The following is a 144,179-nucleotide window of genomic DNA, read 5'->3' on the forward strand; positions in this document are numbered from 1 at the left end:
ATACGTAGGGTAACACATCTAGTGTTTTTTTCAAGAACGGTCACTTTTAAATGTATCTTCTTATTAATAATTTGCAGTCGCTACAGAAATGGTCGATTTTAATTAGCGTCGGATACGATGGCTAATTTAGAGCCTTCCTAACAAACTATCGGAAGTTATGGACTGTTCATTCGAAAATATCAATGTTCATTTTCACTAAAGTAAGGAAAGTGAAGACTCATGGAATTCAAAAATCGAATGTGTATTTATCGCATATATCAACTAAAATAGCTTATTCTATAATATCTGCGTCATACAGTTGCAAAAACAAACAAACAAAAAGAACATTTGGCGAAGGAGAGGGACGCCTGTTTTATGTTAAGAGAAAGTCTCTCCCACTTTCTATAGTAAACACGGTCGACGTGCACGTTCAGCCCCGGGTTGTTCTAGCCCACTAGTAGTCGGGGTAAAGCATGGTGTTACACGGGACAGGACGGCTGCAATGACTAGGAGGAACGTTCTCGTGCGGATTCTCCTTAGCGAGAGAAAATGGGCTGGTCTCAGTTCAGCTGAAAGCGCTGTCCAACACGTGAGGCTCATGTGACGGAGGTAGGTCAGTTTCTGAGCGAGAGACGTGTCTGTAGTCACAGGGTTTATTTAACACGTAGCGCAATCCACCCACACTCATACACTTAACCAGGGCTGCAGCTTCAGGACTACAGCCGACCACTCTTGGATGGCAGTGTAGCAACATCGTCTGGTATCGAACTATTCCAGAAAGCCAACATCAAGGGAAATAACAGTAAATCAAACACCTAAACGATTTATATAAATAAACAGACAGACCTACGGTGGAAACAAAACGCTATTCACAGGACTTTTGGCCAAGAACTGTAGATCAACTACGAGAATATTGTTTTGTATACGGTAGAATAAGTGGGAAAAATAAAGTAGATTTTATTGTGTATTTTTGGGTTTCACAAAGAAACTAAATGGAAAGGATTACAAGTGCGCAGCCACCACCTTGTATGGCAAAGCACTCATCGCTGGAGATCGCTGACATGCAAGGGTAAGTCAAAACGAATTAAATTTGCTATGAAAATGTGCGCCTCTGTTTCTGCACCACTGCACCCATAACAGTGTTGTGATAATGCTAATACGAACAAAACTGTGACAGTTTCTAATTGTCATTTTTCTTGTACAGAATGGATTTCTCTATGTACGTGTATAAACCTAGACGGGGCATGAAACGCGGGGAAGACAGTAAGGTACGGAAATTGTCTTTTTATTTATTGTATTTTTTTTTTTTTCATTTTACGTCATTGGGAAAATGTGTATAGTTACACTTTTACACTTTGTATAACCCTCATTAAATCAGTGCAAGTATATTAAACTCAAATATTTGCTGTTTTAAAAATGAACGATAGACAACTGAGTGGAGATTAAACACAAATTATCACTATAGTGTCTTAACCTGGTCAATTTTAATAAAGTATTTTTTTGATGTGAAACCTTACTTGTTGCATTGAATTTACAGGAAACGTACAAGTTACCCCACCGGTTAATTGAAAAGAAAAGACGTGACCGAATAAACGAGTGCATTGCTCAACTGAAGGATTTACTGCCGGAGCACCTTAAACTTACAGTAAGTTTGGAATCAACTCAACATATTCGCAGGAAAAAAAAAAGATCTAAAGCGCCATCTGGTTGTTCATTTAGAGTAGTCTTCGCATGTTCAGCAAGTGCGTGCACCTCTCTACGGGAATTTTCGTGATATTGCAGGGAAATGTAGAAATGTTTTTCCGTCGTTCGAGGAAAACATTTGTTGCTGCATGTTTATGAACTGAAAAATTAATATATTCATGCTATATATAGACGCATAGCAATTTTTAAAAGTACCGATATTTGCAAATATGTGTGCATACATTGATCAATAAGAGTATAATTATGTTTGGTAATGAATTATTTGGTGGGAAAGTATTTGAATAGCAGTTTGTGCTTGTGTGGCTGAACTGCCGCCCCCGCCTCTATCGCATTTGTCCTCCGCTTGCTGTGCTGGTTACATAAGAGATCTACGTGCTTATCGGAGATCCTCCTGTTTTAGACGCTGGGCCATTTGGAGAAAGCAGTGGTGTTGGAGCTTACCCTCAAACACGTGAAAGCCCTGACCAGCCTCCTGGAACAACAGCAGCAGAAAATCATGGCATTGCAGAATGGCATGCAAATCAGTGAGTGAAACATCAAGCTCTTTGGGACACAACTTGCAGTAGTTTCACCTGCAGCTGCATGCCCAGTACCTGATATGCTACCATTGTTTCTCTATGTATATCACATTTTGTGAAAGGATAATGAGAACGGTTTTTAATTGCATTGTGCAACAATTTTTTCCCCCACAAACTAAACATCCATCAACACTGTTCAAATATATAGAGTAATTTTAAATGAAATGCTTCCTTAAACACTTTTCTGGAACATCTGTTAATTGAAGGCAGTATTTTCATTCCTTCACTGTTATTAAAGTGCTATTTTGCTTCTGACAGGTGAGCAGCCCCCTTCCAGCTCCAGTGCCAGTGAGGAGATGTTTCGCTCAGGGTTTCACATGTGTGCCAAGGAGGTCCTTCAGTTTTTGGCCAATCAGGAGAGTGGAAGAGACCTGACACCCTCCCACATGATCAGTCATCTACACAAGGTGGCAACGGAGCTGCTACAGGGTGTACCCAGCCCCTATGTAGAAGAGCCCGCCCACAAAGCACTGGAGCGCAAGGAGAAGCCTGCCGGGCCACTGCCCAAGGGTGCAGAGGTCCGTGGCAAGAACTGTGTTCCTGTGATCCAGAGGACCTTCCCTCAGGGCGGGGAGCAGAGCGGCAGCGACACGGACACCGACAGCGGCTACGGCGGTGAGCTGGAGAAACGGGACTCCAAAGCCCCTCGGCAGGGTTACTTCGCCAAGGAGGGCGGGTTCAATTATGTGCTGTCAGAGAGGGTGGCAGATGACATCAAGCAAGAGGATGATGAACCGCGAGCCAAACGTCAGAGAGCCGAGTCCTCGGAGGATGAGGCCCTCTCTGGCGGGGAGATAATGGGCGGTGCCAGCAGCTACATGAGCTTCTCTCCCCACCAGCCCCCTCTCTGTATGCCCTTCTACCTCATCCCACCTGCTGCTGCTGCCTACCTCCCCATGCTGGAGAAGTGCTGGTACCCAGGGGGTCTGCCAGTCTTATACCCTGGAATGAGTGCTTCTGCCGCTGGCATGTCTCCAGAGAAGCACCCCTCGTCCCTTGTGATGTCCCCCAGAGTGGGGTCCCCTGTACCCACCTCCCAGTCCCCCATGGACTCACCAGCCCTGCTCCAGGCTTTAAAGCAAGTCCCCCCCTTGAACTTGGAAACCAAAGACTGAGGACATTTTGGGGAGCCCCGCGCTTTGAAAGTGGGTGCTGTTGAGAAGGCAGAAGAAGAGAGGAGAACGGGAGGAGCCCCTCCCTCAAACAGTAGCAGCGGTAGCCCCCCCTTTCACCACCCAACAAGCCAATCCCCCATGACCCATACCTTCCCCTATTAGAGCACGCAGCCATGCAGCCACCCCTCTCACATCCTGCCACTACCCCAGCACTCAGAGTGGGGAAGGCTTGGAGGAGGCTGAGAGAGAGAGAGCCTGCTGCATTGCTCTGCGACACACTGTGAAGATGGTAAATATGAGGACTATTAAAGTGCACTGTGGTTAAGAGTGGGAGATAGCTCCGCTGCTCCTGTGCTGAATGTCAGTGTAATTCCTCTGAATGTGATTCGCAGACAGCCCCCAATGATCAGGACCTGCCCTCTGCACACACATACCTTGGTTGAATGTAGAAAAAGACAGAAAAATACCCAGTAGATGCTGCCTCTGAAGATTCTACATGCTGTAGAGCAGTGACAGAAGGGTCTACACCTCTTTCATCTGTAGCTGCTGGAAATGGAACTACTGTCCCTTTTGACCAGTTCACACCAAATAACCAGTGACATTCTCCCAGCATTTGCTATGTGTCTGGGTTGACCAGAACCATCCCAAATGACATATTCCCCATCCCATCCCATGAAGCTCCCCCACTCCCCCAAAAACATTTTCATTTTGTAAGTTTGCCATCTCTAGACCCAGTGTGCACCATTCTTGGGGTGAGACATGATCACACGTGCATTTTAGTGTTGCATTTTGACTCCGCTACCATTTGTCAAGTAGATTGTGTTCTTGTGAGAAAATGGTAATGGAACCTGTTGTAATTATTTTCTTTATACTACTTGTACATCTCTATTTTTGATACGTGACCTACAAAGTCTGCATTACCCATTATATTTAGAGGGAGTTTGAGACAGCCATTCATTGTATGCCAAGAGAACATGTACATAGCACCACGCTAAAGCTGGTTTACCTCACTCTCCGTATTCATTTCTGGTCAAGTTAAGCCTGTTCTATGTTGCCTTTACTTGTTAAAGCTGACAAAGTGATAACAGATGTTTAACTGTATTTGAGTATATTCTGGAGTCTGAAGTGGAAAGAGAAACGTGAATGTAATGTTTTAAACAGAATATTAGTTTTGTATAGGAAGAGGTACTTGGGGTTTTCATTTTGGGACCTACCAGAAGGTTGCTTGATGTACATATTTTGTCTATAAAGTAAATGTTGATATAAATTACTTAAGTGTATTAATAAAGTATTTTTTTCCTGTGGAAAATGTTTTGTTGATTCATGGCTGTGAGTGAACATGTTTAGGTGCAAAGTAACCTTACCTTAACACAGCACAACAATAACACGTCGTTACATAATACTTACATAAGCCAGAGAGCAGTTTGGCCTGCGTGAAGCAAATGGAGGCAGAATCGGATTTCCCACTACGGAGACCAGCAGGTGACACTGAATGGGATTTGTTCATTATTTATTTTTATTTGAGCACTCAAGATCTAAATCATGAAAATGGTGTATGGCCATGCAGAGACCTACTGAGGGGCAGGTGCTCAAAGTGACAAAAGGGCACATGAACCTAGAACAACTGTTTTACGGCACCAGTTATAGTACAGAATATGTTTAACCAAAATGAATGAATTGACAGAAATGAATGACGTCAACAATAATATAACAATTGTTTTATTGATACAATTAAAGGGGCACATTTGAGGAAAGGGGGCAGGTGCTTGAGCTGTGTGCAATCACTTATGTCATTCCTGGTAAGTATACCTTTGCATTTTTAAGAGTTAAAGTCTTAAGTCACTTTTAAACAACTGCAAGTTATTAGGTTTAGATAACTGTATTAAAATGGGAGGGCTAACCATTATGGATCACATGAATTTCACCTGATTCATTTCATGAAAGTGACTTCAAGATTTTAGCTCTTAAAAACGTGAAAATGTGCATTCCTACTTACCAGTGAGTATGACATACAGTGAGCTACATAATGTTTGGAACAATTGTTGGTACTCTACAATTTTAGATTTGTAATCAAACAACATGTATGGCTGCCATAAATACTGACTCACTTGTCTTCATTGATGATGTAAATTCCGATAGAAGCTAAAGAATGAATTCTGAAGGGTACGGAAGAATGTTACCTGCTCATATTCAATCAAATGCCTCCAAATTGGACGGAACTTCATCCTATAGGACAATTCTTGATTGGCCAAGTCATTCACCCAATCTGAACCCAAATATATAGAAAGTGCTATAATTTCTACATGGCCGAAGTGTTTATAATTACCTTTGAATAAAAGCTGAGAACGAGCCCTAAACCAAATGTGAATTGTTTGATTATAAATCTAAAATTGCAGAGTACAGAGCCAAATCAAGAAAAAATATGTCCTTGTGCCATTATGGCGTTCATGGTAAGTGACTGCACACGAACGAAACGGGAGACAGTTAAGGCATGTAAATTACGATCACGTTTTACGCCTGTAAACCGGTGTATGGAATTAATTTGAGGGTTAGTATTTCGTAAGCACGATTAACATGAATAGTAACACGATTTACATATCGTGCACACAATTTGCATTAATTAGTGAGCACAAGTTATATCTTGTGCACGTGATTTTTTTAATTATTATTTTTTTTATCATTCCGTTTCACCTGTCGGTCTCCGTACTGTCAGACTAGATAATGTTATAGTTATCTCACCCTCAGGGTTCATTTCTGAGGTTCAGTATGTTAGGCTATATGAAACATTATGTGTGTCTTCATATTTTGCTGTAATTATAACTAGCCTACATGTATGCATTTGTGCTTCCAGTCAGACTGAATTACGTGCTGGGTAGAACCTAGTTTAGAATATCACCTAGACCTAGTGATTAAGTAGACAGTACACCTCAAAAAAAAAAAAAAAACCGTTCCACGAAACACTTTGATTTAATTTTAACCAACGTCAAGCAATATGCATATCTTTTCATTTTGATTGCCTAAAACCTCCACGACAGCAAAAATTAATTTTTATTAGTAAAAACAGACCATTAATGGTCAATTTACAAAGTGCATCCAAACTCCAGATAAACTATATTGATACACGAGCGCGAGAACGAGTATATAAGAATAAATTGGTTTAGGACGTCTGTTTACCTTATCACAAAACCTTAATGTCAGTTTTGATATAGGAAACAGTATCATAGCAACCCTGCTTCATGCGTTTATATAATCGTTCCTCCTCCCACCGCTGGATGCGTCGTTTTAGGATAACATATGCCGCCGTCTCGGCTTATTTAAAATATTTACTATGAATGCAATTTCATTGGTATTAATAGGTTCATTAAATAGCCTACGCATTTTAGCAGAACAAGTTCATTGGTTTCTTCTCCATCGGTATAAATTCTTTTGAGTTTACAGGAAAACTATGTACAATTAATGATACATAATAAAGCGTTGACGCGCCTTCAGGGTAGTTTGGCAGCAAAGAATCGTCCACTTAGAGGAGCGCCCTTAACTGTCGACGCCTATTCCAAGTTCCGTTGCTGCATATTGTCACATGTACTGGCACACTGTTTTCGCTCAGCATCGGAGTACTGTGATTGGTCCGTTGACTTCACAGCTTTTGATTTGCATTGAGGGGGCGCAATTCAGACTGAGAGCTCAGCTGTCCGTAAGCATGGCGAACGAGCCTCTAACCTCATTTTACCTCTCACCGTTTCATACAGAAGGCTCACGAACCCTATTGGCTGTTACCAACGCAGTGACCGTGGAATGCATTTATAGAAATAATTCTATTCTAGCCTATGTCTTTGAATTTACGCGCGAACGCCGGAATATTTTCAGGATTTCGAAAAATGTATTCGAAATAAAAAATAAATCTGTATATGTACACTGCTGTTATGCGTTTGCATGCACGACCAAGGCCTCACAAATAAGGGCAAAACCGTTGAAACCGTGATTCATTAATTAGTTGAATCCGTCGTAGTGCTGGGCTAAAAAAAGAAACTAGGCTACTGCCCCCACGCCGACCCCTTTTGGATAAGATTGCATCCGAAAAAGACGATGGTGGCGATTGCAGCGATTTATATACGGTTTGCACAGGCATCTGTTTTACCTATAGTTGTATTCGGGTCCTACAAACGGTTTCGATACACTCCTAATAAAACAAGGACACGCAGAGTCGTTGATTCAAAGCACCGCTCTTACGTAGCACCCCAGAATTTCAGCTATTTAAGAGGTAAGAGCTCCCTTTTGTGAATAATCCTCAGTCATCTAAACGTGAGTGAGTGTGTAAGCGAATGAGTTAGTTTCAAGCCAGGTCCAAGAGGTGCTTCGCGTCTAATAAAAGCAATAGAGGACTTTTTATCGTAAAGTTAACCTGTAACCGGTGTGGATATCAAATTAAACTTTTTATCATAGCGCTTTACTGCCATCTATTGGCAGAACAACATGTGCACACTTGAAACATCTATACCACCGTCGAGCAATACCACCTAATAATAATAATAATAATAATAATAGTTACAGCGGCATGGTGGTGCAGTGGGTAGTACTGTCGCCTCACAGCAAGAAGGTCTAGGGTTTGAAACCAGTTTGGGCCTTTCTGTGTGGAGTTTGCGTGGGTTTTCCGTGTCCGCGTGGGTTTCCTCCAGGGACTCCGACATTCACTAGTCCAAACACATGCAGGTATGCTAATTGGAGAGTCTAAATTACCCATAGGTGTGTGAGTGAATGCTGTCGCAGCTGTGAACAGAACAAGCGGGTATAGATAATGGATGGATGATTGAACACAGCCAGGCTTGATTGCAGGCAGCCCTGTTGAATCTAAGCCTGATTTATATTGAGCCTTACCATCAGAGTGAAGTAGTCACCACATAGTTTCTACAAGCACACTATGCCACGATCAAAGGAAATCCCAGAAGAGATGAGAAAAAAGTTGTTGAAATATATCAATCTGGAAAGGGTTTCAAAGCCATTTCTAAAACTCTGGGACTCCACCAAACCACAGTGAGTGCCATTATCTTCAAATTGAGGGTGCATGAAACGGTGGTTAATCTTCCTTGGAGTGGCCGGCCTGCCAAAATTTCTCCAAGGACGCAGCGACAACTCATTCAGGAAGTCACAAAAGATCCCAGAAGAGCATACAAAGAACTGGAGGCCTCTCTGGCCTCAGCTAATTTCAGTGTTCATGACTCCACAATAAGAAAGAGACTGGGCAAAAATGGAATTCATGCGAGACTGGCTAGGTAAAAATTACCAAGAAGCACCTGGATGATTCCCAAGCCTTTTGGGATAATGTTCTATGGAAAGATGAGTCAAAAGTGAAACTTTTTGGATGACATGGGTCATAATTATGGCGTAAAGCAAATATAGTATTTCACAGTACAAACATCATACAAACAGAGAACCATGGTGGTGGTAGTGTGATGGTGTGGGGATGCTATGCAGCCTCAGGACCTGGACGACATTCTGTTATTGAAGGAAGCATGAATTCTGCTCTGTACCAGAAAATTCTTAAAGAGAATGTCTGCTCATCTGTCTGTGAACTGAAGCTGAAGCGCATTTGGGTTATGCAACAAGAAAATGATCCAGAACACAAAAGCAAGTTCACATCTGAATGACCGAAAAGAAAAAAAATTAAAGTTCTCGAGTGGCCCAGTCAAAGTCTAGACTTGAACCCAATAGAGATGCTGTGGCAGGACCTGAAATGAGAAGTTCATGCTTGAAAAACAACCAGTTTGTCTGAATTAAAGCAGTTCTGCAAAGCAGAGTCGGCTAACATTCCTCCACAGCATTTGCATGGTACTTTTTTGATCCATGGAAATAAAAATCCATGTCACCCATCACCATGAAAGGCAAAGAAAATACAGGGTTGTTGGCATTCACAAGTCAGATAGCAATGCCTACAAACAAACAAACAAGGATAAATAAATAAACCATCTCCTACTATTAAGTATAAAAGTATATATCATAATTAAGAAAATGTAAAACCATTGGTACAGTTGTAAACTTGCCTGGTAGCCAATAGGCTTCTTAAAATATCTTCAATAAAAAAAGTCTCTTTTGAAGGCAATCAACAAAAATTTGTATTTGGATTTTGCTAAACTGAACTTGAGGCTTGACTGGACCGTGTCGTGGTCAGATGAGACCAGCACGGAGCTATTTCACCATGCACACCAGTGGTGGATTTAGGGCTTTTTCTTTCTTTGCTTGTCAATAATCTCCCCTAAAAATTCAGACTGGAACTCACGCTTCTATTTCACTAATTACATTACGTAAAAAAAGAAGAGAGTGCGTCTTACAAGACCGTATAGTACATGTGTGACCATAACAATGTTAATTACAGTAAACTCAACGTTTATATACTATATGCACGTATACTTGAACTGCCAATGTTGTTAGAAAATTATTTCACTTGTCAAACATTCAAACATTTACAATTAAGTACCGGAAGATGTCGTTGTTCCAACTGTTGATATCTGTTCCAGTAAACCAAACTTGTCCACCTTTCTTTCCTTTTAACAGAGCTTCCCGTGCAGTTTCATAGTCATATGACAGCCCGCACTTCCTGTAGACGCTGTGCACATAGCAGCTGGTGGAACAGCAACCGCACTCTGTTTATTTCCGATTGTTTGTCGATATCAAGATGTTAGCGCTCATAAACCGACTTTTGGACTGGTTTAGGTCCCTCTTTTGGAAGGAGGAGATGGAACTGACTCTGGTGGGACTTCAGTATTCTGGGAAGACCACCTTCGTCAACGTGATAGCTGTAAGTTAACATTAGCTGGCTAACTACCTAGCTAGTTTAGCTTCTGTTTTACATATATTTATAACATTGTGAATGAAGTAGATGCTTACCCATTATTACGAAGGTGGTGATTTCGCTATTTAATTTCCAAAAAGTAAAAATTTGGCTTACTATGTGTGTTTTTATAGTTGGTAACGTCAGCTGTCTGCTTTCAGCTAAGTTGGCTTGCTATGGTCAGTAGTACTGCATGGAAACACCCTAGCTACATAGCTAGCTGGCATGCTAGCAAGATGCTACTACGTATAATTTATTACAATTAGCTTGTTAATATAGAGTTTTACATGCTGTGTGAAAATATAGCAAGCCGACTTGCTAGGCTTGTTGTTCTCTTCGTTATTTTAATATTTTCCAAAGAATGCCATTGGTGTTGAGGGTCAGAGCAAGGCCGGTTGAAATGGCATGCAATATATGCTCGCTAGCTTGCTTTATTTTGGAAATCTATATAATTTGTGTACTTCCATATTTATTTGTAGCTAGCTGCCTACATATGTTGATACAGCCGGCATGTACAGCTAATCATGAATGAGCTGAGCCAGGGAAAAGGTAACTATCGAGGCCTCCTTTCGTATCTTTGTGATTGTTTTCTCTAGGCAAAATGTTGCGCAGAATTTCGCAACACTCCTGACTGTAGGTGAAGTCCAGCGAACTAGTTTGCCAGTGATATGATTGAACAAGCTCGACTTAATATTCCATCAGCACGTTGGGACAACTGACATGACACGAAAGTAGTTGTCACAGATTTAACCGCTTTAGTTACTACAAACTTTGTCTAAATTCTGCAGTGGCTGGCTAGCTACATGTATATTCATTACCCAAGATTCTGATATTTTGTAGCCTAACACTTGATAGGAGACATGAAAATTTGTTGAAATGATCATGTAGAGAAAGTTTGTATTTACATTGTTGCATAACGTGATCTGTTTTATGGTATCAGAAGCCTAAGACGCTTCACATCACGTGAGAGTGTACGTCATAGATACTTGTGTTTTGCGTCATTGATTGAACCATTAACTCCTTGTTATAACAGTAATGCACATTAATGTAATTACACTAATAAATAACATTTTTCCCATTTAAAATAGATCATTTATATTATTAGGTGCATTGCTTCAGTTACAATATTACATTACATTACCGGCATTTAGCAAATGCTCTTATCCAGAGTGGCTTATACAACTTTTTTACATAGCATTTACATTGCATCCATTTATGCAGCTGGCTATATACTGAAGCAGTGCAGGTTATGTACCTTGCTCAGGGGTGCAACAATCCAGTGACCTTTAGGTTACTAGACCAGTTGCTTACCTATTATACTGCACTGCTGCCCAAGCAGACTGTCTAATTGATTGTGCATGTTATTTGTGTCCTGTTGAATAAATAAATAAATAAATCGAAAAGATCCAATGGCAAAATCATTGGTTGTAGCCTAATGTGTTAAAATAAGTGAATTGGGGGGATATTGTATAATATATAGTTGATTTCATTATCCATGTATATTGTTAAATATTCTACTTACTTAATTACCCATTTAAATTGTATAATATTCTGCTTGCTTCATTATCCATCTCAATTTTATAATATTAATCTGAATTCATTGTCTATGAACAACAAAAATATTGTGCGTCATAAAATAAATCATAAATCACAGCAGCGTTTTATTGGTGAGCTGATGTGTTGGTGTTTCGTGGGCTTTTGAAACCGTAACTAATACTTGAATAACAGAGAATGTGATGTGCGTAATCAGTTGGACACTGCTGACAATACAGAGGTTTAATCTTAATTTACAGGGACAACAGTGTGGGGTGTTGTGAGAATTACATTCCATTTTTTTTTGTTTTTGTATAACTGCATTGGCAAATCTGAAATATGTCACTTTATAGGTTATTAGGGCATACTCCCACATCTAAAGTAGCATATTAAGTGTTTGCCTCAGATATAACTCAGTCTCACTCACATTAACTTCTCTGCCCTCTGACCCTAGGTAACACATAGGCAACCTATAGCCTAGTATCTGTTCATTTTTATTTTTTTAAGAAGTGCATTTTGTTTTTTACAGCTATGCAAATACTTTGTTCATGTGAGCAATTTGGCTGTTTTATCATATAAAATGTTTTAGTCTAGATTCATACAACTGTACATTTGCTGAAGTAGTTGAGGAAGCATGAGATCACAGCATTTGGGAATGTAAAATGTGGTTTGCTTATTGCGGACCAGTTTCTGAACAGCCATGGTGCAGCCCAAACAGCTTTTGGTATAGAGCTCTGTATCTACTCCTGAACTCATTTATTAGTGTAAAGACTTTCTTCAGTAAAATCTTGAGAGCAGAGGCCAGCTGCAGTGAATTTCACTGTCTGTCGTGGATCCTGGACTGATTCCTGTGAATCCTGAGATGATATTACAATGACAGATCATTGCAGCTGATCTTGATGCTATGAAACCCATCTTTCTTTCATCCTTTTTAGCAAATCATATATGTATCTGGATTTCACTCATTTTTGGCTTTCACAATAAGAAGTTCATGAAACCATGTGTCCAACCCAACCCCACAAGGTTGGTCGTTCAGACCTTTTTTGAGTCACATCAAAGATTTAAAAACCTTTGTTTGTCACTCCGCAATAAATTGAACAGATTTGTGGGTAATAGTCCTGTGACAAGCTAGCATTCTAACTTGGGTTATTAGTGTAGGCCTACTTGTAGTGTATGTCATCTACCTCCTCCCCAGAAATGTGGGTATGACCCCTACCATCAGGATTACTCATGGCTCCTTCTTTGAGGTTGGATTTCGAAAATTGTTATTAGGCTTGAATGAATACATTCATGATTTTGTGAACTCTGAAGTATTCTCACATTTTAGCATGCATGCCACAGTCAAGCCATACGTTATAGGCAAGCTTGGTATCTTTATCAAACAGGTTGATTCTCTGTTTGTACTGTACATCAGGGTTTCTGTGAGTTTATGACCTCACCTGGCTCGTAATGCACTGGAAGATTGAGTTATTCCAAAGCAATGCCTGTGCCACTGTACAGAGGAGCCAAATGTCTGTGGCAATGTTGAGTTTTATCAGGTTATGCCCAGGTTAACGTTGGAAACCATTTTATATTGAGGACGATTTTCGCAATGCTAATTTCTTCAAGATATAGGCCTACCTGGTCTTGTTCTCAGAAGATAGAAGGATTAACAGCATGCAGTAGCCTGCACCTGCATTGGTACACAACGTCCGCTGGCACGTTTCTGCTTTATGCTATTAAGGATTACATCATCTTTTGTGGTGCTCAGTCAGTGGACAGTAAGTGAGAGTGCTGGTGTTTCAGGTGGCTCAAACGGCCTGCAGTGTTCTGTTGCTGGATCGTAACTCGTGTGCTCTCTGCAACGTCACTGCAGGATACCCATCCTGAAGCTATGACATCAGCTTTAGAATCACGTGCATTTTTGCCACTGGCTGTCCTCATGTTTGTTTTTTTTTAGATTTATGTATTATTTTTAATAGAATGGAACTGAAGTGTAGACCTCATGGGCTAAATCCACTCCTAAAAAGCCAAAGGCCTTTACTGGTCTCAGCCAAATAATTCTTACTAAACTGCTTCGTGTTTTAAATTAAGTTGGTTCACCTAGTCTTTGTGGGGTAAATAGTCTGTTAAAGTTGAAAAAAGGGCCGCACTTTGCATAATCTGATTTTATTTTTGTAAGAACATCTCAGCACAGATGCGTTTCGGCGCAGTGCCTTCTTCAGTGTGCAGTTTTTGCATTATAGGAAATGGTCTGTTGTCAAAATGTGGTTTCATTGGGTACTTTTTCTTCTTTAACTAAAATAAATGAAATAAATCAGAAATGCATTGGCACCAAAAGACCTTGGAGAAAATTGGATAGGTGCAAGCTTTGTGCAATCAATTTCAAATGTCTGTATGTGCTAAGCGACAGCTCTCAGTAAAAGACATATGAGTGCTGCTGGCTCCTCAGAAGAATGCTGTCAACTGTCTACCCTGTATTTGCATGTCTGTAACTAGGCTACATGCTGCATTTATTGCTTGCTTGAGTACGCATAAACACTGGCGTCATTTATGCGTACTCCAGTTTTGTGTGCATCATCACAACAGTCTCATGCACATGAAGATGGCGTGTAGCTAGTGAAACGTAAATGAAAAGACGATTTTGGGTGTTTCATGGTCCCTGATGACTTGTAAGAGGCTGTGCTCTTTACTGTGGTGCAGTATAAGAGCTGACTCAGCTCCTGAGAGTGAGAGGGGAGAGAGGATGTGTGAGCTCTAAAGATCAACTTTGTTTGTAAAGACCAACTTTAGCCAGCTTTAGATTAGTTGATATTTAGATCTGCGTATAGGTGTACTCATTCCCCCTCTGGGATGAATTGGGCTTAAGCTTATTTATTCAGTTGTGAGGTTTTTTTTTTTTTATTAGTATTTTTTAAATTCCAGAGCCAGACAGAATTAGATTGTTGTTTTCATGGCAGGTTCTTGCAGTGGTTTTGGGCCTTCCTGGGTTAGGTGAATGTTGAAGCTTGCCAATCCATTTGTGTCTGATGTTGTGTAGGGGAGCATTCTTCCATACAGAGTAGCACAGGGAAGTGGAGGGGTGTGTGTATAGCCATTATATGTTCCCTGTTGATCTTCTGAGAGAATATAGAGGAACCCACTGGGGCCATAACCTGGTTCCCAAGGTGGCTGTGTTGCCAGAGGCTATACATGCAAACAGGTTCATTTTCTAGCTTTTATTCATAATCATAATCATAAACACAAATATCAATTTGTTTTATATTATGCGACTAAGAAATGGCTTGCATCATACCATAAGAAATGGCTCCAACCAAAATAAGATTAAACCTGATTTTTTTAAGAATAATGAGATTCTCTGTTACAGAATTTCTGGAGGCAGAGTGTAGCTGTGTTTTTGAATTACTTCAACTGTATTCTTTTGCTTTAGGCCATAAACCCTTATGCCCATATCTGCCATCGTAAAGCTGACAGGTGGTCAGAAATTTCTGAAAATATCTAAAATACATTTAAAAAAAAGTTTCTGACTGCTCGCAAACATACACTATAACTGCAATAAAGAAAATAAATCCAGGAATGCCTTTAATGAATAGGCCTGGGTAAAAAGTTACTTGAAAGAAACATTATTGGATGTTGCAGGCTTGTGCCTGCCATTCCAGGTTCCCTGCTGTTGTCTCCTGCTCATGATTTTGGAGTGGTTCTTCAAACAAGTGATTTGGTTGACTACGCAGACGTTGATTGTGAATGTCGTTCTTCCACTTCTGGGATTCAGCAGATGAGTGGACATGAGTCAAAGTGGAGAATAGGGTGAGGAAGAGTTGTTTTGCCTTTGAATATCCCCAGCTGTGTAGCACAAAGGTCATTAAGAGCATTAAGAGCTGGAAATGTACCGTTTGGTAGTGCATGAAAGCCTGGCAGGGGTACAATGGGGAATAGGCTACATTTTTACAGTTAATTCAGTCAGGCAGTTTTCTGCACATCTCTTTGCATGTCTGTAAGACATGGGCAAATAAAGTGCAAAAATATTTGAAGGTCCTCATGAGCTCATAAGGGTTTTTATTCACATTAATTTGGGTAGTTTTGACAGCTGCGTGGGTTACGCAGAGAAATGCATGTATTTGGAGTGTCTAATGAACGGACTGCGTAAACAAAATTAAGATGGGCTGGTGGAAAGTTGGCATGAAGCTATGAGTTTAAAATGGTGGTGAAGACTGAAGGGCCAGGCTTGTGGGACAACTTGTGTTGTTATGCAGAACAAAGTGCTTGCCCCACTCCCCATAATAATGCAGCAGCAGAGCTACTTTAGCAGGGGATTAACTCTATCTAGATGCCCAGCTGAAAGATTTAGACACATTCCTGTGCTCACTCTGGAATGTTAATGACTCCATTAGAGCAGCAACACTGGAAAATCTGTTCTTATGTTTGTGATGGCCACATCCATCCTGCAAATTTCAATATCATGTTTCCACTGCTAATGTTTGTCTGCATTGGTGGTTTTTAAGCATATTTCCTAATATGAGAGTTCTGCTCTGTGTTTTGTTACTTAATGACTTGGGTTGGGATCATTGTCATTATCATTTCTATGATTCCTGCTGCCCTGTTCAGTCCTTGAGTCTGGTGTGGCTTCATTTGTGCATTGACATATTTATGGCTTATGGGCTGTCTAATTAAGTGATCATAGTTTGTGGGGTTGGGCCAAGAAGCAGTGCTAACATGCGCATGGTGAGTAATTAACAGAAACTACAGTGGCCTCAGCAAAGAGCCACTCTACAGAGAAGCCAGAAGTAAAGCACAGAGCCACTCTTTAGATGAAGTAAAGCACAGAGCCACATTTTAGGTGAAGTAAAGCAGAGAGTTATTTGGGTGCTTTAGCAGTGAGACTCTGGAGAAAGGTCAGAAAGTGGGCCAACGTCTCTGAATCCTCACCGAAGTGCTAAAGGTTTCCAGCCGTGTGAATATGGATTCTAGAAAGCTTCCCAGGCCCTGCTCTTTTGGTCCAACTCTGCCAGTGAATGATTTTGGACTAAGTCAGTTGACCACCTGTTACTTTTTTTGAACTGACATTTGAGAAAAATAATGGCTGCTGCGACAAGCATCACGACCACTGCCCTGACCACATGGTGCACGCTGCTTCTGTTAGTTTTGCTCTTGCTGCTGTTCTCGTCGTTCTTATCATTCCACCACACTGGTGCTCTGAACAGTGTTCCACTCTCATACTCCGAGCACTGCCCATCCAAGCCCACCCCAGGTGTGTCCCATCTGGTCGGGGGGCTCCTGCCTCCTCAGAGGGGTTCTGCGGGGTATGTGATGTGTGTAATATAGTGGGGTAAACTGATTCGGCCTAACTGACCCTGTAGGTCTCACTGCCTGTGTGGAACACCATGTGGGTTTTGACATCAAAGGAAACAGGGTGCTATAAAAGTACCCATGCTTTGCACTGTCCCTTGACAGAAGACTGGTAAACCTGGTTGTGCCACAGGGTTCTCTGGCCCCCTTGTCTGAATGGGCTGTGGGGGACAGCAGTGTGTGCCGGGTGCGGGTTGGGATCGGATGCGCGGACCCCTGCTGGAAAATCACGAGCTTGCCTCACTCCCTTCCATTTAGCCCCTGTCAGGTGACCCGACGGCAGTCATGTGCTCCAGGCTGAAGAGCCTCGCTCACACAGAGAAGCACTGTTCAGTCTCGAAAAGAGCGGGAGCGCCTCGCCACAGCCCCCATATGACTCGTGCTGTGGCCACAAATCGGATTTCCTCTTCTAATAACGAAAGCATTCATGAGCGTGGCTGGCCTGAACATACTATAGCGGCCTGGATATGTAAATTCTGTCTTAGAGAATGTCTGTCGTAGAGTAAATGTGAGCTCCACCTACAGCACTTCCTCACGCTAGGGATGTGACGTACGATAGCTCACCAGGCCCTGTAGCAAGGTTTTTTTTGTTTTAGTAAACACATCTGTGTGTTTCACAACCCTTTTCCAGCGCTGAGTGCTCTTGGCCGTTGTACGTACTGTAATTTAATGACACGTCTATTTCGAGTTCTTACAAAAACCATCTGTGTTGTGAAATGCGCTTCAGACTCGTGCCAGCAGGCCTTGTGTTCTCCTCATGCCGGTCACTGTGCTGATGTGTGCGTGCGTGCTCATGTGAGCGTGCTCATGTGTGCGTGCCTCTAGGGTGCTCAGGGAGCCCAAGTAAAGTTCTCTTGTGATCTGAACGTGGCTGCGTTTCTCTGCTCTTTCAGTCAGGCCAGTTCAGCGAGGACATGATCCCCACAGTGGGCTTCAACATGCGAAAGGTCACCAAGGGCAACGTAACCATAAAGGTATTCCTGCTATTTCATTATGGTGACTCAGCATGTAGGAATATACTATAAGTGTGCTGTGTATATTATTATTTTTATTATTATTATGATTATTATTATTCAGAATCACATGGCACAGTTGAAGCTGCTGATGTAAGCTGGTGTCCAGCTGTGACTCAGGGCCAGAGGCCATGCTCTCTGTTTGTTCCACCCTGCAGATCTGGGACATAGGGGGGCAGCCGCGCTTCCGGAGCATGTGGGAGCGTTACTGCCGAGGAGTCAACGCCATCGTGTGAGTGGCCTCCGCCTGTCTGCGGCTTAGCGCTAGCGACGGGCTCGCGTGAGGCTTTATGAGCCCAGAAACGGGTGGAGCTGTAGCCTGTGTGCACTGACTGGCAGTGCGTTCGCTCTTATTCAGAGTCTTAGCTAAACAATCCTACGGCAGACATGGGAGTGTTCTGGTGATTAGAGCTATGTCCTCGATGATTGGTCGTCTAGTCTAGTGTCTGTTTCTCAACTATGTTCCCCCGTGGGCACTTTTTAAATTTCACTCACTTTGATTAGCCTGGATCTTGGACTAGTTGGCACAGTTGAATAAAATGGATAGAATTACTCATGATCTGTGAAATATTTTGCAATCTGTAGACATTACTGCAATACTTTTGTTTTTTTGTGATGACCTGTAATTCCTGAACTGTTTGCTTCCAGGTACATGGTGGACGCTGCAGACCGTGAAAAAATCGAGGCCTCCAGAAATGAACTGCACAACCTTTTAGACAAACCTCAGTTGCAAGGAATCCCGGTGAGTTGCGCTCAGCAATGACCCATTAGCATTAGGGATGGGATTCCTGTTCAGAAGGTGATCCCAGAAATAATAGCATGACTATTATTTATATGAAGCGGAGAGTCATTGATATTATCCGAATGCTTATGCCATGTACATGATCCTGCCATACAGTGCATCATCTGTGTGTACATCTTGAAGGAACAGGACTGTAAAGGAGTGTCCAAGAGGAACATGTACAGGCTCATTTAGCTAACCTGATCCACTGGGTATTAATGACCTGTGGTTAACAAGATTAACCGGCTGGTTTTATACCCTAGACAGAAATCTAGGAATAAAGTTACCTGTTTTAAAAGTAGAAACCCCAATGAAATAAATGTGTGATGGGGTATACCTGTGAAGTATATCACATGGTACCCCACTACTTGCTCAACAAGCCTGTTTCTATTAGCTCCTCACCATACCACTGGTCTGACTAGACCTTAAACCTGCTCGTCATACATTTCCTCGTGTTTCTGTTCTTGTCTTGTCTCCAAATAGAGTTGTTAACCGCTAAAAAGTGAAACTGCATTCCTGTTTTAGGAGCGATTTTGTGTAGAACACTGAACTACAGATGAAGTACAGATTGCGATTACTGTTAGCCACCCTGTCCCAACCTGATTCATCCGGCTTGTACCATGCTGGGGAGCGTGACCGTAATCGCAGATGATGTCAGTAGCCATCCTCTTGGTCACATAGATCAGAATGAGAGGGGCCAATGAGGATGCACCTTTACGCTTAAAAAATAAATAAAAAATATACACTGGGATCCAGTGGGAGCTCAAGGACAGAAGGAACGGAACAGAAGTCGTATAGATTAGCTGTCTGAAAAGTGATGTATCTCCAGACCTCTGATATCTTTTCATCCCCTCTTATTTATTTATTTTCTTTTTGAGATACAGCTGAAACTGATGAACTTTGGTGATTGGTAGGCGAAAGAGGGGTTGTAATTACCGCGAGGAAGAGCCATAAAATCTGGGGAAGATATATGGCTTTGTCTGAACTCTTCTTTTTTTCTTATTTTCTTCCTCCATCAGGTGCTAGTGCTAGGGAACAAACGAGATCTTCCCAGTGCTTTGGATGAGAAGCAGCTTATTGAAAAAATGTGAGTAATGTGCAGTGTCTCTCACAAGCTGGTAAGCCTTTAACGTGTGACCTGTACTGTACTCTGTAGTTCCTCTTGCTGGCGGAAGATTGCAGCTCCGTAAGCTCCTGACTGCTGCAGTCACATGCCTGACGCAAATTTCCAGTTTGAGTCATCTTAATGCTCTGATGCCCAGAGTCAACCTGATCGCCTGGGTCTGAATGATCTATGGTTAATAAGATTAACCGGCTGGTTTGGTACCCTAGACAGAAATCTAGGAATAAATTCACCAAGTCACCTGTTTAAAAAGTAGGAACCCCAGTGAAATAAATGTGTGATGGGGTATACCTGTGAAGTATTTCAGAGGGTACCCCATCCAACTGTACCATTTCTCACCCAGTGTAAAGCTGAATTAAACAGGAGAGTAAGTACTTGCTCAAGAACCCTGTTTCTATTAGCACATCACCATACCACTGGTCTGACTAGATCTGAAACCTGCTCGTCATACATTTCCTCGTGCTTCTGTTATTGTATTGTTGTCAGCTGCTACAATGTGATACTGCATTCATATTTTAATGGGAGAAATTCCGTGTAGAGCATTGAACTATAAATATAGTACAGTGCTTTACTTGGAAAATAAGCCGTTTCAAATACAGGTACAGTTGTTAACCTTGGAACTATTGAAAATGATGTGACTTCCTAGGCCTTACAGAGTGGTTGAATTCTGAAGTAAAATTATTTTGTATGTAGATTTATAAGGAAGAACTCTGAAATCTAGGTATGGCTGTGTTACATGTCAGTGTGGTTGTGGAATTTAGGTACACCCAAAGATGATGTGTTACGTTGCGCTACGCTGAAAAGCATCTGGGAAATAATAACGTGCCTTCCGCATGCTTGACATTTTATGCCCTGTGCCGTCTGTTTTAAAAGCAACCGGAGAGACAGCCGAGCTCATAAAATTGAATTAGTGTCTCCCATTTTATGCGAAGCGTTTTGCTAGAACAGTGGTATTCGCTCTCGACCTTGGAGATCCGCAGAGCTGTGCTCACAAAATCAGCGGGGAAAAACTCCCTATTAGCGGTTTGTACAGTGGATGGAGTGGTTAAGCCCAAACTGCTCCTGGTGGAGAGGGGCGGCGTTTCTTTCATTATCCCCCTGCGTTTTACTCCACAGGAACCTGGCAGCTATTCAGGACAGAGAGATCTGCTGCTACTCAATTTCCTGTAAAGAGAAGGATAACATAGGTGAGTGGGGAGCGGAGGTGTGGAGCACAGTCTGTAGATACGTGATCCAGAACAGGATGTCAGAATCAGCCTTTATTCAGCCGTATGAGCACTGTGTATGTGAGATTTGAGTTATTACTGTGCAAGTCAGTAGTGTGTTTGTGTGTCTGCCTGCATGCATGTGTGTATGTGTGTGTATGTGTGTCTGTGTCTTAAAGAGCTCTGTATGAGTCTGCATTGTTGGTTAGTGCTGATTATGTCAGTGCTGGCTATCTGTGTGCAGTGTTCTGTTCTCAGTGCTCTGATTCTGACCCCCCTCTGTCTCCTTCCTCCTCCACAGATATCACACTGCAGTGGCTTATCCAGCACTCAAAGTCCCGGAGGAGCTGAGAGCAAAGCCCTGTCCTGTTCCCTTCTCCTGGCTCCTCCCCTACCACCCCCTCCCCACCCCCCCCCCCAAGTCCCACTGGCCATACCATTCCCGCCCTGTCTCCCATTACTTACCCAGTGATGATGTCATGCTCCCACCTGGCTGCGTGGTCGCTCTCTCGTTCTCCGGTTCTCAGTTCCTCTCACACCTCCTTCCCTCCACAGCCCACACACACCCAGCTCACAGCATGTCTCACACCCTGCTAAAGATACGGGCAGCCAGATGCTGCCTGCCCCCAACAGCTCTCCACAGTCCCAGAGTTGTCATGGTACTGTCACCAGGGAATCTGAGTGCCCTCTGCCTGTTGCATGCTAAATTGCCACTGCAGAAAAGACTTCTCCGTAGGGGTTATTGGTCCTGCACCCAGATCCATTTCATGCCACTTGGGCCTGGCGTGAGGTGGGGATGGGCTTTGCCCTTTCTGGACCTGTTGCCTTGAAACAGGAAGCGTTTTATGAATTGTTCCCCTCGGCCAGTCCAATTCAGACATGTTGTAGGCGCGGTAAAGCTGTCCCCAAACACTAACAAAAGCTCAGAAGTAGTAAAATAATTAGAAACATTTAACAAATACTGGTCTTTACCCAAGTGAGTATGTGTATTATGAATGTAGAAACTGTAAGCATGAATGTAGTATAATGGACATGAGGCAAAACTGCATAGGCTGAACCAGTTTGGGTTGCTGAGTTTAAAGTGCCTTCTGCAAATGCTTTGTCCTGTGAAACCTGGTGTACCTAAGCCATGTGTTCATTGACAAAAGAACTCACGTTGAAAAATAGGTAACATTCAAGAAATGGAGAAAGGCACATTTTAATTAGATTCTACTCTTTTTCCATTGACATTTACTCCTCCAGGTGGACGGCCTCTTTTCTGTGGATGTATTGTGACAACTCTGGAGATGCCCCTTTGTATTTAATGCACTTATGTAAATAAGCTGAACAGATGGAAATTGTGCGATGCAATGTTCACAGTGTGATGTATAAAGCACAAGCTAGTGTGAATGAAGTGCTGGAGCTGGATGCTATAGCTTTGCTTTCTTACTGGGGAATATGAATGAGGGCTTCTTGCCCTGAGTTCACAGCGCTGTCTGCTCCTTTTTAGATGCCTAGATAGAAAAAAAGCCTGCGGATGGAATGCCAATCAGCCAGCCAGTCAGCCAGTCGGTCAGCCAGTCAGTCAGTCAGCCAGTCTCACAGTGGTAAGTCTGGGCCATACTCAGTCTGTCAGTCAGTTGATCAGCGAGTCAGTCCCATAGTCTGTCAAACTCAAAGTTGGTCCGTCAGTCAGTGTCATAGCCAGCAGATCCGGCCCATAATCAGTCAGTGAGTGAGTCAGACACTCAATCACACCGCTCATGTAGCCATGTGGTCATCTTCACTGCCGGTCGGTCAGCCAGTTCTGCAGTCTGTAACCTGTGAATGTGTCGATTATAGGCCACAATGATGCCTCGTGGTCTGAGAGCTTATGCTAGCTAAGTTGTGCTGGATGTTCCGCCATAATGCCTTACTGAACTGCTCAAGGTCTGTGGAGCTATTGAGCCTTATTGAGAGACGCTTCTGTCTGTCGTGAGCGTTTCACTGGAACGGTCATCCTTTCAAACTGAGCTGGCCTCATCACACCGAGTGTTTTAGACAACCTGATCTCTGACAGCCTTACACAACTGGATGTTTTGCACATATCCATCGCTGTTCCCTGTCAGATCAGGCCTGCTCCCGTTTCTGCACCAACTTTAGCAATGGCTGTTATGTTTGTTCAGATTCTGTGAATGGAATCCTTAATCTGATGTGAAGTCCTCCCTACTCATTCAGGGCGAATCGGTCATTGTTTGTCTCACACACTGGAGCACGGAACCCTTTAGATAGAATTACCTTCTTGGAGTTTTATTAGTCATTTTTCGAAAGAGTCTTTGTGCTGTCCGTTTTGGCCTGTTTGGGTGTTTTTCTGGGACACTGAGATGAACAGATCTGTCGGACAGGTGAGGTGAGGTGTGGAACCACGGTGCCATTGCAGCTGAAAATTACAATCATGTATGCTGAACGAAAATGCTCAAGTTGCAGTGAAATGAAAACTTTCAGAAAGAAGACTTTCTGTAGTCAAATGCAAGAAACGGTTGGCAGTTTTTATTCATTCAGGGTGAGAGGTAGTCTGGTTCACTTTATTAGGAGCGTTAATATTGATATGTCCTGTATGCAGTACAGCTTACTCTGCTCACTCTTTTACACCATCCATTTAGACTGTACTTGGCTGGAAGCTCAAGCATTACTGAAGCAATTCAGGTTTAGCGGAGAGTTCAGGGATGGGATCCCGCCCTTGCCAGGGATTTGAACCTGGGTCCTTCCGGTTGAAAGGGTAGTTGTTTCAGCTTCCTGTCTACCTGCTGCTTGGGTTTGGCATTTGAGGGGGGAGAGGATGTGGAGGTGGGAAGAAAAGGCCCAGGAGCTCAGACTGCCCCCCGTGTTCCAGGAGCAGGTGCGATTAGCCACTTCTGGGGACCTGCTTCGAGGAGACCAGCCCCAGTACTCCAGTTCCACAGCCGCTGGGAAAGCTGTGCTTGAATCTCTTCTTTACGGAATTTAACAGATTCCTGACTTCATCAGACTTACTGAACTGGCTCTTGTTTGTGGGGCTTTTTGTTTTAGCTTTTTTAACATTGAATATATGTAAATATTTTTCACTGTACGTGTAAAACTGGAGGTCGTGATATTTATAGACATGGTGCCGCCATGATTGCCCATGCTTTGCCAGCTTTACTGGAGTATCTTGCTTAAAAAACATCGCCAATCCGGTTGTAATGGTGCATAGTCACAATTATAGGCTTGCTGGACATTTGCTGAACATCTTTTTAAAGCGTATTTGGACCGATAATTCAAGCCAATGATGTGTATCAGCACAGATGAGTGTTCTTATTGCCTGTGCATTTTCAGGAACCCATATGGGTGTCCTTGATCAGAATGACAGTGTGGGCATAGAACCCTATGGAGAGGTGAAGTGCTCAGACGGCAGTCTTGCTCATTGTAGCATGGGAAGCCATGTGACTCCACTAAAAGCGCGCTTTATCCTGTTAACACTGAACTTTAGGGGCTTCTCCTCCATTCTCCGATGTGTGCTCTATTGTGAGGCACCTCTCCTATGCCTAGGCCTAGTGATGCAGTGCTGCTATCGTGTGCTTAATGTGGGGACCAGGTGTTGTTGGAGAGTAACTGGGGCCGTGTGGGTAAAAGCTTGTGTATCTGGTGTTGAGCTACAGTGCGTAACCACCCTCTGCATTTTACCGAAATCTTACACTATTACAAAAAACGAGAGGCTCATTCTCCCCTATGTGTTTGTGACTGCATGTGCGAAACCCAGATTCATTCACTTATAGACTTTGTAAATAAGAAATGTTAACATTTTTATTCAGGTGAACGCTGTTGTCTGTGTTTCTTGCATTTTTTGTTTTTGTCTCTTGACTGCTTAATAAATTTTGGGTTTTTGAGGGTGATTTTTTCAGTTCTTCAGATGCACATTCAGGGCTTGACCTGATGGAACATGTACAGTCTGGAAATTCATCTGATGTCTTGGGTCCAGTCCTGTTCACTTTGTGTATTGAGTCTCAGAGGGTTGTGTTTATTGCACAGCTCTTCAAAGTTTTGTTTTTCTTTACATGTTTGCTCCCAATCAATCCAATCCAATGGCCTCTAATGAACATAGGTTTGTTTAATACAAATTATGTTTCATATGGTAAGAAATTAAAATGGATTTCCCGTCCCTGAACTGATAATTGCAGATATCAAAGCAGAAATTCTGTTTACTGTTAGATATCCATTTAGCAGATCTATAGATTATTTATCCATTATTCATTTGTACTTCACATTTGCATTAAAATCAAGCTTTAGTGTAAAAATGGGATACTTTTTAGAGACCAAAATTGTTTGACTAAAGAATAAATGGAACTTAAAAGATTGGAGATGCTTAGCGGTGCAAGGATATATTTAAAGGCTCAGTATAAATATAGAGCTCTTGTAAAATGTCTGAAAATTGTATTTTTATTTTACACTTGTTGGTCATGTTTATGGAATATTTATATACAAGGCTGTTTTTTAATTAATTTTACACTGGAGAAAATTCATTGGACCCAATTTATGATAGCATCATAAAAATGAAGTGAACATATTTTATGTTTCCCCCCTATTTGTGGCTGGGTAGTAACTGTAGGCCCATCCCACTTTGAGGGCAAAAAGATCCTCAAAACTGTGTTGGTAGCTGTTGACATGCACGCACACACACTCACACGCTACCATTCTTCTGTCTAGATCTGAGTTAACCTAAAGAATGACACTGTCGCCTCTGGTGTACACACCCTGCTTGTGTACACATTCCTGATCCAACAACAAAGCTGAACGATGGTAACCAAAATCACAATCGAGTTACAGTAATGTCGCCTGTACATAATTTCTTTAATCTGATTTGTGTCCTCATTGTGACAGGGTGACCACTACAATCAAGGCTGTTGGATACACTGTCGATGAAGGAGTCACCTTGTAACATTCACTTTATTCATGTTTTCCAGGCTGCAGTTTTTCCTGAAAACACCAGTTATCCAAAGCATATACATTGTATTAAAATGCTTTGGAATATTAATTACAGCTAGCATCATTTTATCATTGTAGCAGTGATGCCACTGAGTTTATATTTTATTTCTTATACAGCATAGTCATTTGGTAGTTTTACCGCTCAGAAGAACACCCACATTGGTTTGTACAGGTGTCACATGAACAAGCCACCTAGAGAAATGCCAGTAAGGTTTATTCCTTAACGTGAAAATTGATGTAGATCGATAACATGCATCTCTCCACTGTTAAATATAATTAAAGCTCTTGGACCTACAGCCATTGCAGCATGCTGGGAGAAAGGTCCTTACAGCATTTCTGTGCTTGGGAAATATAATTTCCTCATCTGCCAGTAAATTTCATTTGGCATAACTGTGGGACACACTCCATGCAGTGGTGCTCAGGCTTCAAGTGGTCTATCCAGTAGGCCTCAGTCTCCAACACAATTCATTTTATCAAGCATACAGTACCATGCTGTTTTATTGACATGTATTGACAAGGGAAATCTAATGCATTTATGTTTAATACAACCCTTTCACTTTAACTTTCCAAAGCAGCTAGTGCATTATGCTCTTTTCTTGTCATGAAAGGCATCTACATACAACCCCCAATAGGTGGCAGTGTTACCCTTCATTCTGCTTTACTCACTAGCTGTGGTTGAGGGTTTGCAGCATTTAAGTTCCAATCCTAATATTTTTATTTTTATTCAGTTTTAAAAAATGTATACAATGAACAGGCTGGGCTGCTGAATGGTTCATTTGTTTGAGGCCATGCTGTGGTGCGTGGATGAGCCCCAGTGCCTGAAAAACAGACAGTCCACCCTCCTAACTGTGTTCAGGCAGGTAAAAGCAGAGCGGGGTACAGATAGAGATGGGATTACAGTACAGAGAGTTGTATGGTGGGGAATCAAGGAACTTCTATATGGGTTGAGAGTCAGCTGCTACAAACTGATCCTCACAGTTTCCCAACACTTTATTAGATTCTGTAGTCATTATGATCTACTCAGATCATGCACTCAAAACCTGAGAACATCCATCTTTGATGACCACATCAGAATGTTTTCCAAAAATCAACATTTCATTCAACAGATGCACTTTTATATTGTAAAAAACAAAGTCTGAAACAAGATCGGCAGCAGAGAGTGTAAGCCATGCAGATCCACAGGCAAGCGCACTTGTTAGCTCACCTTGCTTTGAAAAGCCTGCATGTGCAATGTATTGTGTCTGAAATAAATCAACTAGATGAACTGTGCAGAAAAATCACAGTGAAGGTCTTCCTTATCGGCCATGCCAACTGCTGGACACAAAGGCGCTATGACATCACTGTCCTACTCAGATCAGATAAGACAATCTTGGGGGGGGGGGGCGGGTGGTGACCTCAGTAGTCCCTCAATGATGGGGACTCCAAGGGCACTCCTGTTGGTCCTGAACAATGGCATATTCTCAGCACTTGCCAAAACCCTGCCCCAGCCTGGCTTTCCTCAAATGGCTTTGTGTTGCCGAACCCTTTGTTGTGTGTTTGCATGTTGCTGTGCGTGCCTCTGCGTGGGAGGGAGACAGACAGATTGGGAGCGCTTGCTGGTCGAGGCGGCTTCTTAATGACCGCCGTCCCTGATCGGAGATTCTGATAGGATAGGCGGCCTTTGTGCACATGGTGATGTCACTCGTAGAACATCAGCTCCAGTGTGAGCGGCAGGGGTTAGGGAGTGTGTTGTGGCCTTCTCCGTAATTTCCCTTCACAAGCCGCAGCGGGACACATCCTTCCCATCAGCGTGATCTGCAACGAGGACGTGAGCACAAGCCTTCAGGGAATGAGAGGAATGCTTTCCCAGTCACAAATACTTTCCAGCAAGATGCTGGCAATGACTAATGACCATCGCTAATATCACATAATAGAAAAGCTGAACTGTTTGGCCGGTTTCTGATTGGCTGGAGGGATAAGAGAGGCAGCGCCTGCTGGACCACAGTGAGGGTAAAACTGCATTCATCTATGGGGAGGAACACAGGCCCTGGTTGTCTGTTCCTTTTATCTTGAAAGGGGGGGGGGGGGGGTTAGGGGTTATTGAAGAGACCCAGACACCCCCACGCTGTCTGTGTTCCGTGATCTCTTCCTGGGTTACATCAGATAAGAGCAGGGACAGCAGAGACACGGGGCAGGACGGAGGGGTACGGGGGACCGTGCGCAGGCGTCCCGGGTCACACTGGCACTGGGGGTAATGAGAGCCTATCCCACCCGCCTGTCCACGACCCCCTGCCCGACACAGCAGAGACCATCAGAGACAAAAGCAGCCATTGAGGCTGGTCTTGATTCACAGACCCCCTAGACCTCCCATTGTAGTGCCAGTGCGGGGGTGGACTACACCAAAATAGCACCAGTCTTAACAGATAGCATGCCTTCAGAGAATTACAATGCCGGTCATTTTTTCCATGTTGATTGATTCTGCTCCTTAACATGAATTAAATAAATGGGGGGGGGGGGGAGTGTTGTGTTGTGTGTTTCCATGAAACCTGTTTTCATTTAATATCACTACAGTAAATGGTCCCCATGAATGTAATATAAAATAATGCAGATATACAACACCACTCAAAGTGTCTTTTTAAATTCTGGTGGAAAATGTCTGGTGTTGTAGCTGCTGTCACTGTGCATTTGAACATGTAAACAATATGTGCTAATTAGCAGGGGGCTACAGTATATGTACAGTATATTTTGTATGCGTGTGTGTGTGGGGGGGGGGGGTTGCTCTTCAGCAAGTCTGAAAGATTGGAAGCAGCTACTCTTACAGATTTAAAAAGTCCTCAAGTACCAGGGTTTCTATTGATTTTTTCCAGGAGTCTACTTGTCTGCAAGGGAAAAACTGTTTGATTGCTCAGTCTGAATTACTCACAAATTTTACTGGTTAATTACACCTTCTATGAAAAAATGTATTGGCATTTAGTATATTCACATGTCTACAAAATTGTATCTTATATACACAACTTACACAAAAAGGACCATATGCAGATATGCAATCCTTCCTGGGTCTTCTTGGATTTAAATTTATTCCACATCCTTGTGATAGGCAAGAGCCAAAACATTGGTAGCAGCTAAAAATGTAAAAGACAGTACAAAAAAATTTGTGTGGTCTTTTTTCACTTTATTACAATTATTTTCCTCTTGACTAGCCCAAGTTAGCACATATAACCTACTGAACTACTGGGGATGAATACTGTTTTTTATGACTAAGCATTTGTCATGTACAATTCAGTGAATAAGATGCCTAATGGAAATTGCATTACCTATTAATCCACTATTTTACTATATTGATAATTAAAATCAGAATATGTCTACCCTTAAATGAATAAGCTCCTGTGAAAGAAAGCTTACCTCATTGAAAGAGCTTTCCAGATCGAATACAAATAAATGTTGACACACAAATTTTGTGTCAACTGCATCTCTCTCTGTCACACACACACACACACACACACACAATCACAAAAGTCACAAAAAAGCTGTTCAGATATAAATAGTACACTCCATTTCTATAAAATATAGAGCTTTAATTTATTAGTCAGCAACATCAACAATGAAAGAGAGAAAGTCATTACAATAACGTCACCTGTGCATTTAGTCTTTTTCTGCAATTAACAGTCCTCCTAAATAAACCATTAAAATAAAAAAAAATAAAATAAAAAACACGCGCCTTAAAAATAGCAACAAATTGTACAACCGTCTGTTGTAGCTCCCTGTATGAACTGGAGGAAGACAGGGGCAGTTTGGTAAGACAGGAACTAATGATGTCCCACACTGAATAAAAGAGTATAAAAAAGTGTCAATATTTCAACGTACATCATCTTCCACTAAAGCACATTCCTTAAGCACCTCGAGTCTGCCCCTTAGGCATAGTGTTATTATTCACACACAGAAAGTTCACCATTTCCTGTTATCTGAGGAAAATAAAAACAGCAACATAGCCTTTTCAGTTTCATATTTATATACAGTACATAAACATTTCATGCACACAATGAAAAATAAGCTTCCCCATATGTTGGCATGTGTAACACACTGCTGTAATTTTCCGTTGTGTATTTACACGTTTTTTGTTTTTCTTTCCCAGGCTGAGCTAAAGTGTTCACAATGGAGGTATGGGAATTTCCTATTCTGTCGAGAGAAAAAAAAATTCATTGGTTAGGAAGATGTTAGAAATTATTGCAGAGCTTCTCTGTGCTGAAGGCCAAAATCTTCCCTCCAGCTCAAAGCATCTGTCCCTTTGCAAACTGTCGGTATATATGTAAATTATTTTAACATGCATTAAAACTATACGTATATATTTTACCTGCTTTAAAAAAACACATCTGATTTTACTTTATGGCAAAGTAATACCATGTGAACTCCAAACTTCTGCTACCCCTCAAAAACACTGACGTTGTTATGTTGCTGTGTACCTCCAGGATGAGATGTTATTAAATTGCATTGCTACAGAAGTATAAATGTGAAGATTTCTTCAACCTAAATTTCCTCACACTGTGCATATATTGAAAATGTAACCACTATTGTACTCGGAGGCAATATGAACCACCAATTCAGATCTTCATAAACCTTATTCCTTTTGTCTGACAGAACTCTATGTAGAAGCTGGAAGAAGGAATTTTTCTCTATTACATAATCATCATCGATGACATCTCTCATTAAAATAGTATCAAGTGAAACTATGCAATGGGATCCTATTGTGACAACTTGATTAATGAGCTATGCATTGATATTTTGGAGTTTTACAAGTAATTATGATTTACATAAACACTATTTTTAAATCCCCAACATCTGCAAACAATTGTTGCCTAGGAAACAATGCACTACTCAAAACCTTTGTGGTCTCACATGTACAATATTAAGAAGTAGAATATATACACAGTGGCAACATGTTCATCGCAATTCAGGTTGGAAGAGATTGTGCTCAGAAACCTTAAGAAACTAAATAAAGAAACAGTCAAGACCAAGAAAACCAACAAAACAGTGCTGACACAGGTGAACACATTAATTATGATGCAAACAACTCAAAACTGGCGAAGCACTTAGAAATATTGTTTGGTATTGTGTGTGAGATACTGGTATATAATAACACAGACACACATGGTGATGTGTGTGGACTGATGTCACATGCGAGGCCACTGTTGGTAACCCATTTGGTTTAGAGACCCTGCATACCTGGTTGTCACAAGTCACTGCTCCAAGGGAGTTATGGGAAGCATATCATACTCAGCAACATGAGCTGTGTTCCAAATAAATACCTGCATGCTGTATACCTGCAGTATGGGCTACCTAACATACTGGAAAGTGTGATCCATAAAATATGCGAATGTGTATTTTGGAAACAAACTGGCTCAATTTAGAATACACGTTCACAGAATAACTTTGAACTTGACGTACAGTATGTATATGTATACTGAATACATGAACCAACATATTTCAAAAGAAGTTAGCAATGCCTCATAGCATTTCTAACTGAGTATGTTTAGGAAACACTTCAATAGCAATTGCGTAAAAATCACAGCTTTCTTCTTAGAATTTTCTGAATTTGAATAAACTGCATTACTTAAACAGCAAGGAATTCTGGAAACAAAAATAAAGAATAAATTATGCTTCAATGCATGGTGCTTCAGGAATTTCTATGAATATGCACCAAGTCTTGTGTACTTGAGTTTTGGAACAGTATTGGTTGGTCAGCTACAAACTTGATTGGTCAGCTACAAAATAAATTCTATGCACTCTAGGTAGTATGCAAGTATGAATTTTGGAACACAGCCATGGTTCCAGTCAAAACCATAAGATCCTCTCAGACATACTCCCTTCCCCTCCCCTCCCCTCACCCAGTCCCTGTTCCCTGTTTATAATAACCCTTTTAGTTCATTTCAAACGCTGTACGCTTCAGTATACTCTTGCAATGTAACAGAAATGATGTCAAAAGATACTTTAAAAGATGGAAAACATTTTTGTTCAAAAAACAACAATAAAATTAATAATAACAATAACAATAATAATAAACAATAATATTTGCCCAGAAGGTACCTATACACAAAGAGCCTTTTTTCTATTTAAGTACAAAGAAATCCACAGAATGATACTATGTACAACCTACAATAAATACTGTGTATCTTATTTTCTTATTGTTAAAAGGAACGTGGTTGTTGCTTTTCACTTTTGTGTCTCTTGCTTGTAGTTCTGAAGATTTGTTCTTTCCATTTTCTTTATTTCTCTGATTTGAGTCTTTCTCATTTTATGTGTATGTGGGTGGGGGTCATTAGGGGTGGTGGGGTCCTCTCATGTCTCCTTTGTCCCAGTTTCCTCATTGTGATTCCTGCGGTTTCGTGGTTTCTTCTGCTCCTTGAGCTCCTTGAGGTCCTTCCCTTTCACAGCCCCCAGTGCGGGGTCTTTCGGGCTGCCGTTGCTGTAATGCCAGTAGTCCTGGCAGTACTGGTTGATGAGGCCCATTTCAGGCTGGCTCAGAATGTTCAAAAGGTCCTTGTACTGGCCCGCGCTGGGCGTCCACGGGCTGGACTGGAGCGGCGCCGCCACCGGCCCGCCCGTCTCCATCAGGATGCTGTTGACGGCCCGGCTGGAGAGGACGACCAGCTGAAGCTTGACCAGCGTGTGCTTGAAGTTCTTCTCCGTGGCCGTGCACTGGTACAGGCCCGAGTCAGAGGACTGCAGGGAGCGAAGCAGCAGACCCTGCTCTGTCCTCAGCACACGCCCGTCCGACCGCATCTGAGAGAGCGAGAGACAGAGAGAAAGCGAGAGTGAGAGATAAAGAGAGAGAGACAGAGAGAGTGAGAGCGAGAGAGAGACAGAGAGAGAGAGTATATGAATATACTGTATATAATATATAGCACATAAATAATACAAGATTGCAAGTGCAGCACAGGACAGCTCTGGTCAACGGGGTCCATGCTCAGCAGTTAAAATGGGCTGTATTGTGACATATCAAATTGCATGTCCCTGAAACACCCCTCCCAGGAAACCTATTTCTTCTGTTTATTGAGAGCACTGTGGGTGGTGTGGGAAGAGGGGAAATGCCCTATGCTCTCTGCCTACTGTGTGCAATGACTACAACCAAGAGCCCACGCCAGGGTGGAGCTCCCTGCAAGCTTTCTCTTCTAGTTGCCAGTTGACGACCCACCTCTCCCTGCACCCTGCATTCAATGTCATGAATGAGCCCACATTTATATGACTGATGCTGGAGTTGTGGAGACTATATCAGTCAGGGTTTTTGTTGTGGTTTAAGTTGATTGCATTCCCGCGCATGCTGTTTCCATGACATAATATTCTAAATCAGATGTTCAAAGCAAGGGCGCAGCTAAGTGAGTAATGCCGATTGGAATGCTGACCAACAAAGGAGGACGCCATGGCTTCCCAAAGCCTCCTACAGTAATGAGCCACTGAGGCTAACAAGACATGCCCTGTCAAGACTTGTATGCCTGCACTTCATCACTGGATCCTCCATTGATAATGCACTCTATAGGTTGCTGAATGAGACTTAATATGCAAGCCTAGAATGCTTTACCTAACTGTGATTCAGTACAAATTAAGATTTCTGGCAACATACTGGCACAGTAGGACCTAAAATGTCACTGACATTATGCAGTTCAAAGACAAATTAAGTGGTGAACAGAAACATTGTTTTTTCGCAGTGACGTTTCCTGTAACCATTTCACCTTCTCTGCCAAAAATGCCACTGCCTGTACAAATGCTGACAATTATAGCAGTGGCAACCAATGTGACATGTTGATTATGCACCTTATGCCAAGAACCTTTAATAGTGTGCATGGTTATTCTCTCACTATTACAGCAGAGGAAACAGGATTGAGAAAGGAAAGATCACATATGTTCAGCAGAGGTTTTAAAACCAATTTTGATCACAGACTCTTCCCCGTTTAGGTCAGCCAACTGTATTTGCAGGCCTGTTTTATCTCTGCAATGTCATCCACATTGGGAGCCGGCAGACAGCAGCTGTTTCTTTTCACTCTTTGGTCCACCCGCTGAGACAGTGCTCTAACAGAACAAGCCACTCAGGTGGGCGGAGCTTGCACGGGTGAGAACGGCTCATGTGGGAGGAGCTAAGTATGACAGAAAGGTGAGCACTCACCTCTTTCTTTCTGTCACTGTTGTCCTTCTGCAGGTGCCACTTGATAGCAGCATGAGGAGACCTGGCCTGGCACTCCAGGAAGGTACTGCTGCCCTCCACGCCATACTGCACCATCTCCAGCGTGTTCTTATTGGCTACAGCAGACACAGCACCATGGCAACCATGACAATAGTTTCTAATTTTTGGTACAACAGTAAAGATATAGATACTGTGAAAAAGGTGTTTATTTCGAGTTCTTAGCCTGGGCTCACCGTTAGAATTGTAGCCCCTGCACTGCCGAATTGGGTTGCCATACTTCACATCCTGTCTCCGGCTACGCCTGAAAGGGTTGAATAAAAATGTGAACAAGCAGAATATTTGGAAAAAAAAGAAGATCTTTAAGTCATTCATCACATATACACACGCCCACACACACACGCATACACACACACACACGCACAGACACATACATGCACACACACACACATGCACACACACACGCACATGCACACACACACGCACACACATGTACACACACACACACACACACACAGCTCACCTCTTCTGAGAAGCAGAGTAGCGAGAGCAGGACTTGCCGTCCCAGGCGCAGTAGGGGTCGCGGGCGAGGCAGCAGTCTGCGCAGGCCTCGCCGTACACGTCACAGCGGTGCAGGGCCAGGTGGGTCACGCCCACCGCCGAGCCCACGTACAGCTGTTGCTGTGGAGAGAGACAGGGCACAGACTTCAGAGACTGGACAGCTATGTTTCAGCCAATTAAAGGAAGGAGGAGCCTGTTTCAGCCAATGAAAATGTGGGGAGCCAATTTCACCCAATGAGAGGAGGTGAAATGCAGCACTGTTTGATTGCTTTAATTATTCAGAAGCATCGCGAGAATGCTATGTGTTTTAATAATCAATCACAGAGAGGAAGGAGACACTAAAAACGTACACATTATTCTGAATAATTAAAGCAATGAAATAATGTTGCATTCATGTTGTGAGAATGTTGTGTGTTTGCTGGAAAGAGCCTTGTACTTATGCTTTACCTTCCTCGTTTATTTTTTCTCCTTCTGTTGGTTAATTCAGCTTTATAATAAGCTGTTTTGAAATCTAAAAGCCAGGCAGACAACAGGTCTATGCAATGTCATCCATAAATCTGAAGCCAACAACATAATTACAGTGAAAGACAATCATGAAATATACTTTCAAGCCTTTTTCCATTCAATCTTCATTGTCCTTCCCGGAATGGAGCCATAATGTGAATTATGGGGGAAGCAATAATTGTGCGGCAATTTCATATATAGCTCTTGGCATTTGAATCAAAGAAAATACATGTTTTCCTCCCATGATTTCTCATTTAGTCAAATGTGTTTTGAAAATAAACTGTGTTGCAGGTGTTATGAGACGCAATAGTCAGCAGATACTGCAACACTGCTGTTTGTTTAATGAATGCAGTTTTGAAAGTAAAAGCAGGCACTTACCCTTTTGGATGAAATTTTCATTGTTGTAATAGGAGTCGGAACCTGGAATTCAAAAAGAATAAATCAATCAGCGTTCACTGCATAATCTCATCCTCCAATATTCCCTTAACTGCTGAAGTCTGATGAACACTGGCGCTGTGTTCTACACTGGTGCAGATGCACTCACCTTGAACACCTCAACCTCCTCAAGCACCAGCTCCTCAGTCTGCAGGTCATCTCTGGGCAGGACGATCACCTTTTGAACAGTCCCTCGATCTGGAAAACACAAGGGGACCATAACCCATCTCATATTTTTCAGCCATTTTCCCAGCCTGCTGCCTCTATGGAGCACCACAGATTCCAAACGGCCACGCCATTAAAGCCTGCCATGTTGGTGTGTCCCCTGCAGCACTCCAGGGTGTGTTCACATCTTTGATCTATAATAGTGACAGGCTCAACAAAGACCCAAACCTAAAGATGCACACTGTACATTTACATTGCAGACGCTGAAAGGGAAGGAACAGTCCACGGCTCTACTGTACATTCATGCCGGACTTCGAGCCCTATAAAATCCATTAGTGCATCAGGTTGGTGGGGGGAACATGAAAGGCTGGAAAACAAGGAGAGCAGAGAGCGAATGCAGTGATGCTGCATTCTGGGGGAGTGATGTCATTCCCCTTAAAGGTTCACAGAGAGATATTTGGCAGCAACAGTAGGAGGATTAAGGTGATGGATCCTATCCCAGCAGCCTATAGTGCCCTAAAGGCGCAGGATCCAAAGCTTTTACAATGGGAAGATGATGCAAGCTAAAGCCTTCAGGTTTTGGGGCAACCATTCATTTTGAACTAAAAGGATCAAATTCTCTGCTCCTGTCAAAAAACCAGACACTGTACATTTAGAGTTCAATCCTATTGCAGGCTCAAGATGGAGACCAACTCTGTCTGGTAAAGCCACTTTGGCTGAACAAAAAAAGGTATTGGCCATTGATCTGTTTAGCTTTAACAGAAACCCACTGCAGTTCACTGTGATTGTGGCACATGGATGGTCACAGTTTGATAACATGCAGTTAACATCTACATCACGGTCTGGCTCAGATTTAGCATAAAGACCCTAGTCAGCACTAAGAGGACAGGGAAGATTATGGATGCTAATGAAGAGACGGCCAGCCACCCATGGTTATAATTAGAGATAGCCAATGTTCCAGGTCTGCAGGGGTGTACTGTACCCAACTGAGGGCGCTGGCATCACCACAAACAGCAGTTGTTAGAGAGAGCTTTTTTTGGTGTTTTCTTTTCCACCACCCCTTACTGCAAACAAATATACTGTAAAATACTGTACTGTTCTGGTTATATTGTATAGAATTGTGTGACAGGCAATAGCTGCCCTCCCCCCAGTCAATTTCTAAGCATCCCAGCAGTAACAACTTCCCCTTATGTCCCAAGAGATTAACATCAACAATATTCTGTGTAGGGGTGTCTTGGCATTTGCTATTCAGTGCAGATAGTCCATTTTGGTTTACTGGACTACCTACATGGAAGAGAGAAAAACAAAGATAATGATGGTAGTAGGGTGTGGGAGTGTAGAGTGGTGACTCACCGGTCCCCAGGAACAGCACCTCGTAGTTTCCATCTGCTGCTGTAACCTGGTCAACGGTAATGGTGGTGAACTCGTAGTCCACGTTGGTCCTCACCACTAGGGGGCGCTTGTGCACTGGGTACACGGCATTGTACATGGCTGGGTGGTTGCGCATGAAGTTGATGACCTCGTCAGGGTAGTCCTTGGTGGATTTCATGTTTGGGGTGAAGGTCCCTCCTGGGCACTGTAGGTTAGAAGGATTTGAGGAGGCTGACCTATGCCACTGACAGCCACAGCCTCAGAAGCAACAGGGTTTCATCCCAATGTGGGAAACCATCCTAAGGGGTCCTCAACAGAATAGAAAAGATATCTTCTCTTTTAAGAATAAACTGTTTAATTAATTCATTTTCCTTTTTTTATGAAAGTATTAGCCTGAATTCAATCGATGTTTGTCCTTAACTTTGATTTTACGAGTAAATGCAAGCGTTAGACTTTTTCTTCACAAACTCATTTTGGTGCATTAGTTTTTATTATCACTGAATTTTCCAAATTGTCTGCAAAGAAAAAAAACGTATCTTTGTTTTAAACTGTTAGACCAAGTGAAGGACACATTCTGATTGAATCCCAGCCACTGTGATTTATAAATTGATAATGCTGTAATCGTTATAATTATTAAATATTTGTATTAGGAGCATGCATTATTAGACCCATGCTTCAACTGCATCAGAACGTAGACATGTTTCGATGTAAAAGGCACTGCATTGCAGCTGGGGTAATTGGTGTTGCATAAAGGTGCCAAAAAGTTAACCAGTCTGTTGTGGTTTCTGTCCTCAGCCACAGAGTGGTGAATTTATTGAGCCTTGAGATAAAAAAACAAATTTAAAAAGTTTGGTGATCCCTTCTCTAAGGGATTGAGCCCTCTCATTGAGGGCAGGGATTTCTGAGATATCTGTCACTCTGATGGGGGGGTGGGGCTGCTTCTAACATGAACATGGCTTAAAGTTATGGGCCCACAGTACGCTAAATTCCCATTTTGTTACTTACGGCTTTCACTCCTCAAAACATATCAGATACCTGTTTACCCCAACAGCCAGAGGCATGCTCGTTATTCAAATTACAGCTTCAAAGAGCAGATGTTTTGGATTGCATGTTCAGTGCACACATTGAGAGACTCGATTAAGCAGCCCACATACAGAAATGTACCAGTATGTCAGCACACCAGCAAAATTTTGTTGGGGGTGGGGATCTGTATGAGGGGGTTTATTTACTTGTTAGACAGACAGATGGTGTCTGGTGAAAGCAGCAGCCCATTTTTTATGTCTATTATGCCAGCTGCTTGACTTGGAATTATCAGCTGGGCTCAGGTAACGCCCCAACACTGTCTTCACCCTCTGGAGACAGAAGTGAAAACAAATCAATTGTCAGCTCCCTGTGATGAAGACTGTTTCTGGTGTTTTTACAATAAAAGATTTTTTCCCCCAGTGATTAATGGACAGAGAGTTGACTGAGCTGTAGAGTACGATGTGAGGTATGAGGAGGCGGCGGTGTTGGGGGGTGGGGGGTGGTGGGTGGAGAGGATGGTAGCGCCGCTCACCGTTCCGGGTCGAGGGTATGGGATCTTCCCTGTGTAGGCCACCCACTGGTAGTTGGGTCCCTCTTTATGAGCGAACGGCCCGTTGAACACCATGCGGATGTCAGCCATGGAGTATACACACACCGCAGAACCCTTGAACACAGACCTGAAAGAGGGAGAAAGGAGACACAGTCAGTGTGTGTGTGTGTGTGTCTATATATATGTGTGTGTGTGTGTCTGTGTGTGTCTCTGTGTATGTGTGTATGTGCATATGTGTCTGTGTGTGTGTGTGCGTGTGCGCATAATAGGGAGGAAATTTGCTGGGTCCATAGTAACAAGAGTGCATAAAGCCCAGATTGTATGGTTGACAGTTTAGCTGATTGTGACGTTGGTGTGTTTAGCATACGGTATTAGTGGTACCATGGCCTTAAGTGATTGTGGTTCCCAGGCTTGGTTTTGACCAATGAGAATGGAGTCAGTAATGTGACTGATCCTAGCTGGAAGAAGGACAGGACCACACAAGCGTTTGAACTGCAGAAATCATTTTCTATGTGCAGACAGTCAGACGCAGTTCCCACAGCAGAAGTGGCAGCTGTGAGTTCTCTTTGATGCATTCTGACGGTTCTGGGGGCAGTTAGTGTAAGTGTTGACTGATGGCTTGTTATCCAAAAGTTCCTACGCGGAAACCAATTCAGTGCTTTACAGGAAGCAGGCCTCCCATGTGAGGTTAAAGGCTTCCTGTTTGACTCTTTGTAGTGTGCGCAGTACAGGGCACATCCTATGCTGCATGGGTCTTCCGCAAAGCCCCCTTCCAATACAGAGTTTAATCACAGATAATACTAATAATACTATTAATAATAATACATGTAAGAGATACAAGGTACAGTGTAGATAAGGTAAAATAGGCATTAAATACCACAGTTACTCACCCTGACACAGAGAAGACCCCATAGATGACGGGATTCTTTGTGTCCTGAGTCTGCTGAATGTACACGTCCCCTGAAGCACAGAGAGAAAGGCAGTTTAGTGCTCTCTGCACTCTGATGAGTGGCTTCACACTGCTGGCCCAACTCAGAGTGAAGGCGTGTCCAGAGGCCAACCACAGCAAAAATGGTTTCTCTCTGAACTGAATGTCCCACTGTCTGTACAGCTGTCAGTCTTGGGGGTGGGTGGGGCTTGCTTCTGTGGATGGAAATGTCCAGACTGAATGAAGACAGGAAGTCAGGGGCTGCACCTCGAGACAGAGGTGAGGGAGTGAGGGCAGTGAGACGCAAAGAGGTTGTAGGGAGAGAGTAAGGGGGGGGGGGGTCCCCTCCTCCCACACTGTCCCTATTGGACCCCGGCATCCTGCTCTCAGACAGGAGGACAGTAGGAGAGCAGGACGCATCAGGGCAGGGCGAAGGCCAAGGCTGCAAGTACGTAATAGAGAAAAACAGAGCTCATCAGCTACCACACCTGCCATCCTGCCATGCAACCTCAACAGTCATTGTGCGTGCTTCCGGGAAAAAAAATGGAGGAAATGATATCCGCCTGATTCCCTGGTAAGTACAAGCATGATGTCACAGGAAGTTTCAGGGCTGTGCCCTATCAGTGACAATCTAAGCTGACGGCTGCAGAGCAAGCTTGTGGGTGGGTGTGTGGGCGTCGGCTGGATGGAGATAATGCTGTCGCAGGGTCACCAGGAGTGGCCTGTTATTCAAGGCGTGACGGACAGGGCCTTTCGATTTCCTGAATTCTCGGAAAAAGCCCGACAATGACGTGCCCGTTTGGGCGGCAGGAGGATGTGGAAGGGCTCCTGTATCTTGGGTTATAGTCAATTATAGGCATGGTTATGGCCTCCATGGGAGGGACACAGGATGACCTGTGGTGATGTCAGCGGCAGCCCAGTGAGTCCCAGGAGCCGTGTGATTGGATGCTGATTACCCTCCCACCTGCTGTGGGTAAGGTCACGTCTAAAGACCCTGACGGCTCCCATAACCTGCACCCCACCCTCCAGAGTAATATAAGTCTTATCTCCAGCATGCCATTCTCCACAGTGAAGGAAATTAAAAAGCTCAACGCAGCATGCCTGACAGGTGATGTGAGACAGACAGAGAGCACAAGGAGTCCGTAAGCTTCTGCAAGCCTGTGCAAGAACAAATCACAGCCCATCCCTGATTTAAAAAACATTCTAAAATGTTTCAAGCAAGTACAGCACCAAGAAACTAACTCATCTGCCACATAAATGCAAACTGTTTTAGGTGGTGGTGCACAGATGAAGATAAAACAATAAAACAAGTGTTTCCCTTTTTAAAAAACTGGAGATGCATTTTCCTGGAATACTGCTGAGAAGTACAGACATAGGCAGCTTCATATTCCAACAGTAAGCAATTATCATAGAAGAAAATACCCACGGACAGGTGAAGAGGTCTAGAATCTATGGGGGATTCATTTCTGGTAAACAGGAAAAACTCATTATGTCTGAGGTGGCAGTGTAAGGTTGGGCAGCTCACAAGGAGCAGAGGAAAATGATGGGGCATCATTTGTATTTGATGGGTGGTCAATACTGTGTGTGTGTGTGTGTGTGTGTGTGTGCCACTCACGGTGTGTCTCAGGGGATTGCCTCTAGTTATTATCCTATCCAGCTCAGACCCAATGATAACTAGCTGGGTAGGCGGACAGCACGTGTTTCCAATATCCCACCTCCCCCTCTCCTTTCTGCCACCCTCAATTATCATCCCGGCCAGCTGGTAAGAGCCACTCGGGCTGGGCCCTCAGAGGCCACAACACTGGAACAGTCATGGGTCACTACAGACAGAGAAAGGGGAACTGTTGGTGTTATCAGGTAGAATATGACCCCACAGCCCAGACTCACTACTCCACCACTACTACAAGAACCAGAGACAGGGCCTATGTTACTCTCACTCTCGGTCATGTGAGGCAGTCCACAGCTCTAACAATATGACAAAATAACAGTAAAAATAATTATAAATCTCTGACTAGTGTGAGGAATCATTTGGCATTTGGGGGCTCTCAACACTTGCAAGGTAATAAGCTCACTGAAAGAAGCCAGACTCAGAACCCACCCCCCCACCACCAGCTTTTGCACAGCAATAAAACCCACTCTGCACATTTTTCCTTTCCTGTGAAGAAAGAATTTATTTCTGCAGGAACTGTACACAATCCATCTCTCTTTCTTTCTCCTGGTAGATTCCGGAAAGAGCTAGAGTACCTCTGACTGCTGCCTGTCCAGACAGAGACAGGGACACTGCCTGAATCCTATCCTCTCATAACATGCCCCCAATCTCTCTCTTTCTCCCTCTCTCTCTCTCTCTCTCTTTCCCTCTCCCTCTCTCTCTCTCTCAGCAGTGACCTGTAAATGGAAAAAAAAGATGCATTTAATGACCTGCATTGGCCATTTATCCTTTGCCTCAATGGAAAAAGGGAAGCATGTGTTACTAATTTTGTCTGTGGTTCTCACTTGGTAAAATAAACTAGTCAAGCAATCACCACATTTATTTTCCTTCATGTGCTTAATTTATTCTTCTGGATATAATTTTGTAGAAGAATCACAGTGGATCATTTGTGGTGAAATGAGCTGAACACAGCTTTGGAAGTGGGCCCCCTGTTGTTTCAAAATGGAGCCCCCTGTTGTTTCAATATTGCCACAGTCCAGTTTTGTGCTATTTGAGTAGTGGAACTGAAACTCTCCAACTGTTTAAACTCCCCAGGTTTCCAACAATGCTTACGCAAAGGTACACGCACATAATATTACTGCAAGGACTCTACAGTTATTCTTAAAGTTTCATCACTTTTCTCAAAAAAAAAGAACCCCCCCCTTCCCTTCCCCCTTATTTTGGTGCACTGTGAAAACTAAGCATTTTATGGCTGCCCATTTTCTAATGGGCGAGGGCCATGCAGTCAGTCCGCTTTCCTGCTTTAATTTCTTTAAAGTTAGGCCTGATGTGAGAGCCGGTACAGTGCAGGCTTTCACACGCAGTGGGGTCGCCCGCGGCTGCCAGGTGCGGGTGAGCGGCAGCCCTGGCGCGGCAGGTTTACCTCTCCGCCTGGCGGTCATTAACAGCCATCCAGAGCTCACGCTAAACTGCAGCTTTACGGCTTTATTAGGGCGCTGAGAGCAAGCCACATTCGCAAATGTGCTCCAGCTTTCCAAAGCATCGCGTCACGAAACCGCCAACTCCGCCAGGGTAAACGAAGGCCCAATTAAAACCAGGGGAAAACGCTGACATTTTTATTACGGCAAGCTAAAACCACCTGCTCATGCTCTGGAGCGCCAGTCTCCTGTGGTCTGACTCTTCAGCCAATGAACTGACACGGTGCTGTTTTACTCTTGTTGAGTACTAGTAGGTCCAGACAGCTTCAAGCTGACCGGAGACCCACAGTTCAATGCCACTTTAGGCGGCTGCACTAAACAATGACCACCTAAACACAGGAATGTGTGATACAGTCTCAATCTTTGCAGAGTCAGCATTTCGGTTCAGTTGGAAAAATGAAATGTGGAGATGAACTTGAATAAACAAATGAAAGAATTGGGTGCAAGAAATGGAAGAAGAGATGAAAGACATTAGCAGTTTAGAACTAACCTGTGCAAATGACTGCAAGAAGCCATTGTGTCTACTTATATATATATATGTGTTCATCATATATTCCTCATTGCACTTCCCTCACCACTTCTGTAATTCAAAATCAGTGATAGAAAAATGGAAGTCCCCCACTGCAGTATGGAGAATGTCGTACACAAAGATTTGGCAAGGACAGCAAGACAGATATGAACTTGATAAAAATCGCCATCTGTTTGAGACAAGAGTCGGTGAAGAACATTTTTTCAACAAATCCTGTATTATAGCATGAAAACAAGCCTTCTGTGACAGACATCTTGAAAGAAGAGGACAAGCAACTATTTGTTTCTTCCTCCTTGCCATGGCTCCATGACTGGGGTCCACAAATTATGCATTTTCCAACTGGAATTGCATAAGTTATATTTTTCTAATAAAAACTTGCACAACTGAATATGTATTAATGAAAAATAAAACATAGATAATAAGTATTGATTATAAATATTTCTGCAATGAGCTGTAATTTCACAAGCAGACACAGAAAATAGAATAGCGAAGGAGGTGCCCAGGGGGCAGTAGCGCACAGTAGTACCGGGGCAGTAAATTTCAAGAAGGGGAGGGGGTGTATTTAGAGAGGACAGGGCAGAGAAACTTGACCCCCCTGTTGATCAGCGATCTGTCCCATTCACTCACTCTACAGCTGATCTCCAAGTGGCAGCCGGCCAAAATAAACGTACTACTTTCAGAACTGCTGCTGGAAATCACATTTATGCACTCATTCAGTTATACACAGCAGAGAGGGAGATGGAGAGAGGAGGGGAAGAGGGAGGGACGTAGGGCTGGGGTGTAGAACAACAGAGGGGCGAGGTAGGTGTGGGGAAGTCAGAACTTAACACTGCCCAAGAGACCCACAATTTAGAGCATTATTTCCCATTACACCAAATTATTTTCACTGAAAGCCAGTTGACCTCTTAGCCCTGCACGCATCAACTAACAGACATGTTTTGCAGAAGGGAAGGGCAGATATATGTAAGTTGATACACAGAAAGAAAACTACAATTTCCTTGGAAATGCTTATTTTCTATAACTTTGTTATAAGTGCCCTTTTGGCTCATGAAAGCATGCCATGCAAAATGACCCGGGCAGTGGTTGCTATGGTTCCCAAGCTGCACTTCCATAAAGTTACCTAAGGGTGACACTCTCCTGCCAAGGCAAGTTGATGTACTTGATCTAGCTGACTTTGGGTAGCAGTACAGTATAGTGGCCAGGGGACTGGGATTGTACCAGAGGTTACAGGTTTAAATCACTGCAGTTGTACCCTTGAGTAAGGTAGTTGACTTGAATTCCTAACTCCATCCATCCATAAAAAATAGATAGTACACAAAAAATGTGAACTTTACACACAAGGTTGTCGGCTAAGAATAAATAATGTAATGTAATGTTTCAGCAGGAATAGCAAAGGAGTCAGAATGGAGTGTAGCAGAGATCTAGTCTGACAGTGTGGGACTACATGACATCCTCAGCCATTGTATCTGTGATCACATTAAACCCCACCATTCTAGTATAGGTTTTTCTTCTGTCGTACATAGCACAGTTTTGACTGCAGACTGTAAGAGGACAATACTCTAATGCTCTGTCGAGAGCATGGAATGACACTCACGGAGTTCGTCGAAGTGCGTCTCGATCCCGTCAGCCCCCGGGACGGAGCAGATGAGCCGGGCCTTCAGGAAGGTGCTCCACTTGTTCACCAGACAGCAGTGACCACCGTCGTCATTCTGTCAGGGAGAGGAGAGAGGCCGTTCAGAACCACACGCGTGCACGCACGCACACGCACTGACGTTTGCGCTACACTCTGTTCTCATGTCAAACACACGGCGGTGGGAAAAGACACTGAAGCAGGCACAAAATGTCAGCTCAGCTTCGGAGAGACGAGATGCGGAACACACTGAGCCTATCCCATCTGCCGCCGCTACTGGCCACACTCCAACGCTATCTGCCGGGGTGATCAAAACCCCTCTAAAGAGGATTTATGGCCCCACTCCCCACTTTCTCTGAGACATATTTAACTATGACCAGGAAACTTGCTGCGAAGGACATTAGAAAATGGGAGAACACAGGAGAGGCATTTATCTATATTTGATACTGTATATATATCATTATATACTATTATATTATATAAATGTCCGCAGATTTGTTAACGCCCCGGTATTTTAAATCATACTTTGTGAAAAATTCTGTATTTAACATAATATATGTGCTTGACAGTAATGTATTTTTATTTAAATATCTACCGTGCATAAAATACGACAGGTTTTGAACAATCTATCTTTTCAGTGAGCTGAGCTAGTCAACGGCATGAATGTAAAAGTAGGATTTGCTGCTTCAGGCAAGCTAGGGACAGGGAGCATCTCTGTAGCCCAGACCCTGACATGCCGACTGCGACAAAAACAGAAATGATGGGGTTATTATATGGGTCACAGGCTGACCCACACCCAGTTAACCCGAAGGGAGGGAAGAGGCCGGGGAGGACAGGGGGACTGTGCAGTGTAAACTGGACCTGGTGAGATTAACTGCAGTCTATCTCTTTATCCACAGGCATAAATCACCCTCCTTTCATTTGTTGTTTTTCCTGATCCATTCATTTGTATTTCAGCGGGGAATGGGGGCAGCGCTTCATCAGGACATTTTGGTGAATCAACACCCCTCCCCTTCGAGGTGCAGGTCAGGGGGGGCTTGCTTTGGACTGCCGCCCAGTGCTTTCAGCTCCAGTATGGTCTGGGTTTCCGATCCGGGACAGGGTCAAAGGGCGGCAGGGTCACACTGGGGAGGGGGCAGTCCAAGTACCTTCTTCTATGAATTAACTGTTTGCTTGCAGATTCCAGCACACTGGTGTTAAACAAACTATGGCTCCACAACCAAGCATACCAGAAAGTACTTCCTGTCCATTTAACATTATTTCACACTGTTTGTACTCTGGACCAGTATTCAGGACCTGTTGCCTATTGGCTGTCAGGCAGCCTGGTTGGTTGACCAGTTGTATCACTAACCAGGCAGATCCGGCCGATACGAGACTGGGCTATGGGGCTCTGGCCCATCTCTGAAGACTTCTCCCGGAAGAAGAAGTAGAGCTTGTCATCGTTCCTCTCAGCACTATCAGGAATGAGGTGCACGTGGACAAATGAGGGGTCTGCAGGAGAGAGAGAGAAAGAGAGAGAGTGAGAAATTAGAAAATACCGGTGAGAGTGGAGCTGGGTTTTGGGGATGAGAAAATTATTAACTGCAAAGATAAACCTGTTTCATGTTCATCATTTATAGACACACACATTCACTTATTTCACAATGAAAAAACATGATCACAATCAGGTATCCTATATCTACTAAACTCAATAAACAGGCACATTTCTGCATCCATTTATGTTTCCATGTAGACTGAAGTACCAAATACATGACTAGATGCACAAAAGCCAGCACCCAGTAGGTGTTGCCCATGGCAATGACAAATCCTTTATGAACATAGCTGGAATATAGAAGTAAACAGGGCTGAAAGGCCCAGCTTGTTAATTTGCACCCAAACTGGTGCCAAATGGAAAATTCTAGCATGCGACACCCCATGCTAAACTCACAGAGGAAAAGTTTAAGTGGCACTAATTACAATGCATATGAGAGCTGGTTAGATGCCAGAATCTAGTGAAAAAATAAGACACAAGTGAACTGGTACCATTTAACCATCTGGAGTTATACTGGTCTGTCCTCATTGCCGTCTGCTTCCCTAGAGTCCGGAAAATCGCAGAATCTGTTCCCATGAAGTCAATGTAGACCCCAGCATACAGCTCACCATCTGTAACACAGTCATAATTTGGTTCTTAATTTTTATTTTCTATTAGTTTTGCATTATTCATATTTAGTCAAGTATTTTCTGAGTGTGTAAAAAAAGATATTCAGTACCTCTCAAGTATATAAAATTGATTTTAACTTGTGCCATTTCAAAAGTCATTTTCTTTATTTTTCTTTAGCTGTAGTCCTTGTCAGTGTGCAAAATATTTTATAGCAAAAAAGTTATTGGATCTGAATTGAAATGAGAGACAGAGATACAAACATGAAGTACAATGACACAGTGAAGTACACAGAGAAAGACAGGAAGTCCAGAGGGACACACACAGAATGTAGAGAGGTACAATAATGTAACTGCAGAGAGATAAACAGTCTCCCCCGTGTACAGACCAAAGTAGTCATGCCATCATTGAAAGTACATGTGAGAAGAGACCCCGTCCCAAACAGATCCACCCCAAAGGTCATGGTGGCCCAAAGGCCAAAGGCACAGGTGGTGCTCTGTGCTTGGCTGGATGGAAGCGTTCATGGAGCGTTTGGCTCACTGAGGGGACACGATGTGTCCCAGAGACCAGGCCTTGTTAAGCAGTGGGGAAGACAGGGCAGGGATCCTCCAGCAGCTGTCAGGGGCCCGGCTGTGGGAGCAGGTGTCCCAGCATGCAGCTGGCAGCCACACGAAAGCTGGACAGGCTGGCAGATAGAGGTAGCGGTGGCGGTGTGTATGTTTGCATAAGGAGGTGGGGGGTAGGTGGTGGAGATTGGAAAAGGAATGTATAAATAAGACAGGGCCTCTGTAAAGATTAAAGGGAGATTTATATGAATTCCCCAGCCTTTCTCTAAACACTAGCAGTGAGATCAGTTTTGGGAAGAGATAGAGAAACACAGGAAGCACTCAGAGTCCTGGTATTGAGGTTTTGGGTTTGGAAGTAGAATGTGTGATCCTTATTGGGACAGGGGCTCCAGTGCCCCCCCTATACATGTGCAGGCCCTCCCATCTCAGCACTGATCCCACCACAGAGGGGAGGTTAATCCGTGTGAAAATCACCCTCTGATTCTGCCTGGGTCAGCTGGAAGTGTGTGTTAATGTGGGAAAGCACAGCTGGCAGTTTACACTGGGATGTCTGTGTCATCCAGCAGCGATGAGATACAAGGATCCACTTACAACCGTGGCAACTGCTGCACGGTCTGATCTTGGGCAAACGGACCACCCTCAGAATGCCAGGAGGCCACTGTGAGAAAAGCTGCTTTTAGAGGTCAGTGTTTTCAACACTGTATTATTTATTTCTAGATTATATATATCATCAGATTCACATTAGTAACTACAACCACCACTGCTATTATTATTATTTGATGAAGAAGAATGTCTAGAGAATTTAGTTGGCATTTTTAATTTCCACTACAACAGATGCTTTCCACTAATGTGCTACTGAACCATCCAAAAATGAAAAAATAAATTATTCTTATCTTTTGAATGTATCTTTTGAATGTGGCCTAGAGTGAGTACATTATAAAATATGATGAAAAAGCAGTCAGAATTACCAATCATTCCATAAAGGAATGTAACAAACACTCCTCACCATTTTGTTCTGTGGGAAAGGTCTTGGAAAAGAGTGGCCGAGCTGTCTGTCCTGAGCCCAGTTGAAATTAAGTGCTTTAACGGGATGGTTGCCCATTCATACTGCTGTGAAATATCCCTGGACCATAAGAGACTGAAGAGATGGCAACAGAACCATACTGTCTGGCTAAATTGTTACCAACTCTATGGGGATCTAAAATGAACCTTGTCATGATTAAATTCTGCATTCTCAGTTTAATGGAACATGTGACTCAGGCAGGTGGTACTTACTGATCAAAGCAGAGACGCTGTTCAGTTTGGGGTCATAGGAGCACTTCCCTTTCCCAGAATCCACTCTGCCTGGCTCCAGGTGGAATATGTATTCCTGGAAAGGGGAAACAGCATGTGAGACTTACCATCAATAATGCTGTTGACCACATTAGGGCTATAGCAATGATCCCTGTTCTGCAGGGAGCATTAAGAGGGTGCACTATGCTTCTATTTCCTTCTCATGTTGAAGAAACCCTGATGGATGGCACAAGATGAAGAGAGTGCCTCAACACCCATAATCCTTTGCATTGAGGATGTCCTGACTTTGTTAAACATGTGGAAAAAAACCAGAAGTGTTTCATTCGAAACTATCTTTCATCCAAACATCCTCCACTTCTCCCTTGACCAATGGCCCTCATTTGCTGACATATGTAATCCACCAAAGAGCTGAAGAATGGGTCTGAGGCCTGATTGCCTGATGTCCGTAGAACGCCACCCTGCAGTAGATTGGCAGGTATTTGGACCAGCTATGTGATAATGTTCCCCGCTGCCTCGCCGTGAACTAGAACCACTCGAAACTAAAAATCTCCCATTATCTCAGAGGGAGGAGGGGAGATGGAAAGGGAGACATCACTGTCTCACTCTATCATCACCCACATCACAAAGGAGAGCAGCTAGCCAGAGTCCTTTCAGCTGTCTTTTCTCAGTGCCTAATTCTAACTCAGCCACACCCTTAATTAAAATCAACTGCAGTGTGTTTACATGAAAAACTGAAGATGTTCGCATCTCCCTTTGCATGCTAGATGTCAATGTACATTCAAGCAAATAATATAAACTAATATTAAGCAAGTCATGCGACTATATTTGCCAAAAACGTATTTCATCAATGAATTTTCAATTGCCACGTTCCTCCAGGGGAAACACAACATATTGCGCATGTACAACAGGACACTGCGCTGAAGACGAAGGCCAACAAGGGGTTACTTTTTCTTTTTCTGCCCAGAATGGCAGAAGACCTCAAACATCCAAGTAATGCAGGGCTACGTGGGTCTATTATTTCCATTGGTTTAACAGATGAACATGAAGCCTGGTGTTTGCCTTGGACCAACAGAGCTGTGGTGGGAGCAGGTCAAACTGAGCATGTGAGAGGGAGGGAGGGAGGGGGAAAGAGAGAAAGAGAGAGAGAGAGAGTGAGAGAGAGGGGGGAGGGAGGGAGAGAGGGGGGGAGGGGAAGAGAGAGAAAGGGGGGAGGGAGACAGAGAGAGAGTGAGAGAGAGTGGGGAGGGAGGAAGGGAGACAGAGAGAGAGAGAGATAGAGTGAGTGGTTAGTGAGCATTCCTGAGGGTTGGTTGGGAGAGAGCTGGGTGAGGTGGGGGTGGGTGGGATGGTGGGATAGCAGAGTATGAGTGGCAGTGCTCACATGCATGTTTTTTAGAGGAGCCTCTCACATCCTGAGTCACTTCTCAGGCATGTGAGAAGGCCTCTGTACTCCCGACTTCTAGTACCAGCCACAAAACTGAATACAGGCCAAGACTATCTCACCCCCATCCCCATGACAAAGCATGCAGCACAAACGGCTTCATGGCTAAAAGGCTCAAGTGGAGATTGCCTGCCGGAGCAGAGATAAGCAACATGGCACAGTTGTACCACTTTGATGAGTGGAGCAATCTGACAGGTGGCCAGGTTTGCCCCGTAAACCTCACTGACTCAGGGTGACCCTTCACACCTGCTCTGAGTGACAGCCCATGCCACACCCCTCAGCCATGAAAAATTGGAACATTTCTGACAACAGCAGCAGCCTACATGCAGAAGTCTGGATGCCGAGGGCAAGCAACATTCCCTCTACAATGGCTTTCAAACAGCCTTCTTCCTGCAAGAAGAGAACCATGGTAGAGAGAGAGAAACAGAAGGAGAGAGTGCAAAAGGATGCCCAAGGTGGTCAAAAAATAAAGATGGCAAAAAATGCAAAAGTGAAAAAGAGAAGAGAATAAACGAACATTCATAAAATGAAAGAAGAAAATGGACAGGGACTAGAGAAGCTGCATGCTTAGCTGAGATAAACAGGCGACTTCACTAGATTCCCATTACAGGGGGCTGCTGGGCCCCCTCCCAGGATGACAGAAATGTCAACGTAAAATGAGCGAAAATAAATTTCTTTAAAAAATGAGGTGTTAGGTGGCAGAGGCATGCACCCCCCCGCACAGAGAGAGAGCGTGCTGGCCCTGGCCCACAGTGGGTTCAGCACCCCGAACCCCTGCCCATTCTGGGCGGGGCTCGGGAGCGGACAGGCCCGCCCAGGCTTGCGATGGGCGCCTGACCCATACCCACGTCCCACCTGCGCTCCCATTGGATCGGCCGTGTCGCCAAGGTCCGCGGCTCTGCTGGCCCTCCCTCCGGACGGTGCCGTCTGCAGGTGCAACGGGGCCTAAAAACAGAACACACCACACGCTGGGGGTTATCACCTCCTCCATATGCACAATGACTGGGCCCGGCATGGGAAACTTGCCATGGGACTGACCCTGAGCCCGCCCACCGTGACACCAGCCGCCAAGGGCCGTGACTGGCCGACCCCTCTCCCACCGGGAGAAAACGCCAACCATGACACTTCTGTCACAACAGCAGAATACAAGAATGTTAGACCTCCGCCTAATATATCAACAGTTCAGGAACGAAGACTGAATAAATGAATGCACATCCAGAGATAATAGTTAATGTGATCACTTGGGAAGTTAGAGCAAAAACCTGTGGAACATGAACATGGAGACTGAAGACTAACTCACAACTGAACAAATTGATTATACCCTTTCGCCTCCATCATCTTGTGTATGCTTGTGACAATTGTTTTATATTTTATTAACTCGAGCTGCCATTTAGTTCACCTGTCATTGTTTTAACAGCATAGTTCCAGCTTGGCTTGAATTTGTTCCCCAAATGTACAAGATAAGTATCTGGCACCACGCTCTGGAATAACTCACCTGCTCAAACTCACTCCACCCCGACATTACTAAGAGGCAACTTAAAGACGTTTTCATAAAACTTTCAAACTAAACTTTCAAAGTTATAGTTCCACCAAACTGGGACAGCCTTGCAGCTTCCCTTCAATAACAAAACAGGTAAAGTAATTGGACATTTACAGTAAATGCTGGATTAAGCAGCTAGAAATGAAGGGCAGTGAACTCCTTCTGTCAAGGGAAACACAGATCGGCAGTGTTTCCTTACATTGATGGTCCTTGTAGTAGAGAAATACAATGAAAAGATACCATGAAACTATGATACTGCGCTGGAAAATAGTGGAAGGAACACATGAACATTCAAATTGAAAACACCCTGATTCATTCCAAAAATCTGCAGTGAACACCTCTACTCAACACAGCCTCACTGGCTGCCACGTAGGAAAGTGAGCCTGCTAAAAGCCTGCTGATATACAGTTAAACTATCCAGAGTACAGGGAACAAAGATATGAGTGATATCTATTGGTGTACAGGAAGCTATGCTGACAAAACAGGCAGCTTGGAATGGGTGTGAGTGTGTGCGTACATGTGAGTGATGATATGCATATGTGTGCATACAATGTGCAAAGATTTACTGTATGTGCAATCATGTGTGTGTGCATGTTTTTGTGTGTGGACACAGACTTATGTGTGATGATGTGAAAACTCAATAAGCAGCAGCTTCAGACCTGGTTTCCTGCCTGGAAATGCAGTGTGTTCAGGGTGCAAAATTCCACGATGTTTGACTTTGTTTCCAGGACAGTTAAGAGGATGCTTGTTTCCAGGACAACTAAGAGCACTTAAGGTGAACCCTTCCCAGACCATTTCATATGAAAGAGAAAAGACTTATGGTGTTAATGCAAAACAGGAGACTTTCTTCTGGCCCTCTATAAAGCTTGTTCCCATGATGGAACACACTCTTTTACGTTTTGTGAACTCTGAACCCTGACTCGAGGATTGGAGTTACACAGCACAGAGGGGATGGGCAGAACAAGCAGGCTGGGCTTCAGACATGTTGCTTTAGGGATGGCACTAGCAGACGTGCATGAGAACCCAGTGTTTGGTTAAGGGCAGATTAGTGGGAAGCACAGGAATCGGCAGGGTGGTGTCCAGAAGGCCTCTGGCACCATAATCCAGGCCCTGGAGGAAGCAAACTCTGAACAAACAACTTTTATTTAAGTCCTGTTTCAAAAGCCCCCGGACTGTCATTAAAAAAACAACCGCATTTAAAGAAGTGGGGCAATGGAGGGGCTAAGTCGCAATGTGGGGATGTCCAAAAATAAGAAGAAAATGCACCAAAATTGTATTGCCCGGCCTGGAGGAGGAAATTCAAGCCTCCCAATTAAACCATAAGACTAAACATGTAGCGGAATAACGGTGCGCTGGGGACAACAGCTGCTGGGGCTCTGATGGCAGCCAGCAGAGGGGGTGGAGATGTGGCGGTTTGGGGGTGTGGGGGTACAAGCTTGACGATGGAAGGGAGACTCATTCATTATAGTCTTTCAGAGCCTCTCAGACATGAAACTGGCACCACTTCTGCAGTGGGACATTTCACATACTACACACAGTCTTTTTACTACCAGAACTCAGAGCCTGGCTGCAGTGGACCTCCTTACCAGCAGGGGTCACTCTCATGCTGTCCGTCTCAGGGACAATACTGCATCCAGCATTTCTGTGCATCTTTCTAGCTAACACACATGAATGCTCGATTCTAACTCAGTGATTGTCTATTAGAGAGATACTCGCATTGTCTATACTGACATTTACAAATGAATGAGATATACTTCGATTTACAGGCCTTTTCAGTTCATTAGTGTTCAATCAGTCTAAAATCCCTAACATTCAAAACAAATGAAGAACAACTAATTCAACATGTCTACCATCGTAAACTAAAGGCAGAAATTAATTCACACGGGTCAATTTTGAAGTCTGGAGAAAGTTCTGTGGCAAAAGTGGAGGCATTATGCAAGAGTGTGTAAACCATAATGGAAAACACAGAATCTGGCATGGAATCTGTGAGTCAAGTCATCCGGCAGAAGCCAGACTCAGTGGCCAGCTTTACCTGAGGCTTGCGTCCTCGATTGACGTAGGTGCACACGGGATTGTAGGCTCCAGTACCGCAGACATACAGGTGAGTCCGGTTCCATGGTTCGATCAAGCGGATGAAGTTTCCACATTCCCCCTAAAGACAGGCCCAAGGAAGGGATTCATCATCAATAACATTTGAAGATTAGCAATCTACTGAAGATGACCTCCGACTGTATGTGACAAAAGCCAAACATTTGAGACAGTCAATTAATATTTTCAACGGAAGGCTATACCTTTTATATTTAGCCCATGTCCTTGCTCAGAGCTTACCTTTTTATACAGTATCCATTTATAGCTGTATATTTACTGAAGCAATTCAGGCTAAATATCTTGCTCAAAGGTACAACAACAGAGCCCCCACTGAGAATCAAACAGAAACTTTTCAGATAAAAGCCCAATTCCCCAACCATTATACTAAACCAACAAAACAAAATTATGTAGACTGGGCAAGATAACTTACAGCTAAAAATATAAGAAACATTAATACTTCATCAATTCATTCCTTTAAGAAAATATGAAGGCTGATATTTAAATATTAAATAATTCATTAAAAAGCATACAAAAACAAGAGAGCATACTAAAAACTCTCCTGCACTGGGTTTGCCTATACAGTAAGTACAGTGGCCAGCTTATCAAAAAGGCAGGAAGGGACTTTACCTCCCAAGTCACCACACCCACCCCCCCAAGCAAAACAGAAACCAACAGGACCAATGTTCTGTATGAGGGAAAATCAATTGGGCCTAATGACTGATTGGTCGAATTCCAATCATCTTGCAAATGTACAGCAACATGTTACATTTAGATCTGATATAAATAATCAATTGTTCTCACGGTAGGAAACTTCTCCAATGGCACTTATAATCAGTTTATCCATCAGATCTAGTCACAATGGGCGTTTACTGAAAATACATCAATTTTTCTGCATGTTACTATTTCATAAATTATCCATAATAATTTTTCACATGGTGGATCCATTGGGAAAACATGACATTCTCAATCACCACATCACACCACACTGCTACTCCAATAACATCTTGAAGCACTTAAGGCTTTCATGAAGCCTTCTGATAAGTTGGATGGAGGTCAAATAGAAAATTTGGTCCATTGAACCCTGGCACCCGCCAACTCCCATTTACTGCACATGCTGAATCTGTATATTATAGAGCATCCTGAGGCTACATATTTCTCCTCAGCAAGCTCTCACAGGGCCCAGGATGGGGTTAACATCAGTCCTTCAGGTGCAAATGATAAAAAACAAAAAACAAAACAAAAGCCCAGAGACCCAACAGTACCAAGACACTGGCGCCTTCCTTGGTGACTCTCTGTGTAAACTTGACTGGCGTCAGTCTTGGAATTTCTTCCTTGTGTTTTTGTCTCTCTCCATACCACCCTCTTTGTGGTCAGAGCAGGAGGGCTTAACACATCTGTGCCACTGCACAGATAACTGGTGCAAGATGTTCTGAGAGAAGAGGTTGTTATATGCCCTCAAGTTCCTCTAAAAAGTTGACTTTCTCAGATCTTCAATGAAAGAATATTTAGGTATTTTCTTTAAGTAAAAACAGTTAAATAAAACATGTATAAAAAGCCTTTTCTGCAGTGTGCTCGTGTAAGAAGCAGATGTGCAATTGTATGAGATCATTCAGCAGATTGATTAGTTGTGACTGGGTCCTTCTGCAGGACTCCACTCAGGCATCCCATTGTGTTGATTTGTCTTCACCTTCTTACTCCATAGATGTTACAGAGAGACTCTTTACACTCCATGAATTGATAATTTGTCAGACATTCATAATTACACAATGTTCCTTTGGTTCCCATGGTTACCACAACTCCATATGAATTAACCCAGGTTTTCCAGACCACCTGAATGATGGGGTAGAGAAGCACTAGCCATTGCATTACACGTCTTAAACCTGCCAATTAAGCATTTTTACTGGAATACAACCCCTCCCCCCAATACGGAATCCCTAACAAAAAATAATGATTGGCAACAGTGTGGCTCAATCTTAAAACAAAACACACACTGATTTGAGTGCCAGAGCTCGTGGCGATTAAATGAACCCACTATTTGCAAATAACAGGTAACTGGGGTTCTATTCCACATCAGCTCTCTCCCCCAGGGATTCAGCCAAACACACTGTTCTCCCACCTGCACCTTCACCAAAGACTCCCCACACATGAACACAAGGAGTTAATCAAAAGAAGATACTGAGAAGAGGCTCTACATTTTTTCTCACATCAAAGAGAAAAGATCTATTCCGTTTTTTTGGAATGGTTTTCAACCCAGAGGTTTTGGAGTGTTGAGTGTCCAGTTTCTTGCCTTCATCTACCTGATACCCACCAGTCATAAAGTCTTTTTTTAGGTCCCCAAAGCACAAACGTTATTATGTGTCTGTGTCTCAGATGGAAGGAGAGTGGGAAAGAGGGGGTACGTCTGCCCATGAGGTGCACTGTTACAGACCATTGTGCTGCAGGGAATGGTCCCTGGAGTGCTCACTATAAGCCCCCTCCAGTTTCCTCCTCTGCAGTTTGATATTGTGCAAACCGAAAGCAACGCCTCAACCACAGGCTCCGACGGAAAATTGGGTTTACAGAGTGACATTTCACTAACACCTCTAACATTGTTTTCTGCTCCAGCTATGTATCCATCTATGTCTGAGCAGACAGCAGAGTGAAGTCCAAATGAAAGGGTGTGAAGAGGGAGAGGGAGTCCCATCTGTACTGTCTTGGGCTGGCCTGAGCAGCACTGGGCTGGGCTAGTCTAAGCTAAGCTGCGCTAGTTTGGTCTGACCTGCTCAATGTTTTGAAAGTGTGGTCTGAGCTGGGATAGTTTGGGCTGATCTTCTCTAAGCTCAGCTAGGCATGTCTATTCTGGCATAAACTTGGCCAGACTACAGGCACTACTGAACCAGACAGCCATCCCTTGTTTTTCAAAGACATTCTCCACTGTTGGGTTTGTCGTTGCAACAGGTCAGCCAACACTTCCAAACTGTTTATTATTCAGACTCGCAACATGTGACACCTTACAGATGTAGCCAAGCTATGCAAGTGCACTCCCAGTCTCAAAAGGCTTTGTTGAAGCCCTATATGCACACATGTCACAGACACCCACATGTACTGTATAAAGATATATTACCATGTCAATTGTGATTGCTAAATGCATTACGTACACAGAGCTATTATTCAGTCAAATCATAAAGAGTCACATCATTGCCCATTGGCTGATATGAAGACCCATGAGTCATTAAGGATAAGGTTGTAAGCGTCAGTAAACAGAATCAACACAAATACTTACATTGGTATCTTTCCCAGATAAGATGCACTCGGTTTTCCGTTGCGGGGGAACCGGCCAGTGGATCTGAACGGGCAGAAGAGGTTATCTGTAGCAACAACACAGCTCATCGCACACTCCATTCCACATCAGTTTGATTTATAGACCCTGGCCCAGCTATCGGGGGTGGTGGCGAGGTCCACACAGGCCGTAATTAGTCCTGAAGGAGCACTCCAGGGTGTTATAACAGCGCTTAGCTGCACGCCCTGCAAAAACAAGGACTGTGAACGCGCTCCAATACAAACGAAGGGCTGGCCGATCAGAGAGGAGAGACAGGGCTCTTACTGTGAAGCCTAAATGCCTGAAAAGGCTGTAATCCTGAAAAACGATACAGCAGAAGTTTACTGTACAATTAGCCCTTCATGAGCAATTTCAATTGTATGTATCAGAATTATCAGAAGTATTTGCAAATGGGCCTCAAGTCAGCCGTTTGGCTAGACCAATTGAATGGCCTCACACGCAAAGTATGCGGGCTTGGTATTAAACCAAGCTCTGTACCTAGTATTATGCCATAGGGCAGCCGTGTCAGAGGAGAGGGGAGAGAGATGTGAAGGTGTCATCTCTTACAATCAGTGGCTCCTTGTTGATGTCGTGCAGATCCAGGGAGAGGATGTAGTCCTTGCTGCCCACGTACATGCGGTCATGGTCCTCATCCATGCGCAGGATGCGATAGTCAGTGGAGTTGAGCAGGAAGGAGAAATGATGGGCTGTGCCAGTGGACCTTAGCTCTGGAGAAAACAGAGGAGAGACATCAGAAAAGAAGGATTATAACACAAGGATGCATGCATGCGCACGTGCACACACACACACACACACACACACAAACACAAGTGGACAAAATGCACTTTACAGGCCAGAGAGGGTAATTTCAGACTAACTCTATTCAAAATTCAAGTTCTTTTAAATCCACAGAAATGTTTTTTTTTTTGTATGTCAGGTCGAATAAGAAACAAGGCATCCAGCCCTCTTGTAATATTACCTTTGTGAAAGCTATGAAAACAGGGATGGTTCTCATTTTACAAACTACACAAACCCCAGAGTAGGGTTGGGTGCATGACAGAAAGCAAGCTACCTGCCATCTCTTGCATAACTCTAACCTCATTTCATCTCAATGCAACTTCACTGGGCACCAAGCAAGCATGAGCACGCACATACACACACACACACACACACACCCACACATGCATGCTTAGCTAATCACAAATAACAATATCTGTTCCATCTTGTTGACAAATCTTTTATTTTTCATTCAATTTCAACCCCCACACCATGTTATTAAAGGATATATCTGGATGTTTTTTTTTGTTTTGTTTTGTTTTTGTCCCACATGAAGTAATTTGGATAATTTACAGTCTGTTGCATGTTCCAACAGAACACACTAAGTACAATATTTAATTGATACTTTTGGTTTATTATTTGTGTGTAAACACCCAAAACCGTGAGTACTATTTGCTGATTGCAATACAAGGCCACAAATCAGGGCCCTGGTTCCTGTGAAGGCCTTTCAGATGAGGATTCTCATTGGGTTTCACTTTCATCTTAGAAGAGGAGACACCCTGATCACGGATTTAGGTGTATCCTCTCATCATCTGCGAGCCTGTGTGTTGCCGTGGTTGCACGGCAGTTAAGAGTTGCCCGCCGCAGCCCTGTCAACAGTAACCTGACCCCTGCACCCTCCTCCCACCACCCCCACCGCCCCACCCCCAAGCATCCTCTCAGACAGGTTTGACGGATGGTTTGTTGAGACTGTCTCATCAGCTCAGCGCTGGTGTATAGACAGGAGCTTGTCTCATAAACCCCAAAACACCAAACAAGTTCTTGTAGCGCTGCCGCTGGGACGAGAGAGTGGGCACGTGCTGGGGTGCGCTCTCAGCATCAATCATCACGTCACCCAGCTATGCGTTCTATTCACGGATTTGCAGCCATCTTAATCTCCCCATAGCTCTTCTTCCAAAGAACAAAGTCAAAACTGAATCTGCCGTTCCCTCGATCTGGCTTCCCAATGAAATATTTCAACATCTTCAACTTCCCATTAGCACAGCTGTCTAGTTTATGGTGAACTTGTTGGTTGATGGTAGACCACCTCTTAAACCACAAGCATGATTCTGGCCCTGAGTCATGCCACTGATGACACATGGCTAGCGTATGCATGACCACACTCAAACCCATATTCTACCACTGTGAACATATGTTCCAACAACCAAACATAAGTCCAAATGCCCATTCATAGCCAGTAAATATCACATATTCATCATTCTGAAATGATATTTTATTTTGAGCAATACTTGAGCAATACAGTATATTCATGAGGGTATAGTATATGAGTCACTTTTCAGTGGAGTTGTAGTTTACATCATTAACGCGTGGTTAATAGCACTAATGTTTCTATATTTATAAATAATAATTGAATAAGAGTGCCTGCCATTTACAGAATCTATTAACAGGTCACACTGTTGATTGACACCTAGCAGCATGCTCTGCCTCCAGCAGACGATATGCCAGAAAGACTGATGTGCTGCCCTCCATCACACAAGCTCCCCCCAATCCACTCACTTCTGTGAAAGATACACATATGTACACACACAAACACAGTAGTCTTTTGGATACAAACTACAGAATACAGTGTCTGGACATCAGGCGCACACTTGTTATTGTAATTTTTCAGTTTCTTCACATAAAAACCAAACCCATCCCCGCAAATACCCTGAAGTGTCCTCAAGTACAATGCACATCCATATTTTCATTCAATTTCCAATATTTCAGTATTCAAATAAAATCCTATGATATATTCAGCTATATGTCAACAACAATACATGTATTAAAGTACATATTTCCATCATGGTACAATGCAACAATTTTTTTCTGCATTTCTGGGGGTTTAAAACAATATGAAACTATATCTGGAAAGCCCTCATCCCTCCTCTCCAAAGTCTGCATCGACAAGCCAAGCAGAAATTAATCCTGTTCTGACTGCTATGTTATAAGAATTGACCAGTGGGTCAGAACAGCCTCCTCGAAGCATGCTGACGCTTGTAGACCACACATCCATTGTGGCTATTGTGGAAACTCACTCAGAAATCTTGGGTTTTAAAAGGGAAGATATTTTACACAAAATGCCACAAGGGCTTGTTATATTACAGTAATGGAACTTCCTGGTTTGTGGTCTATGAAAAAGCAAAGAAAGAAAAAAATAAGAAGAAAGAAAGAACGAACAAACCCTGGAGCTTAATGTGTCCCAGCTACTGTGCATTATCCTCTTCCATCCCATAAGATGAGGTACTGATGGAATATGTCAACATCGAATGTTGATCCAGCCCTTGTAATAGAAGCAATGCAATTATCTTCTTGACCACCCTGCTCATACATTGGTCCACCAGCCACCAGAACACATCACAGTTTGGACCTGAATTGGCGAAATATTGGTGTAAACCCTGTGATAAAAGCAGGAGGGTACTGCGGCACTGGCTGGTACTATGCTTTGCCATGCTGGCAGGTCGGCAAGCTGTTAGGACCTAGCTAAGGAATGAGCATGGGCTCAACAGACACCATGCCAGTCACACGCACAGACATACACACACACTCACGCACTCAGGGACGCATGGATGCACACATGCACACACACAGACACACACTCCTTCTGTTGTCCAGGCAGTCAGGATGTTCAAAGTAAGGGACCCCCATCTTTAACATGTATGAAAGCTTTCTTTCAGAAGAAAAGCCTTTGGAGGCCTGATGGTGCAGCTCAAAACACTGTGTCTGCCTCTCATCCTCAAGCAGGACAGTGTTTTCACCGCATCTACTTATCCTGGGGCTTTGGAATCCCACATCGGAAAAAGCGCAAATAACTCCCATTAGGGCCCGCTAAATCATTAAAGCGCACGAGCGCAGTGTGCTAAATTAGGCTGTCTCTGGCTGGGGGGTCTGGAGGGCTGGACACACTGCAGAGCTTTGTTCCCGGGGTGGCCCTGCCCCCCCCCCAGGGACTGGAAATGGCCCATTAGAGAGGGAAAGTGAGACTGTGTGTTACTGGGTAGGGGAACCTGATACCACATCCCTCTCAAGGTGGGCAGCAGTGCAGGATGGGAAGGTAATTCCTGGAGATGGACACCCCAAACGGGCCATGCAGTTAGCTTTCCACTCCGATGAGCTTGGAAAATCTCTTTTAGCTTTGACTAGCACCAACCCCGCTGTTCCCTCTTGCAAAAACACACAGACAATAAGCCATTGCTACTGGCTGGCTCACTCAGGTAAAACTATGCCGTTACAAGCATTCGAATGGGCACTAATGGCATACTGCTGTGCAAGCTACTGCTTTGTACTGTGTTCGGGACTGACATTTTCGGTAAGGTGTGGCTGCAGTAGCTCAACAGGGACAGCCATGCTCACGGTGACACGGTGTCTCTGGCTGATGGGCACAAACAGCTGAGTCCAGATGCCTTGCCCTACAGGGGGCAGTGTTGTAGTCTTGCAGACCATCTCAATATAGAACGTTTTGGGTCCTGTGGTGGGCATGGACTATGCATCTCTATGATAGCAAAGGATGCACTCCCCACTCCCCGACCCCCCCCCCCACCCAATGGGCTGATATCACCTGAATCACAGATTGGCACCCCTTTCAACCCCTGCTTTTCCAGGTCACACCAATGTAGCACGAAACCCGAGCAAGGGCACAGGTGCACCCATTGACATTGGCAGCAGGAAGAGGAGCTGTCTTCACTGGGTACTTTAATCCCTGCCATCCCCCAGAAGGCTCATGTTCCTGGCTTCCTCCAACACCTCCTCTTCTCCCTACACCCCTACTCAGCCCCAACCTCTCAGCTGATACCCTCTAAGCAGGGCCAGGAGCCTCCTCACCAAATTCTTACCCAAATCTCGCCTAACCCCTGGCTGCTGCCACTGCTTGGCAGTGTGGAGAATACCCTGTCTGCTGTCTCTCATTTCCTCACTTTGGAAAATGTTCTTTTAAAGACATATGTTCATCCTTCAACCTAGTCATCGACACAATGGGTGACAGAACCATCCCACTGTGCCCATGGACTATCCAGAGCTATTACCTAATAACAATATCTGGAATGAATCAAATGCACATTTCTGTTAAAAGGAACCACTGACCACAGCGTTGTAATCCACTGTTCCCAGTCATATCAGCTGACCATTGATTAGCGTCCAGAACACAAGCAGTTTTAGTACCGCCAGGGCACACACACATAATGGTTCAATATCCGGTGGGGAGACAGCCCAGCCTCCGCTGGGCTCAGCCCCGGCTCAGTTAAAAACACTGTTTCCTGAAAGCCAGGAAAGCGGTCTCCCGTATGCAGGGGCTTTAAGCCCTCTGGACCGTGCTCATTGTGTCATGCCGGAATGGCTGCAGTCCCTGCCAGAAACCACAAATGGATCACTGGAGCTGCTGATTTTAGACAGGTCCCTCTTTTTGAATTGGCCCCTCCTTCCTTCCAATGCTGAGACAAGATTTGGCTTCTAAACAAACCTACAGATAGCCTCAGGGACCCATGTATAGCATATCTTTCATTACTCAGTCAGAAAAATTCCCGGAAGGCCAGGGGAGAACTCCCTCAAATATCATTGTGCAGTATGAGCAAACTTCAGCAGCGTGCAATGGATATTGAACTGGATAAAACTTCATTCCGGCTCAAGCCACTGAGCTGGCGTAATACCAAATCTGAAAAAGTGAACCTTTTTTCAACCAAATAAACACACAGTGAATGCATTAAGTCGCACTTGTGTTGTGTGGTTTGTTTAAGAACGTGGGAACTTCCAGAAATTGAGCTTTGGAAAGATTATGGCATCTCCAATCACCTTACAGTACACAATCCTACCCACATCTCCTTTTACACCAAATCCAGAATTAAAGAACATTACTGGATGATGGAAAACCTTTCAGGCAATGTTCAACATGAGACAACAAAACCAACAAAAATAAAAATAAATGCTGGCCCATACCTCTGTAATTTGCATTACGTGTGCTTTAACTCTTCTTCTTTCCAAATCAGCTAAATTAAAAGGCTGGCCACTGTCGAGCACAGAGGAGAGCATGTATCAGCATGAAGGCTCACGGCAGTCCTTTAATAGACTGATGGGATGGGGGGAGAATAAGGAGGGGGAGTTAGAGGGATGGGAGATTGGGTAAGGGTTGGAGCGGGGCTAGGTATTTTGAATTTTGAGGTTAGTTGAAGGCTTGACACTACAGAGGAGAGACAGGGTGGGGCAGGAGGAGAAGGATTTCAGCCCTGGCAGTCCTGAGTCTGCTATGTTTTCTTTCAGGTTATTGCATGATAGATGACAACCACCTGTATAACATCAACTCTGTGTATTGTCGGTCTGTTGGATGGTGAAATGATCTTTCACTGTTGCCAGGTAATATTACCAAACACTGCAATATCCTATCCAAGTAAGATCTAAAAAGGCCCCTGGGCTTGAAGCTCATCTCTTGCCAGGTGAGCTTTGCTGAAACCCTGATGTGAAACAGGCCACATTTAAATAGCTGCTATGCAATGCAGTGGTTGAGGATCTGAACCAGTTACCCTAAGACTGTGGGTTTGGTTCCCACAATAGGTGTAACACTGCTGTTCCAGCCTTGGGCAATACTCCTTCTGAATTGCCGAACCTAAACTGCTTCAGCAGTAATCAATATACTAGCTACTGTAAAATGTAAAAAAATGTAAGCCAACTTGGATAACAATGACTGTGCAGAGAGGATAGATTATGAATGGTATCTTTTGATTTGGAGCAAACCTGTTTGGATACAGATCAGCTGATGCTCTGGAGATCCTGTGCATAGATGGGACTGTGGTGCCTGAAAACAGCCCTGATGGAGGGTCCACAGTCTTGAGTTCCCACAGTTAATATGACAGGAGAGTTAATTACAGTGTTCAAGAGCGACGGATGAGGTAACATACTCTCACGCTCAAACATGAGGGTGGCAAAAAAAAGAATCTGTGCTTTAGGTTTTACAAACTGTCCATTGTGGAGAGAACTATGGGGCCATCATGTGTGGTTTATGGCTCCGGGGAATAAGAGAGTAATGATGAAAACAAAAAGAGCTGCAATGTTGGTAATTTTATACCCCTTTTATGCGGCTGTGTTGTATGATTCATCCAACCAGCTGCGACATGAGCTTTGAAAGTTTCATGTCCCCTGCAGTAGCCACCTCTTAGCCTTGGGAGCCACCGGACATTGAAACATGATGCTACTCATAAACACCCCACCGCATGCTGCCACTGAAAATGAACAGCAGCGGCATGAAATTTTGGCCTCACTGCTCTACACACTTGTTTGCATAGCATCTATTCAGGAGTCAACTGTGCTTATGACTTGTGAGTGAAGTGCACTTTAAGATTGGTCACTTAATTTCTTGTTTTTCACCGGGAGTGACTGACCTGTGATCAGCTCCTCCAGCTCAAGCCAGGGTGCTCATGTTTAACCCCGTGTGAACCCGGGTTCTAATGGAAATGTCATGAGGTATTTGGCCATTGGATGCAAATGACATTACACCCAATTACCAGGTTCCAGAAGCAGCCCAACGAAAACATGCCCTTTCAAGCTGTGTAGCACTGAGCAATCAGTCAGTCTGGCTCTCTGCAATACATATCTTCTGCAGACCCTGGTCAAAGCTAAATAGCTATAGACGGAGCACAGCGCTGTACCCATCACAGGCAAAATAATTTGTGAATCTAAGATATAATCTGCACCTCAATATCCTCCCAAGCAACATGACCCGAAACTGTCAGACTGAGGCCCACAGTGAATCTGACACACCTATATGTCACAATGTGGATAATTTAGACTCTGCTGTGAATGTCTCGGGTGGCGTTCTCACACTAATTCCCTGTGGTGAGATGAGGGCAGGGGCTGCCATGGATAAGACTGACAGGTTAAAGAAACAGTTACAGCCACATGCTCCCAGAATCCCCTAATGTGGTCTGGCTGTGTCCACTGTCTGTTCTGTGCAGAGGTACCTTTATAGACATCCATCTTCAGCACCCAGCCTAGGCAGAATGTGCACATTTGTTATGGGAATGGCTTGTTACTACAGTGAAAACAGCTGTGCTCTTCAGAGAGACAACCTGTGATTAGTAGCATAGATCCTTTGGTGGCAATACACATAGTGGTTCAGGAGTTAGGCATGTAGGGTAGGTTTGAATTTTTGGTTGGGCCCTATCCTTGCAATGAACTTAGTCCAGTAGCTACCATAATATTCAGCAGTTTATTGACAAAATACAGAAAAAAACCCAAAAAGGGTGTATAAGCTTCTCTGGATAAGCCTTCTGCTAAGAAAATGAATACTGTGAAAAAAGGAAACATCTCCCGACTGACTCAGCTGTTCCTCCTTGAAAGACATTTTCATTCTATGTTCCATTCCAAAAATATTAATGGGTTGCTGTCGTCATGGCTCTACACATGATGACCAAAGACAAATAAACACAAGGGCAATTTCTGTGACTGCTTGCGGTCACCACAGAAAGGCAAGAGGTGTTGCCGACAAGAGAAGATCAAAAGTTCAAAAGGCCTGGATGCCAAGTCTCACCCAGCACTGCTGAAAAGGAGGCTGCGAGCAGCTGCAACCCTAAGGTCAGATATGAATCTGGAAATAACACCAAGGAAGTGAGATTGTTGACTAAAGAGCAGAAGGAATCCACAGCTTAGCATGTACAGGAGAAATCAGAGGAAGAGATCACACTTGCAGAAGACTGATAGGTGTAAGTGTTATTGTATTTTTACACAGCTAGGACACACCACCCTGGTCCTGCTGTGTGCCCGTGTCTGAGTCACACAGCCTCTGGGAAACACGTAGCAGAGTGCACAAACAAACAGAGGCATGGCTTCAGCTTTGGACACGCTTCAACCAGACAAGTTTCTCCCAGACACCCAGCAACTCGACTGCACGAAATCAACCTTGATTTCTTCCCTGCAATGCCCCTTCTCTTCAAAAAACAACTCTCCCATGATCCATTGGGTTCCTCCATTGGTACCTGGCATCAGCGACTGATCTCTGTCCCCCTCGCCAAGTTTGAGAGAGCCGGTGGAGCTGAGCTGGGGCTTTAGCGTCATGCAGAAAGGCCCGCATTGTGCCCTGGCCCAGCATGTGCCTTTGAAGAGCGGGAGGTAATGAAACATGCCGGCGGGTTTTAGGAGGGGTGCGACGGGCGTCTTGTCATCAGGCACCTGTATGTGGAGCTGCTATCAGCCCGACCCATCTCCTCCGGCAGCACACAATGGCGCATACCTGCCCAGACATTCCTTGCGCGTCCTTAGAATTCCCGCTCTGCATTCACCCTGAGAGTCTTAATAAAGAGCCGGGTGTAACCAGCCCATTCCACGGATTGTTCCCTGCCAAGCCTGCATTCGTGCTCTACTCTCTTTGCTTTCTGCAGTCTGCAGTGTCTCTTAGTGATGGTCCTGCTAAATAACACCCCCTTCGCACTCTCAGTATCTGTTAAATATTGCCCCAAACCTATCACTGACTACCATACCTACTAAATGCTAAATCATGACAGCTCTCTGTTCGCCTATATCAACACTTCATTATCAGTCCCCCGGCACACATGCACGCACACACACGTACACGCACACACACATACACACACATACACACAGCATGGGACTATTAACTCAGCTCACCGCCTCTAAAATTATGGACCACATATTCTGACCCCATCCTCCTCATAGAATGGCACCAAATCCTATTGGCCTTGAGTATCAGCTCTGAGGGGCAATGAGTGGCAATTTTATTGTCCAAATAAATATCTTGACCACCATGGTTCCGTGTCCTGTCAAACCAATGACCCCTCCATTTCCTGCCCACTCCTCGGTGCTGACGGACAGGCTGTGTAAGCAAATGCAGGGGTCATTTAGCAGGAGGAACTGCAGAAAGAAATCCACTACAGCGCTGCATATTCACACCCCGCCTCAACACGACAGGCCTGCTTGGTCACCTGACAACAGCATGAGGTAAATGAGATGGACAGAGGACAGCACCTCATAGGGCGGATAAGATGTAGACACACTCATCCTTTCGCACACCAATTACCGGTTTTCTAACTGGGCTTGTTAATTAAAACCCAGGAAAGGAAGCCTGTTGATTTAAAAATAAACTGAAGGCAGAGGAAATAGGTGTTTTTGTTCTGGCCCAGGCACCTCCTCTACTTTTTTCAATCCAAAAATATACAGAAAATATGATTTAAAAATTGTCTATAAAATCAGCAAATGACTGAGAAATCTGAGGTGATTTCAGGTGTATTCACTCCAAAAAGAAAAAGATAGTGCCATATATCTATTATTTGTGCTATTTTAAAATTTGACTGGCAAGACCAGTGTTAGCCCTTTCCTCCACCAGAAGCAATGCGGTTTGGATTTAGAGCCAGATTGCATTGGTGATTCAAGTATGGCCAGAGCTGTGATTTAGAGCCTGTCACTCGGCCAACGAGGAACAGCAGAGCTCTCCGATAACGATGAAAGTTAAACGCAGCCCGAATAAGGAGAAAATCCTCTAAAACCACAGATAAGTGACAGGCACTAGAGCAGCACCGCAGTAAAATGAAATAAAGAAATTAATCTGGGCTGAAAAATGGCTGTTAAGCTCTGTGGTTATTGGCCGTCACACAACAAAATGAGACCGCCACTCTGGTAGTAAGAATTCACATTCTCTCTCACACATACACACACACACACAAGTGTGAGACCCAAGACATGACGGCCAAGGCGGCAGTCAAGGCAGGGGTCAAAGGTCACGGGCTGGCAGCAAAGCCTCTCTTTGCTCTAATTTAATCTAGGATTACTTTGGGGTCAGGGTTATCTCCTTGGGTCTGAGCTGACTTGGGAATCAGGGATTGTGGGAATGAAGTGGCATTACTGCTGCCTGAGCTGAATCACAATGAGAGAGCCATCAGCCAGGCAAGACAGCACAGAGAGAGAGAAAAAGAAGGAGCGACAAACTCAGATAGACTCACTAACTAACCTTCTCAGGAGGCCATCAAACATCTCTAAATTCTGGACCATATCTAGCATGTCAAAGCCAGAAAACTAAAATCACATTTGCATGTCTATTCTTGTGTTTCCAACTCAGAATGCCCAGGCTGTAGTTGTTATCTTGATCACTGTGAGAAAATTTGAAATCAGCAGAATTGACACCTTGTGAAATAAAATATTATTGACAGCACACAAGCACCTCGACATTCTATGCAAGAGCAGAACAAGGACTAAATGAAGGGTACCAAGAACAAAAAATACAGCGCAAACCCAACCCCATGCAGATGTGGACAGAAGTTCCTGTTGTTTCTGCATCATGTCAGAGTGCTAATCCTGCTGACCTGGAGGAGAGAAAGCCTTTCCCTCTGTTTACATCTCAACATGATTGTCTGGGCCATGGGAGGCACAGGGGCTTATGGGGGAGACTGCTGGGGCTGGCCAGCATGTCCCTGTAATGAAGATAAAGCTGTGTTTGTTGTCCCAGCTCTGGTCTGAACTGCAGCGGGACCAATGCCGCTGAAAACAGAGGTCAGAGGTCACAAACACAGCAGCACCGAGGCAGGGGTGTGAGTAGGGGAAGGAATCTATAAATGAGCCCACCTAAGTTAGGATTTTAATGTCAGCTGCTGCAATGTAAACGGGTACAGTGAGAGACTAAGAGAAAAAACATATTCCGCTTGATACCAGTATATCCTGTGCATTAACTGCTGGCATCCACGCTAACTGTTTTCTTGATCCTGATGATACGCACACAAACATGAGCAGATTCAGCTTCTCAATGTCAATTTCCAAAAATGGCATGCCATTGACTCCTGGTAACTGCATATCACACAAAGCTGGTCCATAGAGAGGAGAGGAGGATGCTTCTATTTTTTTGAGAGGCAAGAGGAAGATCAAAATAAAAAAAAAGAAAATGGCTGAAATGAATAAACCATCACAAAATCTCAGTATCATATAAAATAATTTTTCTCTCTTGGGAAAAAAAAATGAATCCATTAGGCCAGGCCTTCTTATATGAATCTAATGCATTTCAGAGCGTGTGCACGCAGTGGGATGATTCAGCATCAGATTTACTACTCAAATCGTAACTTACATTCATGAAAAGGAATAAGCCCAAATTCGATTAACGAGATGAGTTTATATGAAACGCATGAAATCCTCCTGGTTTGTTTCAGCGACGTACGTGAATCTAGGCCCTGGTAGGAGAGGCATCCTCGGCTAACGGGGAGTCCTATGGCTAACAGATTGTGCTGTTGGCCATGGCTTCTGATGGGGAACCCATCAACAACAGGCCTCGCAGCAGCTGTGAAGATGATCTCCCAGCATGTGAAGTGAGTGGAACCCTCCCACAGGCAGAATAACTCTAACAGACTTCATTTTTTTTCCTGAATTTTTATTAATTCCAGATTCTCATGGGTTTTTGTTTTTCCTTTCTAAATCAGAGGTTGTTTAACACAGCCCTCTAAAGCTGGCCTGCTTTTTGTTACTTCTGACACCATTGATAAATACTGATCTTCTGCATTATGCCTGCATGGTGAATCTGGAAAGAACAGAATAAATATGTTGTTTTCTTTTTAAGTAATCTTGTTCCTTTTTCATTTTTTTGTTGAAGATATGACAGTAGAGATAAGTACCCAACTTGTTTAAAACAGGAGGACAGGTTTTTCTCCTGTCCTCCCCAATTTTTGAGTCACCAGCCGCCACTACTGCATATACAAGATGTTGTGATATAATACATTTAGCCAGTGTGCAAAATCCTTTTGCATTTGCATGTGGTCACTAACACCTAATATGCAAGCTCACAAATCTAAGTCCATCCGTAGTTGTACATAAGCAATTATACATACTGTAACTGTAGGTTTTAAATTTTGCCCACAAACTGATTGTTCCCATTTTAAGCTAATCTGTTCCGTTCAATGTTATCTCAGTTTAGATTTAATCTCCTCTTTCACCAATTCCTGTTTTCCTTTTTAGGCCTACAGTGAACAGAGGGATCATAATATCATAATAAGGGGACTTAATACGGTTAATTAGTTATGGAATTTTAATATGATTTCACAAGCACATGCACACACACGCACACACACACACACACACGTACTTTGAGTTAAGGGTGTGCTAGGAGTGTTGGAGACTGAAGTGGCTTGAAAGGGAGAAGCTGGAGGCCCTTGCATGTGTTTCTCAGTGGAAGATTTGCCTCCGTATCTACTCTCCTCTCTCTACCATTGCAAAAAAACTGGAGGGGACGAGCTGGAAGGGGGGTTCCTGTGAAGGTCGGTGGCCATTGTCTATAGCCAGTAGAGGGAACCTAATCTCACAGTTCTCTGCAGTTAGACTGACATGAAAGCAAGGAGCGTCTGTGATACATAATTTGAAGGCCATGTTTTAAAGACCATGCTCCTCCACTGTGGATATACACTGGTAAGCTTCCAGAGAATGGTCACATACATGTGAGTGATGATATGAATGTGTGTAAATGTGATTGTATGCATTCACACGCATATGTGTGCATAAAATGTCCAAAGATTGTGATCAGGGGTGTGATTGTGTGTGTGTGTGTTCCAAAATTTAAGGCCACCTACATGATGGCCTTGGGTCACACTGTGGACAGCGATTGTTCCACTACTTCCAGGAAGTGAGGACAGGCGACATTAGCAGTTATTAATGGGTGCCTCCTGCAGCATTCCCTCTGTTCCTGCGTTATTTGGAATGCATGAGTGTTGTTTCAGGGCCTTTCCTCCTCATGGCTGCCTCATTGTATTATTCAGGGAGGGGGGTATTTTTACTTCATTTTCACCTCAATTCATTCACCCCACCCTGTGACTGGAAAAGACCACTTCCTGTGTGGGGGAAACTGTGAAACAAGAGTTCACATGGACATTCAATAGGAACTGATGATTTTGATCAAAGGCACAGGGGTAGTGTCCCTCTGGAGCCAAACCCTGCACCGAAGGCGTGCTCCATTTTCCAGGTGCCCCCTTTCCCAGGCTGGCATAGCAGGAAGTGGGATCACACGACAAACCCCGTTTTCCCACGCTTATGCCAACAGGGTCAAATTTTTTGCCTCATCATTTTCTTTCTCTTTTGAGAAGGCGCTCATCTGAAATAAAGGCGATTAGCTGCTAACAAACAGCGCACTGTTTTTGTCTGCTGCCGGGCCCTCCGGACCCCTTACCAAGCAGAGTTCAAAAGCAGCCTCCGCTGTCGCTGCCGCACGCTTCCATGGGAATGGGCTGCCGGGGTTAAACCTTCGCCACGGCTGTGCTGTCACAGCCAGATTCACATGGCTGCAGAGCCGACGCTGGCGAAAGACCGACAAACCCCTGAAAGGTTCACACAAGGCAACCCAAGAGAGATTCTGAGATAACTTAAGCATGACTGCGCAAGTGCTTGTCTCACAAAATTAGCAATAGAGCAATCCCTACACAGCCAGACATCACATTCTTAATGTCACATATGTTACATCAGTATTCAGACAAACAAAACCTAGTCAAACTTGCTCTAATCTTAAACTGCATTATGCAGTATATTCAATCGAGAAAACAACCATACAACCAAAACTAAACTAAATAAAATAACAGCACAAATAAAATCAATTTAATATATTCATCTGCTCATTATACATTCATTTAGGCTTATAAATTACTACATTTCACAATGGCGTGCTGCCTAATTATAGTTACATTCATTATAAAGTATGTCTTTCAGCTCAATAGTCAGAAAGGGGAAAAAACGCTTCTGATCCCAGAATTATGCAATCAGTTCTGCAAGGTTTGTAATTAAGACATGATTTATGCAAAGCTGCCTTACAGTTTAAATGTTCAGGCTTCAGAGAAGAATGTGTACAGCTATTTTGTCACATTGTAGCTCACTGTCTTTTCCACAGCTACACCAGACCACTGCAAGCCAAATGCCTGAACACATTCACTCAGTCAGGACAGAATTTGGAAGAAACACGCTGTACAGAAAAGTTTCGTATAACTTTAAAAGTGAAATATTGGCAAAATACCAAAGAAAAGATGACAGCTTGTGAGGTGGGAGGTCATTAAAAAAGCAAGAATAAGTGAACGGGCCAACCGAAGGAGAGAAACAGAGAGAGAGAAAGAAAGAAAGAAAGAAGCGTGTGAAAGAGTTCATGGACCACATTCCTTGTGAGGTGGAATAAGCGCTGGTGTTTGCTTTGGCCCAGTCTGCAGAGAGCTGGGACTGCAGTGATGAGAAGAGAGGGGCCTTCCACGCTCCTCCGAGCTCTCTCCCCATATACAGCATGTACATGCCCCACCATCTCCAGTCCTCTCAATGTGCTGTCTGAAGTAGGACTCTCTGCTATGTCGCAGGGACCTGAGGCTATGTGAGAACGTCTCTAGCCCAACTCTGCACCTCAAACCTCCTGCCAAAGCTTCCCGGTGTGTGGAGACACAGGGGGAATATCACTCAACATTGGGGAGGCCATAATCCACCAGCCATTGTTCACTATAACATTACTGCAAGACCACACAAAGCAACTTCGATCAGACTTCACCTGAGGGGGCTATAATAAAGTTCATCAGCTGTAAGAGAAACAGGGAGAAAACTCCTCATCTCCAACTTTGCGCAGTATCTCGACGACAATGGACTCATTACATTTCCTCCCCAAGGTTCCAGTTAGATATATACTTCTTTGACTTAGCAATAAGAATAGTAATAATTTCTTCTTAAGACCTGTGCATGTTGCTGCCTTCGTAATCTTCCAAATCTGAGTGATCGTAAATTTCCCATTGGCTGCAGAGTGACCCTTGGAGGCAGAGGCTGGGGCTGCTGGCAGCCTGCATAGGCCAGTAGTGCATTTCAGCACACTCAATCGACTCTGTGGCTGAATTCGATATGCAGCTTGGAGGAGCGAAAATACAATTTTTCCTGTTGAATTCTTCCATTCTTCTTCCAACCCTGGTTCTTAAGAAAACTGAGAGTCCAGAGAGTACACATCCCCAACCTATACCCCCCCTCCCCCCCACAAAAAATGTGGTACTGGTAGATGGCTGAACAGCGTCTTTTCTGTTCATCTCCCGACCTGTACACAATGCACACAAACGGTTGGCCACTGCTAATTCAGCAGCTATGAAACTGCGTGGGACATTGTTTGACCTTCAAAACTGGGAATGTGATGTTGATGCAATCTGACAGGGATCGATACGGGCAACAATAACTACTCAAGGCCCAGCAGGGCGTATCAATGTGATTAGAATCACTATTAGTGTTAGAAAGTATTGGTTTATAATTGTTTCTGAATGCACTGCAAAAAAGTCATAACAAGTATTTGTCTTGCAATGAGATTTAAAATTGCATTTCTTTCACTCAACTAAAAAATATTAGCTTGTTTTAAGTTACTGTTTGCCTGACCCCACAGCCCAATCTTGAAACGTGTCAGGCTGTCTCAACTCATTGCCAATATTTTTGTCTTATTTAGCAAAAATTAGCAAAGATTATTAGTCTCAACATAAGACTAAAATACTTGTTGAGATTTACTTATTTTTTGTTTTTTTGCAGTGTGGACTCTCTACTGTCCCCTAAATGGCATGACGGCTACACTTCACTGCAGCAAAACAATAAGGCCCTGGAATGATCTTTGTCAATGAGGGCCAAGGTATGTCATTGGAAAGAGAAGGAGAACCGCAGTGAGGAAGCACAAACACGGTTCTGTGTGAACGGAACCGCAGGCGCCCCACAGTTCTGCTCAATCCTTCTTGATCGCAGGTTCAATAAGTCCAGGGCATCAGGCCTCAAGGCTTTCCATCCGTGCTGAACTGTGCGGTAAATTGCTCTCATTTGTCATCCAAAGCATGAGCTTAAGAAAAGCACGGAGAGAGCGAGGGAGGCAAAGGATGGACAGAGCAGCAGAGAGGCTAGCAAGGGGGCGATAATGAAAGATCGCTGCCCGCCCCCCCCCCCTCCCCTGTGGCTCCCGCTTTCACCGATTTTACACGGGCCGCGGGGTTAATCTCTCCGCCATGCCCCGCCCTGACTCGGACAGAGGCTCTCTGTGTGCTCTGGTCAATTACAGTCAGAGCACGCCTCCCGGGTCAACCCCCTCCCAGTCCTGAAACAAGCAGGGTCACTCTGCTTATAGCCATTAATGCATCATTTACCATTGACTATTCTGCCGCAACACTCACACTCATACACTTTCCCCCTCTGCTTCTGAATCTACTGCATCTGCTTCCAAATCACAGAGAAGAAAAACTCTTTGGTCATACAGTTTTGCCTCAAATTAAAAAAAGCTAAAATCATTTAGAGATATATTTTGTGACAAATTTAAGAGGCACACCTTTGATTCATTCTTCATTTAATCTGAATCTGCTGACTATCAGTCAGATTCTCTGAGAGCAGACAGTGAGGCTTTCATAACAATTTTTTAAATCTGTAATAAAAACAAATCTGAAATGAAAACAACAATCATTTTTTTATTTAGATCATTAAATTAGCTTCATAACAACGATAATAACGATAATAATAATCATAATAATTACAACAAATGCATGACTGTGACTAAGCAGTACCCAAACAGCCCATTGCTGTGCCTCCGTGTTTCAGCGGTCTGTGTCCAGAGCGAAAGAGAAGCTTTCTGTATCACTTTCTCTTCTCTACTGCTTTTCCCACCCTCCCCACCTACCCCCACCCTCCCCACCAACCCCCGCCCTCCAGTCGGAGTCTGTAGATGGACTTGAGGAGAGTCCCCTCTCTGGTCAACGGGATCACGGGGTTATCATATTTACAACCCATTAGAGACAGCGTCAGGACAATGGTCACAGACGTCCACCCGTTCCCCTCTTCCACTCACACCCACTTGACCCCGCCGTCTCCTAGGGCTTAAAGAGGGGTCGTCCCTGCCTTAGGCTTGTGTCAACAAAGCCATAAAGCCTGTGCCCTGATGCTGACGTCCTCCGACAAGCGTGAGACAAGCATGTGAAGAGAGAGAAACATACAGCTGATTTTGTCATGCATATGTGAGGCTTCGTCCTGCGTGGTAGCTATAGCACGTAATGAGACCCAGAGAGAAGTTCTGATGTGATACACGTCTGTCTCCAGACTGGTGGAGAGACAAGGCAATGGTCCTGTGGATAATATGCCTTGGCCCGGAAGTATGCAAACATAGGCGTATACGTACACTGTCCTTTTCATGGAGAACAAAGGGTTATGCATGCATCCAAAAGCACAGGCCTGAACTCAATGTACCATCAGTTCCTCCTCAGTTTTGCCTCACAATGATTTTCTTCTTCACAAAATTTGGTAATCGCAAAAAGAACTTGTCAGACCCTGTGTGATGCTAACATTCATTCGCAAGTCAAGGTTCAGGATAAATGTTGATTGGCTCCAGGCCAAATTCTGTGGTAGGAAACACACCATGATCATGCAAAGCAAAGGCCCAAGCAGTCAAGCAGTCAAAAATAAGGCATGATGCTGCAGAAATGTGAAGCATATTTGTTATTAATATTGATCCACTGGAGAAAAAGGCTAAATGACTATCTGCCCTTGGGAACCGAGTGGTGTTGCAATTAGGTTTGTGCTGTGATTCAGAAAATGAAATTTCTACAGGAGCAGTGGCTTGTGCTGCCTTAACGTTACAAAGGAAAAAAACGAAACCCGACTAACCCATTCCATTAAAACCAGAAAACACAGCCGCTAATCAATGCAGCAAGTGGACATGGCCCCAGCGCAGTTAAAATAATTGCAAAGACCTATGGCCTTAGCCTGGGCGCTTTCTTCATTTTCTCTGTTAATGGAGTAATTCTTGTTCCAGCTGAACGGGAGCTAAAACCACAGGTGGCATTTTTTCGTCCAATAAAAAGCAGCAGGTAATGATTATGAGACATTCCAAAATAAAACTGGCCCACACGTGAAAATATACACAGAAGACCAGCAAGTTATTAAACTCAACCACACTGGAAAGAAGAAGGCTCAAACATTACACTTCCTTTTTGAAGAGGAAACCCCAAGAAAGCTTGGTTTGTTTGGAGTTTTTCCTAGAGCGCCATTCTTGGGGCCAAGGGATTGGGGGAGTGTTAGTGTCAGTTTAGCTAAACCACTAACCTCTCTCAGCACATCAGCGAAAATCTCTCTATAATGAGTCATCGATCTGAGTGCCTCAGTCCAGCTCAGCTTATCTGTTCTAATGGGACTACCTTAAAATATCTCATAAGCCTCAATGTCTCCCAGACAAAGAGCACTTTGCCACAATGCAATGTGGAGTGCTTCACCAGTCCACACCCCCACCACCCCCACCGCTCCTGACAAACGTCCTCCAACCCTTCCTTCCTGGGGACTCAGGATGGTGTCCCCAAACTCTCCTTCCTTTTATCATCTCAATAACAAACATAAACTTCATATTCTGACAGCCGAAGCATTCCTATAAATACGATAGCCCCAGTTTGACCCCCTCGTGAACAAGGCACAAAAGGCTACCCCCCCCACTCACCCGTGGTATCCTCCTGCTGTGCTAATTTATAACTTTGAGACGGGCATGACAACGGGACACAATGGGGGGTGAGAGACTGGGAGTAAAGTGAGAATATAAGTATGAAACAGGGAAACGGGGAGAGGAGAGTGACAGAACTCTTCCCTCTGAGAGCCTGCACCACCTCTTTCTCGTTCTCTCATTCTCTTCCTCTCCCTTTATTTGAATCCTGCTTTTTTCACTAATCACGCTTTGAAATCCAGTTTAAATAATGTCTTACTGTACTGCAATATACATTCAGTCTCACTTTAAAGCAGACACATTTAATAATATCAATTACCTGCTAAATAATAAATTGCCTAGTTTTAAAGTAATTTCATATAAACAGAATGAGTACTGGTAATTTAGCTTACATAGCTTGCAAAACATCCCTGTATGCGACAATGTACTGGAAATGTATTCAATTGTATAATAATACATTTAGAACAATTGTTGTAATCAGTGATGGTCAAATATAAATATTATTAAATATTCATCTGATCTATGAGTTGTAATTAGATAATAATAATGTAACTAGATTACTATGCATGCTATACATTACATTATGTGGAATAGAGGCACCTTCTGGAACTATTTTTCCACAACAAGGAAATCACATGACCCATAAGGAAGAACATTTAACAACTGGAAAAAGTGTTGCAAAAGTGTTATATAGAGTCATGGAAAATTAATCTCCATTCCTGCACTCAAATGTCACTGAACAGACAGGGCTGGTCGTGAATAAGGAAAAAGTGGGGAACATATGAAAGCACCACTTTTTATTTTACATTTGGGTTGAGACTCTAACTCCCCTAACAAAAAATGTGAAGTCACATGTAAAAAACAACATGTGAACACCCAACATGTGAAGAGTATACAGGCAAACTATATAAACAATCCCACTTGATGAGATGAGAGCGGAAAAAGGTAGCCAATGCAATTTCGTCACGTTTTTTTTCCTCATGTGAAAACTGTAGTTCACATTTTGTGAAAATGTGAAGAAGCAAATGACTCAATGTGACCCATTTCCTTTTCATACGTGGAAATTTTTTATTTGCATGTGAAAAAAACCATTTTCCCATGTGACATTTTCTTTTCACACATGAATATTTTAATTCACATGCGGAGTTCTGATTTTTCGTAAGGGTCTACCCACACAGCACAGGCCATCACTGGGTACTGCATTCTAACTTCTGGTCCCAGACTCAAGCTGATTTCCTCTGGGTGATTCCACTTCAATTCAGAGGCCTCCTTCATTAACAGACTGAAACCACATAGACACAGAGGACTGGCTGCTTCCACAGTCAGCCCTGAAGGCTGTACTGCTGTGGTTCCCCTCGTGCAGGCCTAAGATCTCTGACCTGGACAACCACGGTGGTCACCCACATCAGCCATCTTAAAACCCACAGCTGTCTCTGGGGGAATAGCAGCTCTAATTGAATCAAACTCTGGCCTGAGCAGTCGTCTGGCAATCCAGAGCATGATCCTTACTGAGCCACAAGGGTCAATCTATCCACAGTCTCCAGCTCTCAACTTCCTCATCGAAACATTCCAAATCCATGATGAAAAATTCATATAAATACACTCATGAAGAGTATAAATACATTATATTGATTATCTCCAGCCCCATTAGAGTTGTGTGTCCTGCAGCCATACTCATCTCCCCTTTCACCTCTCACCACTGCTAAACTAGTGCTAATAAACGGGGTAGCAGGCAAGCGATCTGGCAGTGCAATGGACTACTATCTGTCAGTGAGCCTGGTCCCTTTATGGTTGGGCAACACTGTGACTGAGTGGCTGGACCCTCCCTAACACGGACATTTCTATTTCATTGCAGCCAGCACTACGTTTGGCTGATCCTTTTCAGGTTTGATGGACAGGAGGGACATCCTACTCCACGACCTTGTACCCCCCCAACCTTCATTGCCTCTGACCCCAGTGTCCTGAACAGTGACTGACATGCTTGAGGGGAGAAAATAAAAAGAAATAGATGGAAAACCCAGCTATTTCCAATATGGTGTCAGAGAGAGGGAGAGCTGTGCTGGAATCAGCAGAGAACAAGTAGGCCACAGACAGCTGTGCTTGAGTAGGATAAATGGACAGAAACTTCTATGGAGCCGCCATGCATGAAGGACAAACTTGGTATGAATGCATGTGTATGCGCGCGTGTGTGTGTGTGTGTGTGTGAGAGAGAGAGAGAGAAAGAGAGAGAGAGATATCGATCAATGCACTGTCAAAGCGAAGCAGACAGGGAAAGGGGTTGGGAAACAGGGGCACTGGTATGAGTGAGCCAATAACTATCAGCAAACATTTGCCTTTCCAGGTAATTGGGTTTTTGGCTGTAGCCTGAGAAGGTGCATTACGCTCGAGATGCACACAAGATCACCATGCCAAGCTGAGATCCATATCTCAGCTGGAACCCTGCCACAGACCTCCTCATCCTGGGCCTGCAGGAAACTCCCTTCTACTTGCACTCTTCCCTGCACTCAGGTTACGGTAATAAAGCACAGATTTGAGCATTTAGCCAACCAGTAACCCTGGCTCCTTCAGGTAAGGCAGTCAATGTCGACACCACACAGTGCCAAAAGGAAATAAGCTCTCCACAATCTACTCAAAAACATCCGAATATATATAGCAACAAGGCTTGCAATGGTTGGTACTTTCATTGCCACGAAATTGCACAAACAACATTAATAATTCCTTCTTTATTTACTGTCAAAGTCCATAGCCCCGTACTGGTATTATAAAAAATGTCCAGCTCCAGCAACACATGGACCCTAGAGGAGGACTTGATGTTGAAATCAGGCTTATCTGAAATGGAGAAGTATCATTTTTATCTTGGAATGTAATGAACCTCAGCTCTCACACAGACTTCCTTGGAAAAACTAGATGTTCTTTTTATGACCATTTCTGCAAAAAAACAAAGTGAGAGGGGAGGGTGTGGTGGGAGTTCCAAGTAGCAGCCTGTTGCACCAGTATAACGTAAGTTAGGGTGTGAAGTCAACACTAAATGTTCAGTTGTAACTATTTAGTTTTAAACTTAAGCTGTCTTTGTTCAGTTGCACCGTGGATACTTGCGCTACAGCTTAACTAGGTCGACCGTAAATGGTTCCATAAACCAAACATTGTCGTGTACATTGATCCGTTGCAAGTTATGCAAGTGAAATTATCATTATTTAACATATTATCTACCTCAACAACTAGCATCTATTCCAGCTGGTGATTCGTTATGTGACTTTAGTGGATGTATTTTGGACTGCCTTCACTACAGTTGTGTGATGTTTATTGCTCATTGGCTTGGTATGAAATAAAGTTATGCTTATTAGAATAGAACCCCTGTTATCATTTACTGTGGAGCTTATTCCTGTACTGAGAAAAGGCCGTTTTTTTTCTGTATCTGAGCTTGATGAAAAGGAAAAAGCTAGTGCCAATCAACATCAGAATGCAAATCTATTGTGATTTGTGGGCATGGTCCCAATTCACCTCCTAATCACTCTGTCTGCACACTAATACTTCGGCTACTTTAACACTGATTTTGCACGTTCACAAAATCTTGTACAAGAGTTGTCCCACAACTGTGTGAGCAAAATTTAAACAAGGGGTAGCGGCTGTTCGGTCCTCCGATGCTCCCTCAATAATGAAGAAAGTAAGTGCTGGCTTAAAAGTGAGTGTTTACCCTGCAGGCATTGCGTTCCTTAATGCTCTTACCAGAGTTGTTAAAGCATGGCAGAGCTAACCACATGCAAATGTAATTTTACTGCCAAGTCATACATTTTCAACAGACAATTAGCATGGTCATGTTATCTTGTTTGCAAACAAGTGTAGTCTCAAATGATGCAAATTCCATTGATTAAAGTGTGTACTGACAACACCAATCTAAATTGCGGAAATCACTATTCGTAATGTAAATGTGGTGATTCAGAGTAGGGAGCGCATCCCACACCTACTGATTTTGTTGGAGGGGAATGCGCTGCCAATGTAGCCTATACTACGCTCAGTTGTACCCTCCAGGTCCACCAAGTTTTCCAGTCTTTCAAATCACAGCACTATGTCACTGGCTTTTTTTTAGGAATGACTTTATACCTCGTAGGGAGTACAGTATGTGTAAATTATAAGTTGTATCTTAACTCTACGGCGCCCCTAACTCATCTGGTGCAACCAGTTGAAATTATCGCGTAATTCGGAATTTACAATCAAACTAGCGTATTTCTGAACTGTCATACTGGAGCAACAGGCTGCAGGTCACGACTAGCCTGTCTCAAAGTGTAGTAATGAGGCATTTAATAAAATGAAATATGTTGGTGTGTGTTTCACTGCAACAGTGACAGGGCCAGGGCCAGGCTAAGACAAGGTAAAAGCTACCAGCTTTTCTTTATTTTCTCTTATTTAGCTTCTCTCTCCCTTCCCAATTTTCATTTTCAACCAGCTTCATTGGTATGACAAATGTGTATTTGTACGACCACAGAAAGGACATTGATACAACATTAATACAACTATTAATAACAACTCTGAAATTCTCCCTGAAATTTTTCTCTCTCCCTCCCTCCTCCTCCTTCTCCCCCTCCTTCTCCCTCTCTTTGTGTTTGTGGGCACAGGGCTCATGAAAGCATGGTGGAATATTACACAGCTGAATGGACCCAGTTAAAACAGCTAGGAGGGATAACATGGAAAAGCCATCGTCCCCCATCTACACCATGGTCCCTGGACGCTAATCTCATTTTCCGCAACACGCTTTCCTGGTCAGATCTAATGGGTGAGGGGTGAAGAGGGGCTCTGATGCTGCAAAGGCCTATGTCTAAATTTACACATTCAGTCAGTAATGCATGCTCCTGTTATAGAACTATAAAAAGTGAATCAGACCTTTATTAAGATTAACTAATTAAAATAACACATAAGGTGGATCTGGCAGATCAATAATGAATGTACCGGCAAGAATGGTTCCTCTCTTGAGACAAAGCCTAACCACTGTACAGCATGACTGGAACTACATGGCATAGCTTGGTCTTGGTTTCAAGCCCACAGCTTTCCAGTAAAGGCTCATTTGAACCCATTGATTACCATTTATCGTGCATTATACAATTACTGAAGAGAGGCATGGGAAATGGAATGGGCCAATGTATATGACTGGCCAATCTGAATTTTCAAACTTAGCTCACAAAAGGAAGGGAAGAAAACATATTCAGAAAGGAAAATACAGGTCTGTCTGCGACCTTCCACCTCTTTGGTAACAGACTGAGTAGTGTCAACACGCCTGCATGGGATGGGCTCTGACAAGTTTCGATGAAGAAGGGCATTTAGAGTGAAACTCCCATAATCCGATTTATCAGCTCAATGTGTGAGAGAGGAGGTGTCAGAGAGATCCGGCCTCTTGGCAGCCAGAAATGAGGTGAGCAGGGCAGGGTGGGGTGGGGCTGCCGCGACTGCCATGCCAGCCGGATGCTAACTGCACCTTATCGCACGATGCTTGCGTGCAAATCAACACCTGAGCCTTCCGCAAAGGCCCGGTATCAGATTAAAACTCACCTTTCCGTATGCTCCAGAGCTGCTTCTGCTGTGTGTCATATCGCCCTCGAAGGAAAGCTACTCGCTCTAATCTCTGTATCTGGTGGTCATGCTTTGCTCATCTGATTTGGACAGGGAACATCAATATGTTATGTTTGTTTGTTTTTGTTTGCATGTTTTGAAAGTGCTGGTATCTTGACTGCAACAAAACAAAAGCACCCACAGCTCTGGAGATATTCAAGCCCATATTTAATATTTAATTTAATGAAATAATATATATATAAAACCCTTTAATAAAAGCACAGAGCCAAATCAAGAAAAATGTCTTTGTACCAAACATTATGGAGGTCACTGTATCTATAGATAGATAAATAGCTAATCTCACAAGACACTCATTCACCCTCTCTCTCGCTATATATATATACACACACTGTATATCGCCACAGTAATTATACCAGACAAGTCAAAACTGAACAAATTTCAACTCACTCTTTGAAAATTACCTGGGGCAAATACTTTTTCACTTCCCCCTTATACAATGTAAGAGGATGTGAAATCTCCATTTTAAGACTTGAGTGAATTGCATGATTCACAGTCAATCAAACTAATGCAGAAATGCTTTCAGTTTTACATCAAGCTGAAATTAATTACAGTGGGATTTAGTCTCAACATGAACTTCATGGCAGTACATAATCCATGGAGCTATGAGTTTTGCACTGGAATGTATTGTACAAGGGTGTGACAAGAAATTTGCAGGAAAAAAAGCCATGGTTGAGTAAATTACACAACATAAACCCTGTTTACATTTCTTAATTATATGCATTTCAAAACCCTTAATGTTTTCACCACAATACATCCGTCCATCTCCATTGTCAACAGTGAGAAAATCTCAACTAAAAGCTTATTTTGCAGCCAAAGTGAAACAGTTTTGGCATTAACCTTAGATGACTTTAAACAAGCATAGATTGCATATTTATTCACAATACTATTGGGATGACATGTCACACAGCACCAAGGCGTCCAGAGAATATGCTTATTGCACACCATACCAGCAAACTGGGATTACACTGTCAGTATCAGCCATGTTAGAAAAGACATTAAGGGACAAAGTGTGAGGTGGTGGCACCTCTCTCTCTGATTTCTGCGGGTTAATTGACCCTGACGAGGGGCAGGTGTATGAGTACTATGGTGAGGTGATAGCACCTCACAGGTATTTGTCTGAGCTAATTGTCCCTGATGAGGGTCAGGTGTAGGAGGCCTATATGTAGCCCCTGATTTCTGGGGTTCAGCGCAGACTCATTGTTTGTCAGACTCTTAGTGTGTAGGGGTGTGAGAATCGGCAGAAGTTACCGTGTTGATCCTATCTGCCTGATTTGATCACCGTTTAGTTTCTTCTCGAGTTGGTTATCTCTCTGCGCTGTGGAGGACATTTTGCCCTCATCTCTTTAGTTTTCTTTTTGTTTTCTACCCACCGGGCTGCAAATATCCTTTTTCTTTTGTAAGTGACCCCACTCTGTTTTTCTATTGGGGGTTTTCTTTTTGGGCAGCTACGCTGCGGCGGTGTTTAATTTCTTTTAGTTTTCTGAGCCCGCTGACAAGTTTCAGTGAGTGGAGAGAGCGATTACTTCGCTTTTTATTATTTGGTTTTTCCCCTTCCCTTTCTATCGCTCAGCGATTTGGTGGTTATCCCTCAGGGTTAACTTTTAGATCCCCTCGGTCCGCAATTGCGTCCCACCCTCCTCAACCGTGACACAAAGTGTTTAAAGTAAAGACATTAAGGGACAAAGCATTTAATTTAATTGAGTTACTGGGCCATTCATATCTCTCATTCTATCCATTCTAAACAGGTGACTGTTAGGACCCCATCTGAAAGCAGTCGAGTCTGAGCCTTGGGCCTGCCTCTTCGGCTTCAGTCATCAGGTGAAATCTGACTGAACTCAGTCCCATGCCGACTGAACAGTAAATAGTTTAATGGCTGCCGAATGCCTGTAACCAGAGACCTTTACAAAAAAAATAATAAAATGGTGACCCTGTTTCACTCCGTCTGGTGCAGGATGATAAATATGGGAAAATTTCTCCCATTATCTTATGAAACAGACTGTAGCGCCAGTATATTTTGTCTTTAAACCAGACTTTCCAACGTTTTCTCTTACAAATGCCTCACTAATGCACATAGGCACCTGAAAATAACACAAAGCTTATTCCATGGTATTTAACGAAACTAGGTGAGATGTAATTCAAATATACTAAACACACGAAGCAACAAATTCAGAAAATAAATTGCCAAGCTTTCACAAGTAGAAATAAGAAACTTGTCTCCAGACAGGGAACTAATACGAATGTGATGATGAAGAGCTTGAATCCCACGCTTGGAAGCACAACTCAATGATCTTTCATCGATTAACTGTCTCACTGTTGAGTGGATAGATAAAGACACTAATGAATGGTCTGCAGCAGGTTCTGGTTATCTAGGATAACAAATAGAAAAGAACACACTGTGATAAACCCTAGTCCGGTGCTCAAGCCACACAGAAATATTGTAGCTAATTGGTGCCCACAAGCAGCGCTTTTTTCTTCTGAAGAAGAAACAAAGTACTGTAAAAAGAGAAATTGTTAGCTGCTGGGTTAATTAAAGGGACCCCTAAGTGCTAAAACATTTTATTAGAATCCAAAACCTTTTTATCAGACTCTCGCTCGGTCATAATGCCACTGAGGTACTATGCAATGTCAATGGGCATGAGGCATAGTATGCTGTTACAAGCTGGCGCTGTGCAGACCCTATATGTGTGTGCGTGTGTGCCTGTGTGCGTGAGTGTGTGCACTCGTGCATATGTGTGTGCGTGTGTGTGTGTGTGTGTGTGTGTAGGTGTGTGTGTGTCTGCCTGTGTGAGTGTGCGTATCTGTGTGTGCGCACGCATGTGTGTGTGTGTGTGTGGGGAGGTATGTGAGTGACAGGTCACAGCCTCACAACCCCTCACCCACCCCGTGTGGTACTGATTAAATGTAGCAGCAGGAGTCGATCGGAGCAGCATGATGAGTGCGGAGAGAGGGCTGATCACGAGGAGCCCTGCAGGACCGCTTTGTTGCGCTGATGCTTGCCAAGAGCTGAAATAACCTTGAGATTGAAAAAGAAAGGTAATGCTAGAATCCCAGTGGCACAGCCGCAGGACCAAAAATATATACTTTTAAAGAAGAAAATGACAAAAAATAAATGAATACTATCATAAACTTGATTCCACCAAGGGATCCAACAGCCAGGTTTAATATTGCTTTTGTGTGACCGAGGGATAGCCTTTAGGAGGTTTGGTACATTTCATTTTTCAGAAGAAAATGGTCAACAGCTAAAATTGAGTTTTTTAAAAATCTTTTGACCACTGCTGGACTTTGTTTAGTTTACTTACATTGTGATTTATTAAATCTCCCAAAGCATTACTTTCAGGAACACACCTTTCACCAGCATTTCCAGGGACAAATCGGTTTCCAGACATAGCAGTCCTATTAATTAACCTTCAGATATCCGATGGAATTAATATGTGTAATCAATATATGAAATCACATATGTTCGCTTGGAATCGCAATTATTTAAGATCATTGACAACAAACAAACATGATCTGGCATTGCAACAAACCTGCCTAGCATCAGCGTGGGCTTTAAGGGGTTAATTCCATCGTGCAAGCATCCCCCCCCATCGCGTCATTAACTCACAATAACTCTACACATCATCAATTATCTCTCAACCGCCAATTAGTTCCGATGGGCTTGATTTATTCAACGCTACATTAAGATTGAAAACAGGAAGAGGTGTTTGTTTTCTACCACTTCTTCCTCCCTTGAAAAATCCCCAGGGTTTGTTATGTGCCCTGCCTTATTTCTGTTAAAGGGCACCATTAAAAAGCCATTTCTCACACCGGAGGCCTGCCAACAGGCAGCAGGGCATGCGCGACTCCTATAAAACATCTCCCCTAACCGCCGCCGTGGAACAAGCTCCGTTCACTCACTCACGGCCATGTAACCTGCCGCTGGTTACCACGGCCACACTACATCATTCCACCACAGGCAGAATTACAGTTCCTCTCTCAAGGAAAGCGGTGATAAAGATACAGAGCCATGCCTGTTGAAGGCTTTGCAAACCTACAGCAGCACACAGAGAGGAATCATCTGGTCCACCGGAGGACACGCTAACATAGCCAGAGTAATGGTTTATGGTCTTTTTTTCATGTCCAGCCGATAGTTCTCTCCATTGCTCCCTCTCTCTCTCCCTCTCTCTCAACTCTGTCTTGCAATCTTTCTCTGTCTCTCTGCCTCAAGATAAGACCAAAAACCTGAAACCTGATCCTCACTGTATCTCCACTGAGGGGTCTGCGGCCTGGCCTTGGGGCCGAACAGAGGTGCCGAGGAGTGGGAGTGTGAAATCACAACCCTCTCTCTCTGTCTCTCTCTCTCAGTCTCTCTTTCTCGCCTTCTCCCCCTCTCTCTATGTGCTCTGAACCTGCTTGTCTTCCCACAGAAAGGCAAAAGGGCCTCGCTGATGTCCTGGGAAACGCGGCGGGATGCCCCTCTGGGGACAAATGAAATATCATCACCATGCTAAACACAGTAAAGCAGCAATAAAATATTCATTAACCCAATTCAAAGGCTAAGGAAGAAGCAAGCAGCCAAGTTAGGAAGTTAAACAGAGACTTCATTAAGTTCACCCCCACCCTCTGCATAATAAATATTTGCAAAACAAGACAAAATCTGGATGAACTTTTGGAAAAGTGCAGGTTTTCTTGGTACCTTGGATGCTGTTTTCCCCTGATCTCTGATCCCAGAACAGGAAGCTCATTTCTTTGGTACAGGTGCACAGGCACATGCACACATGCATGAGAGTGCATATCAACATGTATTTGAACAGACTTCCTGCATGCATATGGAGAAGCATATTTATTTGCCCCTACTTTGGTATTAGGGGCCCCACATGGGCCCTAAAGCCTGGCTCCACAGTGCCCTGACTATCTAAGAGGATTTTCCCCTGTCACTCTGAAACACAATCCCCGCAGAATTCACAGCCATGGACGGGTGACCTCTGCTCCGCCATTGTTATAAATAATGGTTTCCCAATGGCAGAGCCCCCTGAGTCTCTTAGGGTTGTGGACCACAAGGCATCGACGGGGGGGAGATGATGTTCAGAATTATAACCTGGCAACCTGATATCCTAAAAACAGCTCACTGAGTATGATAAAGAATGAAATGCGTTATCACAAATGATCTTTCGCTGAAATACATAAACAGACAGCTCTGCCAGGTTAAAAAAGAAAGATCTATTGACCTTAATGTCTACTGAAAAGCTCTCTCCTACAGTGCATTACGTCATACCATTGCCCAACTCTTGTAAATAACAGCTAGCTGTCCCCACTTGCATTTGTAATCCACACATTTTTTAAATTGTAACAGAGGACTTGATGTTGACATGGCAAATGCAGCCAAGAGGGAAACTGCAAACAAGAGCCTCACTTTATCTCCAAGTGTTGCTTAGCAATCAAAAGTTCTACATTTTGTTTTACACTGGTAGGCAGCTACGCTAGTAAACGTTTATATATTTTCCCATTAGGTGCCGTGACCCATGGTGTGGTATGCAACAATATAAACAGACATCTGTGTGCTGAGGAGGCATTCATTGACAAACGCCTTATGCCAGTTTTGCGCCCGCCCCCGGGTCTCTCAGAATGTGAATGAAGTTTGTGAATGAAGGGCTAACCCACACAAACGCCCCGCTGGTATTGAGCCATAGAGCCCCTAGAGAGGGAGGAGTGCGGAGGCGACACTGACAACAACAGGAATGCACACTACGGGTCCCCTTTCACACCCCCCAACTGGAGGCAGCTCTTGAGAAAGGCTGAAGAGATGGGCTTGCAAACAAAAACAGGCTTGGGGTGCGGGGGGGGGGGGGGGTGGAGGGGTTGGAGTAAGGAGGAGGGTTGGGGGGGGGGCCTGGCATCACATCAATAGACGCTCATGAGAGATTCATCTCCTACGGTAACTATTAACACCTACTCCGCCGACTCACACAAACGTCCAGGACAGTGAAACAGCAGAGCGAGCGAAACACAATGCTTCAAAAGCTGCATCAAGCCGCGCACGGCTGCTCTCAATTTCCCCGCTCGGCACATAGCTCCGTCATACTTTCGTCCTTTTCTTAGAAAGGACTGGGTCTGGGCAGGTAGAAAAGAGAGTGTTAAAAGAAACAATAGCTACGCCTTCATAAATACATTATTTAAATGAATGCATGAAAGTCTATCCGAATGCTTATACAAGTAGGTCCACCACCAAAGAGTACATTTTTGACTATTCATATTGTTTATCGCTTGCAGAGGGCGCAAGCATTTTATTATAGCATTTAAGTTTGGGTCCACTGGAATAAATACATTACGTGTTTAATCCCTAAAGGATTATTGCTCACAAAAAGCGTGTCCACCCAATTTAATGATTCTGTTTTTGTGCATTTTTCACATTTTGGCTGCATGTTGAGCACTAGCTGTAAAAGGAAATTATGGTTAAAAGAGAATGGGACTAAAGTTCACAATCATTTCCAAAATATTCTGGCTCCAGTGTAATGATCAGTACTGGGATATCACTGTCATTGACAGGCTGGTTATTCACCGAAGTTTCATACTCTCCTTCAGACATGCGGTGAAGGTGATGAGAACCAGGGCCCGACTGGTGTATACAGTAGCCCCCCGAAATCCAACACCCATGCGCCCTGCACTTCCCATCTCCTGCGGATAGCAGGTCTAGGAGCCACTGCCTCTTTACCCTCCCTGCCGACACACATCTGACACCCTGTACTGTTGCACACAGGGTCAGCAGAATGCTATATGTAAACCACACCGAGAATGACAGAGTGCGTGGCCTTGCTTTACTACAGAACATAGTCCTTAATGGAGAGAGAGCGAGCGCTGCGCATAACCATTCTCACAGAACACGCTCCTCCTTCTCCCCCCACTCGAGTGACCACAGCCCCCTTCACACCCCTCTTCCCCCTTTTCTGGAACCCAGACATTGGTCGGACTAGCCACGGGACAAGGCCTCTCCCCTGCAAACTGTCCAAATGTTGTCAGAGTGGCTGTATGGGTCACCGGCTGCAGAAACTGAATCCAGAGCTGACAGGCAGAGGGTAATAAACGACGGCAGGCTGGATAAACACAAGGGATGCTGCCCTTGACCCCACTCCTCCAAATTTCACCCGCGGGTCACACCTCGCGCAGTGACCTTTCTGGAGAGAACTCCCACACCGCAAGCTCATCTGGAGGGCAGAGGGCATGTGTGTCCTTCTGTCTGTATGTATCAGTGTGTGCATGCTTGTGCACTTGTTTATTTTGTGTGTACCACTCTTATTATGGTTCTCACATGATAATCCACACACACACACATGCCCCCACGCACAGATGGACTGACGGACCGATGGACGCACTCACACACGCACACACGCCATAACCTTTAAACCATTTCATTCAGAGTAATGGCTAACCAACACTAGCCAAAGTAACATTAGCAGATGGCCTCGGTGAAATGTACAGAACTCAGTACATGTGAGGAGAGGAAAGGATGAGAGCTGACCCCTGTGACTTCAGGAAATACCGTCTAGCCAAAGAGCTCAAGCGTTTTTCTCAGCTTCCAACAGAATGAGCAGTCCACTCTGTGACAAATAATTAACAGCAAAAGATGAGAACTACCACTACAGCCAGGCCAAACATAACAGTTCAGCCATCAAAAAGATGCCCCTCAAAATATGCTCTTTCCTTTTCATGGAGAGGTGAGAGGGACTGATTTTCTTTACGTTTATGAGGATACAATGAAGAGGCTAGAAAAGACAGCTTTAAGGAAATCCTTCCTGGTCTCATTGTGATTCCATTATGAAAGAGACCCCAGTCTGTTAGTGGTCCACTTTTGTTACACCCCATCATGCTAATGAAGGAAAGAAGCACAAGTCAATGACAAGACAAAGCGACACTTAAGATTACGGTTCAGACAAGCATCTCCTAAAAGTCCTCCGAGTCACCATGACTACAAGTGGTCTTTTCCCAGCATTCCTGCAGAGCTCTTCAGCCTTGCAGCCCTCCGATAGCCAAGCCAGCTAATGACACTTACAACTCCAAGCGCACTATTTAATTCCCCCAGCATTCCTAACTCTTACAAAAACAACTCTTGAGGTGATTAACCCTAATTAATCATTCCTTCAATCAAACTTCATCTCCAGGCCATCAGATAACTGCCAGCAGTCAGTGCGTGAACCTGAGAGGCCAATGTGATGTCCTCAGTCTCACACTGAAGAGATCTCAATGGGTTAGACTTGACTCACTCATAATTGCATCCTGTAATCTGTCAGGGTTACTATTCTACTTGGCACTTAACTCTTCTAGCAGAAGCTAAGGAAAGTTCACTCAGTTTGACAGGCCCTGCTAATAAGCACACGGACACACGGATATGCTTCACAAAGCCACTGGTGTCAGTTATTATTTTTTCGCACAATTGTTTTTGTTGCCGTACTTTGGCGGAGCACAAAGCCTCTAAAACGTACAGGATATCCCTTTGAAGTGTCACTCTGAAAAGAAGGATTCAAGAGAAGAACTTGCTGACATCTGTACCAGACGGCTGTCTGCGATGGCAAGCCGCTACACCTGTTTGACAGGACTGGTCTGCTTTGAGAGAATGAAGTGTGCTATATGCAGTCATGGGAATCAGGGTGCATGCATCACGCCAAGGATGAGGACCTTCATTGTCGGGAACATGTTACCCCACTACACTAGAAACCACACCACAAACAAATACGCACACCCCACTAAACACTGCTTTACTGCCCCTGTGAAGACTCAGAGTCTGAGGCTACAAAATAAACCAGTAAACACAGCAGCTAAATTCTGATGGCCACAAATCATAGTTTTTCCCTTTTTTCAGTAAATGTTTTGCCCCTTCTTATATGACCGAGAGAATGAGGAAGAAAGAGAATAGAGAGAGAGAGAGAGAGAGAGAGAGAGAGAGAGGAGAGAGAGAGAGAGAGGAGAGAGAGAGAGGGAGAGAGAGGGAGAGAGAGGGAGAGAGAGGGAGAGGGAGAACAAGCAATGGGCCATTCATCAAGGAACTTACCGCTGCTGAAAGGAAAAGTGTCTTAAGGGGGAAAACCACAATAATAACTATGATCTACAAGGGGTGTCACGGTCAGAGTAGGGACAACAGAATAAAATGAGTTTCCTTCTTGTGAGCACGGTAACTGCTCCATAGGGAAGCTGTAAACATGGCATCCCTCACTGGTACTCTATCAAGATAGTCAGATTGACAGGTAAAGACAACTCTCCAGTTCCTAAGTCCTCCAGCCAGGAGACTTTTTACTATGCAGTATTCTCTGAAATGAATAGATAAAATGAGCATGCGATTAGAGGTGAAAGCGCTGTTAAACCATCAAGCAAAAAGGGTATTTCTTCCATTAAAAGACAGGTGAATGCGAGTCAGTATTGAAACTAAGAATCTGAGTTTGAGTGAATGTGAAAAACAGAAATAAAGGAAAGGTGGGGTGAGAGAAAGGACCGGGTACTCCTGCTGTCTTCCAAGCCTGCTTATGGTAAATGGCAATAGACATGGTTTTCCAGAATCATCCATAAGAGAGAAACCAAACCTTTGCAAAAGCTCTGTTTGTAAATAAGCAAATCCAGGGTAAATGGCATGGGCTATCAACTATGGTGGCTGTCATACCCTGCAAAGTTGTTGATGTGATAAATACAGGTAAAATTAGATTATATTTATATTAATTTATTTTACCCATATGACTGTTCTGTCATACGGGTAAAAAATGTTTTCTGTCCTGTTAAAAAAAAATTGTGATTCATGATCACTGGATGGAATGTTCCTTCATGGTCATTTGCAACAGATGCAACAACACTGACGTGAAAGATGAGACAGACAACAGTGAGAAACCATAGCTATTTCCTACAGGGGTGTTCTCAATTTCCATCAACATGAGGCTCTGACAGCGATGGAAACCTAATGCCAGCGGACATCCACAGGTGAAAGTCTGACCGAAGGGCATCCTTCTTAAACAGCCCACTTCCTGCGTGAGCTGAAATAGAGTAGAGTGAATTCTGCTCCTGCTCCTTTGCTTTCTCTGCTAGCCCTTCAGAGGGGGGAATCAAAGAGTTGCTCCATGATTAAAGGCACCAGTTAGCCAAATGTATGTAGACTGCACACTGTCACTGGTGGAGCAGGACATGGTGAGTGTCCTTTTTATCTGGGAGACATTCTGTGATACGGCAGCATGCAACTGCACAGCTGTCTTTCCCACCATTGCAGTGCACAGCGAAATGGGGAAATGGAAAGTGATGTCATGGAATGGGGACAGGAAATGACAACATAGGGAGAACATTAACAAGAGCATGCCATGGCATTATCACTGCAATGCATCATTTAGAGCTTGAGAAAACTTTAGTCCGAGTAATATTGTCTCATTCCTTTCCTTTGTCTGTCTCTCTCAGCAGAGCGTGTCCAGCTGTACTGATTGCAACAGCTGTAAGAAAAGCAAGTGTGAACTTTAACCCCACAAAACCCCACCTCCCCACCAGGATCTACCCAAACCTATGTTCCCTCAGACTCCAACAATGAAATTAAGGGCTGGACCACCCACATGACTTCAGAACTTTACAGATTTCTTCACAGGGCTTATGAGCTGCTATTCGACTTGTGCGAACAAAAGTTTGAGGCCCCATCTTGCAGAAACAACTAAAGACATTTCTCTAATACAAAAAATTTTGATTCTTGAGCACATGAAAACCAGTGTTCCAGTGTTCCCACTGTGGCACTAGTGTTTAAAAGTGGGGGAAAAAAGAAACTTCAGAGTGGGCCAAGTGGGAATGATTTACCACAGACTGACAGCACAGGAGGTAAGACTGGAGCCGACACAGATGGAAAATTACATTGTTGTAGCAATGCATACTTTAGGGGTACTTTTGTGGGAAAGCTGTGCAGAGATGTTAGAATACTGTGGTGTTTGGGACATACACTGTAATGCCACCCTCATATGTGACTCAGCTAGATGTTCGTTCAACACCCCCTCGTCCTCCCACACAGCCCCCATCAAAAAGACAGCGTCTATCTGGGCTCGGTCCTGTTCAGTTAGGTATACAGTGAGTGAGCCTTGCGAATGCTGTGATGGCCAGCAGTCAGGGTGCCCCTGACAGTTGGAAAAACAAATATATTCTGATAATGCCAATTGATCCTGAGGCATTGGGTGGATTTGGAATATTCTCTCTCTCAGTCTCATTGCTTGATACAACTGCATGGACCTGAACCGTTTACCATCCACCACATGCAAATACACTGCCGCTTTAACAAGTGTTAAGGGCTAGGTGTCCAAATATTCAGCCACCACTCCCTTCTTCTTTTGCCCAGGTTAAGTACTGTATTTAAATATACCTTCACTTACAAGAGCAGACATGTTTTTCACAATCTAATATACTGTTAGATCAAACTAGTGTGTGAGTCACAGGCAAACTTGGTGTCAGACTAATTTCCTGTCATATTATCTCAGGTTTACAGTAAGAGAACAAAAGCCTGTAATGCTCCAATGATAGAGAGAGACAGACAGACAGACATACAAAGAGAGAGAAAGTAATGGTAAGGGTAGAGGTAAGAGTAAGGGTGAGATATAGAACCAGAGTAATGGAGAAGCTCATATCATGTGACCCTCATTATCGAATCACAAGGAGATCCTGGGATACAAACTGATTGTCAGGGGTGCCCTTGGCCCTGAACTTGCTTTCTGTTGCAGGTCACAGAGAATGGAGCGCTCTGACACAGAGTTCCCCTCTGGGCCTGGTACACCTTTCTCAGGTTTGTCCTGCATGGGAGGTTTGGCCTGGCTGGCGAGGGTAACCTCAATCCACTCAGGCAGACTGGTGTTGGTTGTCGTTTCTCACCGGAGTCCCATGTCTGACATTTCGGCCTCCCATTGACAGCAGGGTATCACTTGGCTGACTGGGTCAACCCAAGGCACTTAGCTCAAGCTCTGGTATCAGTACGGTTGAAACAAGCACTGTTAGAACCTAGAACCCCAATGGGACATAGGGGTTGGAGGGGACTTTATTCTGCTTGATTATCAGGAGTTCTGAGCTTTGGAAAAAAAAAAAAAAACTCCCACACATGTTCTCTCCCTCCTTGAACCATACACAGAAATATATTCTTATCACCAGCGAACACACCGTACCTCTTTCTACTTTCTGTCTTTGTTGGTTCACTTTCACATTTGGTAAAGAGAAACTCAACATAGGGCTACATTCCAGGACCAGTTCATTAGAGAGAACTTTGTAGGTACAGTACGAGTGCAATAAAAAAATGTAAACATAAAATCTTGCTGCACCACATGTAAGTGATGTAAAACATACCCAGATGGAGAAAAAGCACAAGACATTTTCTCTGTGCCACTGAAATATCTCTGAAAATATAGGTTACAATAATTCAAACAACTATGTACATTTGCAAGAATCACATTTCGGTGAAGTTCAAGCGTGGATAATGGGTAACCAGTAATAAAGTGGACGCCACGAGAATTGGCCTGTTCTCTAATGTGTCCTCTCCTGAGAAGTCAGTGAATAGTAGATTCTTTGTGTGAGAGGGCGCCATTTAAGCAAGCTATGACTGCAATAGGCCAGCACTGAGGATATACTCAAAGATGATTTACATTTATACTCCAAAACCTCCAAATGGCTAGGACACACACTTTTACCTGTAACTAGGGGAGACAGCCCTGTAACTGGCAGCATGCTTCACTCACTTACTCACACACTCATTCACACAATCATCAAGCAACTCAAACCTTCATTGAGAAAAGAACCCAATGACTTGCAAAGAAACAACAATGCTTGCAAAGAAATGCTTCATTAAACCCCTAGATGGTGAAAGGTCACTTCCTTGAATAGTACCTATTCAATTCTTTTTTATCCTTTAATACAAGAAGTCTCAGTATGTAGCTAAACCTCAAATAAATAAAAATGAGAAAAAACACTACTAAGTGATCGGATACATATTAAGCAATTTCAACATATCAGGGCTCTCCCTCTCCATAACACCCTGTTACTCCAAGAGGTGGTCCTAACCCCACACCAAAAATAGTGTGTGTTTTAGCCAGAGGACAAAAATAGATGCTGGACGCTCACTGCACTGCGAGAGGACAGACGTGTGCAGGATGGAAGGGTGGGGCACTTCTCTGCCTAAAGAGGAGGCGGAGCCATGTTGCCCTGGGATACGCCCAATGCTGCAGTAGTGCACGGATATGGCGATAATGGTGACCCACATTCTCAGCTCTCCCAGTGGATTTGGCCTCTGTCAGCATCCCTCATTTTCAAGCAGGAGATAATCTGATGTGATGCCATGGCACTTTAAAAGGGTCTTCCTGAGCATTCCCACAACATAGTGTAGTCCCACCTGCAGCTCAGAAACAAGCCATTCCACATTTATCATCTGTGGCTGAATGAAGTGACAGAGAGCCCACACAGACAGATTAATTATTACTAACCTGAACTTGAATGTTCTTCATAAACAAAAATTCACTCCATAAATCCATTGTCAGGTTATCCTCAACTTGCTCTTCATATTCAATTTTAATAAAATTTTTTGTTTATTTACACTAGTCAACACTGAATACCCTAAAATGTATAAACACACATTAATATTATGTTATGTTACATTATCTTACAAGTTTATTTAATTTAAACCCTCAGCCAGTAGGCTGTGAAAGCAACTGATTGCACTGTTAAAACAGACCCAATACAACTGGCTGGCAAACAAGAAGCAACATTTAACCGACACCTGCATACAATCACTCACTATACATTCATTGGCTTTACACTTTCCCCTGCTTTTCAAATATGTCCCTCGTGTTCTGTCCTATGCACCGGGGCCTTGAGAAAACAGCTGATACCAACGTGGAGCACAAATAAATCAATATGTCTCCAGTCATTTGAAACACAGCATACAGATACCGCCAGAGACCAATGCAGGAGGCTGTGGTGGTGGGAGGGAGGGAGGAGGGGGTGGAGTGGAAAGTCAACCTCTGTCTTTACAGTGTCATACTGAAGGCGGCTTCTTTGAGTTTATTAATCATGAGGAAACTTGTTTGCTTCTCACAGATATACACACACTGCCTTATCAGAGCTGATATAGATCAAGGCTAGTTCTAACAGCTTCTGAATCCTGGGTCATTTCTAAGGGCACTGCTGCCCCATAAACCGGATTACCTTGGTGAAGGAGTTTTTAAAAAATTCTTTTTTAGTGTAGAACGAGAACATTTTTAACCTTTCACACCCAATAAAAGAAAACAGGACTCTTTTGGCCTAACGAGGGGAAGAAGCAAAAATGAGCCGGCTTTACATGATTGCACTGCTAAGAGAAATGAATTCTGCCTGTTACAAAGCGTGTGGGTGCGTTGACATTAATACCAATTTGAACTGCAATCATAAAAAGGGCCCTCTCTGGCCATGGTTTGTGTTCAGGCAAGCATTCCAGCAGCTGAGCCACAATATGGCAAAATGTAAGATTAAAACAACATGTTCAGACTTTTCTGTTCAAACGGCTGAGTAATGGCTTCTCAAGGCATTCTTTATTTTCTCTGTATTCTCTTTCTTTCTTTTTATCCGGTGCGCACTCATTTACAACGGGCGTGTTTACGATGTTGAGGAAGAGCAATAATCTGCAGTGTGACACACATAAAGCCGATGGCATCTCTAAAGGAGTTTACATGGAGGCTTGCATGTAAACATTTACATAGCTGGTCACATACGGATGCAGGGATCACAGCCCCTTCACAATCCCTCTGAATTCAGATCTGGCTTTCGCTGCTGATGTAGAAGTGTGTTCCAAATGCGGTGCACTCTGCTCTGTGCCACAGCTCCATGACAAAAATCTAAATCTGAAATAATATTGTGAAAATATCCTTTTGCTATTTGGCTAGATAGAAGGGGGAAGCACAATCTGTACTGACAGAAGAAAAAGATCTACCATTGGCTCCAGCATACACCCAAGAGTCATAGGCAGAAAGTACATCTAATGAAAGCCATGAAACCCATAATGGGTTCCTCATTCAACTTTAATCCCTGCTGGTTCTGGCTGAGGTTTCGGACGCCTTCAGACTGTGTGATTAACCCAGGTCAGGTTCTGTTTTAATGGAAAAAGTGGACTTTCCTCTCTCGGGTCACTGCCAGCTAAGTCCTCACCAGATCCTCCAAGTAATCGATTCTCCACAGGGTCTCCTTTCACACCCCCTTCCTTCTGAGTCTGAGCCTTTTTTCACCCTCACTGGCTATTCCTACTAGAACTCTCCCAGCCAATCAACTTTCACTTCTGACTTTCCTGTCAAAGTCTTCTTTTTTCTACACCAGCTGGGTGTGATGACAGAGATAAGCCTGGCCAAAGTCCACTGGCAGGTCTCTTGCCTTGTATTTGTATATACGCTCCTCAAATATGCTCATTGGCAGTATATGCTGTGGTTGATATCGATCATGCACGCTTCTCTGTACCTGTCTAGATCCAGTTTGCAGCCATAAAACTGACAGCAAATTATCACAACCCTTTGCACTACAGAACAACAGCAATCATGCAGAATGCAAGTCAGATGCTGAAAAGCATTGTGCAGATTACACAATTTCATTGGGTGCTCAATAGTGGTGTTTGCAGTCATTAAAGAAATAGGAGTAACATTTAAAAAAAAAAAATACAAAAGCTGGTTTCCAAAACCACTCCAATACTGTAAGGGTATTTCATCATTTATTTGAGGAATACCTGAAACTACATTGCCTGAGAAAGCGCATCCAAACAGCAACATGATAAGAGAACAAAATAGATTGTGCAATTATTTCAATGAATGAATAAAGTTCTTCATAATATCTCCCCCCAAGGCATCGACACACATATCTTCACATTTGCCTGTAGGCTGGAGTTTTACAGTTGCTATGTGCTTCACTCATTTTTCAAAGAAAGAGGCAAGGATGCAAGGATCAGTGTGAAAACCTTGAGGAGGGAGACTCAGACTGAAGAACACAAACAACACTCATTGACTCTGCCACTGGAGTGGGCCAGGTTCATTAGGAAGAGCCAGGTCCATTTTAATGGCAAACACAAGTGCATATGCTTTAAGAGGTCAAGGTTTTGACCTTTGCGTGGAGCGACAGATCAACTTGACTCGACTCATGCTATTGCTGAGAGGATACCGCCACCACGTTTCTCATTAGAATTTAATGAGCGGCACCAGCATTAACATATCGTATGCGCATTTTCAAATAAAGAACGTCTGTGTGTGCACAAGGAAATCATGTCTGAATTCCTCGCTGTCGCAGGGTCAGCCAATAGAAGCAAGACATGCATTCTCATTAAAATCTGAAAAAGAGCGGAAAAGGCCAGCAGCGCTTTTGTTGTTGGGGGTAGGTTGTGACCATCGAACACCGAACTTTAGCTAATACCTCTCTGGCTGCACCCCAAATAGAGATATTCTAGCTGAAGCTAATTGCAGACACTAGAGGCCATGGTTCATAAAATAATCATATGACAAGTTTCTGGCCAATGGGGAATAAACCATGCCTTTAACATGAGTGTAATGTTAAAACATGATAATATAAGGAGTGAAGGTTGCCATCCAGCCACAGATAACAGTGAAGTTATAATGCAAATACAGGAATAACCAGGAACTCTAAAACCCATTAAACTGGAAATAAAAATAATAAAAACATAATGATTAATACTCTTGAGGATTATGGATGTAGAACCAGCAGAATGTTCAATTTCACTCTGCTAAGAAAGCAACCAAACAGGTAAGTATAAAGAAAGAATTTTGCTGATGTAATGCTGTTTATGCAGACAACAACACTTTCTTAACTCCTCATGTGGGTTTGCTGCTTCAGAAGGCTGGCTTTCTGTTCACACCTAACATACAGAATGCAATAATCCGACAAAAGTAAAGACATTTCATGTTCAAACTAAACCACTTCATGTTGTGTCAGTACACTCCCTGCTCCTGCATTAAACCAGATTACAAAAAATACATGACTACAGACTAAAATGGAATTAAAATGACCCTGGGATCAGTCTCTTTGCATTTCATTACTCTCACGAGAAACACTGAGGATTACCAGTCATTTATGGCAAAGCAAGGTTTCCCTATTTAATTTTTATTTTTTTATTTTGAGCACTCAGCCTGCTTTTCTATATGATCAGCTTTTAATGCACAAGGTGATCTGACCCGAAAGGAAGTGACAGATCCAAGGGGCAGTGGAGACACGTTGCACACACACACACATGCATACACACACACACACACACACACACGCACATGCACGCACATAGAGACACACAGAACACACATAAAATACATTTCAAAGTGCCGGAGATTGGGGGGGGGGGGGGAGTAAATAGAGAAAGAAAATAAACTTTTGAGGCCATATTGAAAAAAGAGGAAATAAATGGCAAGCTCTGGATTTGTACCAAGTGAAGTGTTAAATCCGACTTGATTAAAGAAAAGAAAAAAAAGGAAAAAGCCTATAATAGCGGGCTGCAGTTGCCTTCTTAATGAAGTCAACTCCTGCTCTCCAGCTCTGGGAATGTAGAGCAAAGCAAACACAAGCATTTGCTGTCCCCTTGACTGCAATTGCTAATCGCAGGTCTGATCTCACCACAGGAGGACAGGCTAAGGGGAACATCGCTCTGCTCTGACGATCCAGGCAATTTGCTTTTTCCTTAATCCCTACTCTCTCCATACTCTGATGGTCCCAGGCTAATCCATACAACTGCCACAGCACAAGCCACACAGTGCTGCCGAACCACATTCCACTACCAGGGGTAACAACAGCTATTCCTAAAAACTTGGAAAGATGTATTTGTTAGAGTGCTGTGTATCAGCTGGGGTTAACTGAATTTCAATTTGGCCAAAGCAGGAAATTAATTTTTATTCAGTTATTTAATGGAACAATTGAAGAAAGTAGATTTTCAAAAAAGAAATAGGAACATTTAGGATATATACTATATATATAGCTAATATTCCTACTTTTTTCATTCTAGCTATGCTGCCAAGTTACTTGAACATGCATGCAGGATAGCTCAGCATTCTGACAGTACAGCTGATTGTACATTCTAGACTCTAGATGAGTTACTGTTACTGCTCCTTTTCTGAGTGCAGCTGCTGTTAACATACTTGAGTGCACTTGTGTATTTCTGTGCTTTTTATAAGTCGCTCTGGATAAGAGGCAGCATTCTGTTGCCTTCATTGTAGATTTGATTTGTTTTTTTTTTCGTGGGTTTTTTTTATGTTGTTGTTTTCAGTCACTCTTACTACGTACTGGAGTGAAAACAGCTGTCGGAAATCTCCATAGACAGGATGTTTGAGGGGAAGTGAATTAGAGCCGCATGATTTCTTTCTGTTTGTTAGGAAAGGGCCGTGGTGAAACATGAACACTGTCTCTCCATAACTTCCTCAGAAGTGCTTATGGGATGCCAGATCAGACCACTTATTAATCACCAAATTGCCAGTTCATGCACAGAACCCGCATGAACTGGCGATTTGATGATTAATCATCATGATGGTCCACCAACCACAGGACAAGCTGGAATGGCAGTAAATTGACCTAAATCCCCTCCATTGGGGAGGCTGATGTATGTCAGCCCAGAAACAAGAAAAAAAGGGGTTCACCAGCTCTCCCCAATCTCCAAAAGGCAGAAAACTCTCAGAGGTGTAATGCATGCAGGATGTTCCTTACCTTTGAAGGGGAGGAAGACGCGTGGGGTGGAGAGAGTGTCACACTGAGATCCCAGGGCCCATATCGTCAGAACCACGAGGGTCTGAAATGGCCACTGAGCGTCCAGTAGCATTGTGTGTCTGCTTCCTGTGACAGAGAAACAATCCCAGGTCCCTGAAAGGAAGAGAGGATGGTCTAAGCTAAGGTCTGAAACACTGCTCAGGATTGAGCTGGGATAGGAAAAGGCACCGTTGAAGGATGCGACGACACCAGGCCACAGTCAAAATAAAGGTGAGTTATACGTGCTAGACTGCTTAAACCCAAACCATAATCTCTTGCCCATACAAAGTGAACAGTACAAAAGCCTGGTTAGACCATGATTCATGCATTTTGGAATGCCACTATTCCTGCCAGTATGGTTTTTTAAACAAATAAACCAGTCGAATCCAATGCAAACACTGATGTTTACAATCTTTTGCTTTCAAACAGATAACAGGTCTTTATCACAGATAAAACTAATGTTATAGGAAACTGTTAAATGTCTTAAAATAATCAAACATTCCAGACTGCTTTTATATCTGATGTTTACTGGGTGGTGTGTGTATCTACAACAGTGGCTGTTCATAGGTTTGAAACAGAGGAGACCGAAATCTTAACTCTGTTCAATTTCAGTGAACTAATCATTGCTTTCAACAACTGCTCCTAGTATCGATTATTAGACTAATTAATCTTTCATGATTATTTAAATAAAACAGCTCGATGGAAGTAATTGATGAAAAGGTAAAAATTCAGTAGAAGTAGAAGTGTCCTCTACCCGTGAGAAAATGATGGTAAAGTCATTCAGTGAAATTAAAATTCAAACACTGCAGATTATATGCTTTACAGGTTACAGCAGACACACACCTCAGAAACATGCACTTCATAAAAGCCCCCGCTCCTGTCCATCCAGTGAACATATGCATCATAAAGCACTTGAATAATTGTCCAGATCTCATGCGAGTGCTTCTTTATTTATTTGTATAGCCGTCGCTCTGATATCACTGATATGGTCACTATCAAGGGTGCAACAGTCTCTCAGTCCAAAATACACACACACACGCACACACACGCACACGCACACACACACACACACACACACACACACACACACACACACACACACATCTGTCTTATGATTGAGTGGGGAGGTCTGAGAGACAGTGAAAAGACCACACAGCTGCACTGTGAGTTCCGAATGTCTGAAACATTACTGAATAAGAAACAGTACGGTTCAAAGCTAGAGGATCTCATGCAACTGCCAAGTTCCAGCCATTCCATGCCAAAGAAACAAAATCACTCAGTGGCAAGAACTTCTACATCATAAAGCAATACGAAGCCCAGCTCAGTCTTCTGTCAATTTCAACATACAGATGCAAAGGGGTGATCACAAAATATTTCATTGCATGAAATACATATTTTGTCCTACATTGTTAAACTTGCAACAGTGACATCTTCAAGTATTAATTATCTCTATGCATTTCCTCACCTCTCAATACATCTAATTATCTCTGCCTCCTGTTTTCATACTGACCTTTTAAATTTGAATTCTCACTTACAGACAGTAGTTTTCCTGATGTTTATAGAAGTACTCATAAACTCCAACCATAAATATGCATAAGCGTAGCCCCTTTGATCAAACAGAATCATAGCCTAGCACCCCTAACCAGAGCAGACAGTCCATTCCGACTCATTGAATAGTGTTGTTTGATGTTGAACTGAACCTATGTTCACTACATCCTATTCCGGTGATTGATTATTTTACAGCTAGAGATACCTTCAGCACCCCCATTCACTGATTTAGGGTCCCTCCATAACTACGTCACCTCTATCATTACCTTTTAAATTTGTAATATTCGTTTTTCTACATTTGAGAAGACACAGAGCAGGTTACTTCAAAGAAGACAACCAAAAGTGAATAATTGTCTCAGGCAATTACTGTCATGTCACTTTACTCTCCACGTACAGGTTTCTAGTTCAAAGTAACCATGCACAATACCGTAAAGCAAATGTTCCCAGGGCAAAGATTTTGTTAAAGGTGTTCCTGATTATAAATGAAGCCTATGTAATCAAACAACTCATCATCCTGAATGTCACCAAGTGCCTCTGCCTCAACACAAGTACAATAGTCCTCTGTATGTAGATGCTTTAGGTGCACCCATCATTGAGTAAAAAGCTGTGGCCTTTTGAGAAACTGGCATCAGCAAAAGTGAACTGGAACAATTCAATGTATTGATACCTGGTGAATGGGGAACAGACAGGCTAGTTCCCCCAGAAATACTTAACCAACATAACACGACTTTCACCCTGAAATTCTAAACACCATGAGCTTCATCCTGTGAACTTATCCTGCCACTGTTCACTTTTTCCAGGTAATTTATACTGGGATTCTGATTGTAGATTTCTGTTTCTTACAATCTTAATGAAAATACACTGTGAAGAGCACAGAAAAAAACAGCACTGAAGAACACATCACCCCATATCTAACAAAACTGTAAAAATCCAAGGCAATCTATCTCACTAAACATTGGGTCAAGCTGCAGAAGAGCTGAAAAGATGAAGAAAAGGAGAAAGAGGACATAAATCGTGATATTGTTGAAAAGAATTAATTTACATGCGTGAATGAAACCAGCTGTTCGGACCTCAGCTATTTGCAAGTAATTTGTTAACTATCCTGCTATTTATCTAGTCAAACCCCACTACTCTCCCACCTGCAAGTTACACTGTGCAACACAGGCCAACTTATTAAAAATGCAGCGTTTGACCATAAATCCATTTTACCTATAATATAGCCTTTTTTTAAAAACAATGATACATCTAAACACTATACATTGCATAGGCTACAATATTGCCTGAAGGTAGGCCTGCAGCAGAGAGTCAGTCATCCGCGAAGATAAAGGAGGGTTTATTTATTTATTTATTTATCTATTCATTCTAGTTGGTTAAAAAGGTAAGTTAAAATTAAAATATAACTGCCTATAAAGACTAAAATGCGAATGTTTCGCTTGTTTTACTGATCAAACATGTCGTATTAGTTTTGTCATTTGGATTGTTCATTGCGCGGCACTAAAGTGTTTAACTGCTCTTAACCATTATCGCACATAAAAACAAAGTGCGGCCAATCCAATGCATCATTTTCGAAACCGGTTGACATTATCAATGCCTCAGAAACTAGGGAATGTAAAATAAATATGCCGATTTTATAAAATTATATGATCAAATATCTTAAATTGGCTCATATACGTCCCTAACGGGAATATCTGCCAGCAGGCTATAGTATGAACAAAAATGCATCACGACTTTGGCATTCTTGTTGCTAGGTATACCGCACAAAGAGGTGTTTGATAACCGTCTGGCAAAAAGAAAACAAACTGCTGACTAAAAATCAGTAAATAATTAAAAGGTTTCACTGTTGCGTTTAATTTAATATTGACTAATTTGATGCGATTATATTTAAAACACACAAAAATACATGTAGTCGGGCCTGCCCATGCCAATACCGAATTGAGCAACCATTACAGCTAAGGCCAATAAATACTGCTATATCCTGGCGTAAGGCCTATTTTTTATTTTATTTCATGTTTGGTTTTACTAAAACCTAAATATCTAGTTCCTCACGAAACACATAATTCCCATAATTTGGCAACGTCACATTATTTTATGCATGAACCAGATCTTTCTCAAAATCAGTCAGTGAGTGAATGCCAACAAACACCTGAAGTAGCCTAGGCTACTGTACAAAACGTCTGCTTGTGGTGGTTTCATAACGCTTCCTGAACATATGCTAATCTTTTTTGCGTTGGAAAACCACATGTGGCCCGAAGAAAAACAAATCCAACGAAATCATAATTCCATTGCGTTCTGTCCTTTTGGATATGGCTTTCACATAAGTGAATGATAACAAAGGTAGTCAACGACCAGAAATGTTCATCAAGCTACACGAACATCGATTGCTCACGGCGGCGGGCAAAGCTAAACAAGGCGTATTGGTGACAAGTTTAATCAAAGTAGGCTATATGACAACTCAATTCTTGCATATGAAGTCGATAAAAAGGGATTGCGCTACAATTATTGGGGTTTATTAAAGGAAATAATAATAATAATAATAATAATAATAATAATAATAATAATGCTTGTAATGTAATGTAATGTAATCATCATCATCATCATTCACAGCAAACGAGCTAATATAGTATTAAAGTATCAATTTAGCTAGTACAGTGTTAATATCAGTACATTTTTTATGGTAATCAATTTGCCATGTCGAATTATATACTTGATTATATTCCAATACTTTTGACAACACAAGCAATGACAGAATAGATTTATCGCTAGAACAGTTAGGCTATAAGAACAAACTTTAAGATCTGCGTCTAGCCACTAACTATGCACGACATGGTTGTCTTGCGCCTGTAAATATTAAGCAGCGGGCTTAAACCACATCTTCTAGGGGAGAATCGTTTAACAAACGCAAGATTTATAATAGAAAGTCATGGTAAGATCATTTAAAATACCCAATTACTTTAGGAGGACCGGAGTTACATTCCATTGCATGCGCAAATAATTTCAGGCTCAAGTTGAAATGTGTGGAAAGTAGGCTAATACACGTTGTTTTACAATGTTGCAATAACCTTAGTCATCCCAATGATGATATCTTTCCAGTGAAAACTACCGTGCATAGAGGGTGTTACAATAATCTACGCGAATTTTATTTATTTTTCGTTTGCTTGTGTAGACTATTAGCCTGACACATTTAAAACTACCTTGCGCTTAATGTAGGTTTATTAATGTGTAAAGAAAAATTGAGACCGGTGAGGTATAGCCTAGACCTCGACTCCATCCAGATCTATAGGCTATATTTCTTCAGCCTAGATTTTGTAATAGCATAGTGAGCTACCTATGTAGTTTTAATGGTGGTTTCAATGGTGGTTTCATTTAATGGGGGGTTTCATTCAAATGTATGGATCTGTCATAAGACGTTGGTAGTAGAAGTAGGGTGTAATATTTTATACAGCAGATAAGAATGTCGTTATATAGAATATTTTGATTGTTTAAGTACAATTAACGAAAACATTAGGTACTAATTTACACTGTGGCCCATTTGCTTTAACTGCTTGAGGTTATGGTTAAAGAAAGCACATTGGATTTGCTGTGCGTAGTGTAGGCTACCATTCCACTTTATGCGCGTCCCAGCGCCTTTCTGGCAAGTCTGCTTGAACAGACAGTTCACTGGCGAACTGACTGGACTTGCAAAAAAGGAAGAGAAAGACAGAGAAAATCCTGGCAACAGAAACTGCGTACAGTAAAAGTTCAGAGAAGCCGGAGGTTTAGCACGTTTAACTGTCTCGTTGAGAGATAGAGCTATGCAATATGAGCGCATCACCCGCAAATTACGAGCAAGTTGAATATACCTCAAACGCCTTTAAAACCAGACTACTCATAAATAAACTCTGAGGTAACCAGATATAACACACATTCTTTAACATACACCCACTTAGTATCGCACATGCAACTGGAATTAGTTTTTTAAACTCTGGAAATCAAAGCATTTTCTAAAAGTAATGACTCGGACTCCGAAGAAAAACTCTAGAACCATTCCAATGCATACATAACATCTGCTGCGGCTGCTACTACTACTGCCATAATAATAATAATAATAATAATAATAATAATAATAATAATAATACACAACTCAATTGGCACAGCCAACATATCAAATGTTCAAAAAAGCTTACACACAACTGTAAATTCAATGACATCTGAAGGAACGGTTTGAACAGCTGTCACATCAGTCGTCTGATAATAGAAAATACTGTAAATTTCCTTTATCCTTTTGGAAGGAATGATGCACATTGCCTGCTGTCAGTGAAAAGTTCAAGTAAATAGTTACCTCTTTGTTAGCTACTCTCCGCCACAGGCAGTTGAGATCCCACTCATAAAAGTCATCTAGGAAAAGTCAGGAATCCACTGAAATTGACGTTTTCTAAAAAATATATATATATATGAATAGACAGTGCCGATTCTGTGTCAAATGGCTTGGGTCCCTTATCTTGAAAAGCACTCGAGCTCGGGCTATTTCTGGTCTGATTTGCCGCCACTTTCTGCCTTTTTCATTGATTGAAGCTGAAAAATTCCACTTTAGTATTCGCTAGGATAGTGCGATCTTAAGCAATAGAATACTCCGACTGGCAAATCCTCGAGACGGCCAACTTCAAGTATTCCGTGTTTTCTTTAATTGGTCTGAAAGCTCAAACACCAGGCTGTCTCTCTCTGCGCGATAAGTGGCTCCTGACTGCTGTAGAAATGCGCTGGCAGGTGGATGCAATGCTCTCATTTGCGTTGGACACACCCATGGGGCGTGGACTTACCTTTCCTGCTGCTGCTACTTGCTCCGCCTCCGATAGAGTACATAAGCGTTCAGATGCATTTCACTTCGTTAACATTGACCGAGGAGGGCTACGCACCTTCTTGCATTGAAACGTGAACGGCGCGAGCACGCATTTTGCATGGCTCATTGTTAAAGACAGAAAAGAACAAGAGCAAGAAGAAAGCTACCAACCCGCTAACCAGCTGGCACAGCTGGCAGTGTGAGTCTATTAACAGCATCCACTTAAGGATGGCAGTCTTGGCATAACGGTTCAGATTCTGGGTTTACAGGTAGATTATTGAATTTGATTTCAAGGTACTGCAGTTTTTTCTTTTACTTATATTTTCTGAAACACATTAAAACCTATCCAGATGGTTTATATGCCAGTTGCTTTTTAACATGTCAGCTATGTAATTTAATAATGCATTTTGTTTATTCAAATTACTGAAAAATATGTGTGGTTTTGTGGTATTGTACTTCTTGCATGTATGTGTAAATGTTGCATCCGATGCCAATTATATATATATATATGTGTGTGTGTGTGTGTACTGTGTATATTTTTGGTGCACTAGTGATGGATGTGGTTTAGAATTGTCCTCAGGCTCCACTCTTCCAGTGCTTGCTTTGAAAGCAAATCCAGTGTCCTGCAGAAAATTTAAAAAATAAATTTAAAAAACTTGACTTTTCTGACATTTCTGAAATACATTCTAAATTTTAAATCTCAAATTTTTTGTATTATCTGTGCAACCATCCAAAAAGCAGAGGAGATATAATGCCAGTCCCCCCTCCTCTCTCTTTCTCATTTTGGCAGAGACTCAATATGTCATGGCACATTCTTACAGGTCAGAATGAACACACCTGGCAATCTGAAAAAAAAAATTTTGTCAGTTGATTTGGGTGGGGAGGGGGGTGGGCGGGCTGGGCATCATAAACAAAATCAGAGTGAAGATTGGGTGTTGGAAAGTCTCACTGCACTCATCCTTACCATACAGTATTAGTGAATGCAGACTGCAAGCACAAATGACTGATGTACTGTTATTCTATCTGATAGACTGTTGTGTCCTGCATGTTCCTGTCCCCTCTGGCATCTCTGTCACCTGTTGGGATATTTCCGTATCAGAGGGTATAGAACTGCATGCTGTCATAAGTCTTCCTATTTGTCTCTGCCAAATAAAATAAAATAAAATAAATGTTTAAGACTTTCAATATTTTTTAGTGATTTACGGTCTCCGCAGTACAAACTCTGTCAGGGTGAATTTCATGGTTGAGTGAAAACATCTGAACCATGTCCAGTGGCTCTTGGAGCTTTCAGTTCTTTGAGTTCTTTGTGACATTCAGAGAAACTTTTCTCTTTTTTACATGTTGATATTATTAATATTTGCTGTGTCCTTTTAAAAGCACCATTAAACTAATAGGCAGCACAACAGCCTTTCAGCACTAATCACCTTACGACTCCAGTTGTACAAATCCAGTTTGAACTGTTAATTACTGGTATATATCTATTGCAATTCTACTTTGGACGGGCAAAGTCTTTGGCACTGACAGGAACAAAAAACAAACAAACAAACAAAAAAAAACACAAAAACATCCTGTTAAATGAACTGCATTGTATTTGTTTCATAATTTCACGACCGAGAAAAAACATTTTAATTTATGACAAACTTTTGCCAGTGAGCCTTTGCTTTGAAGATTGCAATGCAGGTGCTGTGCTATGTACAGGAAACAGCTGAGAGTTGAGCTCAGACGAAACAAGGATACAAGGATGAGTAGAACAGCTCGCTGCACATTTTCCATTAAATGGCAAAGCACTTGTCCACCAAAACTGACGGTGTGGAGATTACAGGTCTGTGGATTAGCATTGCAGTACAAGTCTTTCCTGTTCCAGCTGCTGTGTTGTGTTCACTGCTTGGCAAGTTTGTCCATGATAACAATGCCTGACAGCACTGTCCAACCTGTCTTGGCAATATGGATACAATACAAATCCTTAGAGACAAATAATCAATCCACATGTCTTCACACCAGACTGTAGACCTGAAAGAGGAGGAAAACTGAATTTGTCTGAAGTGACCTTGAGTCTGAATGTCATCAACCATGTCTGTAGAAGTGATGTTGTGCATCATGCACAGAGCCAAGGAGATTGTGATTTAACAGTTGCAGATTAGATTCCCAAGATTTGGCAATGCACTTGTATCCTTGAGGAAAGTGCTTCCAGGTGTATAAATACAAAATATGCAATGTAAACTAGATGAGTTGTCATAGAGCTCAAAAAGACTCCCATTAAATTAATAAATAAATATGAACACACTCACGGATACTCCATAACAATTTTTTTAATGGAAATTTTTATGCATGTGTGTGTGTGTATGTGTTCGTGTGTGTGTGTGAGTGTAAATGTATAATTGTGCACTGTATTTATGATCTTCATAAGAAACAAAAATGGTACACATTCCCTCTGGTGGCTACTGGCAACCTAACTATGCAAATCTCCAGGAAAGAAACATGTGTTTGTCAGCACAAAAAACATCAATCAACTTCACTTGCTCAGTTGCTCATCCAACCCCCCCTCCCACACCCCATATATCCTATTTTCACTGTTTTCAAAGTGTCCTTTCAAATTTCAATAAAAGCGCTGTTTTTGCACATCTAAGACACCCTCCATATGGAATAGCTCTGACCTAGGCAGCCTTTTGTCTTTTATGTTTCTGCAGAGGGTGGCTGCTGTGTTCATCATACGCGGCCAGCTCCGGGCCAGGTCCACTCTCATTTAAACGTGTTTTTGAAATCGAATTTGGAATGGGGCCAGTCTCAATTGGAAGATTTTTATTTTGTTATTTTTTATCGCCTATGGACATTTAGGTACTGTATTTTGAAGGTGTCTCTGGCCAGACTCAAAGTCACTTTCCCTGGACCCCACAGGCGCTCTACACATGCACTCCAGATTAGAGGAGGTTCAGATGTGACCATGGAGAGAGCAGGTTCAAAAGCTAAGCTGTTTTGAGGTTAGATTGTATTGGGTGAGACCTTTCAGGGAAAACACTTATCACACTGCATCTGTAAAAAGTGGAGAATGACCTCAGATGCTACACCATGGAGAAGAAAGAGCTGCAGAGACCAGGGGTTAAAATGTAGGACAATTTTCTCTTTCACAAAGTGTGTGTGCGTGTGTGCATGTGCGCGTGTGTGAGTATGTGTCTGTGTTTTTGTTGTATGTGTGCATCATGTGTACAGCGTTTCAGACCTCACCAAACACACGTAAAAGATGAGACCTCACCAGTCACATGTAAAGAGGTTCAGACATCACCAGTCATGCATACAAAAGATCAGACCTTGCCAATCACACATACAGTGGATCAGACCTCACCAGTCACATATTCAGAGCATCATACCATTATCTATACCCGCTTATCCTGGTCAGGGTTGTGGAGGGTGCTGGAGCCTATCCCAGCATGCATTGTGCGAGAGACAGGAATATACTCTGGACAGGCTGCCAATCTATCGCAGGGCACACACACCATTCATTCACTCATTCATACCTATGGGCAATTTAGAGTCTCCAATCAGCCTACCTGCAGGTCTTTGTTTTGTGGGAGGAAACCAGAGTACTCGGAGAAAACCCATGCGGACACGAGGTGAACATGAGAACTCCACACGTAAATGTCCAGCCAGGCCAGGACCTTCTTTCTGAGAGGTGACAGTGGTACCCACTGCACCCCCATGCTGCCCGGACTATTTCTGAGCTAGTAATTATTGCCATTTTATTTTCTTCCCTGTTTGTCAGACCTGTTTTTAACCTTGTGTAGATAAATGAATTGTATTGTGATATTAATGTGACCTGCAAGTGGATAATGTCCACGTTGAATCACAAAGAGAAAAGGAATCCTCTATTTCAGTCCCGGATGAGTCCTGAACATTTGCTGTCTGCTCCACACACTGTCAGTCCGACCTTTCACAAAACATTTCCCAAATGGGAGAGAACTGCTTTAATAAAAGTCTGTCCCCCCCAAAGTTATCTGTTCAAACAATGGCAGACTGCATCTTCATTCCTCTGGGAAAAAGTGCCACAGAGAACTATCTTGCCATTCCCTGTCCCTTCTGTGGCTGGTCTCATTAAAAAGTTCAGCTCTACTTTTTTGTAGATTGTTTCAGTTGTGAATTTTCACTGAAGTGTTGTTTTTATGACTGTGCTAAGTGAGGAATGCATTTTTTTACATGAAATACTTTGGAAGTTCACATCCAGGATTAAAATATTTTAGCCTTCACAACTGATTCCTGGCGAATGGTCAGTTAAAAAGTTTCTGTTCTGCTCTTTGTCTCAATATAGGTTCTGAAATTGGGGGTAGAGGGTTTACTCACTTAAAAATTAAATGAACAACATAATAGCAAACAAAGAAATGGCAATCCTTACTAAACCTGCCTTTCGATTGGCAAACGTGTGATGTGGTGCAATGTGGTCTGCTTCTCTTTCCACAGAGATGTCATCATAACATTTACAGATGGACATCCTTCTTTTCTCTACCCATCAGACCAATTAGCAGTGATGAGCACCTCCCAGTTTGTAGTCATCCCAATGTTGACATGAGGGGCACCATCCAAACACTGGAGCTGTTTACAGAAAATCATTACCTTGGTGATACTGTGGCATGTAAATAAACTTTACTCTAATTACTGGGTTTTATGTGTGTGTGTGTGTGTGTGTGCTTGTGCTTGTGTCTGCATGTGTGTGAGTGTGTGTGTTCATGTACATGCAAGCATGTGTGTGTGTGTGTGTGTGCATACATGCATGCATATGTGTGTTCAAACTGACTTTAATTCAGACTTAATTAAACTCCTGTAATTTCTCCCCCACTCCCTTATCATGGTGTTTAGTTCAGACAGCAGACTCACCTCATAACCTCAAGCTTTCTCCAGTCTACAAAACAACACAAAGCCTGCATGTTTATATTGACCCTGCTTCATTCTCATATCAATAGAAATTTCACTCACAAAACATCTTTTGTTCTCGGATCTGCTTCCTTGCCTGCTGACTCCTTTACTCAGCAAATCTTCAAAACCACTTCTTTTAAACATCCACACAATTTTTCCTCAAGATGTACTCGTGGTTTTAATTGAATCCAGGAGGACGTTTTTTTGATTTTTTTTTTTTTATTATTCCAGCCTATATTCTCAAATCAAGAAGCCCCAAAATAAATAATATATGTTATGATAATGCATATTGAAATGATGGCACTGAACCTTAGAGAAATATGTAAGAAAAAAATTTAAACAGGGACAGGTGTAAAGCTTAGCTATTAACTAAAAGTGCCACTTCATTAATTGCCATCTAACCAAAAGTCCAGGTGCTGGACATAGATATTTCTTTCAGAATGTCATGGCGATACACACACACACACACACACACAATTTTCTTCCTTTCTCTCTGTGGGGCAAATTGGCCTGTTGAGTTTAATGACTCAACATGTAGTAATCTTTCAACCTCAATAGAAAAGCTGTTACCTGACAGTGAGATAAGATATTAAAAATTCACCAGTCTTGGCTGTGTTTTGGCTACTATGCTGGCAGGCTCATTAGCATTTAAATGGAAAAAGATAATGTAGTGGTTGACGGCATCTCACCTTGAACAAAGAGGATCTTTGTCAACTTGCCCTAGTAAAGACATAACCTGAGAGGGGAACTTCAGTGAGACTTAAAAATAAAGTCTGAAACTCTTTCAATACTGAAGTGAGATGCCCATGACACATACCCATACAGATCTGAGGCACAAGCATTAGGAGAACTTTGTGTCTGAGCTTGTGAAAGAAAATTTAATTTGCAACTCAAAAATGATTTGAAAATGGCATGAGTTTTTTCTCTTCTTTTTTATCAAAACAGTATGATACTAAGATGATAAAGATTCAGAGGCAATGGGAAAAGGGAGAAATGCACAAACACACCCACACACACATGCACAAACCCACACACACACACACACACACACACACGCACACACACACAAACACAAACACACACATATGCGCACACACACGCACAAACCCATGCACACGCACACATACACACACACGCACGCATGCATGCACACACACAAACCAGCCCACACACACAAGCAAACACATGCACACGCACAAACACAAACACACACACACTGCTCCGTACACTCATGGGTGCTCTGACATCCAGGAACAAGAGGGATCAGAGGGGGACTGGCCTGCTGTTAGGGACTGGTGCTGCTGTGTTGGCTTACCTCAGCACAGAATAGCACTGACCATGCAAAAACAGCCAATCAGAAGCACCATAGCCCCAGAACAGCTCTGTCCCCCACAATCAGTTCTGCTTCTACTGTTCTTCTCCTCCTGCCTGACCACTGCTCCGCTCCTGGGAAGAACCTCCAGCTCTCAACTCTACACACATATTGGATATGCACTTTCAATATAACTTTATTCTAGATTGTGTCCTAAACATTAATATTATAACATAAATTACAGCTGAACCTGTTGACCAAAATCAAGGGTCTTGTTGGACATAAGGTTTCATCTGTTGCGTTGATGGGCAGAAAGGCTAACAGGAGGGATGTGGATTAGCACGTGAAAACTGTTGTTTTAAATAATACTGTACTCTGCCTTTGGCTTCCATTTGTGGTCCTGGGGAAAATTAAAAGTGGTTTTTGGAAGTGGTTTTGAAATGAAACAGCAGTCACTTCCCAGGGGAGTGGAAGGTTGTGTTTCAGTTTCACTGAGCTGCATTGCTGGTTAGACTCATGCTCATAATCTCTGTGCTATGTTTGCGTCTAAAGCTATACATTTACAAACACACACGCACACACACACATGCACGCACGCACGCACGCACTCACGCACGCACACACACACACACAAAACGTATCAAAATATAATGACTAAATAATTATTTGATTTAAGTCGAAATAGGGCATGTCTGATGTCTGTTGTCTTCTTTTTTACCTACGCCTGGTGAGATTTAGGAATGTTGGCTCCAGTGACACTGTACACCCCCTGACCTGCAGCTTCTCTCCGCTGTCATTCTCTTACTTGGCAAGCCCACTCAGACCATAACCTCAAGTCATTCCGCAGAAACCGCTTTGATTTCCTTCCATGTTTCACACATTGAGTTGGAAGAAGAAGGAGCGAACTGCTCCCATCCAAGCAGTTCAAACAGCCAGAAACCCAGGAGAGAATTTGAGCATGTCTGAAGAGCCGTCGCATTCTCAACAGTGGATGTGTGTGTTTATGTATGCTGGCATAGGCACGCTTGTGTATGTGAATGCATGCAAGTGTGTGTGTGTGTGTTCAAGTATTGACTCCTATTATCCATATGTCATTTATTCTATGCATTGAAATGTTCTAAATACAATAACTGTGAGTAAAATCAAGAATTTGCAGCAATGAAGTTTTCTCTACTTCAGAGTTCTTGAAAAATGATCTATTGTTAGAAGGCCAGGAAATTTTACGGCCTCTTCTGCTGCTAAGTACGCAGGACAGGAATGGATTTAATTATTTAAACAATAACCAGTTTTTGGGAGGGCTGAAAACAATGCTGACAGAATGAACAAATAATTAACTAAACAAACACATTCCTTCCTACTGATGAATAGGTGTGTGCAATCACATTCTAAGGTATCTCAAAAAACTCAAGGCAAAGTCTCATTAAGCTGAAGAGATCTTTCATAGGCTGTACATTATAGCATGCATCACGGCTGACTCAGAGATTTGGCCATTGTACTGTATACAGTAACCACCAGTGCTCTTTCTCTAATGTAGAAAGCAAGTGGAAAGTAGAACGGTAGAAGATAAATAAAGTATGAAGCAGATGAATAGAAAGTTCCAACCCATGATTTTACACAGCTTTTATTGCTTTGACAGCTTAAAATATGAAATGAGGAACTTGAACCGATTTCAAACTGGAACAATGATTCATTCCTTCATCAATGTTGTTTCGGTATTTCTGTGCTCATAGTTTTTACTTTTTGAAAATCAAAGAATTTTATTTCATTGTCATTCATTTCCTCAGGATTTTACAAAATTGTTTTTCATGTTAATAATAACTTTTTTTATTATTATTATTACAGCGATGCTTTTTATGCAGATACCATCTTTTCTTGATTAAATGGTTTTTTATTATATAATTAATATCTTGCTTATCATTTTCTGTTCATGGTAAACAGTTATGTGCTGCAAGAAACCTTTGACACCTTTAAGCAATATGTGTGGAAAAACATCCTGCTAACCCCATTGGACTGTTTAATAGGTCCCTCTGCAATCATCAAACAAGGCTAAGAAGAAATCTCCCGGCAAATGTTTAAATGCCAATGGAAAGGTCACATTGTGGAGGCTGCGAGCATCATGAGAATAGACGGGGACATGGTGCACCATCCACTGTAGACCTTTTTCTTGTTATTTTTTTTTCCTGTAATAGATTTTCACTTTCAAAAGCCTTAACCCACCTGTATGAATGATTATAAATATAAGGAAATCAGTCCACCCTGGTCTGTGTATTACCTTGGCAGCCAATGTAGGAGATGAGAGATGAGTGATTTTAAAAAGTAGGCAGCGAGAGGTACAGCATGTTTGTGTTTAAAAACTGTTTAGCAGCTGCCTGGCTTTGAAAGGCAGCTGCCCCCTCAGAACAAGGTTTCTACCCAGGTGAGTGTCAGGGGTATCAGTCGATGCCACAGCAGAGCATTAAGCCTAATGGGAGAGGGCACGCTCTGTCTGAGCCAGCTTGTGTGGCCCCAGAATGAAGGACTTCCTCAGAGTGGGAGCAGGAGGCAGTGTATAAATACTGGTATCTGCAGATCAAACTCTACACTCCAGTAGTTTTCAAAATGACACAGTACTTGATTTTTAAAAATGAAAATAAAATAAAATAATAAGAAACAAAGGGAAAGGATTGACAAGAAATTTAATGACACATTTCAATAGAAGCAAAAACAAAAAAAAGCCTTTCATTGAATTGCATAATTAAGCATGCAAAATTAAGAATTTTTGAAAAGAAATGTTCCAACAATGGTCTCAGTGTTCAGCTCATGATTCATATCAGTGGGAGATGAAAGTCCAGCAGAAAGTCAATCTGCACCGTCATCTGCCCCCTGCACTGTAAATGTATGCAATTTCCTCACAAATTAATGTGGGCTTTTTTATATTTGAGTTTATCAGCCACCAAATGAAACACTGACACATTAAAAGTTCTGCCCAATAAAACTAGTGGAGGAGATGACACACAAGGGATAACCAGTAGTCACGCCCAGGATTTCCCTAAACCCACTTTAATACTTAAAGGAAGTTAAATGACGTTCATGACTGTCAGAAATATTGCTGAATAGAGCTGCTGAAATGCCATTGGCTCTGTATTCTGGGTAACATACAGTGAATTGAGGGTGGAAAGAAAGTTGATTTTGTTTATGATAAATGGATAAAGATTTATCAGTGTACACTAACAGCATTCTCAGACAAGCAGAAGTGCCTTCAAACTTCATCATGGATCGCATGTGCAGCCAAATGTTTCCTGAGGAGGAAAGGGTTGTTTGACTGGTTGCCAAGGGAACCGAATGGCAAAGAGGATGTAGGCCGTGAGGAGTGGTTTTGAAACGCAAGAGTGATAGTGACAGATCTCACTGCTGAATCAGCGTCCGTTTCCTGTCTCGTACTGGCCATGCCAGAGCTTAGGCCTTCCTAGGAACTTTGCCCTAATGACATCTCTCCATTGCACTCCCTTCAGAGTGTGGCTGCAGGGACAGAATTCTGTTCTCAGGCACACGCATAAAATGCACTGTGCCTACCAACCTGCTTTTCAGCTGTTAGCTCTACCCCATCGGCAGTGGAATGCAGCTGAGGATCAAACGCGATGGCAGCTCATCAAGAAATCCATCCAGTATTGTATAGGATAAGAGAAAATAGCCCTGATGTCAAGCTGATGCATTTTGCAGCCATTACATTGCTCAGTATGACAGCTAATCCCTCTGCTGCGTGTTCTCCTCACACATTAGCATTCAGTAATGAGTGCTGCAACACACGTCATTGTTTTCTGGCACACAGCTGTGATTCGGAAATGGACATGCTTTTCAAGAGCCCAATGACGGACCGCAGGTTGAAAATAGAAAAACAATTTAGAAAGGGCTCCAAACAGCAACCCCTCGTATTCCCTTAATTAGGGCCATCATAATTACTTGTGTCAGCCAGAGCTCTTCTGTCAGTTTCTGTAAGCAAGCACAAACTGACCTCTGGGAATCCTTACAAGCTTTTCCATTAACAAGGGAATGCTAGCACGACACAGTACATGGCCATGTGTCCTTCTGCCCCTCAGCCAAATAGAGGCTATTATTGAGATGGCATTATTCTTACTCCAAATGAGGTGAGCTGGCAATCTGGCTGCTGCTCCTGCTATCTTTGGAAGGACTGTGTGGATTTATGGATGGGGAATTTAGACTTGGGGCCTGTGAGACCCCTGTCCCATGCCTGAAAGAACAGGTACAAAAGGCGGATGATCTCATTCATGTCCATCACCTCATACACCTTTAGTGATTAGAGTAAATTAGCTCCAACCCCTACTCAAATGTCCAAATAAACACTTGCATTATTTTTCAGGCACACTGACTGAAGTCCAGCAAGCAGCTGTAATGTTTCACAACCTTTTGCACTTACGAGAAACAACACTATGAGTGGACTAGCCTCAAAAAAAAAAAAAAAAAAAAAAAACTGCAATGCATCAAAATGCTAAATTAAATTATCAAACACCAGGAACTTTGAGTGCAGCTGTGTAGTGATGTTGCGTCTTTCTCTCTGTCTTTGATCAGGCCCAAATCTGTCTGCCTATAGCGTCCCACAGGAAACACAGAGACCAGATCTCAGTATGTCTCAGGGCAGAGACGGCACCATTTCCCTCCAATATTACTCAGCCTGCTTACCAATCATGGCTGGACATCACATCTATTTCAATTGCGGGAAAAATGGGAAATTCTGATATTGCTCATACATCCGCCGTGTTCCTTCCTGTCAGCACAGGTTAAGTAATGGTTATTCATCAGCTATTTCAGATGCATCACAAATGTAAATGCTGGTGTTGAAATGATTACTGGAAATGAGCTGTTTGAACAACACTGGCGGCTCAGCCTTTGTTTGTTCTCATTGAATAGCCATAACAAAAAACTGCTAAACTATATCTGAAAAAGAACAATACAGCATGGTTCTTTTAATCTGAGTGAACAATATTGTGTGGCTTCATGTTCAAAATCGGTTGGGAAAGAGCACAAGAGCATCACACTGAGGCAATGCAAGAGCTGCAACAGCACTTCTCAGTGTGCCTCGCCAGCATCACCACAGCTCTTGTTTACTGCGCTTCTGGCCTTTGGTAGCGGGGCTGGAACCTGGGTGGCAGGATCCCCTGCAGAATAATTACCCCGCCTCGCTCCGGGGGCAGAGGGAGGGAAGGCAGACAGTGGATTGGAGCTGTGTGAGCGCAGAGAGGGATTGCAGGAATTGTTTTGGGGCAGAAGGTAGAACCTGCCTTGCTAAGACGGGCACTTGTCTCGTCTGCCATTGCGCTGGAGGGCTGTGAGCGCTACAAGTCTGGGCTGCTGTGGGCCGCGGTGCAGACGGCAGAGAGCTTCCCGCGAAAGCCCAGGGATCAGGTCTGCCCCCTCACCCCCCCTTTTCCACCTCTGTTCCATAAGAGACTTGAACCTTTCTGGAGGTATAAGCTGCTCATACCCAGCTCCTTTTGATTGTCACATCCCCAGCCCCCCTTGAGGGGTTATTTCTCCTTCTGCACACAAGGGCTTAACGTAACTGCACACAAAGCCTCAGATATGCACTGGTTCAAATATGCATTATTGTTTAAAAAGAGGGTGATTTTAATGTGATGTCACCGGGGAAATTCTGGCCTTCTGTCTGCCTGACAAGAGACATGTGAGAGAGAACATGAGGGACCGTGTGGTGGATTTAATAATGTGCAGCTGGTTATTTAAAAGTACAAAGAATCAGGATTGTTAGAAAGTATGTGATGCCATCTAGAGTAAAATATAGAAGTCTCAATCTATTCCTGCTACTCTGTGCTTGATCTACCTTAGTCTTAACTAGTCAAAAGACCCCATTACAAATTGATATAACTGGTTCAGATCAGTTGGTGAAATTAATGATTATAATGCATGACAGCCCAGCTGCCACCCATTTTTGGAAGTTCAAGGAACCTCTCTCTCCCATTGCCCCAAGACCTCCCCTGTGAAATGAAGATATCTCTGACGTATTGGCTCTTCAATGTAATCGGCATTATATGGTAACAAAGAGAAATATGAGAAACAGTATACAGACAGACTCCGAAAGGATTCTCTACGTATCTGCCATTTTGATTCTGAGGTAATGACAAAGATATTCAATTTGACGGGGGTTGTAAAAAAAAAAAAACATACAAGCCAAGGTTTTCTGAGCCAAAGCTCAAGGCATGGCAGTACATTTCTCCTCCTGTCAGGTATTAGGCAGCGCTGCCAAAACAGGATCTGGCCCTGTCTTTCTCAACAGGGATGGCACATCTGCCAAGTAAATGCCAATGCCCCGCACTTCCAGCTTCAACTGCTGAACAAATACACCCAGACGCACAATTCCAGTTTACTCCCATCCTGCCATGCATAACTCAGAGAACACACCCCACTGAGGTCCACAGGTCATAGCCTGATTTCCCCCATCAGACAAATGAGCTCCTAATGACAGGCAACATTGATAAGGCTGGCACCCGAAAATTCCTCTGGCTAACTACCTAATGACCTGAAACACAGTTTTACACCACCTAGCTTGCACCTGGAATTCACCTACATTTTGTCCTGCTCCACACACACACACACACACACACACACACACACACACACTCATCCTGATTTACATCTGAGTCAAATCAGACAGAGAGAGAGAGTTTGTTGTGTGAAATGAATCTCATTGGAATAGGTCCCAGGTTTCTCATTGATGGAGAGGGAGATGACTGTCATAGGGGAACAGATTATTTGCTCTGAACATCACCCAACTTGTGTATTAGCAGTACTTTTTTGCGTTAGTCCTGCAGTGAACAACCCATGGCATATGAAGGTGAGTGAAATGCAGCATCCCAAAAACTTGAGTGTACTGATTTCCCCACATTTTATTTAAAACTTAACTCTCAGTAGTACTGTATAGTCATCTCAGTTATTCATGGTATTCCATAAATGAAATTTTACTCCGAGAATCATAACTGGTATATTTATTTTTATACAAAAAACCGAAACCATGTGTTATTTATAATAATAATAACAATAATAACAATAATAATAATAATAATAATAATAATAATAAGTGTATATTGTGTGAGCTGGGTGCTGGATGGAACTGAGACTGATGAGCATAAAACATTGATTAGATACCAGGGTGGTCTGTTAACTGTAATGAGGACTTACTGTACTACCCAGAGCACAAACAATGTTCTCACAGTATTGCTGTGTCGTTATAGCACAGATGCTCAATCATAATTGCATCCTCCCTGAACCATCTTGCCTTCACGTGCATGCTGTATTGGAATTGTCAGTTTTATAGGGTTTACAGCCCAAATCTGAACCAAGCCGCGAATGCAGGACTTAGGCTGAACAATTATAAAGCCTTACTGCAAATTAACGTGAATCATGCTTGACTTATAAAAACAGTCATCACCCACAATTATAAAATAGTTTTCATGCAACATCAAGGCACGTTTCTTTGTCTCGACGAGGAGAACATATTCCAGCTTGGTAATATAGATTTAATTGTGGTATACAGAGCAAGGCGGTTCTGAAGTGAGTGTATGTTTAACCGCCTGCACTTGCCAAATCGTTAAACAGGACACAGCTGGAATGTACCTACGAACAAATGTACCTACCTACTGGACCGTACGCTCAGGGTGTCGGGGGGGGGGGGTTTGCACTTCATCAAGATGCTCTGTGACTTCGGGCTCTCACACGGTGTTCATTTCATTTTCGGTACACGTTTCTGCAAGAGGGACAACATTTCCTTTTTCTGAGAGACACTTGCTGTCCCCCACTGAGGACTGCATACTTGGAATGTAATGGTGTTCAGGGTAGATGTGCTGCTGCACTCAAATCCCCTCGACACCGAGCAGCCAAAGCACAGCCGAGCACGGGAGAGCAGAGGCTGATCTTAGGTCAGGCTGAGTGCATCATTCCCCAGAGATCACTTAGCCCATAATAGACCTGAGGGCAAAGAACCAAGCATGCAAGTGGTGAGTGGCTACAGCCGCAGTTACACACGTAACCCAAGTCAGAAACATTCCTATCCTTGGCCCAAAACCTATTATTTAACACCATACATCATTCCATAGAATTGCAGCAATAAATGTATTGGGGGGAAAAAAGGAAAAAAGGGGGAAAAACTCTTGTTTGTTTAATGACCCAGACGGGACAGCTAAAGTTTGGCAAGCAAGGGCAAATGAAGAGAGAATGTTATTGTGTTGAGAGATTTGAGGAATCAATGTCATCACTGAAAAAAGAAGAGTAACACCTACATGACAGCAAACAGCATGAAAATCAATAAAATAATAAACTTTCTTCTGAAAGGCACTTGAAAAATGGCCTTAGGTCTCAGTGCTCAATAGTAGTCCGTGTGTGCATGCAGTGTTTCTCTTTATTGAGAACCGTGACGACTTAGCAGTATGACTGGGCCCATACTGTTTAGTGGAGCCCGATCTGTTAGTGTCGGAACACTGGACACTTTGGGCCAGGCTTCTTTGGAGTGATTTCCTAACCCCTCTCCTTGTATGAGTCCTGATTTATGACATGTACACGTGGCTATGTGAGGCAAAGGGGAATTTTTTTTTTTTGCAAGGGGGTTTCAATTTTTTGTTCAACATGTGTTACCAATGAAAAATATACAGACATTCCCTGAAAAAAAAAAAAAAAAAAAACACTAGGCCCAGAGAAAAAGTGAACCATCAGTTCCTGAATGTGTGACAGGAGTCATGTGGGGGCAGGCTAAGGATGGGACATGGGGGTGTTGAGGGGGCATGAAGCTATTAAGGTTCACTTCAGCGTTTCAAAATCAAGTCAGACGCTTTGCTCATAATAAATAGAAATATTATTTAGGGGACTTTGCATTGTGTCTCTAAAGAACTCACTCAGCAATTCCAAATCATGTGGACAGGTAACTTGGACCAGTGTTCTGTTTAGACACCGCTTAGCTTGAGGCCGGCGCTGACGCATACCTGCAAGCACTAAGAACACGTTTGCTTTTGCCTTGGAGACCTTCGGACATTTCTGGCCGGCTGTGCACATTGTTCCCAGAGCCAAGCTCTACAGAGAGAAGGGTGATGTCTATTGCTGAGCCATTGTGAGAAATGAATTCTAACAGGCTGTTTACCACCTGGCTGCTCAAACCTGTTTACAAGATTCACCTGCGTTTACCTTCTTTTTGTTGTTCTTTGCTAGGAAGTGTCCCACTGCAGGTATGTGTCAGTAAATACCCTTGGGCGCATGGGTGGGGATTGCTTGTTTCCTCTCGAATATGAAAAGGATAAAAGGGGAACCACTTTGTTTCAAGGCGGAGGGACACAAAGCAGCACTGGCTGTGCCTGCTCTCTACAGATCAGCAGGGGGGCTCTAACTGGCCTCAACCACCCTCTCCAAACTTCAGGTTATAAAAATCCCCACTGGTAGATTTAACTGCCCTATTTTAGTACATCAAGCTGATTACACCAGACATCAGGGTCAATGCAATAGGGTAGGTCACGGGAGCTGTCCTGCCAAGATTCTACTCGTGGAATGCTGTGGGCATTTCAAGAATCCCTGAGCCAGCTAAAGTAGTACCAGTGGGGAGCAGGGCATCAGTGATGTGCATATTGGAGCTGTGGGTAGTATTCTAGCTTCTGCCCGAGGAAGTAAATAAAAGAAAATATAATAATGTATTTTTGTCTTAGTCTTTACTACAGGGTTTGATCAACTGTGATAGACTGAGTTCCCGTACCATAGTCAAGATTGTAAAAATGAGCAGGTTCCCATATCAATGGAACAGGATGGTCAGGAAACTGATATATATTAAGAACATGAATGAGACTCGGAGACAAAGTGAGAAAGGGGGGTGAGGGGAGGGGAAGCACAGGGTTGGAAGTGGGGGCACGAGTGTCAGGTGTTTATATTCATACAGACCCAGACGTAGGATTCCCACTGTCAAACACTGGCTCTGATAAGCGACGAGCAATCCGCAGCACCCTCTATCCTGCTAAGCACCCAGTTCTGAGGTATTAGCATTGTATGTCTGAGCAGATGGGCAGTCGGATAATGGCGGAGAACACAAAGCGAGACAAATGGGTGGAAGATGGAATAGCGGAGCATGATAATGTCTCCTGACAATAGGCTGAGAGATGGCTACAGTGTGATGGTATGCAGAGCATGTCTGTCCAACTGTGCTAGTGAGCAGGGCTGGATTACAAGCCCTGAACTCCCTAGGCCTGGACACTTTATATAGGGAAACGCTTCTGAGTGTGAACACACAGTAGCTATCTCCTGCAATGTAAACAGGCAGTGTTTCACTCAGCCGATGTGAAAGCGCAGTATTAGCCTTCACTAGTGTGAATGTACTGTACTACAGTCTGGCAGTATGATAGCACACTGCTTCATTCCATCAGTTTTCTCATCATCTCTTTCTGTGAGTGACATTTCCAGAGCTAGCTCTCCCACTGCCATGCTCTGTACTTCACCAGCTTCTCTGCCATCCTGTGGGATCCTGTGGGGTTTCATTATGCAGCAGGCCGATTAGGAAGAGGGAGGGGAGCCCTCTGGGGCTCTGTCTCTGGAGCACTGAGGGAAAATATCCCAGCACCGGGTCGATGGGAGCTGCCAAAGCCCTCCGGCAACATCAGGATTAGGCTGTTATGGCAAATGCCAGATCTGGAAAACAAACACTGTCTGTTTTACTCCCAACCCAACAAGCGTTGTTATAGCCATATTTGATCCCTGTTAGGGAACATAAAGGAAACAATAATAGTTATATCTCAAAGTGACTCTGACAAGCTCAGACAAGAAATCAAATCAACTCTAACAAGAACACTACACTGATTATGGTTTCAAATTGAAGTAAATCTATACACAGTAAAATGTTCAGTTAAATCAATTATTACAATGTACTTTTAATTCTAATAGTATACACATGGTCCCTATTGGACTCATATAAACTGTTAGTGTTTAATTAATTGGAACTTGTTTATACAAAGGGATCATACTAAAGGTTATAAATATGTGGTGTGGAAGAAAAGTGTGAAGTGATATCTATAAATTGTCTTGAATAAAGAATAGCAAGTTTGACTGAATTCAACCGAATGACAAAACAGAGGCCAAAAATGCAAGTAAAAAAGTATTTACACTTTAACACCTCAGACTAATGGCAAGTAAGACTTGATGAGCCTTGGTCGAATGGCCAAGATGGAAACAGAAGCTCTAGATTGGCAGACTTTCTAATTATCACAGAGAATCCAGCTGCCTGGCCAAGATCATCGACTGAATCTCAGACGATTTTATTGGTCGTATCCTCCCACTTTTCTCCAATGATAGGCCTGAGCATCTTAAACTGCAATTACCAACCCTGGGGCAGCTAACTAGCATGTGCTCTGGCAGGAGGTGGGAGAATTGTTAAAAACTGGTAAAATGTGGCTTACGGGAGGAAACCTTTTACAACTAAAATCCTGAAATGGTGTTACCCTTTTGAAGGCGTGGAGCATTGAGAAGCACTGCTACACTTCTGCTTTGTGATTTGATTTGAAGGGGATGCCCATATTGAAGTGAATATACATAATAATGTGATTTGCGAGAAATTACAGAACACTGCTGAAAACTATGGACTATGGAGGGACACTGCATATAACTGGAAAAATAATGCAACACTACTGAAAACTGGAACTTGCAATGTCTCCTCCCCCAGCCTGCATGTCTGCAGTTCTGTGATAAAAGATTTTCTTTTATCAGAACTGGTGGTTATTTGCTCTTGTTCATATAATGTTGTTTAATATGGTTGCTAACAAGTTAACCTCCGATTCTTTCACTTATTCTGGACTGTAGTTGGACTGTAGTTTCCCCCGGCATTTTTGCATTTGAACCTCTGAATTTAACTTGTGTTTGCACTGTGAGTCCCTCTGGACTAGAGCTATAATCTGCTATACAACAGTAAAGCAAAGTAAAGTAAAGCAAAAGTAAAGAATATTGCTTCTGCAGGATGTATTTGAAAAAAGTGGTGACAAAATTTCATGATGATCATGGGAAATAGCATGACATCACTCATAACTGTAGTAACTATGGGTTGCCTGCTAAAAGGCATAGAATAATAGACGTTACTGATCACAACTGGATGAAAGAACATCAAATTGTGCAATCAAAAAATAAGTCAAAGAATAAAACTATTCCTGAAACAGTTTTATTACTTTCAGTAATAATTAAAAATATGAACCTAAGCTTTTGTTAGAGGCAAACAACGTATTGCTCAACAGTAACGGTACAATAACTGCCCTGTTCTCATTAAACGCAGAGAGAGAGTACGTCATTGCTGCAACATTCAACAATGGATAAAATAATCAAACTCATGTTTCATGGAATTACCACCTACTTTAGATTTACTCCCAGCTGTCACTCAAGGATTATGTTCATGAAGAGCTATTTTCCTCAGCTGTTGTCCCAGCTAATGCAAGCTGACATCAACAGCTAAAGGAAACCAGACTGAACTGTGCATGAATTATCATTAACGCCCATGACAGCTAATAGGATCTTATCACCAGAGACTGGCTGTACCAGCTGTCCATAAAAAAGTACAAAGTTTGATGTTTGCACACCTGACTTTCTGTTTTAAGTTGCCTAAATTCAAAAATAGATTCAGCTTGTGTACTCTAATGCATGTATATATGAATGTATGTATGCAATGTTAGGCACCTCTTGGTGCCAAAATGCACATAGCTTTGTCTTCTAGCAATCCAGATAATACATCGCAATGTCATATTGTAGAGCAAATGCGTGAAATGTTCTAATAGTCCTACCGTGTGCACTGATTTTCTTCACAGTATTTTGAAATTCAGTGTTTGTATAAACTGCTACCTGTAAGTACAACCAGGGGAAATAATGTATAAGTGTGTGGTCTCATCTTAGCCCTCCTCCTCGACTCCCACCCCCCCAACACACACACACACATACATGCACACACATTACGGGGCACCAACCTCAACTCCTCAGCTGCAGTATACACCTCTTTTCTATTCATAAAACAGTAGCAGTCTATCTGGTTCAATTCTTGATATTTGTGAGAAATAACTGATTTTATATGGATGGGTAAGGCTCTTATTTCCTACACTGAAACAACACCCTCCTCCCCCAAACCAACCCCCATGTGTGGGGTCCCAACTGGGCTTTGTTACTATGGCTACAGCCACAGTAATACTGCCACATTACACACTGAGATCAATTCACTGCCACCAAGGTGAACATTCAGCAAACTCCTCACAGCCTTAATGTGATATAATGTTAACTGGACTGATTATATATTCATTGCAATTTAATTATTGCCAGAAATAAGTTATCAATACAACATTCAGGTAATAATATTAAAATATTTCTTTGAGGAAGGCATCATTTAAAAACCTGTTTAAACATTTTAGACTAATTGCAGCTAAAAATGCAGCTTAAATCTTCCAGCTTTCATGAGGTGAGTGCTATATCCATGTCATTTAATGACTTTTGGCCAGAACAGATTTTATTCTCTTTGGCTCCAGTCTGTACTATATACTATTTAATTCATACAAGTCCTCTTTCTGACAGTGTGTCCAAAATAAGTGTACATTAATAGTCACACACATACATAAATACACATGAACACAAACACAAACACATACACATGCATGCATGTTCATGCAGAAGCCTACACAAACCCATACAGACAGACAGACAGACACACACACACACACCGATTTATTATTTGTGATGTTAAGAAATCCCCACGACCCTGACCAGGAATAAGCGGGTTAGATAATGGATGTATGGAAGGATGGATGTTAAGCAATGACAATGACCAGCTACTTACTTGGAGCTGAGGTGTAATCCTGTGTAAAATCCCCTGTAGTTATTTGCATAGCAGATAGCTTGCGGGGGGTCTATAGAAAGGGAAATCCTTGCTGAGAAAGCCTCTGCTTTAGGCTTGGCTTTAAATGGAGGATTAGGCTCCATTTACACTTTACAGCAAAGATCTGCTAATGTTCCTTCTCACCAAAGACCCTGACCACAGTATTTGTACTGAGAATCCACTGGAATGTCAGAGGCCAACTGGCCTCCGCTCTGCCTCTACATGCCCACGGTCCATGTAAACCTGACAGAAGACCGCTTTCAAGTTTCAGAGGTTATTTATGATTGCCTGGCTGTGTCAAAGCCGACTTGAACGTCACACACAGGAGGAGAGAAAATGATTTAAAATTTATTTCAGGTGTTCTTGTAAGGCAAACAAAATAAAAAAATGATGGTCAAAACAAAAACCCACTCGGAATTACACCATCCCTTCCCTAACCCAAATGCACAGGTGGATTATGAAATGTCCACAACACAATTACAAGTGATATTTATGAATGGAACCGTTATTTCAGCAGGTATGACCAGCAGGCAGCTAGCATGGCAGTCTGGCAATACTGCTTGCAAACAGATAGATGTACAATATATGCATACTCCCAACTTTTCTCGTAACCCCATGGTGCATGATTATTCCATCAGAGGATTATATTTAAAGATGTGATCAGAGATAGAGAAGAAAAGTGGGTTTGTATGCATTGCTGTGGCAGACAGTGTCATTGTTGTTGGTCAGGTATTGATGGCAGCTGGGGTGCAGCAAGGGGGCGCTAATACAATGGTAATGCAAGATACCCTAACAGACAGACATAAGGCATCCTTCATGGATGGTTACTTATGTAGCCCAGACTCAGATTTGTGATACCTGGGTATTAAGGCTCAGCCTTTGCTCATGATCACCACCTTTACCGACTGAGTCCCTTTGGAGCCCCTTCTCCTGTACTTTTCAGTGAAGTAGAGTAAATTGAAACCTCTAGATATTCCCACATCAAAGAAAATGTCAAATGTATAGTGAGGAGAAGGTACACTGGTGATGAATGTGGTTTAGTATTGTCCTCAGGCTATGCCCTCCCACGGGGTGTTCCAATGCCATTTTGAAAGCAGCCCCAGTATCCTGCAGAAAAAAAAAGAAAAAAAAAAACTTGACTTGGCTTAGTTTTATTATATTACCAATGCAACCATCAGAAAACCTCTCCGATTGCTGATTCCTGTTAAAAAATTTTTTTAAAAGATATAGGTGGCAGGTCATCCCCTACCACAGCTTCATCCTGTCTTGAGAATTATTCCAAGAGTGCTGATATCTGCCCTGCACCCCATTCAGAGTAGGACTCACAGAGATTACTGCCCCCTGAGCACTTCAGTGGGATGGCCGGCAGCCCTAGCTGCAGAGATTCAGGGAGAGGATGTGAGGAAGTGGCTGAATTCTCAAGGTGAGATTATTATGGTCGAACAGGGCAGGGCCAATGGGGGCGATGGGCTGTCCGACCAGCTGAATCCAGCTGGAGTTTAGCAATGCATAGGCCCAGCACAGTGAAGGAGCGCTGTATGGTGCGGCAGAAATCCAAGCAGGGACCAGGCTCCCTTTCACGTGATGGATCGGATGCCTGATGATATTTATTTCCTACAAGACTATTAATGCCCCCCCAGTTTAGTGCAGGCTAATTCTGAAGCATCCATAGTAGTCCACGATGGAGGAAAGAACTGTTACAGTGCCTCCAATGACCTCTGGGAAACCCCAATTTATAAAATGCAGTTGAGGAAAGTGGCAGATGAATATACATTTACATTTTTAACTTTTTGCAAAGAGGACACCATTCCTGATAATAAATGCATGACCTTGATTGACCACCATGGCTCCAGATCAGACTCCAGGAAGCAGCAGGTGGTTTGGATCATAATATGCTTCTAAAATAGGATTGGCGCTATCCTAAATGACCTTGGGAATTTGGACACACACTCACTGTGACACCCCCTGCATTCTGAAGCACATTCTGCAACACCGCGCCAAAGCGCTCTTCAAAATAAGCAGAGTATTTGCATAGTTCTTGAGTAAAGAATATCATTCCTCTTTTGGAACCTCAGTGCTCATATATGTTACAGAGTTACAATAATAGAACCTGTGCATGTGAGCTAGAATAGTCTGTTTTATTTGGGCCCTATCATACAGTCTAATGTATCTCAGACTTGTTAACCTCACCTTACTCACCATGTTCATTCACATTCAATGTTACGAACAGCATATGTGGCTATTTTTTCACTAGACAGCACTCACCCCCCAAAATCCCTTATGTGGGAATCATTGGATCTTTAACTCAGTAATGGGTTCACATCTTGTCCTGTTAACATTCACATTGCATTTACCTGGTGAAAAAGAAGTTGTGTGGAAGAGGGATACGGAATGGGAGGATCTACCTCAAACTGCAGCAAAGGAAATTACCTCTCTCCTTGAATTCCTCTTCGTGGTATGTAATACATTTCATTCCAGGTGATGAAAACCATTCCATTTCTGTGTTAATTGTGAAATGGAATTTTTTGAGAGTGGCCAACGGTACAAACACACAAATCCACAAATCCGCCGTTGGATTGGCATGCTGGTGGTGCGTTAAAATCCGCGGCGGGCGTGTTTCTGCCGCGTCACCCGCGGCCGCCTCCACACTTCAAAGGCCGCTTAATGGCTCGTAATTTACAGCCTCTTGAGTTAAAGAGGTGATTTTTTTTTGCCATAAACGGCCATCATTCATAGCCCTGTCATCTCTCAGAGCCGCTGAACACTCCTCTCACCAAGAGCGGACACGTCCCAGAGCAGGGAGAGAGCGCACTGGCGTCCCGACCGCTCACCACAATGCATGTTACCCAGCCAATAAAACACGCCCCAAAACATGCTGGAACACCGTGAATCAAATTCATTCTGAGAAGGAAGAAGCTCCTGCAACACTGAGGGAAATGAGTGAAGGTACACAATACGCTAAACCTTGTTTGACAGCAGTGTAGTATAACGGTGGGGAAACTGGGCTCCTAATTTAAAGGTTGAGGGTTTGATTCCTAGCCAGGGAACTGCGGTTGTGAATTACTTCAGTAAAATATCCAACTGTATACTGTAAGTGGAGTGTATATAAAAATGTTACATCCACATTGAATTCTAACATTTACACAGCAGTTCTAATAAATGGTGGGACCAAGCAATGGGTTTAGCTCTACTCAGCAAAAGGTTTTGACCCGTGTTTGTCAGACTCACTGGACAAGCCTGGTTGGTATTTGGCAGCAGAGACGTGTGACAAATCAAAGCGTCACTGTAGTGCATTGATGTCCCCGCCGTGCTTCCATATAAGCCGTGAGCTGGAGACAGATGGTGCAGGGTGTTCCTTGACGCGATACTATATTTCAGCGTTTCTTTCGTTCCTCAACAGGTATCACACTCTAGACTACAGGGAGCAGGTGGATGCCAGAGCTCTTGAGGGAATGGCGGCTCTTTTCATCTGTGTCCAGCCCCGCTTTAGCTTTCATTTCCTCTCTCTCTCCCACTCAAACACACACACACACGCACACACACACTCACACACTCTGCACTAGCCTGGACCCAGCCAAGAAGACCACATTTTAGAGATGAATTCAAGCACTTAAACAATGACAAACATATTTCTCTGCCACCCCATTACCCATGTCTACCCATTTGGCCACAGAGTTTGAACACACCATGAAAATACAAACCACAGGAGACAAACTGAAAGGTGAAGACTAAACCTTGAAACCAGGCAGGATCATAGTCTCCTCTACTTATGGATCTCGGTCTCTCTCTCTGTTATGTGCATGGGGATATAGCTACAAACAGACACATAGCACACCAGGATCCTAGCATTGAAGAGGGCTGTCTTTACTTTTCACAAGTTGAAACACATGCACATTTATATTTTGGGTGTTTTAGGCTAGTGGTTGTACTTGAATCTCTTGCTCTCTCTTTCTGTCTCTCTCTCATTGACATGGCCTTTCCTGTTCAGCAGGGTCACAGACAGTCTCACTTCATGGGGTGGCATGTGTGACACCTCTGCTCAGGGCCTTAACTGTCCCAGAGTAGAAAACTCACAGCTGTGTTGGCAGGCACAGAATTAGGGAGATAAAAAATGACATTCACCTGTTACAGCCGGAGCTGGTGTGGCCCCTGTGTCACGCTGAAAATGTGCCCATGGCGGACCAGACATGGGGGGGCTGGGTGTTGGCAGGGCGATGTTGGGCGGGTGCCCCACTGATCTCTGAGCCGGGTCAGGTGCTATTAATAACACATTGTTGCTGTCTGAGTTTTTTTGGACTGTGCTACGATGGGGGTAACTTCAACACTGTTAGTCCAGGGCCCCACCACTCATAGACGGGTGACAGGCCTTCTCACGCCCTCGGCCCACACTAAGCGTGCTCATTACAGCCCCAGAACCCTGGGGACAGGTGTGCCCCACAGCCCAGTCACGCTCGTAACTCTACGAAACCTGACAAATCTGTGGCCCCCAGAGATAATCAGGGGGCTGTAAATTAAGCTCAGGGGGCTAGCGGAAATGAAATTACACCTCCACCTGTCAATTAACATGGATTTATTTTCCTCACAGCTCACACCATTAATATTATTGCGATACGAGGGACCTAACAACCCGCAGCAATTCTGTTCTTGCAACATGATTGCTATTTCCACAGCTTTATGTGTTTGACATGATTTCATATGTTTTACCTGCATTTGTTTCTCTCACTGGTATGTCAAACATGTGAAACAAGGAGCACAAAATCAAGACCTTGACAATAGAGTGACTGTCCCAAAGACGTACGTTTTGGAATACCCCTAGATACTCCTAATACTCCTAAATAAATCAAGTAATGCATATCAAGTACACATTCTATGCTACCCCCCACCCCCATCAGTAGCAAATCTAAAATAAAAAAACACAGTTAGAACCATTACTATATCACAACAAATTAATGTTTTTTAAAAGATGGTTGAGCTGTTTTTGTTTTAGTTCCTGGATTCTGTATTTAGTGTTGCCAGAGCCAGGTGTCGACACAGGCAGTTACAGACAGCATATTAATATACTGTCAGTGGCACACAGTCAATGGCAGATCAACACAGTCAGCGTGGAAGTCCTCGGGGTAAAAGCGCATAAGACATGTACATGCAATCTCCAAAGCAATCAAGCCGCTGCAACTCAAATACCCCCATTGCTCCCAGAGCAACAACAAAGAGCTCCCTGCAGGTAATCTGTGTTCCGTGCGGAGAGGGTGTGAGGGGGAGGCTGATAGCCCGCTGCTAGCCACCAAGAGCCCCCTTGCTTCACATTGTGTTATAAACGTCTGTCTTTTGTTTGAAGTGGGCAGATAAAATTGTCAGACTCTCAAAAAGAAGCAGGCGGCACGCAACTCAAAGGAGGGCAAGATGCGGGGAAATTAGCGGAGAGATGAAGATAAGCATATTTTTTCATTGTCGCTCTCTAATGTGTTTTATCTCGAGATTGGGACAGGCCCTTGGAGGGGATCTCTCAGACATAGAGGTAATTAAGGGGCAGGTCTGATGTAAACATGGCGAGCCAGAGGGACACACTCCAGGGCTGAGATGCAGGCCCTCACAGGATTTGAGGATGGGTTCAGATGTAGTCTGTGATGTCATAATCAGGCTGTTACCAAGAATATGATTATGGCTCCCTGTAATGGGACATATTACAGTGATGTCATAATGAGGCATATGCCAAAAATGCGATCACTGTTCAGCATTGTGGTGTCATAATGTCATAATGAAGCTGGTACCAAAATGTGACTGGCTTGTGGCATATTGTTTCAAAAGTCTACATATGTATGGAACCCAATTTTGTAAAATTCTATATGGTTTAGTTCTTCACATGGAACATACAGTGCTGTCTGTAAGTATTTGGACAGCGACAACATTTTTGTTGTTTCGGTTCTGTTCTCTAGGACATTGGATTTTAAATCAAACTATTATATAATGGGGGGTGCAATTCCTACATGGTTCACCCAATATGGATATAAATGCCCACAAATTAAAGCTGACAGTCTGCACTTTAACCTCATATGCATTGTTTTATTTCAAATCCAATATGCTGGAGTACAGAGCCAAAACAATAGAAATTGCGTCACTATCCAAATACTTACAGATTACACAGTACATTCTTATTTTGATGGGTGCAGCTACACACACTTACTGCCTAATTCATTTTGCAGGGCAAGGCTTGGTAACAGTGCGTGATGAACACAGCTTAAAATTCCTTAGTTCCGGTATGATAGCAGATGTCAAATGGTAAAGCATGTGGAAGCGGTCCAAAAAGTGATACATGTATAGCATGACTCATACTTTATTTATGGTGATTTACAGATGTGCATTGATTTAACAGCAGCCTACTTTTATGACATTCTGTAGAAGACAAATATTTCACCCTTTATTTAACTTTATTCAGTGCAGTTGCAGAAGTGTCCTCCTGTCTTGGTATGGTGATTTACATTATGCCTGGTCTCTCTGTCATCCAGACCCCACTTAATGCAAGGCCTCAGCTTTGACATTTGCCATGAATGTAAACCATGCAGGGGTGCTTGTAATGAGCACGATTAGGCTTGTGCAGAAATTTCAGCCTGAACACAGCACCTTTCAGGAGTGGTCGACATATGGTCAAGTTTCACAGGTCACTGACTGTGTGGTACGATGAATTAATGTGCTTGCACATCAATCCAACATCCCTTAACATACCACACAAATTCATTGTGTTGAACAGAACATGTCTGCTGTACTGATAAACATAGGAGCAAAATAAAAAAGAAGGTACAGTAGGGTGCAATGTAGCAGATTTCGGTCTATTACAACCATATGGAATAACATCCTGTAAGGTGGTGTGTAGTTGAATGCAAATGGTTGGTTGAATACCACAGGCATTGTGAATTGTTGTGAGGAGAGCAATACCATATGATCAGTAGTTTATTGCTTTTGCGTTTGTAAGAGCAACAGCAGATAAAGATACAGATGGAGAGTGAATGTAGCAACAGTTGTTGTGTAGCCTGTTCCAATTTGCAAGGAGGAATTGTGTTAGCTTTTGTTTTGTCCCACCCTGCTGACCTTTGATTATTTATTGTGCATATGACATTGCATAGCAGTGACACCATGTCTTCCAAAGTTGTTGGATCACAGGGCACTCTGTTCCAGTTTAGAAAAACCCAATCAGACTCCAGTTAGGCATGTTTAAATGGGAGAAATGCCTATAGATTTAGATTATACAGCCACAAAAATGAAATGAAATACAATGTAACAGTAAACACAGAGGCAATGCATAGCAAATTGCCATCGGTGTCTGATAACATCTTTGTGGGACTTTGCAAGCCCAAATAGTTTCTCAGTGCGAGCAGTAATAGACAAACAGGTATAGCTTTATCTTGGGGGGTTATCGTAAAAAATCTATGAAACTCATAGGCTGAATGAATTGGCTAGAAAACTATGTCCCTGGGATTGTCTGTATTTGAACAAAATTAACAGAATCAAAAAGAAAATCTTTTTTGAAACAAAGTATCAGCTACAGTTCCAATGTATGTAAAAATACAATTTTGTTAAATTACAATTTATTTTACCTTTAATTGTAAAGATGATGGCATGAGTAGGCTTTCAGTAAACAGCAGTAATTTAATTGGTAGTAGCAATTTTATTTCTGATCCCTGGACACAAAAATACAAAAACTTTTTTCCATTGGCTTCCAAAAAATCTGCACTAGAAATGAGGTCATTGAAACGTTGAACAGTTGCACGGACTGTTCTGTCTTCTCTATGTCCAGTGGGATCGGTGCACAGCTGCATGTCTGGACTGGTTCTGGAGTTTACTTCACCTTGTAGTCCCTCCTGGACTCATACTGATTGTATGGGCAGGTGGCCCGCTACAGAAATGTAATGTGCTCTGTCTATGGATTTTGTCGAATTATTTCTCTCAACCAGCTCTAGCCTCACCACACTCACAAGTTAGATTTGCACTGAGGGGGAATTCTTCCAAATGACATAGTGGAAAACAGGGAGGGTCAACCTTGAAATCTAATGGACTGAGATGATTAGGCTCGCAGGTCCATGTCTGGCCACGCTGGTTGTCTGAATAAAACAAAACAATGAAACAAAGGACATTGGGATGGGCACACAGACAAACATCACATTTTCACATTTTCAAATTCTGTAAGTGTTTGCCTCATTGCAATTTTAGTTAGAGAAATATCTCCATGTGTCATCAGAGAGCAATAAAGAAAGGTTCAGAGGGGATTCATGGCTTGTCATCAACTCAACTGGCTTCACAAGTGACCACACAAGCAGTCATAATTCCATGCACTCAACCACAAATACAAGATCACTACTAATAAAAGCTGCCTGAATCAAGCCAGTCAGCTCTGGTCATCAGATTTCTACACAATCGCGTAGAATGTGCTATGGAATTACATCACAAACAGACAATCCCAGCATGTAGAGCTGTCAATCACAAACAGATGGTCTTTTTCCTACTTTAAGACATTTAGATCTATCTATATTCTACATGAAATGACATCCTCATTGAAAACAAATTTTTTTTTTAATTGCAATTTTATCTTGCTTTTCAGCTCGAACAGAGAACTATCAGATAAAATCTGATGTCTAAGTGCAGCCAAGTCATAGAGTGTGGTGGGATAAATAGGTTTTGGGGGATTGTCTGCTTCATCTACTTAAGATTGAGCCCTCTACTTTTGGGTATGTGATGTGATCTTAACTGCAGCCTCGCTCCGGTCTGGCAGATTTGTACATGGTCTATGGTTCAGTATGTTGCATGCGGAGCATTCAAAATATTCGTGCCTGCTTTGGCTGGCAACCTCTGTTGTTTTGCCTTCGACTCATGCCTGAGAGATAAGGAAAGAGAGCGAAGGAATGATAATGCCGAGGACAACCCCTGGTCCTTTTTTAAGCCGTTTGGCGATAGGTCCCCTCCAAGACAAATCTGGAGAGGCTAACACCCAGTCATTTTCTCCAGGCCTCACTGATTGCATTTATCTATCATTTTGCCAATTAGAGTGAGCATGAGGGATGAGGGTTCTCCAGGGGATGACATGGGGAGGCATTGTCTGGATGGGTGCAGGCTTGCCTTGTCTCGCTGGTGTTGTGTTCTGGGAAGATGATATCAGAACTACAAGATCCATGAATGGAGCAAGACTGGGAGAATAACTCTCTGTCTTAACAACGGGCCCCCTACGCATTTTGAAAATTACCTCCTTTTCTACAAAGGGAGAGCTTACACCTCACATTAATTCGTTACACATTACATTCATCAGCCCCTGCTCTGCAATATCTCCTAAGGTTTAACTTCAAGCTGTATCTGCATGCGCGGGGGAAGTCAAAGGTCAGACAGTTTTTTAAAGGTCTTTAGCTTGTGGACGAACTGAAAAATTCCAGAGGTTTGACCCCAGTACTACAGGGTATCTGCTCTGAGAGTCTGAGACTGGGGTTTTGAGTTTGATCTGTTTAGACTGGCACTCCAGGATAAGCTTTAGGGACCTCATTAATGAAAATGGGTTGCCATATGCATTTTTCGAGCCTACATGCCAATGTAATGCACTTTCCTCTAGCATGTCATCCTGACCTAGACCTTTTTTCAGAATATGAAGAAGGATTCTTTTTCTTTAAGGGATTAGGGCTCACTTGTAACTGCCAGTAGTCTCCTGCCATCTGAACTCTTTTTTCCAAAAGCATCCATCCACCCTCTCACGATCACCAGGCATTATATCCTCGTTGACCACTGCAGCCTGATCAAATTTGTACTTCCATTGCTTGGATGAGCCGTTTTTTTTTTCTAAAGACATCTGGTTTTGCTTCTCCTGGGAAGCAGGGAGTCCCAACTGGGGGATTTAGCTAGGTTTAGAGTAATCTTGACACTGAGTTTTGCAGTGAGTGTCAAATTACACATGTAATGTGATTTATAGCCCTTACAAAGATAAGACAGTTCTCCCTCCTTAAACAACAGGATGAACTGCAAGCAGGAGGAAAGTATGCCTAAAATGACAAAACCTCAAATCATATCATCCACCAGGAAACATCAAAAAAAGAAAAAGGGTTATCAGTGAACCTTGATTATGCATCAGTTCAGTTCAGCTTAGCACAAGAAGTCTCCCCTGAATTATATCAAATCTACCAACCCATCTGAATATAAAGTAACCTTATTTTAATAGTCTAGTGAAATTATTAGAGGTCTGCATCAGGCTAAAAATAAGGCCCACGCCCAACATCTTTATGGCACTTTATCTTGCTGTTTGTGCACTCTGATCCCCACACAAATAGCTACCGATATTTGTTTGTGGATAGTGAAACACATTTGTGCTTCAACTTTATGGATCATGATACACACATTTGTCAATAATACTGAGACTAATTTCTCTTCATATAGAACAGGCTAGCCAGTTAGCTTTTGTGGCATTTTTCATTATGTTGCACATCACGGTAATAAACTGTCAAATAAGGCTGTTTTAATTTGCTCTTTCAGTATAACAGTGCACTCTAAAAACTGGAAGCTTTGTGCGATTGTTATTAATTATTGTTGTTAACAGCTGGCAGACCCGACGTCGCAGGGCTAAAAGTAGGTCTGCTGACAACATACCTTCGGGCTGGGTCTGTCAGGTTTAGGTCAGAATGCAGACCTCTAGAGGTTATTCTTGGAAATTTCTTGTATCATTGAAAATCACTTTCCTATACAGTGATTCTGATGAATTGATGTTTTTTTCTGAATCAAATCCAGGTGTTAGTCCTCTTCACATTCACTTTTCGTAGTTGGATTAACCAATAACAAACTTCTTTGAACCTATTCAGAGGCACCAAAGATGTTGTCCGGTAGGTATAGGTCATTGCTTCCTGCAAGTCTCCTCAAACTGGCTTGAGTTAGCCTGGATCAATTAACATTTTTATTAAATCTGCCAACACAATTGAGCAATGTGTTTATAAATAAAAATGTAATGATGGCATTTATTTCTAAGCCAAATTTTGATTAAAAACAGGCCAGTGTTTATAGATACAGTACGTTAGAGACAGCCAGCAAAGATTTTCAGCAAGGCAATAATCATGGAGAAACAGTTGATGCAGAACTTAAAACTGGCATAATACTGGCATATGTCGAGTATCTGTATCTGTACACAAACCTATTCACCCCAAATGAGATCAGCAACTTTACACAAGCAGATTCTCCAAAAGTGAACTAGCACAGTTGTTACAGCAGATTTTAGTTACTTGCATTTTCTAGGCATATGTCTTGGACCTGTTTACAAAGCACCCTACTCCACTTTGTAGTGTACATTTTTATGCAATAAGAACATGTTTATTTCTCCCCCATAGTGAATTTAGCACTGTGATAAAGACAGAGCTCAGGCCATGGATCTAATATTTCTTACATAATGAAGATTATGTCAGCTCATTACATCAAGCCATGTCACTGAGCAGTGCATTCTCTTAGAAAGAAAAATGTGCTTTTAGTTTTTGGTTTTATGAGGGAATTAGTCAAAGCAGTGCCAGGAACGGTGTCTACCCTTCTTTTTGCTTGCAATTACACAAAAAGGCAGCTTTATGACTGATTTAAAGTCCAACTGTTCTTTCTTGGACAAACAAAACAAAGCAAAACCAAATGTCATTATACTGTAATGGCTTTTGAAGGTACCAAGGGACTTCAACAAAAACAGATTTCAATTGTTGTCATTAAGCATTCTTGTTCCTTGCATTAATCTTAACACTTTAATGATATGGTGAATTTGAGTTATAATACCCCACAGTTTGAGAGCACTGCCCATTAATTTTACTAATGTTCTACATGCCCCACATAGAGAGAGCTTCATGTAAGTGTGGTCTGGTTAGTGAGAGAATTGAGGTGATCCACTGGACAGAACCTGTTCCATCTTTTCTTAAGAGAAAGCTTTCTCCCACCCACCACCATGACCCCTACCTGTGTACCAAGTTTTGGTCAGAATCATGATCTAAATCATTCCCTGAATGTAAAGTTAATTTCCCTTGTAGAGAAAACTGACCATAGCAGAAAACATGACAGTCCAGTCCCTTGGGAACAGAGTTCAGGCTGATATGCAACACGATCCAGCTTCAATTGACCCTAGAACGATGACTGGATGGTTGCTTCAACACAATCTTAATTCCAAGAACAAAAGAAACATGGAGATGACATCATCATCAGACTGATTACCTCAATTATTATATAATTGTTTCTCTCTGAAAGTACCACTCACTTAAAGTCTCCTTCATACTTGAGGAGACTGTATGTGGATAAACGGAAGTACCAGGACTGATAAAGTAAGCAGGGCCATCTTGTGCCTAAAATATCCTAATTACTATCATGAGTAATGACAAGAAAGCAGTTCACAGGAATATGTCTCTTGAGCAACCTTGGTCTGAAATCCCTTTTCCGTTTATTTTACTTGTACTTTGTAACAGCACATTCCTGGAGTTGGAGTAATATGGATGATGTCACAATGAGCATGCTTTCCTTTCCAATGCTTCAGTGGACACTCACTGCTGCCTTCCCTCAGTTTAGCTCATGGTGGATCTCATTTCCTTCCTTATCACTGTAAACCAACGTGTTATGTCCCTGCCCGTCCCTCAAGCATCTTTTCGTATGGTGATAGCTGGTGAGTTGTGTATGTAAGTGTTTGTGCATGAGTGGGTGAGAGAGTATCTGTGTGACTGTTAATGGAAGTGGCACGGCAACTGATGTAAATTAGAATTTATAGAGCCTGGGTTTAACCTACAGTCTCAGAGAACCCCTGGGTCCAGACACATCACGCTTTCGCACAAATAAAGATCGAGGGACATGAGCGCTCGGCAGGAGAACATCTGTTGCGCATTAGGGCTGTTAAACATGGCCAACTCTTCAGTGTTTATGAGTGCCTCCCCCCACCCCGCACCCTCGCCACCCTCACCCTTGCTCTCTGGGGCTCTCATGTCACCCCCCCCCCCACAAAGATTACTTGGCAGCAGGTCTCTATCTCTGAAAGCACTCATGCCCACTCCACCCCAACAGTTAAAGTTTGTATCTGACATTGGTGTTGCTCATGTGATTAAAAATGGTCTTGTAACAATCATCAGTTCTACTGTCCACACAATGGCTCTGGAATCATAAGAATGGGTCAGTGGATTTTAAGTGTGCTGGTGAACATGACAGTCTGGCAGTGGTGTGTCTTTGATGAATGCGAACATTTAACAGTCACATGGTCCTCAGGCCTTTGACCCTTGTGTCTTGCATACCAATGAAAGCCTTGACACTGCAACAGCTGTAATTTTCTCAAATTTTTACCACAGAGCCCTGTGTGAGTGATGTTTTCCTTTGAAGTACAGAGCCCAGGAACCATCAGCGTTTGGATGTCTCTGTAATTACAGCAAATGGGTGTGGAAGAAGGTTTGTGTACATGTGTGAGAGGTGGTTGGTTGTCTCTACAACTAAAGAACACAAAGTTGCAAACTGTGGCTTGAGACACAAATTGATCCATGGGGTCAACCTTAGAACAAGCCAAGCCTGAATCAGTCCGGTAGAATAATTGTCCCTTCGAGGGGGGGTGGGGGGTGGATAGCCTAATCGCTTTTCCAAAATTACTCTGACAAACTTCAGAACAGCAACCATTTGCCCATAACTGTTCTTGTAGTAGACTTAACCTGCAGTTCATGAATGCATCTCACCAGTTTCAGCATTGCTCACATTGTCCTTGTGCTGCTGATCCAGGCAGACAGGCCGCAAACGAATCAGGGTCTTGTGAAGGGTTCTGTGCTTATCTCTGCACTTGGGAGAGAAACAGATCTCATCTGCTGTTTTCGCTTAGATTTTGCACAGTTTTATCTGAGAGTAAACCAGGCGTAGCCACTGCCTGCTGGGAACTGTTTCGTAGAAGACACGCACAGCTTATCAGCTTTGCACCGACAAGGTGGAGCCGCCATGCATCTGGACACTTCTTTGAAGAGCCAGGAGGCTGCGAGATGGGCTGCAGGGTCCTCACCAAGGCTGGAGATGACACTTCTCATTAACTTGAAAAAAAAACTCCAAACCCTTCTCTTGCCTTTAAATATCTGTAATGGGAGAAAATCTGTACCAGGTTAATGGCAGCTCAATGTACATTTCCATTTTTGACATTATCCGTTTCCCTGGATTAAAGACTATACCTTTCTAACAGGAAATTATTAAACCAGAGAATGAATGAGGCATGCGGCAGGCTTCACATGCACTGTAAGTCATATGGTTTTGTTCATCCACAGTGTTTTGAAGTGATTCTCATATAAGTCACAGGGATGATGTTCAGGGATGTGGCAGTAGTACAGTGCAGGAATTTCATTTGTAACCACTGTTGCAGTCAAAATAACAATTGGAGCACTGCAGATGCACTCCTAAACATGGTACTCAATATGAATAGTTTTAAGAAAAATAAAGTGCTTCCAATGGCCTATACATAAGACAGATGAATAGATTCTGCAGCGTGTTTTCGAATTAAGTTTTAAAGCTGACTTAGGTCCAATATTTACAGAAAACAGCAAAGTTGTTTTCCAAATAGCAATGGATGCTGTAAGCCAGATGTGGCTGCAGTCTTTGTCCAGCCGGGAGCTGACAATTACATTTATGGAACTCACTATGGACATTTATGGAACCCCACTGGCCACCCAGCAATATTCATCCAACAGCCGATGTCCCTGGCGTGATAATTTAATATAAGTAACAAACTTTGAGTCCTTAAACTAATAAGCTCAGGTGTAGGGGTCCCACACTGAAAGCGTTTTTTTTTTCAGTCACTTTATTAACCACTGTTTGAGTACAGAGTAAACACAGCTGGGGGAAGATGTCACTGGAGGAAGAAAAAGAAAAACTCTCATATTCAGATCTGCCTTTGATTTGATGATGGGCAGATGATGTCATGCCCCCAGCCCTGATGTGAGCCATGATGAGGTATGTTTTTCAGAGACAGTCACTTCAGATCACAATCACAAAATGAGCTGCTCGTTCATTTTCTCTAATCAACGTTACGTCTAATCAAGGATAAAGACAGCAAACCTGGATTGAAAAAAAAAAACAGAACAATCTTGTTTTTTTTTAAAAAGCACCAATCTTTTCTCTTCATCTTAATTAATAATGTAATGATGCAGGATGCTTGTGTTTACCTCGGAGGTTCATGTGCAAATATGTTTAGCAGTATGCTCAAAGGGCCTGCCCTGGTTACGCAAGCCCAGCAATGCTGTGGCTGGGGGGGGGGGGGGGCAGGAAGAGACGGGCTGTGGTTGGATCTTCTTTCTTCTGCGCATTTTCTGCACACCATCACGGGAATGTAACCGGCGATCATCTTACAGCTTCACACACCGCTCCAGCCGCAGGCCAGCAGTGTTACGGAAGGGCCATCGGCAGCAAGGTTACAGAGGTCCCGTGGAACCTGAGCAGGGCTGGGCTCGGCACTCACTGAAGTCCACCCAGAGAGCAAGAGTGACTTTGGTACACAGGCTATTATCGGCCCTGCGCATCATTCCATGGCTGCGGTGTGGGGATCGTCAGGCGGCGACGGGCAGAGATCCATACGCAGTGTGCAGGGGGGTGGCGGTATGTCATCTGTAATGGGATTGGGTTTCCCCACTACTTGTTGCCTGATGCTAAATAAACTCTGGCATGTTATGGGGAAACTCTACACCATGGCTGAAAGAGGGGGTCACTCACCCACAACACCAGCCTGAACGTCATTGCTGTTACTTTCCCCCTCACGCTCCGACATGACCCCCCCACCTTTACCACTCCAGGCTGGACATTACTGCTGTTACCTTTGCCTCCTACTCCATAACTCCCCCATTCCCTGTAACCTTTTATTTATTCACACAGGAGCGAGCCAGACAGTGTATGTCTGAGCATCTGCAGTATCCTAACTGGTATTAAAGCCATAAATTTTATATCTATAATCTCCCTGGAACATGCTCATGGGGGGTATGATTTCCTGAGCTTGGCAGTGTTTGCCTGCATGTTGTGCCCCACCTCTTTATGTGTCACAGTGAGGATTTAGAGCTTGGCATGGAGTACAGTTGTAACTTTATTAAAGCATATTGGATTTAAACCACACATACACCCGCTCAACCCGCACACAATATTTGTGAGCTTGTATGTGGGTGAGAGAGAGAGAGAGATCTACTTAAAAATGGGCTAAATTAAACAATAGTGCAGTCACCATTAACCTAAAGTGATCAATGATAGAACTCCCTGCAGAAGTTCCCTCACAACATTACCTGCATCGTATAAGTAGATGAAAGTGGAATTTCAACTGCATGTCCTATATTATATTTGCCTTGTATGGAAGTCTTTTGTGCATCATCAGATAAACCAGAGTCAGTGAGATCCAGCCAGTGCTGTGGAACCAACTCACCCTCTCGTCACCCACAACAGGATAACAGATGGAAAAAAGATTGAAAAAAAAATGCATTAAATACTATCTACCTCCCCAGAAGCATGTGCAATATCCTGCTACTCTTGCACTCATTTGCAAAG

The 144,179-nt window shown here is 43.0% G+C and overlaps 3 protein-coding genes across 4 annotated transcripts; 2 read left to right on the forward strand and 1 right to left on the reverse strand.

Annotated features, from left to right (window-relative positions):
• Window positions 1-472: 472 nt before the first annotated feature.
• On the forward strand, window positions 473-4,685 carry bhlhe40 (basic helix-loop-helix family, member e40). The gene is made up of 5 exons (XM_064304901.1): window positions 473-1,048; window positions 1,184-1,247; window positions 1,517-1,624; window positions 2,084-2,207; window positions 2,520-4,685. The coding sequence occupies exons 1-5, from the start codon at window positions 972-974 to the stop codon at window positions 3,374-3,376; spliced, it is 1,230 nt and encodes a 409-aa protein (XP_064160971.1). The 5' UTR covers window positions 473-971; the 3' UTR covers window positions 3,377-4,685.
• Window positions 4,686-9,929: 5,244 nt separating this feature from the next.
• arl8bb (ADP-ribosylation factor-like 8Bb) lies at window positions 9,930-25,048 on the forward strand. The gene is made up of 7 exons (XM_064306304.1): window positions 9,930-10,166; window positions 17,951-18,031; window positions 18,229-18,302; window positions 18,719-18,812; window positions 19,871-19,938; window positions 21,091-21,161; window positions 21,481-25,048. Exons 1-7 carry the CDS (start codon window positions 10,044-10,046, stop codon window positions 21,528-21,530), a joined length of 561 nt encoding a protein of 186 aa, XP_064162374.1. The 5' UTR covers window positions 9,930-10,043; the 3' UTR covers window positions 21,531-25,048.
• A 4,599-nt stretch (window positions 25,049-29,647) lies between these two features.
• sema3fb (sema domain, immunoglobulin domain (Ig), short basic domain, secreted, (semaphorin) 3Fb) lies at window positions 29,648-107,501 on the reverse strand. 2 transcript variants are annotated; one of them, XM_064306302.1, is made up of 19 exons: window positions 107,098-107,501; window positions 101,193-101,345; window positions 58,040-58,200; window positions 57,437-57,499; window positions 54,119-54,238; window positions 51,402-51,491; window positions 49,088-49,181; window positions 47,132-47,251; window positions 46,461-46,600; window positions 45,074-45,188; window positions 39,787-39,856; window positions 38,879-39,023; window positions 37,306-37,528; window positions 35,897-35,985; window positions 35,731-35,772; window positions 34,811-34,968; window positions 34,524-34,591; window positions 34,273-34,406; window positions 29,648-32,894 (listed from the first exon to the last, which is right to left on the reverse strand). In XM_064306302.1, exons 2-19 carry the CDS (start codon window positions 101,302-101,304, stop codon window positions 32,451-32,453), a joined length of 2,388 nt encoding a protein of 795 aa, XP_064162372.1. In that variant the 5' UTR covers window positions 101,305-101,345; window positions 107,098-107,501; the 3' UTR covers window positions 29,648-32,450. The 2 variants fall into 2 exon arrangements, with proteins under 2 accessions (XP_064162372.1, XP_064162373.1); XM_064306303.1 differs by lacking the exon at window positions 51,402-51,491.
• Between the last annotated feature and the right edge of the window lie 36,678 nt (window positions 107,502-144,179).

The sequence above is a fragment of the Anguilla rostrata genome, chromosome 13, assembly GCF_018555375.3.
Source record: "Anguilla rostrata isolate EN2019 chromosome 13, ASM1855537v3, whole genome shotgun sequence".
NCBI classification, from domain to species: Eukaryota; Metazoa; Chordata; class Actinopteri; order Anguilliformes; family Anguillidae; genus Anguilla; species Anguilla rostrata.

What these genes read in the sequence shown, in the direction of transcription:
- sema3fb (XM_064306302.1), bottom strand. Translation starts at nt 101,304, where the DNA reads ATGCTACTGGACGCTCAGTGGCCATTTCAGACCCTCGTGGTTCTGACG. An exon ending in TAACTCCAGATGGTTAAATG is followed by an intron (nt 46,601 to 47,131) that starts GTACCAGTTCAC and finishes TCTCTCCTGCAG; the next exon opens with ACCCCTCATTTGTCCACGTG. An exon ending in CAGGGGCTACAATTCTAACG is followed by an intron (nt 34,407 to 34,523) that starts GTGAGCCCAGGC and finishes TGTCTGCTGTAG; the next exon opens with CCAATAAGAACACGCTGGAG.
- arl8bb (XM_064306304.1), top strand. Translation starts at nt 10,044, where the DNA reads ATGTTAGCGCTCATAAACCGACTTTTGGACTGGTTTAGGTCCCTCTTT. An exon ending in AGGGCAACGTAACCATAAAG is followed by an intron (nt 18,032 to 18,228) that starts GTATTCCTGCTA and finishes TCCACCCTGCAG; the next exon opens with ATCTGGGACATAGGGGGGCA. An exon ending in CGAGGAGTCAACGCCATCGT is followed by an intron (nt 18,303 to 18,718) that starts GTGAGTGGCCTC and finishes GTTTGCTTCCAG; the next exon opens with GTACATGGTGGACGCTGCAG.
- bhlhe40 (XM_064304901.1), top strand. Translation starts at nt 972, where the DNA reads ATGGAAAGGATTACAAGTGCGCAGCCACCACCTTGTATGGCAAAGCAC. An exon ending in CGGAGCACCTTAAACTTACA is followed by an intron (nt 1,625 to 2,083) that starts GTAAGTTTGGAA and finishes CTCCTGTTTTAG; the next exon opens with ACGCTGGGCCATTTGGAGAA. An exon ending in GCAGAATGGCATGCAAATCA is followed by an intron (nt 2,208 to 2,519) that starts GTGAGTGAAACA and finishes TGCTTCTGACAG; the next exon opens with GTGAGCAGCCCCCTTCCAGC.